This window comes from Chanodichthys erythropterus, chromosome 16 (assembly GCF_024489055.1).
Source record: "Chanodichthys erythropterus isolate Z2021 chromosome 16, ASM2448905v1, whole genome shotgun sequence".
In the NCBI taxonomy this organism is placed as follows: Eukaryota; Metazoa; Chordata; class Actinopteri; order Cypriniformes; family Xenocyprididae; genus Chanodichthys; species Chanodichthys erythropterus.
Window position 1 is genome coordinate 29,318,208 of NC_090236.1, and position 144,179 is coordinate 29,462,386.

At 38.3% G+C, this 144,179-nt stretch overlaps 6 protein-coding genes across 6 annotated transcripts; 3 read left to right on the top strand and 3 right to left on the bottom strand.

The window, feature by feature from the left end:
- Window positions 1-1,258: 1,258 nt before the first annotated feature.
- rnf31 (ring finger protein 31) lies at window positions 1,259-22,785 on the bottom strand. The gene is made up of 23 exons (XM_067363392.1): window positions 22,659-22,785; window positions 21,761-21,960; window positions 20,716-20,862; window positions 20,478-20,633; window positions 20,335-20,391; window positions 19,642-19,798; window positions 19,369-19,528; window positions 19,132-19,277; window positions 18,799-18,941; window positions 16,938-17,171; window positions 16,537-16,851; window positions 14,666-14,851; window positions 14,210-14,416; window positions 13,693-13,866; window positions 13,471-13,569; window positions 13,269-13,358; window positions 12,532-12,646; window positions 10,729-10,841; window positions 10,401-10,511; window positions 10,209-10,257; window positions 3,705-3,801; window positions 1,659-1,824; window positions 1,259-1,570 (listed from the first exon to the last, which is right to left on the bottom strand). The coding sequence occupies exons 2-23, from the start codon at window positions 21,956-21,958 to the stop codon at window positions 1,520-1,522; spliced, it is 3,171 nt and encodes a 1,056-aa protein (XP_067219493.1). The 5' UTR covers window positions 21,959-21,960; window positions 22,659-22,785; the 3' UTR covers window positions 1,259-1,519.
- Window positions 22,786-23,140: 355 nt separating this feature from the next.
- buc (bucky ball) lies at window positions 23,141-26,348 on the top strand. The gene is made up of 7 exons (XM_067363647.1): window positions 23,141-23,210; window positions 23,339-23,396; window positions 23,683-23,838; window positions 23,909-25,408; window positions 25,485-25,583; window positions 25,730-25,840; window positions 25,918-26,348. The coding sequence occupies exons 2-7, from the start codon at window positions 23,390-23,392 to the stop codon at window positions 25,947-25,949; spliced, it is 1,905 nt and encodes a 634-aa protein (XP_067219748.1). The 5' UTR covers window positions 23,141-23,210; window positions 23,339-23,389; the 3' UTR covers window positions 25,950-26,348.
- Window positions 26,349-27,606: 1,258 nt separating this feature from the next.
- Window positions 27,607-38,105, top strand: rnf152 (ring finger protein 152). Its single transcript, XM_067363376.1, has 3 exons — window positions 27,607-27,700; window positions 36,335-36,438; window positions 36,798-38,105. Exon 3 carries the CDS (start codon window positions 36,922-36,924, stop codon window positions 37,528-37,530), a length of 609 nt encoding a protein of 202 aa, XP_067219477.1. The 5' UTR covers window positions 27,607-27,700; window positions 36,335-36,438; window positions 36,798-36,921; the 3' UTR covers window positions 37,531-38,105.
- Window positions 38,106-42,565: 4,460 nt separating this feature from the next.
- gad3 (glutamate decarboxylase 3) lies at window positions 42,566-74,636 on the bottom strand. The gene is made up of 15 exons (XM_067364069.1): window positions 73,603-74,636; window positions 56,090-56,247; window positions 55,249-55,491; window positions 55,086-55,176; window positions 52,770-52,882; window positions 52,537-52,652; window positions 52,186-52,265; window positions 52,041-52,095; window positions 50,469-50,585; window positions 50,319-50,383; window positions 49,445-49,523; window positions 47,632-47,781; window positions 43,143-43,250; window positions 42,881-42,970; window positions 42,566-42,739 (listed from the first exon to the last, which is right to left on the bottom strand). Exons 1-15 carry the CDS (start codon window positions 74,634-74,636, stop codon window positions 42,566-42,568), a joined length of 2,673 nt encoding a protein of 890 aa, XP_067220170.1.
- Window positions 74,637-89,665: 15,029 nt separating this feature from the next.
- Window positions 89,666-90,646, top strand: mc4r (melanocortin 4 receptor). The gene has a single exon (XM_067362647.1). The coding sequence runs from the start codon at window positions 89,666-89,668 to the stop codon at window positions 90,644-90,646; it is 981 nt and encodes a 326-aa protein (XP_067218748.1).
- A 13,957-nt stretch (window positions 90,647-104,603) lies between these two features.
- On the bottom strand, window positions 104,604-121,498 carry c16h5orf22 (chromosome 16 C5orf22 homolog). Its single transcript, XM_067363809.1, has 9 exons — window positions 121,325-121,498; window positions 121,008-121,153; window positions 114,548-114,697; window positions 113,983-114,397; window positions 113,792-113,854; window positions 111,653-111,774; window positions 111,399-111,465; window positions 108,102-108,241; window positions 104,604-106,708 (listed from the first exon to the last, which is right to left on the bottom strand). The coding sequence occupies exons 1-9, from the start codon at window positions 121,391-121,393 to the stop codon at window positions 106,561-106,563; spliced, it is 1,320 nt and encodes a 439-aa protein (XP_067219910.1). The 5' UTR covers window positions 121,394-121,498; the 3' UTR covers window positions 104,604-106,560.
- Between the last annotated feature and the right edge of the window lie 22,681 nt (window positions 121,499-144,179).

The following is a 144,179-nucleotide window of genomic DNA, read 5'->3' on the forward strand; positions in this document are numbered from 1 at the left end:
CATGTGTCAGTCTGTCCTCTTCTCTTCATGGGGTTTCTTCTGTCACCATATCCCATCATGCATTTCTTATGTCAATGCTTTGTGCATAGCCAATCAATATGCTGAACAATAGGACAAAACAAGCCAAAAACACACTATGATTCATTTTAGATGATAGCTATCAAGGTTTTGGTGATACAAGAACACTCAAAAGAATTGCTGTCACACAATGGTGTTTTTCCATCAATTATATCTTACCTTGTCATGCAGCAAACTGCAAGTGGTTTGTGCTTCACCCTCATGAGGGTGAGATAAGTGGCTGGTAGGATATTGTATATTCTAATAGGAAATACAATATTTCACAGCTGAGAGGTTAAGTGTATGTCTGAAGAACCTGCCACTGGTGAACCTCAGCAAAATAAAGCATTATATGTTATATAGGTAAGCTGAATTTAAAAGTGATGATAAATTTAAGGCAACAAATACTGTTAAAAAAAAACAAAAAAAAAAACGCTGCATGTGTGACCAATCTGCATCATAAAACTTTACAGTGCATGTAATTCTCATTGCCAAGAATAATGACCTCTTAAAAATATCATTGACATTGACTCATTGCGTGCCTATAATTTCTGGTTAAAATGCTTAGCGCTCTTCCATGATCATGCGTGTCAAAAATGATATTCATAAATTCAGGAATATCTGGCTGCACAAATGTCCTCGGACTAAAAATAGCATCTGATCAGTGTTTCCCTGACTACAACCCCACTGTAAATGGCTTTAAGACTTATACAGAGATGAGCAAATATATGTTTTAAGGGCTCCGATCCCAGAGATTGTATGGTGATCGAGTGACATCAACATGATTGGTGGTTTTACCGCTTCGCTTATAAACACTTATTGATTGGTTTGTTCTCTTTGAAACACAAAGACTCACCAGATTCAACATTTTATAAATTATGTTTAATCATATATATGTACACATAGACCCACAATTAAAAGTACTTGCCATTATTACTTTGATTGCTCGTCTTTTAACACCCATCAATGTGCAGATTTTGTTTCTGGTTTAATTTGGTTGAATAAACTCTGACAATGAACAGCCTGAGGTACAATTAACTGAAAGTTCACTCATAAAATCATATAAAATGCTGTTGTTTTTTTAACAATTTTTGTCGGTTTAATTTTAAAATTTACCCAGTGAAATATAAAACTCATTTATAAGCATTCACAGAAACCATAAATGGTTTCATTATAGCTGTCAAAGTGTTTTATCTTAGTCTTTTTTTTTTTGTTTTTTTTTTTTAATTATCAAGCAACAGCTATAATGCTATTAGAGGGTGATTAAAATCAAAACATGATTAAAAGTAAGAATTTCCCATCACAAAACCTTAAAGAAAAAGAAAACCAGTGTGTGCATTGTGCAAATGTGTGCAACTACATCGCATTTAGAACAGGGAAGCACTGTGTTTAAAATTCTGTCTGCCTCTCAGCACGTGGTTAAAATAGTCAGCACAAGTTAAATGAACAAAGTAAAATGTCTTCACTTCTTGCGAAGGACCTTGTCACCCAGAGGCACGTCATCCATGAGTTTCTGCAGATGTGAGGTAAAGAAAGAGTTTGATAACTGTACCAAAAATAGGTCATGCTTATAGACTGAAGAAAGGACAGCATCAGCCCACCTTAAGCAGTCTGGCAAAGTATGCTCTCTCATCTTCTCCTTCCCCCTGTGACACATCCACATGGTATCTCCTGCAGGCCACAATCAGCTCATCATGAGCGTAAAGGAGGGCGGGGTCGATAGAATGTCCATTAATGAGGCTGACAAGGTATTCTCGATAATGCTTCCTGAAACACAACACTATTTTAATTACCTCTGAAAAGCAGGGAGAGGCATGTGTTATTTTTTCTTGTCAAGTAGTCTATCATTTTATCATTTACAGCATCAGATGTCTTTGGCCATTGCAACGCATCTTGCTGTTTTATTCAGTGTCTCATCAATCCCACTTATGACTACAGATACAGATTGTGGTCAAAATTCAAACATGATTACAATTTCAGTTCACATTTGATCTTCCTAACTGTTCACTCACAATGTGACAATTTAAATGTTTTATTGCACATTTGCATTTGCACTAGTTGCCAAGTATTTAAAAATGTGTTGGAGCTTTTATAATAAAGGGTTAGTTCACCCCAAAATGAAAATTTGGTCGTTAATTACTCACCCTCATGTCATTCCAAACCTGTAAGATTTTTGTTCATCTTCGGAACACAAATGAAGATCTTTTTGATGAAATCTGACAGCATTCTATTCCTCTTTAGACTGTCTTTGCAACTTCATCTTTGACGTTTCAAAAAGATCATAAAGAGATCGGAAAACTAATCCATATGAATCGAGCAATTTAGTCTAAATTTTCTGAAGAGACTCAATCACTTTATATGATGAACAGATTTAATTTAGGCTTTTACTCGCATATAAACATTGATCAGCGAACATAAGCAGAAGCTCAACTGAACCTGAATGACGCAAAAAACAAACCTCTTGCGGAAACTCAAACATGCCGCATAACCAGTGAGATTAATTCTCGTGTGTTACGCAGCATGTTCGAGCTTCCAGAAGAGGTTTGTTCTTGTACATCATTCAAGTTCGGTTAAGCATCTGTTTTTAGCCGCATTTCCACCGCAAGAACTTTCCCCAGTGACTAGGGATTTTGGGATGGTACTCGCAGGGACCAGGGTCTAAATGAAGTTCCGGTTAAAAATTTCGCCCTCAGAAAGTCCCTGCTCATGAAGTAGTACTTTTTCAAAGTTCAGGAACTTTTGGGGGTGGGACTTGGATGCTGAACATGCTGATTGGTTGAGTTCATGCAGCATTTTGATTGGTTGACTCCACGCAGCATTTTATTTCAACCACCAGTAAGAGATGTTTGCTATTCAAATCAACAATGGAGTTGAGAAATACGACCGATGGACCGACGATGAGGTAATGCGATGGAAACACAGACAGCAACAGGTCTGGGGGAAAAAAGTTCCTGGGACAAATTATTTCGGCTAATTTCGGTGGAAACATGGCTTAAGTTTGCTGATGTAGGTTTATATGTGAGTGAGAGCCTAAATTAAATGTGTTCATCATAAAAAGTGATCGAGTATCTTCAGAAAATTTGGACTAAACCGCTCAATTCATATGGATTAGCTTTATGATCTCTTTATGAACTTTTTGAAACATTAAAGATCAAGTTGCAAAGGCAATCTATAGAAGGACAGAATGCTGTCAGATTATCAAAAAGGTCTTCGTTTAGGTTCCAAAGATGAATGAAGGTCTTACGGGTGTGGAACAACATGAGGGTGAGTAATTACTGACATAACTTTCATTTTTGGGGTGAAGTATCCCTTTAAAGAGTGCTGTAGGAATGAATCCTAAAGCCAAAAAATGGGTCATTGGGTTTTTTGTTAAATGCCTGAAATAAAGTTTGTGAATTTCAAATTTATTCTACAATATAAAATACATCAGCAATATCCCACTTCAACATGTTTGTGTATTGTTACTGAATTTTGACCAGTGTGAAATGGAATAGAGTTAAATCACGCAATTGGGTTGTGATTTTTTGAGTACTCGGGTACTTTTTCTAATCCCTACAAGACAACGGCAATGCCAACAAAACTGAGATGAGTTTGACAGATTTGAGAGTACAGGGAGAAGTCAACATGGTAACAACCATGTTACTCACTCGCAGAGTCCTGCCTGTCCCGGCTGAGTCTGAGCCCCACATGGCGAATCAGTCGGACGAGGCCCTTCATCTTTCTGCTCAATCACTCCGCACACACCTGATGCAAATAACGCAAGGATGCATTTTGGGAAAAGGCAGTTTTCAAGGGAGATATTTTCAGTAAAGAGAAGTGGAACAGAGTGTGAAATAAAGCTGTAAGGAGTAGGTGTATGTGTGTGTTTTGTAGCGTCTGGACCAATCAGCCACACAATTATTCATGGTATTTAATGAATTACCCATAAACTCACTCTCACTATCAAAGTTCTCTGAACTCATCCCCCTAAAACTGCAACCAACATCCCAAGTGTAGCTAGCACACAGGCACAACTAGGTGTCCTGTTACAGTTATATGGTACTTTTATGATCCATAAGAATGCTGTAGAGACTAGTGACTCATCCTTCCTGAGAAGGACAAATAAACTCTCTTAATCCTACGTATTCTCTATATAACCACTTGGGAAATGTATAAACATGTATCCAAGTTTCCCATCTCATGACTTTCCTTTTATAGGCTTTATTCTATGTATTAATTCTCTCTTTTGAACTATTTTGGTATTAATGTTCCATAGTTGCAAATGTATAGTTAACTGAGATCACATTGGCAGCATGCTTGGTATCTACGGACTCCAACTTTCATTTCCTATTTGGTAATTTATGTTACATGTTACTAACTCTGTGACACATTAGTATTATAAGAATCTAGAGGGTTCTTCTCTCAAACATCCAATCCAGTGTCTTATGCTAATATCTTGCTACAGAACAAAGACTCGTAAAACTTCCCTCCGAGGGGGCAACTCCTTATTGGCTCAGACACCTTAAGAGGGTGTGATGTCTCCACCCCTTATATTCATGGATCACAAGATAAAACCTCTCTCTTCCTGCTCTTCCTCCTCTTCTTCTCTTTTACTGATGAATGCTGACGTCAAGATGATGCTTTAAGAAGCTAGAAGCTTCTAAGGAACCCCAAGCTTGTGCCAGGCCTCGGCCTAGACCTTCCATTCACCAAAGATCCTCTGAATCCAGCCGGTTCTCTTTCGTCAAGAAAATATCAGCAAAGATTCAACAGGAGCCTCCACAAATTGCATCAGGACAGTTTTAATTCAACTTGGAGAGACATGCAAGTATCAAACTTAGTCTCATTATCGGATACATTGAGTATCCTTACCCCTTTTAAAGAAGGGCCTGTTAAAACTAAACTGATGGTTTGCTCAAGGCTGTTGATCTGCTGAATGTCCAACAATGCTGTAACTTCTTGCTTCCTGTACTCTGCTTTCTCTCTCTCTCTTGGTAAACTGTATGCATGTATGTGTGTGAATGTTAGAGTAGTTTAAGTGTTTAGTCTAGTTAATAAAGTCTTGTTCATGTCACACGTAAGGTTGTCCGTGTTTTGCGCTCATGTACGGGAGTCCCTATTCATGTCGGTCCTGACTACAGGCTTTTAGTAGAATAAGATTGTTATTTCCTATAACCTGGAAATGAACATTTCTTAGTTAATAAACAATTAACACTGTGTGTTCATTGAACAACAGGTTAATTGATTGTAATATTAATTTTATTACATTAAGTTAATTTTATTGACTGATTAAAATATTAATAATTAATTATAACTAGTTATGATTAATTATTCATATTTATTTTGAGCTAATTTGCTACAAATGGTGGAGAATGCGGGCATGAATAAACAAAGATTATGAGCTTAAACCACTGTCAATTTAAAAGTGTGCATTTGATAATTCCAGTCAGAATATGTCAGACGATGCACATTTTGGTCACTAATTGCTGGCTTGTTAGATGCTGATAAAGTGATGGCTTGAATTGACATCTCTACTGTAACTGAAAGAGTCTACTCTTGACACATTTTAGCATATGTTCAAATGGTATCAGTGTAAAGTTAATCTGATTTTAGCGAAGAAATCCTAATCTCAGTATTAGAGCGTAAGCCTGTGTTGACGAAGGAATCTCAGCTCAGCGGCATGTAAACTGTACCAGAATTGATTATTCTGCTTTGGTTGGAGAAATACCAATTGCAGTATTGCTTAACCTGTTTCTGATGAATGAATCTCAGTACAGTGTTATATAAATGTAGATTTGGGTAATGCTCCCCTGTTATAGTTAAGATTGATGTCATTCATCTAAACTTTGCCTGCACCTACAAGCATAGCTATCTTTTGACCAAAACTGTGTTTCACTCGCTGAAAGGAATATCAGTATTCATGCACAAGACGGACTTAACTATATATGCTTAAACAAGCTTTGACTTACAGCAAACTGTGTAATTACCCTTTAAACAAGTACAAGACGTTGTTTAAAGTAGAGAGAAGAGTTTACATGAGTAAAATTTGCAAATGCCAAAACATATTTGCATTTTACTGAATGTAATATCAAGTTTTTGAAAATCTGAAAGTATAAGCGTCACATTTTAACTCTATACGTAACTTGTTTGAAATGAGCAGACAGTCTCAATAAACTGTTTGAATTGCCCAAATGTGCATTGGTTCCCATGACAACGACTTGTCACAGGAAGTGCTAACTCATCACCCTGTGATGCCATATTGTAAACAAACCAGGCTAGGTGGCTAAGCTAACCTCACCTAGCAGCCCTGCACCTCAGGCTAAGCTAACTAATAGCTTCTACAGTTAGTGGTTAGCATCATTTACGTGAAGCCTTTAACTATAGCTTGTGTGTATGCAGTGTGAACTGATCTAAACCAATTTCCCTTAACCACATTCCTGGTTTTCTGATTTCTTTCTTTCCTTACCTTTAATTCTTCTCAGCTAATTTCACCTGCACTTAGGTGCATTTCTCCCTGAACACTGTTCAGCTAAATCTGCAGTTACTAGGGTGATTAAATCTAAATTTAATTACATGTAAACTGTTTAACTAAAGAAGAATTCTAGGATTTATTGAGATATTTCAATAACACGTTGACTAAACTTCTGGGAGGGACACACACATGGTGTGGTCCTGAACACGCTGCAGCTGTGACCAACTATAGAGTGATTTCCAAAGCTAATCCAATTGTTAATCACTAGTGCTATTGACTATTCCCAATACCAGGTCATTCTGCTGTTTTAATCACTTCTTTAAATATTTTATTGATTTTAATTATAATAGCAGTCAGCTATTTGTTTTTACTAGTATTTCTTTCATCTATGTGATTTATTTACATTTTCCTGTTTAGTCTTGTGTGGTTTAATTTCCCAATATAACCACAAGCAACTAGACATACTCTCCTTCTTGATTTTGTTTATTTACAACAGTTGCTTCAATTTTATGAGCCAGTTACAAAGGAATCCGAATGATTGCTATGGCATAATTTTGAGCACCACTAATAAGCACAATCTAATAGGAAAGCTCTCCTCTTCCTCTCTCTTTCTCTTTTCCATTTGTTCGGAGGTCAAGCCTGTTGTGAGCCATCAGTAAGAAATACTAAGAAATAATCTGACCACAAGAACCATCTTAAGTCATTTATTAAAGCTAGCTGTATTTTATACACCTGGCTGCTCACTGTGCCTTTAGCCCTAAATTCTGTTTGATCTTGCAGTAGTCTCTTGCCCTTACTCTCACCACAAGCATGCCTAAATGTTGCAGATGCTCAGCCTAACTGCCCAGATGGCAGACCAAAAGGACTGGCTATGTGTCGTGAGGAACACCCTCCTAACCAGTGCTGCTGAGCAATTACGGCACCAGAGCCAAAAGCAACTGGACAAAGATGGAAGAGAAGTAAAGGCAGATGACTCAAACCAGAGGTGTGATCACAATGATCTGACTGAAGTCAACTTTTTCTTGGCCCACATCCTCGCTGTTTTGAAACAGGAGGTGGACAACCTCAAACTCCAGATCACAGAGACTCACAAGGAGCTGATGCATGCTAAAAGCCACATAGACCAGCTAGAGATGGAGGCTCGGGACAGACACAAGGACCTGACAGAATAGAGACACAGAAGAAAAGAGAACTGAGACTCTCTTACCTGCAGCAAACAGAACCACTGCAGGAGAAACGTCTCACTTCACCGCATGGAGTCAGCAGAAGAACCTCCCCCAGCCAAGCACAGAGGTACAGAGGGGGAGGCCAAAGCCTTCTGCTTGACACCTTATCAGCCATTTTCCTGAAATCCTCTGCAGCTGCAGAAGGAGAAGGATTAATTCAGACAGACCCAGGTACCAGACCTACCACAGGGAGAAGCCAGGGATGGGAGCATCCTCTCCCTGCAGACACAGCAGGATCTCCAACAGCAGGCAGCCCAAGGACGACTGGACACGCCTGCATCGGACCTGCAGGAGCTTCTAACGCTAGTAAGATAGCTCCTTGAACAGTTCTTACCTGAGGAGTACTCAGCAGTACAAGCTTCTGACCACTCACACAACACAAGCTCAGAGACCTGAACCTTGCCACCAGCAAACATCTTGCCCGCATTAACTGTACCAACACTAACTGACAGGTGACACACGGTCAAGGCACTGGCTGCCTTGATTCCTGCAGCACCAGCTCAGAGACCTGAGCTTGCCTACTGGCTACATCAACCGCCATGGAACGACCACCACTCCAGGAGACACATACAACCAGAGCCCATCACAGCCTTCCAGCCTTGTGTGCCAGTGGTGTGTCTGATCTCTCTACACCTTCAACGTCGTTCGCTGTTGTCCATAGAAAGAACAACAACGATCGAAAGGGGGGGATGTAGCGTCTGGACCAATCAGCCACACAATTATTCATGGTATTTAATGAATTACCCATAAACTCACTCTCACTATCAAAGTTCTCTGAACTCATCCCCCTAAAACTGCAACCAACATCCCAAGTGTAGCTAGCACACAGGCACAACTAGGTGTCCTGTTACAGTTATATGGTACTTTTATGATCCATAAGAATGCTGTAGAGACTAGTGACTCATCCTTCCTGAGAAGGACAAATAAACTCTCTTAATCCTACGTATTCTCTATATAACCACTTGGGAAATGTATAAACATGTATCCAAGTTTCCCATCTCATGACTTTCCTTTTATAGGCTTTATTCTATGTATTAATTCTCTCTTTTGAACTATTTTGGTATTAATGTTCCATAGTTGCAAATGTATAGTTAACTGAGATCACATTGGCAGCATGCTTGGTATCTACGGACTCCAACTTTCATTTCCTATTTGGTAATTTATGTTACATGTTACTAACTCTGTGACACATTAGTATTATAAGAATCTAGAGGGTTCTTCTCTCAAACATCCAATCCAGTGTCTTATGCTAATATCTTGCTACAGAACAAAGACTCGTAAAACTTCCCTCCGAGGGGGCAACTCCTTATTGGCTCAGACACCTTAAGAGGGTGTGATGTCTCCACCCCTTATATTCATGGATCACAAGATAAAACCTCTCTCTTCCTGCTCTTCCTCCTCTTCTTCTCTTTTACTGATGAATGCTGACGTCAAGATGATGCTTTAAGAAGCTAGAAGCTTCTAAGGAACCCCAAGCTTGTGCCAGGCCTCGGCCTAGACCTTCCATTCACCAAAGATCCTCTGAATCCAGCCGGTTCTCTTTCGTCAAGAAAATATCAGCAAAGATTCAACAGGAGCCTCCACAAATTGCATCAGGACAGTTTTAATTCAACTTGGAGAGACATGCAAGTATCAAACTTAGTCTCATTATCGGATACATTGAGTATCCTTACCCCTTTTAAAGAAGGGCCTGTTAAAACTAAACTGATGGTTTGCTCAAGGCTGTTGATCTGCTGAATGTCCAACAATGCTGTAACTTCTTGCTTCCTGTACTCTGCTTTCTCTCTCTCTCTTGGTAAACTGTATGCATGTATGTGTGTGAATGTTAGAGTAGTTTAAGTGTTTAGTCTAGTTAATAAAGTCTTGTTCATGTCACACGTAAGGTTGTCCGTGTTTTGCGCTCATGTACGGGAGTCCCTATTCATGTCGGTCCTGACTACAGGCTTTTAGTAGAATAAGATTGTTATTTCCTATAACCTGGAAATGAACATTTCTTAGTTAATAAACAATTAACACTGTGTGTTCATTGAACAACAGGTTAATTGATTGTAATATTAATTTTATTACATTAAGTTAATTTTATTGACTGATTAAAATATTAATAATTAATTATAACTAGTTATGATTAATTATTCATATTTATTTTGAGCTAATTTGCTACAGTTTGACAACGATTTCATGGTACAAATATAGCCTTGGTCTGAGAAGTGGTAATTGGATGGCTGTTTTTGTAGGAAAACAGTACATTGCTTTATGATGCTCAGCTTTTAGGCTTTCATTACTGTAAAAGCGATTTTGTTCCACTGGGCAGTTGAGATAAAGAGTGAAATTGGAAGCAAACTAGACTTTAAGACAGAGACAGACAAATTATATGAAGAGACAGACACAGACAAACAGATTACAGAAGCACTAAGGGGGAAATATGGCCACATAGTCAGAATTAACCAAACAAATAAAGCTTTAATAAGACATACCAGTCTGTGCTCCTGTTGCAGTGTCAGTATTGTAGTTCACCGCCTTTTTCTGATGAAACAAGTATTCAAAATAAAAACGATAGAGATGAGAAATGATTTTTCACAACCAACCTTGGCACACAAGTGGTGTGTGTGTGGATGTGTAGGAGGAAATGTGCGTGCCTGTATTAAAGCGAGAGTGTGTGTGTGTACCTGCAGCAAGGCCTGAAGCCTGGCAGGCTCCCAGTCTCGGAGGTAGAAGAGGCAGTCTCTGGGGTGATGGGCATGCAGACCTGTCACAGTACACTGGTTCACTGCACACTTCTGCCAGAGAAGGAGTGAGCAGGAGTGTGAGAAAAAAAAAGTGGATGAATAAAAAGAAAAGAAGAAATCGTGCTCCGGAGAAGGCTGCTACTTTTAGCCCAACCGTAGCTGGCTTCAAACTGAATATCACAGTCACATACACTGCCGTATAACATGCACATAAAGCTACAAATAGGCACAAACAATCCTAGGACAACAAGACGAGACAGGAACTCACTGAGTGGAAGGGGTTGTTACATCCACTGCAGAACTGATACCTGCACTGGGAACAACTGAAGTGCATACAGCCGCCCCTGGCCAGAGCATACTGGAACCTACAGTTAGGACAAGCTGCAAGACAGACATAAGATCAGTAGATAAAAGCACTGCATGACAGGATATTTACATTTGCATTCGGATAAAAACATGAAAACATAATTTACATAGTCAAGCAGTCTGTGTTTGTCTATTGTCAAGAATATAACTAAACTGACTACTGTAAAATATGAACAATTCATGCAGAAATCCTTGTAAATCCAAGGCATTCTTTTCCTGTTCTGTAACTTAACAAATACACAGACATACATGGCAACATAAAACAAAATGATCCATAAATTCTTTGCATATACTGCATTTAAATGTATATATTTATAAGACTGTCTCAAATTGTGACAGCCTTATAAATATATCAATTTAAATTCGAGTACCTGATTTAAAAAAAAAAATCCTCGATTGCAATTTACCCGTGTCAAGCAGCCGACAAAATACCGGAAGTGATGTATTCCATGGACGAGAGCGCGATTTAAAAATAAAAGTTCAAACCCTTGCTCTGAGTTTGCATGTTTTGATGTTCATATATTCTTGTTTAAGAAATTGCAGTGGCTGTAGCATTTCTACCTTAGAGAAGTGGCCAAATATTAGAGATTAAGTAAACATTTGAATTAAATGTCATTTGGCCAATATTAAACAAGGATTTGATCTGCTATAAAGTGTAACAACATCAGGCCGCTGGCGCCCTCTGCAGGCATTTGTTATAATACATAATATAATGTAACTTAAAGGGTTACTTCACCCAAAAATTAAATTTCTTTCATTAATTACTAGTTTCTTTCATTAATTACCCTAGTGACCTTTGTTCATCTTTGGAACACAAATTAACATATTTTGATGAAATCCAAGAGGTTTTCTATCCTCCATTGAAAGCAATGAAATTACCACATTCAATGTCCAGAATGGTAAAGACATCTTTAAAGGTGCCGTAGAACGTGTTTTCAAAAGATCTAATATAAGTCTAAGGTGTCCCCTGAATGTGTCTGTGAAGTTTCAGCTCAAAATACCCTATAGATTTTTTTTTATTCATTTTTTTAACTGCCTATTTTGGGGCATCATTAAATATGCGCCGATTCAGGCTGCGGCCCCTTTAAATTCTCGTGCTCCCCCGCGCCTGGAGCTCGCGCTTGCCTTAAACAGCATAAACAAAATTCACACAGCTAATATAACCCTCAAAATGGACCTTTACAAAGTGTTCGTCATGCAGCATGTCTAATCGCATAAGTACAGTGTTTATTTGGATGTTTACATTGATTCTGAATGAGTTTGAGGCTATGCACTGTGGCTAACGGCTAATGCTACACTGTTGGAGAGATTTATAAAGAATGAACAGTCGGTGTTTTGTTGAGATTCACCTGTTCTTCTGAGGTCTTTTAAACAAATGAGATTTATATAAGAAGGAGGAAACAATGGTGTTTGAGACTCACTATATGTCATTACGACCAAATGCCGATATGTCAATACTGAGCCGGTGTTTAAAGACATAGGTCTATTTTTATTACCACAAAAATATCCAATATCCAATTACCCATTATATATATATATATATATATATATATATATATATATATATATATATATATATATATATATATATATATATATATATATATTATTAACTCATTGATTTTTATTTATTTGTCTATTTAATGCACCACTCAATGACAGACAGATCTGACAGGTTTCTAGAGAAGCTCAAAAGGTGACTCACTGATCCCATTGTCACGCAGGTATCCAGCCAAACCCTGCCTCTGGTACTCAGGGTCATTCTCTCGCTTCCACAGCTGAAACTGCTCACATGAGAGCCCCACGTGCTGCGGCTCCCACTGCAGAGAGAGACAGAGAGCAAGACACTCACTACCATCATTCAGTGGAGGATTTGTTGATTTTTAATTAATTAATAATATCAGTTAAGGTGATAGCATTTAATTTGATAATTTGATACAAAATACACCTTAATGTATAGTAAAAAACACTGTAATAACAGCAGCATTACACTAAATATTCAAATAAAGAAGAACGAAAATGCTGCATAGGGACATAAGTCAGAGAATCTTGTTCTGTTCCACAAAACAATTCACCATAATGAATCTTTGACTTTCTTTTATTGCACATACATATGAGAGTGTTTGTTTCGGATGAATGATTTACTACAATGAATCTGACTTTACATCATTACACGTACATATGAGAGAATTCGTTTTGGATACACCGAATCAGTTTTTCTCTCATTACATATAAATAGTTTGTTTCAGATTTGATGGAAAACGTAATCGGTTATTGCAAACGCAACACTATTTTAAAGCTGCTGACTACTGTCATGCTGCTGAAGAACATAGGTGAGTTGATAGTGTCGCTACTTTGAATTACTCCCCAACACTGACGCTCATCTCCAATATTCATGCAAGGTCACCGCAAATCTGTTACTTGCTTTGTGAAAATGCTTACCGGTTTTTTGCATTGAGCGCAGAAGCTTTTCCTGCATTGCATACAGGTGACCTTGAGTTGATCACCATCATAGATGAAGCCATATGAGCACTGTGGGAATGAGATAAGAGTAAAAGAGATGCACAAGTTCGTCACATCATGCACCTCTTTTCAGTTCACTGTAAAATGCTCTAGAATGAAACTACAGTGCAGTGTCACTCACATGGCTGCACCACAGGAACTTCGGGTCCTTGATGAGAGCCTGCTCAGTAAGCTTCTTGTGGAAGAGATCATACACGTCTGCTTCAAGACAATCCCTGAGCTAGGAAGTCATGCACACACACACACACACACGATTGTTTCAGATATCAGAGTTAGTAGCTTGAAGCCCAGTTAAGTCCCAGTGCTGAACTGACCATCTTTATTTTTTGCTCTTTTGCAGTACCTGTATGTCCAGAGTGGAAAAGTAGCTGTTAAGGTGCTCAGGGTCATTGATGTCAGGCTCTGTGCAGACAGGACACACCATGTCTCTGATGTGCTTGTCCCTCACTGCTATAGTGAAATGCTGCTTGAAACATCCACAGCACACAGAGCACTGGCACGATGTCAGCGACTGCATCTAAAACAGAAAAATACACCAAAAAATAGACTCCTGACTCAATGTAAGGTACTTTCACGCATATATTTGCCAAAAATGAAATAGCGAGTCAGACTGTTAACTCAAAGGTTGCGGGTTCGATTCTAATTATCGACAGGAAATGACTGAGATGCCCTTGAGCAAACCACCTAACCCAAACTGCAACCAACCCCGGGCACCACAGCAAAATGGTTGCCCATTGCTCTGGGTGTGTGTGTCCACAGTAAGCAGTGTGCTCACTACTCACTAGTCCTAATGTGCGTGCACTTTCACTAAAAGTGCAAGATTCAGAACCTATCTTAAAGGAGGAGCTGATGCAAAGTACCTTGCTGTGGGGAAAAACCGACAGGCAGATGGGGCATTCCTTGTTCAGCACGCGGCGAATGAAGTCCCGGTCGGGTGATTCACGCACGGCCTGAACCACGTCCTCCAGTGTGTATGTAGCTGAAGGGTCCCGCAGCAAAGACAAAACCAGCTCACAGCGCCCCCAGCTGGGTAGCTCAAACACCGCTAGCAGTCTACGGCAAACATGCTTAACACAGACAGAGGATAAGTAACTTTAGTAATGTTTGATAACATAAAGTTCAGTTTACTACTGACCACCTTGAATATCTTCGGCAGCCAGCATTATGCAATAAATTAAGGATAAAAAAAAAAAAAAAAGGATCATATAAAACATGATACAGAATAAACTGCAAAGACTGTATGGCACATCAAGTGGTGAGAATTAAAGCAATGCTGTTGTCTCAGTGAAGCTGCATTATGGTAAAAGGCCAGTCACCTGTTTATCTGGATGGTTGATGTCAATGGGGGGCTCTGGTTCGTCGCTCCACATGCGCTGATGGAATGGCTCCAGTAAAGGGCGCTGCAGCAGAACGAGAGCCCCCCTCACATCCCCTCCGCTCTGCCTCAGGGCTTCTTCACAGCGGGTCACATCATTAAAGCCCAGAGAGCCAAGCTCTTTTACCTAACAAACAGAAACAGACAAAATGTCATATTTACTTAGAATACAATGATTTGCCATTCCGGCCTATATGGATAAGCTGATAAATATTTTCATGTTATGGCTAATAACCTGGAAATATTAAGTATTAATTACATAAAAAGGTATTTTATGTCATTAAAATGTAAAATTTTAATTATATTAATTTTCAATATAAATACAAATAAAACACTAAAAACTAGGAATCACAACATTATAATGTACAATATGGAAAATGGTTATTCATTTTGAGACCTAATAAAGATCATTTATTTAAATATAAAGTCTTACCAAAATAAAATTACTTGACACAGATTGACAAAGTTTTTTTCCACCCATCCCTTCAATTGTATTGTTAGCATTTTAAAGTTACACCGCTGACTATTCTGAAAGGTCTATAAACACAAATAAAATCCTCAAAATATGAAGTCATATATAGCAGTGGCGAGCGGTGACTTTTTAACCGGGTATGCTGTGTGGTGCGTCATGTAAATAAATGTGGCCAATGCAGCTAATATGCGAGACGCTCACATTCTCTCTAGACATTGTTAGTTTACTCATTTGCTTGCTCATGACAAATAGCAACACAGCGAAAAGTATTTCTAATATGTTGGAACTTTTATTGAGAGTAGCACATATTTACCTGTTGAGACGTACCTTCACAAGCACCTGTAAGAGCTTTTGTGACATTTGAGTCGACGGAGGCGCAACATGCGAAAGGTGTGTTTGCAAAATATGCTGTATTTTTGTAATCCGCTAGGTGCCACTAGTGTCACAGAAATGACATACTTCAACGTATCAGTTTAGGACACAGATCTAAATCAGACACGACAAATAAAAAACACCATGGCGTCAATTTAAATGTATGCCAGAAGTACCTTTTAAATTAATAATTTAAAAAAAGTATAACAATTAGTATTAGCAGCCTAATATAAATAAAAAAATAAAAAATAAAATGTTATTATAATAAATATAAGTAGGCTATAATAAATACAAATATCAGTAGGCTATTCTTTAAAAAAAAAAAAGTTGAAATTATGCAAACACAGAAATGATATCGATTAACATCCTTAAACTATTTATAAGTTTTCATAAAAAAATCTCAATGGAGAAAATTTAATACTATGAAAATAGTTTTAGTTATGATTTCCCCCCCCCCCCCCCCCCATTTGGCTAAGTCTAGTTAGTTTTGTATCAAATACAATGTGATTTTCGGTTATCGAGATCTGGCAGTAGCTATATTTTCCTCTTGGGCAAGCGGTCCGTTCATAGCTTATCCTGCCCATGTAATTTGCAATAGACCACGAAACCAATGAGAACGCGCTACGATGATGACGTTCCATAACAAAAGCGTGAAGGCGCAAAAGCTGCAGCAGATCAGCTTACCCAGAAGTCTCCGTAACTGGCAGATTTAGGGAACCGTCGTTTGGCAAATAAATTAATTACGGACAATTACATATGCATTACTAATCATGTAGGCTTTATGGTACACATCAAACAAGGGATTTTATAGTAATTTATAATGTTAATATTAGTTGCCGAGTCCACGAATGGCTTGGGTATGCAGAGCATTCGCAGCTTATTTGGACCGCATGCCACTGATATATAGTCAATCAGTACTTCTCTTTTACTATGACTGGATGCACAAGGATGGTTTGTCAAGAACTCACTTTAACTCTGCGGTCTCTGAGAGCCTGTCTGACAGCCTTCTCATTATCGCCCCCTGCTGCCAGCCAGGCCCGTTTGGCTTCTGCTCTGGACAAGGGCACAGCATTGCTCTTTTGCCCATCCTGGCCATCGTTCCCCCCTGAAGAATTTGTTTGTGCATTGGGTTCTTGCTGACAGGATGCAGCCATCACACAGATCTCGTCGAGCACATGCGGGAGCTCTGCCTTCAGCCAATCATACGGCATTACGTTACTGTTTCCCGACACACACATGCTGGTATACACCTCCTCTGGGCTCACTCCTTTCTTCTCTCCCTCCTGAGAAAAGACAGAGACAATAAGGATGCTTGTAAGATTCTGAGAATGATGCCCAGGCTACAACGACGATACAAACTCAGACTTACACGAATGAGCTGAATAAGTTTAAGCCCTTCCTCCCTCATAAGTCTTTGCCTTTTCAAATCAGGGTCCTCAGTGGGCATGACTTTAGGTGTGGCTGAAAGTGGCGGAACGTCCTTAACCGGTGAGAGTGGGAGGGGCTTAGAGGGTGATGGGGCAGGTTCTGATTTTGAAAGACAACACATTTCGCATACGATTGATGGTGTGTGGTTGACGTACGTACAAAACTGGCAAACCCACTAAATGAGAGAAGAAAAAAAAGAGGAGTCAAAACAGGAACCTGTATTCAGGATAAAACTCAGCATGATGCTCATTTCATTTGCAATGACATATCAGAATATGCTAGTCAGTTAATAAATGTTAAATATATGCATATGCATATTAAAAGTGATGTTTTTTAAGTTGTACACCACTAGCGGCATAAAACAGATCTAAGTTTATAAAGCTGAACTGCCTATTTAATGAACATTGGAGGAGTGTTTACATTACTTTTTGCAACATGGATCATTTAATTAACACAGAAATTATACACTTTAAAATACACTGTTCCAAATTATTATGCATGTGACATCAGTAGGAATTCAGTTTAATAAACATTCAGATTTTAGTTTATCTAAGAAAGTGTTTGTTTGTTTATTTATGTTTATCCATGTCTTTTTAGATAACTGGTATCAATCTCTGACAAAATAATTTGCCAGGTCTACTCGGGTAAATGGAAACCCTACTTAGAGGTTGTTCCACATTATTAAGCAAGTCACAGTTCTCATGCAATATGGGGAGGAAGAAAGATCTTTCTGAAGATGAAAAGCATGAAATTGTGCAATGTTGTGCAAAAGGCATGAAAACAACTAATATTGTGTGAAAACTGAATGCAGATTATTGCCGTATAATAAGATTTGTGAGTGATTTAGAGCACAGCAGAACTCAGTCAGATAAAGGCCTATTAATTAAAGTTTCTGTCAAACAAGTTAATTGTATTAAAAGGGCAGCTATAAAAAAGCCAGTGTTGAGCAGCAAACAGGTACTTGAAGCTGCTGGTGTCTCTGGAGTCTCAAGATGATCTCCATGCAGGCTGGCAGTTATGTGTAAAATTGCATTTTAGTCACCTCTAACCAAACCTCACAAAGAGAAACATTTACAGTGGGTGTAGAAATACATTTTCAAACATTTATATTGCTGTGGTGTTTTTTGCAGCATGGGATAGCGCATAGTGCATTGTATTTCAGAAGGCACTATCCTCCTTTTTATACCATAGCTGAAAATGGCTAGTTATGAACTTCACATATCTTGATGAAGTCATTTTGACACCCTCAGAGACCTTCCTTCCTTCTTTAAGCACAACTGCCAGCCTGCATGTATATATATATTTTATATATATATATATATATATATATATATATATATAAAAAACGGTGTTGAGCACTGCTGTGCTCTAAATCACTCACAAATCTTATGATAATTCGATAATCTCCATTCAGTTTTCACACAATATTAGTTGTTTCCATGCCTTTTGCACAACATTGCACCATTTCATGCTTTTCATCTTCAGAAAGATCTTTCTTCCTCCCCATATTGCATGAAAACTGTGACTTGCTTAATAATGTGGAACAACCTCTAAGTAGGGTTTCCATTTACCCGAGTAGACCTGGCAAATTATTTTGTCTGAGATTGATACCAGTTATCTAAAAAGACATGGATAAATAAACAAACACTTTCTTAGAAAAACTAAAATCTGAAAGTTTATTGTACTGAAATCCTACTGATATGTCACTTGCATAATAATTTGGAACACAGTGTAGTGTTAAGATAACATTGTACTGAAACAAAACCAGGAAATTGCATCTGGAATGTACTGGATAGCGGCACCTGGCTGTCCAGTAGTCCTGTGGCAGAGGCGGTCGGACGTGAGGGTGCGACAGGAGGTCGGGTGGCCAGACGGGGGCGATCACACACCTCGCATAGAATGCTGCTGCCTGCATTCACCACTGTACAGCTTTTACACTGCCACTCTTATTGACAAAAGTGATACACAAAACACCAGAATTAACACAATGATATTCAAATGTAGATTTTTATTTGTTAGTTTGAATGACCAACTTGATATTTCAAAAGGCCAAGTAGGATAGATAGTCCATTTAGTTTTGAAAAAGTGACAGTAAAAAAAAAAAAAAAAAAAGAAGCTGGAATGTACATACTAACCAGATATTGTAGAAGGCTGTGATGGCTCCTCTTGTAGAGATGGAGCAGAAGAGGACAGACGGGGTCGTTCACAGGTCTCACACAAAACCTGCTGCATCGTATTTACCGTAGTGCAGTATTTACACTGCCATGTTGACAGTGAGGAGCTAAGGAAAGAAATAAAGACATGCAGATTTGTTTAACAAAATCCTCTACACAAACATGTTCTCTTAAACTTTTAGATTGCTCAGTGCTAACCTGAGCCGTTTTATGGCTTTTGAGGAAGTCACAGGGGTCCTGATGTGTGTGGACCGTCCTGAATGGGAGTGATACAGTCGGTCACATTCTGTGCACAACCGCTGAGTGCAGGTGGGGCAGTGAGCAGATACTGGAAAGATGCCACATATGGTGCAGTTTTCTGCAAAGCAATTGGAAATCAGCGAAATGGAAGGGAAACAATAAAAGTGGACACTCACAATAAAAGATATTCATTAAAAGCAAAGCCAGGGCTGATAAACAAGATGTCTTTACCTGTTTGTTTAGAGGGCACTAGAGAAGAGAGAGCAAGAGCTTGACTGAATGGAGATTTAGGCTGAGGAGGAGTAGACTCAGATGAGGGAAGTTGTTTTTCCCATGGTTTCTCACTAGGAGAGAAGGCAACTGCATCTGTGCTGATTCCCTCATCATCCTGTACAGACAATTATATGAACAATCTATTAAAGTGACCTGCAAAAAAGCTAAGAAATCTGAAAGAAACACTTTCCTCTAAATGTGGTAAGATGTTTTTTAAAGAAGTCTCTTAAGCTGACCAAGGCTGCATTAATCTGATTAAAATACAGTAAAACATTAATATTGCGAAAGATTTTTACAAACTGATTGCAGTTTGTAAAAATCTGAATGCATTTAAAAAAATTAATTTATTCCTGTGATGCCAAAGCTCAATTTTCAGCAGCCATTACCCCAGTCTTCAGCATCACATGATCCTTCAGAAATCATTCTAATATGCTGATTAGTGCTCAAGAAAATGTTGAAAACAGTTGTGCTGCTTAATATTTCTGTTACATTTTTCTGGGATTCTTTCATGAGTAGAAAGTTCAAAAGAACAACATTTATTTGAAATATAATTTTTTCTTTTTTTTTTTAAACATTATACATTAAATGTCTTTACTGTCACTTTAGATCAAATTAAAAGTCATTCATTTCTTATAGAAAAAAAAACTGTACCTGCACAGTGAGGGAGGGAATAAGTCTTTCAAAAAACTCTGGATGAGGATGGGTACCCTACAGAAAAGGAGCAAACTCTATATGTGAGCTTAGCGTTCATTTGTCATGAACTCATTATATGCTCATACTTTACAGCCTCAGACCTTGATTAGCATGTCAAGCTCCATACGGAGGCACATGACCTCAAGAGTCACTGACGCCACCTTGCCAACATCTGGCTGGACAACATCATCAGGAAAGCTCAAGCCATCTTGCTGCTGATTGGTGTAGCCGTACAGGTTAAGTACTGCCCTGCCACCCTAAAAGAAGATAAATAGTAGTAATTGCAGATATTTAGTATGGTTTACAAAAAAAAGCCTCATAATTTTATCCACCACACACCTGAATAGAGTCTACGGTCGTCCTGAAGACAGGGTTGTTGTACTTGACTGTACGCCAGTACTTCGGCCTGTTGGGGTTGGTAAGATTGGAACCATACTTCTCTAAGATGTTAAGAGCAGTGGAAAGTTTCTGCAGGAGGCTGAGGGACTAATAGGATTAGGAGATATTAATGTACAACAGAATAGTATGAGCACAAATACATTACAACCTAAAAACAACAACAGTTGGTAAAAATGAACTAGGAAGAAATGTTATGTGCATACAAATGAGTGAAAACAGGACCAATTCTTATGAAACACATGAGGAAACGGTGACAGATTACCCAGCGCTATGCATTATTATGCGCTTTATGTTAGTCATTCACACTGCCAATATAACCCCATTCATTCCTACTATATGGCCCGGGCTGTTAACACCATAGACAAATACCCCGAATGATCAGATATGGACAAATTCTTGATACTTCTCACCTGCACACTATTATGCACTTCTCTGTTTGTTGTTAGGATGATAAAAAGTTTAAAATGATGTTTAGGCAGATATGTCTAAGGGGTCTAACAGCATTTGTCAATGTCAAAATGATTGAGATGGCTAACCAAATAAAAAAAGCTGAATTTTTCCATTAATGTAATATTGAGTCTGGGTAAATTCTTTATCCATAAATGTAAGTGTATGAAGACAAAACCTTACTACTCTGTGTTTAATAGCGATTTTTCTTTGTATTTTCTTTGATATTTTGCATTATAAAATTGTATGGCGAGTATACAGGCCTGCAAATTTGTTGGGATGATAAAAATTGGTTTACTGAAAGATGAATGGAAAGACCCCTCAGCTTTAACAGTGAAAGAGTACGAGGTAAGATGTAAAAGTAGCCCGTTTTATGATAGAAATATTACCATAGTAATACTACTCAACTTTTTGTCAATGTTTATGGTCACTACGTGCAAGTGTTTGGTTCATAAAAAGGTCAAACGTGTGCTTCCTGATGTATAATCATACACTCATTGGATTGCTGAGGAAAATGAATCATTACACCAGCTCTCACCTCATTCCTGTTATTTCCACAACCGTTCTCCGTCAGCATGCTTTCAGCAGCTATGTTGCGATATTTGCTGGAGGGTGGGAGAGGGATGTTGGCCATGGCTGCCACCCCTGTCCTCATCTCCTGGGCAGAACCTGGAGTAGATAAGCTGCCTTCCGCATTTACCCTCACCTCCTCCAGCTGATCACTGAGAGAGGCCATAGCTGAAAGTGAAAGTCAACAAAGCTTTAAAACACACAAGTCCTGAATTACTTGTAACCATTGTTTCTCATGCCAAAGCATCAGGAAACAAAGTAACTACACTGTAGTTAGGTTTATAGTTAAAGTTTAGTGGCATTTAACAAGGTTGCTTACTGATTTATCATGTCTGAAGCATAAACAAGTCAACAACACGTCTGTTGATTCACTTGTTAAACATACGGGGTCATTTTCTCGTTTATTTGCAGTTAATGCTAAAATTTCATAGATATACATGACTGTCACATCATTTAAATAACCTGTATGGATGTTTTTCACAACATTCATGTTAGCTAATACGCTAGCCGTTTGGTGAATGGAAAGTGAAACCATAACAACTCACACGAAGCTTATTAGCTACCCCATTCTTCCAAATTAAATATCAATTTCTGGATATACTGATGTTTTACGGTCTTAGTTGTTATTTGTATAACCTGTACAGACAGACGTGTTTATATATTGAAATAAAATATAAACCTTTGGTTTAACGCGTCTGCTACTATTGAATAGTCGTACGCTAGCAGGCTAATGCTTAGGAAATACCGTCAAAAACTCGTCAGCGACATTACAGAGAAACGTCTAGATGAGTCTTTGTTAATACTGTGAAGTCAAATCAACTATCTTAAGTATTTTATGAGCTGTCGATGAATATTAACATACTCACCGCGTATTGACAGTGCAGCAGCGTTTTCATTCACTCATTCGTACAATTGAAACACACACACACCCGCATAGAGGCGCTGTGAGGACGCCCGAACTGCATTTCATCAACAAAACAAATCTTGTAAATGGATACATAAGTACAAAACAAAAGAGGGATGGATGACTGACAGGAAGAGTTATCGAAATATAAAAAGAAGTGTCATAACAGAAAATACGTTTGAGTCGTGTGAAATTTAATTGTAATACCAAACAAATCACACTGTTGGATATATTAAGCAACATTGTAATAATAGTATGATAGTTATTTTATATGTGAGATGTAAGAGGCATAACTTTAAACTGCTTATAATAATAATAATGACAACCGACGTGAGCGCTTTGCTGAATATAGGACAAATTGGGTACACCTGCTGGCTGCCATTTGATTGCATTAATATGGATCTCTGGAAACAGGCACGAGATCTATAAATTTGTAGTGCAAAGCTTTAAAGACAGAGTTAGTCGCTCTCGCTCTATACACATTTAAGTCCACTTTGTCACTTTCACATCTAAGGTTAGTCGTTTTTGTATTGTAAAAAGTAGGCTACGTTTGACAGTACAATTACCTGTTTATTTTAAGATGATTTTGACCTTTTCTGGTGTTGTTTGGCCTAATCTATCAAAGTTCTGCATGTTTTACAGTATTGCGGTGTTTTGTATCCTGTACTGTCTTTCTTCGTCTCCTCACAAGAAATGGAAGGTAATATCCTCAAACTTCTGTCTTACCAAAAAAAAAAAGTTTTTGACTGCTTTTTGATGGTGTGTGTGTGGCCCTATGTTGTGGGGACTTTATTTTGTGTGTGTGTGTCCTTATACCTGATGATGATGATATTATTTATTGTACACTTAAATCAGTTAATGCAATCCCTGGAACTCAAACCCTTGACCTTGGCATTGCTAGCTCCTCTGAGCTACAGGAAGACTGAAATTATCTATATCTGGCAAATACTTCTTGGTGGAATATTTTTTTTGTTTGTTGTTTTTAGGCATAAACAACACTTCACAATCAATGGGAGTTGGGCAACCTCACCATCCAGTAAACCACACTAGACCTTTCTTCTATGTTCAGCCACCATCTCAGCCTTATTTCATGTATCAATGGCCGATGAATCCATATGGCCACTATGGCTTTCCAGGGCCAGGTAAGTTTTGTCTATGAAGCATTGCTTATTGTTGAAGATTTCCACTTAATTTTTTTTTTTTTTTTTCTAGCTTTGCACTTTGGCCGTCCTTACATGGCCCCTTATCAGTTTATGCAGTATCCTGGGTATGTGGTTCCACATGCACCCATGCAGCCAATCGATTACAGAAGAATCAACCCCCATTATCCTTCTGTTGCATCCTATGACTTGCGCGTCCGTCACCACGTTCAACACGCAGGGATGCACCGGGAGACTGCCTGTTCTGAGGTCCAAACCGATCCTAGTGATTCAGTCAACAAACTGATAGACAAAATTGAGAGTCTCAAGGCCTGTGAACAAGGTGGTGACAAGGGGCAAGTGGTCTCCTCTACCCCTGATGTAGTGCAGAGAGATAAGTTGGCCTGTTTAAATGAAGACTCCAAGTTGGAGCTTGCCTCTCAGGAAGGCAAGGAAGAGCAGGTCAATCAGGTCACAAGGCCCACAACCTACAGTGACTCTGCGTATGATGCAGAGTCTAGCCAGGGTAGACTGGATGAATGTGTGTTGTCAGATGTGCTGCCCCTTGACAGTTCTTCTGTCCATGAGGAAGAGGATGCTAATGAGGAAGATGACCAACAGAGTGTTGCTGATGAAATGTGCTGCCAAAATGGGAAGTCTGCAGCCAGTGCAACTGGCAATGTGTTTTGTAGTGGTGTCGAAAGCACTGCAGATCCAACAGAGAGCCACGACTTTGAGAAACCGGATGATGAGCAGGTGCAGAATATAGTGTTGACTGATGCTGCTGTAGTTATGGAACCTCTTATAAAGCTCTCTGAAGACTTCGACCTGCCTTATCAAATACTTCGCCTGCCCTGCAACAAGACGACAACTGGCCTCAGTCTTGAACGAGAGATTGACCCACTTGTTTACTTTGATTCTCCATCTACTCTGTTGCCGCCACAAAACTATCTCTCCTCAATTGGAGGCGCATATTCCTACAGCTACTACCCTCAGGTGACCCAAGAGCGCCAGAGTGTCTTGAGTCCATCCATAGATGAACTCTCCTCCAGAGATGAAATGTTCTCCACTGATGTGGAGGATCTTGATCTTGTTCCAGGACACGTGTATGTGGGTGGTGGCAGGCTGGCTGAAAGTGGCGTGCCCATTCGTTCCCGAAAAGAGCTCTTGAGTATGGAGAAAACCTGCTCGGTCTGCCAGAAAACATGTGTGTGCTGCGGGTCAAGCTTGCAGGATGAGGTAGGAATGTGTAAGATGGCTGAGCACAGCCATCTTGAGAGGAATGAGGTGTCTGATCAAGACTGTGAGTATGACCTTGAAGGGGAGGTGCGGAGTAACTGCGAGTCTCCGAGAGTTTCCAAGAGGAAGTGTTGTAGTAGGCATGCACTACCCTCTTGTGGGCACCACTGTGCCAAACACCGACATAGGAAGCTGCTGTGCGAAGGCCAAGAGAGCTGTGATCTACGTGAGCAGGCTCGAGTGCATCCCAAAGGAGAGTTTTGTGAGGAGTATGGTGCTCTGGCTAAAGCAGATAAGAGAATTCAAAAGGGTGCCTTGTGCAGGCCTTGTAATGGTAAGGGTTTTTTTTTTTTTTTCCCATTTAAATCCTAATGGTGTCAGGTGGTTGGCTCATGTTAAAATATTTTTAGAACGACGGCGAGAGGGTGTTGTGTCTGACCAAGAGAATTGGGCAAGTTGTGGTGCCAAACCAAGGTCTTGGAGACAAGTTGGTGGACCTCAAGATCAAGGTAGGATGTCTTTATTTATATATTACATAAAACACTTAAAATGTTGACATCCATGCATGCCTAGATGTCTAGAGTCTTCTGAACTTATTCACTTCAAGTGGCAAGTATGCTTTGTCATTTAAACGGTTCTTTTTTTACTTCTAAAGGGAGAACTCCATTGAGAAGGCCGACTTGTAAGACAATCCACCAGCAAAGGCCACGAAGTGAATACGATGACTATGATGAGACCGAATTTACCTACTGCCAGAGGGGCAGAGGTGAGTTTAGGGTTTTAAACAAGTAAAATTTTCTTCTGAATCTTGTTTTTATTTGTGCAACATCTTTGTCCCATCAGGTGCTATGAAGAAAAGAGGCACACGATACTAAACCACTATGCACTGCTGTAATACTTAATGTATTACCCTAAACTTGTGTAAAATGCGCACTTCACTATGAATGTACACATGGACACTGTTCTTGACTGTATGTAACTGAAAAGTATGACCGTGATGTACACCTTGCTGCATTTCCAGTGCTCAAGTTGACTTTTTCCATTTTGGGTGCAATGCATTCATCTTAATATTACGCTGAGACTGCTCTCATTGGACCAGGCCTTGACCTATGCCTACAAGGCCTCTTATGTTCCTTGATCTGGGAGGTGTAGATCTTGTCTGGTAAGGGCTCTGAATTTCTGCATGATCAAGGTCTGTCCCACTGAGATGGTTTCAAAACATTTTGACACTGGAGATGCAGCCGGTTTAAGGGGTGATGCAAAAGGGAAAAAAAGGGAGGATGAGAAATAAAGTGGACAATTTGGCAGTTTGGCCACTCTTAGTACAGATGTCTTTTGTTTTTATTACTGTGACATTTTTATACATCAGTGTAATGTTGACATGCAAAACTCCATTTAGCTGTACAGTGTTATTGTGTCATTAAAGTCTTGGCATTGCACTTGACCTGTGTCCAGTAAGTGGGGTTGTGGGTTTTTTTTTTTTTTTTTTTTTGTCCCCTCCTTCCCCTTTTTTAGAAACGCATGGACATCCATGTTTCTAATTTGAGGGTTAGATCCTTAGTCTGGACTTGTCATGATTCCAGCATCTGTTAGTGGTGAACTTTGGGGAAAAACTCTAGTCTAATGCTAGAGGGGTTTTTTTTGTTTTTTTTTCCCTTTTTGCCATGGTCTACCTTTCCGCAAATACATGAAATGGTGTTTGTGTGCACATGGGCTTCTGAGGTCCTCACTTTTCAAATTTCCTGACTAATAGTGATACCTGTTGAACTGATTAGTGAGGTGGACCTTACTAGTTAAAAAGGCTTATTAGATGTTTGGCTTATTAGTCAAATGTATAGCCTATATGATGGCTGCCCTGAGTCTAACTGCCCATATTTCTATTTACAGAAGGATCTGAAATTGTCAATTACTATATTTACCAAAAAAAAAAAATTGTTTGCCCAAATGTCAGACTGCATTCTCCATTTGATTTTATATTTCTGTGTTGCAAGCGATACGTTATGTCACTTTGAATGACAGCTTTGACATTAATAGTCCGTTTTGATGGCTTCCTCTAAATTTAATCTTACTTTGCCCAGAGGAGTGGTATAGAAATGGATAAACAACTTGTCATGCAACAGTTTTTACTTCACTAACAGCATTGTTCGTATCTCAAGTAGCCAAGTTTATTCCTTTTCAAGATTTATATTCGTGCTATAAATCCAACTTTAAAAATCCATAAAGTGCTCATAAAGACATTCTAAACTACGGAAACGGGTTTTATATCGTTAATATTTGTTTAGTGTTTACTTAAATTGAGGATTATATGTTTTAGAAGACTGTTTGTTTTACTTAGCGTGCAAGGCAAGTATGTATTTGTTTTATGACAAATATAATCCACCTTAAAACGACTAAAATGAACAGACCTGTTCAGACCCGACCAACGCTGGTGGCAATCACATTAGCTGGCTTCCCTATTGGCTGTTCTCTTCGCAGACGTCGCTCGCTATTGGCTGCGCTGTGGGAGTAGCAGGGACCATTTACAGTATAGCCTTTGAAGAAGGCAGAGTGAAGTATGACAGATGAGACTCCTCTGCATGCGATCTTCACCGTTTGCATAAGATGAAAGATCATCTCGATATAGAAGGTGAGTTTTTCTTCCCTCCTTTTAGAGAAACGGATACAACGACTTGGCTTTCCGATTTGTGCATTTCCATCAAAAATGTAATGCTAAGATTTTGTTAAACTCTTAAACAGAGTTTACAGGAAACAAAGCATGTTTCGATCAGTCTTTGTTCCATGGCATTGATGCATATTTTGCGTTATGGTACGTTTTTTAAATTTTTTTATCTGCGGTATTATAAACTTCGCTAAATGTGTAACTTCATTAGAATACACACAATATGTTTGTTTAAAGCAAGTTCATCCTTTGTACCAAGACACTAAGTTTTGTATTGTGTTGTATTATGCATCAGTTTAGTACTGTAGAAAACTTGCTCTTTTGCATTGCAGCAAGATTTTTTCGGGCAGCTTTCTGTCTCTGTTCCGGTTCAAGTCTTGTTTTGATTGTGTAGTGGCACGCCACAATGGCTGCGTGTCAAAACAAAGTCAGCTACCTACCAAGGCAGCATTTCTGGGTAGCATAGGCGTGTTGAACTTTAAAAGCACATCTGATAAATGTTATGTAGGCGTCTTACTAGGTTTTGAGAGACGGCCAACAATGACAACTAGTCTAAATATGTCTGTCTTTGAAAACAGACATGCCCTGATAATGCCTGTACATGTCACAAAGCCCAAAATATTTGGGTTATCCCTATAAAAACCCAACATTTGGCTCACAGAGTCTGTTTTGTCATTTAGCCTTAACAGAAATGTTGATATCAGATACTGTTTGACTTTACCATGTCCTTGGGACTGGATTAGTGAATTCCACTGATATTATCTTGCATTATCTCATCTCAGTGCATTGCTATCAGACACTGCTTGATCCACTCAGCATTCGAGAGGCCATTTCTTTATACGTTTGGTTTCTTATTAACACGTTTGTGTACATGGTCGGCATTGTACTTTAATCACTGTAAGGGTTCTGTTAATTTGACACCCGTTAAGACAGCATTTCAGTACAAAGTTAAATGCTTATCTGATTCTTGTCGCAAACACACCTTGCTCAGTTGTGTTGCAGTATGAAAATAAACACTGTGTGACTTTGCTGCATAAATTACGCATCGCCTGCCTTGGGATGTTTTACATTTCTGCATTTTTTGCCCAGGTTAATGTTGGAGGTGCACAACAATATCCCACAGATGTCCTATGTTTCAAGAAAAAAAAGGCATCAAAAGTAAAGGCCAAGAGCATGCATGAATGGCTCCCCTCCCCACCTGCTCAAGTCAGCGCATTGTCCTTGAGAATGCCACACGGTCTCAGTTTTTAAGTGACATTTTTCATTTTTTGCTTTGCCCCCTTTCTGACAAATCCCCTGATTCAGCTGCATCCATCAGGTTGATGCTTCGCTCTAGCGTGCAGCTGACAGTTTATCTGCTTGTTTCATTGTCTTAGTTTTTGAGACATCGGACCCTCAGCAAAGCTTCTACCATGGGGTTCTAATTTTTTAAAACTGAAATCAAAGGTTTCACATTTGATAGTATAACTTGAAGTGCATCTAGTGTATTGTATTTCATTATGCACTTGATCCTCCTATTGTTTTAAAGTAAAAGTAAAAAAAAAAAACACTAATATTTCCGTGGCAGGTAAAAGCAAGCTTGTTCAGCATAAAATCAGAGTTTAATGCAAGTACAAAAGTGATAACTCTGAGAAAATTTTCTCAAGGTTACACCTTCGCAAGTATTTTATATGATTTGGTAAATTTGCCCACAGGACGTTTAATAGATTGGCACATTTTCTCCCCTGTGTGTGCCATACCAGAATTGCTGAAGGAAATTATGCAATGTGAAATTGAGCTGGAGTGGTTTTCAAGGTAACTGAATTCTCCGTCACAGCAAGATGGATTTGTTTTATTTGCAATGGACATTTGTTTTCTGATTTGTAATGATACCAGTTGGATGAGCATGAAATAATCATGACTTCACACGTCAAACTGTTTTTGTTAAGCCCCCTAGATTTATTCGTAAATTAAAAGTATTTGTGTCTGCAAGTCCCTAAATCCATCTATGAGATTGCTGTAATGTGTTTTGACTGGAAATCCCAAAGAGAAAGGAAATATTTCTACTTCTCCATCACAAGATAATGTGCACTTAATAATGGATAAGCCCTCAGGGGCGTCCGTCCGTTTATACCACAATAGCAGGCTTAATTGCATTATTAATTATTTTTCTCCTCAAGGGATGGAGATGAATTATACTTATATGAGCAATTACTTGCGTGGTGTAAACCTTTGAACTTGAAAGAGAAGAGCACAATGAGATAACGGTTTTGTTTTGTATGTCATGGTCACATAAGCACATAATTGTTATTGCTGTAAGTGTAACAAAAGGAAGTCTGGAGTAAAGTGCTGGCAATGTGGACACAAGTCATTTAACTTGTTCACTTGATAAGTGTCCGTTCTTTTCTCAGGTGATTGACATTTGTAGCACTGGCACACTTCATTTTCCCTTGAATATTCCTCCCTTAGTGACAAGCTCTGAGCCAAGCAATTAAAATGCATATTAGCTGTACAGTACCTGAAGGAAACAAATGCCCTCAAATCAATTTTAGATGAGGTTAGGAATAATGTTTATGCTCTGAATTTGTTAAGGTCAGAAGGAGTCATGAGTGCCGGAGGGGTTTTGAACTCTCAGTCACTGGTCAGCTTCATGCATGCTAATAGTCATGTGTCATGCAGGTTTCAGAAATTTTGCCTGCAGGCTCAACTAAACTAGGTCACATTTTGCTGTTGCTTGTAAGGGGAATTTTTTCACCCAGTAAAAATTTGTGTGTGCACAAACACTTGTGGATTATGCTGCCCATTGAGTAGAACAACATTTTATGGCAAAGAAATTACCCTGATTACATGGTTAAATTATATTGATAACAGAGCACATAATAATAATAATAATAATTATTATTATTATTATAATGCATTTTATTTATATAGTGTCCTTCCAAACTTATGGACATTTTAAATTCCTTGATATTATCATAAATATAAAACATTAAATAAAAGAAGTAGAAGAGGGATATGAAGCATAGAAAAAAGCAGAACAAAAGAGCACACACACAGATTAGCAGACAGGGGAGGAAGAGTACTAGATGTGTCATGTGAGGTCTGAAACCCCCTTTACGTGACATGCATTTAGAAATGATTCATATTACACAGCTGTCTGTGATTGAGAAATGTACATGCAAAAAGTGACAGATAAAATGAAATTTATGTCAGACATATAAAAAAAATTATCATAAAAATATAACCATTTGGTATATCCATTTCTGGCCATATGTATTTCAAATAATAAATATGCTAAATACCTGTTGTAAATAGTGCAGATTAAAGAAACTATATTTTTCAAAGTGAATATATTCCAATGCCAAAATGTATTACAAAATGGTAAATGCGAATGCAAAATGTGTTTGGTTTTTTTATATATAATATGAAATATAAATTTATTTTGATAGAAAATATATGGCCAAAATACTAAACAGGAAACATAAGTAACTAAAACCAAACATATTTATGTAAATATATTTAATTTTTTTTTTTTTTTTTTTTTTTTTTTTTGTGAAGACATCTTCTGTGGCCATATGTTATAGATGCTTTGCTCAAATTTTTTTTTATATATATATATATATATATATATATTAATTGGCCAATTCGCACGGGAAAAGACATCTCAGTAAAACTAGCAGAAGTGGGAGGGATATACATATGGCCAGAAATGGATATACCAAATGGTTATATTTTTATGATAATTTTTTTTTATATGTCTGACATAAATTTCATTTTATCTGTCACTTTTTGCATGTACATTTCTCAATCACAGACAGCTGTGTAATATGAATCATTTCTAAATGCATGTCACGTAAAGGGGGTTTCAGACCTCACATGACACATCTAGTACTCTTCCTCCCCTGTCTGCTAATCTGTGTGTGTATATGTATATATATATATTTTTTTTTTACCTCTAATTTCTCCTTGTCTAGAGGACAACTTCAAAAAGTGGCACATATTACCTCACTCTCCCTACTTCAAGATTAGATGAACTGTAAAGCCCTATTCGGATGGGATTAGAGGTGGGGGTAAAGTAATTATTACCAGAGCTTCTCAGTGATTTTAGTCCCATCCGAATGTGCCATCTCAGTAATCATTACGGACAATGATTACGGCGACTTTTACCTTCTGTAAAAAGGTCTGGAAAAATTACCTGAGGTAATACTAATTCCATTCGAATAGACCTTCTGTACATTTGTATGGTAAAATTACGTAATTTCCTGTTTAAAAGTAGTTTTCTGCGCATTTTTCAAGCATGGAAGCACTTGAAGAAACATTAATTTGTGATGTTGGTGGTGGGACAAGTCTGTGGCAAACTTCAACTATTTTCTACATACCATTCAGAGCAAAAAGAAGATCGAAGCAATTGTCAGAGACACAAAACTAATTTTGTCTTTAGCCAAGTGCCTATTACCATAATAATACAATCAGAATTTAATTAATAAATCGGACCTAACTGTTATTTATAGTTTATATATTTAGATTATATGTGTTTTCGCACATTGTATCAGGAAGCAACGTAACCCACATGACGACAGGGAGGTGACGGCGGTGCGTAAATCGAGTTATCCCTCCCACTTCTGCTAGTTTTACTGAGATGTCTTTTCCCGTGCGAATTGGCCAATTAAAATTACAGACATCCTGAGGTAAAATTACTTTACTCCACCTCCCCACGTAAAACTAATCCCGTCCGAATAGGGCTTAAGACAGCTAAATAGATTGGTGTAGGCATAATGTATTTTTGTAGGCCAAAACCCGGAAACAAGTTAGCATTTTAGCATTTAAATTTCCACCGTCCAGAAGTCAAAGTGTTTTTTGAATAGGTTTTTGGTTGAATGCCTGAAATAAGGTCAGGCTCAAGATATTTACACATTTTAATCTATGATATAAAGTACATCAGTAGTACTTGTTTTTTTGTGTTTTACTTGTCTTATAAAATGCGGTTGCTAACAAGTGGCTAAATGGTATTACAGAGGTTGTCGGGGACATTAAACATCATCAGCTGAACAGATAAACTCATCTACTCACTAGTCACAGCCTCGTTGTGTTTATAATCATGCTCTTGCAAACTATTATAACTCGAAATTTCAGGGAAAATGTTCGTAAGAGTTGTCGGAAGCTTAGTGATGGTGACGTTGAAGTCATGCGACCGTGGTGTAGTTTGTTTGTAGCCAACGTTTAGCTTTTGACTTCTGCCAAATGCGTTTATGCTTCAAAATTCCTAAAAGTTGTTTATACGTTAAGATTATCATGAAGAACAAAATGTGTAAGAATCATAAGCTTTTGTTAGTTACAGATCTTATTTTCTGCAATAATCTAAAAGCCAGTTGAAAAATCCTATTGGAACCTGGGTGATTCTAGTCTCACATAGCCAGGCCTTCAGAATGAATGCAGAAGGTCTGGACTCTATCGCAGCTTTCATTGGCCAAGGACTGCCCAAGAGAATGTTTGACTGACATGTAACTCAACCAGTCACATGTCGTTTTGTTCCGCGTCATGTTTAGGGGCGTGAAAATGTAAAGTCGATGTCCCTACAATAGCAGACCGGCGTGAATTGTTGTGCAAGTTTACTGCAACAATTGAGCCGCAAACTTCACATAATTTTGAAAATCCAGTGTTTAGTTTACATGATGGCGCTCTTCTTCCATAAGGGGGTTTGGCTTCATGGCATTTGTTTACAGGCGGACCATTAAAGAACATGACACACGACATCCTGTAGAATTCAACCAAACAGATGACAACTTTGAAAATCCTGAAGTGTTTCCAGTGAAGTGTGCCATATGCATCAGACGTTCACGTTGGGTGTGATGTCTGCAGGATTCCTACGCGGTATGGAATTTGATTTGAGAAATTTCCAGGTCTGGAAAAGTATGGAAAAAAGAAATCAGAATATGGAAAAATATTTGTGTTTCCAGACTATTGTCTCTATTCAGGTTTCTAATTTATCATACCTGCAAACTAGTCACTTTACAGCGAAATTTGCCCTTTTGAATCAAAATACATAATTTATGTGAATCGTGTAGATCCGAAGAGGTTGTGTCTCAGCATTTTCACAAGAATCGAAAATGGGCTACTTTCCCATAGGCTGGAGTGAGTCGCGATCTTTCTTGCTGCTCTGTGGCGTGAAAGATCGCTGTATCGCTCGTGAACCGACCATCTCTTCTGCTTTACTAGTTAGAACATAAAATATACATAAATGAACATCCGAAGGTATGTAGAAAGGTACAGTACAACTTGCCGAAATCCATATCATATCACAATCGATCAATCAGTGTTTCAACCGCAGAAAGGCGTCAATAAAACGGCTTGTAAAAATGTCACATTTAGCCTACCTCAGAAAAGCCAAAAACTCATTATTCAGCTATAAAAATGAACTTCAATAATGAACTTCTCAATATATGCACTATAGGCTATTGCATGTTCATTGTATTTGTACTTAACACATGCTTTAATATTGAATGTAAAAATCTGTTTTATGACAGCCACCATTTAAATGTTAATGTTGTCTAAATAAAAAAAGAATAGAAAAATAATTGTCATTAAAAATTTATATAAATTTCCTTGTGTAATTTAGCCTATATGTAAGTAGCTTACAAATCAATTTTAACCTAATATTATAATGATTTACCAGCTGTGGTTCTATGTGTAGTTTACAGCATTGGTTGAGAGTGATTACTTTTCAAGTAAAAAAAAAAAAAAAAATCTAATCAAATCTAATTGCAAGCTTCTGAATCAAAATTACATTCAATTGTGAACTTTGTGTCAATGCTCAGTCATACTGCCAGTTATTTATTTATTTATTATTTTTACTTGAAGCAAATGTTTTTTTCCATTTATGTTCTTGTCAAAGAGCACCAGAATGCTTCGTTTACATGTTAAAATCACAAAAATCTTCTCCTGGGGGACGATGCCCCCAGACCCCCCTACAACAACTTAGTTCCATCCATCACCTTTTACACCTCTTTTGACTTTGCAGATGCTTATAAACTCATGAATTTCTAAAATATTACTGCGCTTATACTGCTAGGCTACTCATAGGCTACTCTATAGAAATGCTTTGATACCAACAACAAATACCGACAACAGAGCAAACACAGAGCAGAATGGATAAATCAGAGAACGATGTCTATGAAGTAAATGTGTCGAATTATTAGAATGTTAAATTAAATATTTACGCCTATGTAGCGAGTGATATGGTCGGAAAGGAAAACTAAGTCACTATGCCACCCTGTTAAACAGGGAATATTAGTACTTGTAGAGTAATCCCCAACAAAAGTCTCACAGGTATGTGGTTTTAAGAAGAGAAGGGCCGAGACGTGAATACTAAATACCAAACTTTATTTAAAAAATCAAACTAATTTAAAGGTGCCCTAGAATTAAAAATGGAATTTACCTCGGCGTAGTTAAACAACAAGAGTTCATTACATGGAAATGACATAGAGTGAGTCTCAAACACCGTTGTTTCCTCTTCCTTATATAAATCTCATTTGTTTAAAAGACCTCCGAAGAACAGGCGAATCTCAACATAACACAGACTGTTACGTAACAGTCGGGGTGTACGCCCCAATATTTGCATATGCCAGCTCATGTTCAAGCATTAGACAAGGGTAGGACGTCTTGATCTGTGCACAGCAGAATCATCAGACTAGGTAAGCAAGCAAGGACAACAGCGAAAAATGGCAGATGGAGCAATAATAACTGACATGATCCATGATAACATGATATTTTTAGTGATATTTTTTAAATTGTCTTTCTAAATGTTTCGTTAGCATGTTGCTAATGTACTGTTAAATGTGGTTAAAGTTACCATCGTTTCTTACTGTATTCACGGAGACGAGAGCCGTCGCTATTTTCATTTTTAAACACTTGCAGTCTGTATAATTCATAAACACATCTTCATTCTTTATAAATCTCTCGAACAGTGTGTAATGTTAGCTTTAGCCACGGAGCACTATCAAACTCATTCAGAATCAAATGTAAACATCCAAATAAATACTGTACTTGCGCGATTAGACATGCTGCATGATGAACACTTTGTAAAGATCCATTTTGAGGGTTATATTAGCTGTGTGAACTTTGTTTATGCTGTTAAAGGCAAGCACGAGCTCCATGGGCGGAGAGCGTGAGCATTTAAAGGGGCCGCGCAGTCTAAATCGGCTCATATTTAATGATGCCCCAAAATACGCAGTTAAAAAAATTAATTAAAAAAAAAAAAATCTATGGGGTATTTTGAGCTGAAACTTCACAGACACATTCAGGGGACACCTTAGACTTATATTACATCTTTTAAAAAGACGTTCTACGGCACCTTTAAAGATTACTAAAAGACTGTAAGACCATTACTACAACCATGAAGCAGAGAAAACAGAGAAAAGGAGACTGAGGCTTACCAATGGGAGAAAAACGTTTGGAAGGAGGTCTGGAAATTTGAGTCTGGAAAAGTATGGAATTTTGAAATGGAAAATATGTAGGAACCCTGTGTCTGAGGCTAGGGTGAAGCTAACTTTCGAGTTGGCCTACAAAAATACGTCAACACTGCACCATTCTATAACACTGTTATGTATTTTCCTTTTTTTACAGAGTCATTTCATCATTAGATGAGGAAGGATATTCCTTTGGACTGCCTTTCCAGCTGTGCTCATTGACTGATTTGAACCCCTGGTTGGATCTGCGCTAAACTCATGGTAAGAATCACTCCATGAAGCAGTCAAGTCATTTTTGCATAATCATATAATTAACCAATTAAGCTGTTATACATATTGTTATATATGTTTTTAGTTCACATACATAATTTAGCCTCGGCATTCTTCACGATCCGTGTCTAAGCTCAGGGTGACTGTGGACAGTCATAATCCCTGCTGATTTGTTTGCTTATCCAGGACATCTACATCTAAGTCAAACCTGACACGAGTTTAGATCCAGCTCACAGCTAGCGCATAATAAATGAACCACTCTGCCTGCTTGTGTATGTGCCAAAAGTGTTCACTTGGATTAAATTCTTGACAGTCTGTTTTGATGCAACGTCCTCGTCTCGCTTCCACAGGCAGAGCCAGACGTGGATTAAAGCACTGACGGCCTGATCAACACCGAGTGGTTGACAAAGAAGTGCAGTGGTGATACAAATCGGCAAGGATACTGTCATTGAAGCAATTAAGTAGATTTGTTGTATGTGCAACAGCCACGTTTTATTGTCAATGGAGACCTTGTCCCAGAGCTCCAGGCTTGAGTGCCAAATCTGTTTCAACTACTTCAGCCAACGGCGCCGTCCCAAACTCCTGCACTGCCAACATACCTGCTGCTCCGTATGTCTGAGCCAGATGAGGCTCAGCCAGAGAGAGATCCGCTGTCCTTGGTGTCGTTACGTGACACAGATCCCCAGCGGGCTTTCGGTCTCATATCTTCCCGATGACCCGGAAGTACTCTCTATTATCAGTCTATCTCACTCCTCTGAACACACCCCCATCTTTATACACTTACCTAACAATGGTTGCTACCTGCTTCCCGTCCCTATGGACGCAGACGGGGCGCTGCTGCCTGGACAACCGGCATGCCGGTTTGGCCCTAAAAGCGTTGGGGTGGTAAACGTTTCTGATGGGCAGAGCCTCGTGTTGGGAGATGACACGGGTGAGGAGGGGATGGAGGAGGTAAAGACCACAGCATGGACGGGGGTTTGCACTGTGCTACTTGTGGCGTTCATTTTGATTTTTCTTCTGGGTATCGTGTTGCATAACATGTCCTGTGTGTCCAAACGCTTCACTATTATTTCCTGTGGATGAGACAGAGAAAACAGAATTTAAGAATTGAAATGGACCAACCAATGTGAAATCTCTTACGTGATTTCAAAAACGATTGTGATCATATATGGTAGATGAGCGAAAAAAGGACATGAAAGAACTCAAGGGCAAAATCTATGCAATTTATGGTATTTCAATGTTTATGAAAGCCCTGATTCATTCTTTCTTGGGAAATTTGTTCAATTAATGTGCAGAAATGTCATGAAAGAATCTAGCAGTGTTGACTCCATGTATTTGCATGTCTTGTATGTACCTGAGGGAAATTAACTTGGTCTCTAATACTAGACTAGAGTTGTGCGTTATTGACAGTCTGTAGGGTGGTGCAATTTGTAGAGGATGTGCAACACTAAATTGTAGAAATGAAATAACATGCATAATATGTTATATGTTAATAATGTAGCTGCACTGCCTTTGAATAATGTTCATTGCTGTATATGTATCAAAGTTGGTCCTTGTTTTAAGGTGTTTCAATTTAAGCAGTTTCTTTAAAATACCACAATGGAAACAATCTATTACATTTTTTTACTTGTAGGTTTTGAATTTGCCTTTGATTAAATGAGTGAAAACATCAGTCTCTGATTTTTTTTTTTTTTTTTTTTATTAATCATAACAGATTGTGTGTCATTTATGTCATTTAAAAGCTATAATAACCATTTGACACTGTTATATGCTACTTAAAAAGCTGCACATCAATCATGTTTAAGTTTGGAGTCAGTAAGATTTTTTTTTTAATGTTTAAAATTGACAGTAAAGACATTTGCATTGCTACAAAAAAAAGTGTTTCAAACAATGCTGTGTTTTTTTTATATATATATATATATATATATATATATATATATATATATATATATATATATATAATAATTTATCAAATAATCCTGAAAAATGTCTGAAGGATCGGGTGACACTGAAGCCTGGATTAATGGCTGCTGAAAATTCAGCTTTGCCATCACAGGAGTAATTTACACATTAAAATAGAAAATAGTTATTATAAATTGTAATAATATTTCTCAACATTACTTTTAAATAAATGCAGCCTAGGTGAGCATGAGAGACTTCATTCAGTTTCAAAAACATTTAAAAATTCTTCTCGACCCCAAACTTTTCAATGGTAGAGTTTGTCAAAAAAAAAAAAAAAAGCTTTAAGACACTTAAAGGAATATTTCAGGCAAAATAATATTATTTACTCGCCCTCATGTACTGAAGTTCCAATCCAAACCTGTATGACTTTTTCTTCCAAAAATATAAAAGAAGATACTTTGAGAAATGTCTTGCATGCTGTAGGAGTTTGGTTACCAACATCCTTCAAAATAAAATCTTTTGAGTTCTGCAGAAGGTGGTCAAACAGTTTTAGAACAACATGGGGGTGAGTAAATGACGACAAATTTTCATTTTTGCCTGAACACTCCTTTAATGAAACATTATCACACCCCTGTTCCCCAGACATTATTAATGATGTTATCAGCAACTTGTTGGATGTTAGATCAAAATTAGATTTCTCTCATTAGCTTATGTTACAGCTGTAGACCTACTCCTGTGATTTAAGTTGTACTTAAGGCACTAAAATGCAAATTTAAAACATTGTTTTGATTTAATATGTATAATATATGTACATCTAATTAATAATTTTCATACACAATTTTTGAATACAACATTTGTACATTGATATCCAAATATGTGACGAGCTCTAGCCCAGTGCGGCTCACCCATCTGTGTCAGAAGCTGTCAACACTACCCATCACACTTGATTGATGACAGTGTCTTTACCGTTTTGGGGGAAAATATCACCTATCATTCTTGGAAATACTACTAAATAGCATACATTTCTGTTGCATGCATTTCAACATTCCACATTGTGATGTAATGTGTGGATTAATGCTTTTGAGAAATCACTCCTATACAAACTAAATGATTATAATATAAGATAAATTATTATGAGTGATCAGTTGTTAATCAAGGTCATTTTGCATACCTTTTTAGACCATCACTGGAATGTTTTTAAATTGTAATCTTATAGGCTAAGTGTGATTATAAATAGACATGGTATGTGAAAAATGCATGTATAAAAGACATCAACACATTTGAGTGATCTCAAAAATCATGAAAAGCATGACAGTACTCAACATTGTAATTAAAGGGTTAGTTCACCCAAAAATGAAAATAATGTCATTAATTACTCACCCTCATGCCGTTCCACACCTGTAAGACCTTCGTTCATCTTCGGAACACAAATTAAGATATTTTAGTTGAAATCCGATGGCTCATTGAGGCCTGAATAGGGAGCAATGACATTTCCTCTCTTAAGATCCATTAATGTACTAAAAACATATTTAAATCAGTTCATGTGAGCACAGTGGTTAAATATCAATATTATAAAGTGACGAGAATATTTTTGGAGCGCCAAAAAACAAAACAAAATAAGACTTATTTAGTGATGGCCGATTTCAAAACAATGCTTCAGGAAGCATTGGAGCATTATGAATCAGTGTGTCAAACTGCCAACGGCTGAAATCACGTGACTTTGGCGCTCCGAACAGCAGATTCGACACACTGATTCATTTGTGCTCTGATGCTTCTTGAAGCATTGTTTTGAAATCGGCCATCACTTTATAAGTCGTTATTTTGTTTTTTTGGTGCTCCAAAAATATTCTCGTCGCTTTATAACATTAATATTGAACCGCTGTACTCACATGAACTGATTTAAATATGTTTTTAGTACCTTTATGGATCTTGAGATGAAATGTCATTGCTTCCTATGGAGGCCTCACGGAGCCATCGGATTTCAACTAAAATATCTTAATTTGTGTTCCGAAGATTAACGAAGGTCTTATGGGTGTGAAACGACATGAGGGTGAGTAATAAATGACAGAATTTTCATTTTTGGGTGAACTAACCCTTTAACAGGCCTGGCTGATTCACCTGATATACCAAATACTTTGCCTGTACATCCAGTTGTTTGAGTCTGCTCAATGAATGTGTAAATGTAGAAGAGTGGGAGCTGTCATAGCAGTAAACGCAGGAACAACTCCTCATTAAAGGGTTAGTTCACCCAAAAAATGAAAATTCTGTCATTTATTACTTACCCTCATGCCGTTCCACACCCTTAAGACCTTCATTAATCTTCGGAACACAAATTAAGATATTTTAGTTCAAATCCGATCGCTCCGTGAGGCCTTCATAGGGAGTAATGTCACTTCCTCTCTCAAGATCCATAAAGGCACTAAAAACATATTTAAATCAGTTCATGTGAGTACAGTGGTTTAATATCAATATTATAAAGCGACGAGAATATTTTTGGTGCGCCAAAAAAACAAAACAAAATAACGACTTATTTAGTGATGGCCGATTTCAAAACACTGCTTCAGAAAGCGTCGGAGCACAGATGTGTGTCGAATCTGCAGTTCGGAGCGCCGAAGTCACGTGATTTCAGCCGTTTGGCGGGTTTGAACCGCGATCCGATTCATGATTCGATACACTGATTCATAATGCTCCGATGCTTCCTGAAGCAGTGTTTTGAAATCGCTTTTGAAAGTTTTTTTGCCGCACCAAAAATATTCTCGTCGGTTTATAATATAAATATTGAACAACTGTACTCACATGAACTGATTTAGATGTGTTTTTAGTACCTTTATGGATCTTGACAGAGGAAGTGACATTACTCGCTATGAAGGCCTCATTGAGCCATCGGATTTGAACTAAAATATCTTAATTTGTGTTCCGAAGATTAATGAAGGTCTTACGGGTGTGGAACGGCATGAGGGTAAGTAATAAATGACAGAATTTTCATTTTTGGGTGAACAAACCCTTTAATCCAAATTGCTTTGAAAATTAAGTGTTCAAAAAGAAAATATGGGTGTGGTGTTCCAACAGCTTCCACATACTTTTGGTGTAGATTTGGCAATCACTGCATATTTAGAGCACTGTCTCACAGTTCCAAAGAAGCACACCTCATTTACCTCGGCCTGCTGTCAACATGCTACAGAACTGCACGCATTTGCTGATATCATGCAACAGTACTAGGCTGCACTGTACATGATTGATGGTGTTGTCCACATGTCGGTTTCTCCTCTAACTTTAGTAAATCACCTATCCAAAGGGGCCTTTAACAGGCCATTAACACACAACACTGACACAATCCATCTTCGCAGTCACACGCACTCAAAAATCATCTTATGCTTTGCACAAGCATGTTGTCATATGCTTTTGAAATGTACATTTGGAAAATACAGGGATAAAAATATTGCCAGAACAAAGAGCTTGGGATAAAAAAAAAAAAATCAGCAGTTCTGTCCAATTTTCAGTCTTAACTGACATTTGTGGTCTAGAAGACAAACTAATCCCAGCTAACAGGTTGTGCTTCAGTAATAAAACTAGTTTGAAGGAACCTGCATGTTACATAAACTTATTACTTATGGAGCTAGAGCAGGAGGTGGTAGACAAATAAATAATGTGTAAAATCAATTTCAGATAAAATTCCTTTAATGTAGGACAGAGCGAAGCATAAAAACCAACCAAGCTGCAAATAAATTCTGATGTACAGAGACCAAAAATTTGCTTATTTGAGCATCCCTATAGAAAAAATATATATAACACAGTTTAGATGTTGTCTTAGTCTTGTATTAGAAGATCCCACCAGCAGGAGGCACTAGTAGACTGCAAAACAATTGAGCTATCTGACAGCAGCAAGACTGGAGTCCAATATCCCTTCAAAATTCACTCTATTTGTACAACTTGATTAAGAGCAGCTGCCATTTAGTCATGGTATACTGTATAAGGGATGCCTCTTAAAGGAGCATGCTGATTTAATGAAATCAGTTAGTGATCATCTATTCCGTTTGGAATGTGACAAATTATTAATAATGGCTAATAATGTTCAAAGATAAACGTAAAAAGAAAGCTGTAAATGCTACTCGCAGGACTGTATGTAATGGCATCAGTGGTATGAGGAAAGAAGGCTGTAAATAAATATGTATCTTGCACAAAGGAGGGATTTTTCAAAAGAGACGTCTTTTGCACTCTAGAGTTCACAACCCAGACGAGCAATTTCATCTAATAGGAAGTCCACATCCTCCCTCTGGGTGGCTGGATTGGAGAAAACACAACGGAAGAAATTCACTTTGTCTTGCAGAGGTTGATAGCCAATCATTGTGAATCCTTCCTCCATCATCTTTGTCTTGATTTTTGGAGCCACCTGTGGAAATTTATAATGTCAGCTTGTAAAGCCTCAAGCAGATAATGGGAACAGGTCTGTAAATAACTAAAAGGAGACTATTTGTCTTCCTTAACTTACTGGTTTATTAAAAAACGAAAAAGGCTTAATTTCTTGACTTACCATGTGAAGTTCTCTGTCTCGCTCTGGGCCTGGAGGAATGCTTTGCACTCGTTTTGGGAGATACCAAAAGCAGACATTACTGTGTTCAGGCTGAAATAATAATACAGGAAATATGAAATCATAAAGTGATGACAGCCATGTGTATGTAATGGCTAGGCAGACAGGCTGCTGAAATTCAACATGACTTACAACAATTGTTGAAATCACCCAGCAATTTCCATCTTTAAAATATGCTGAAAGTTTACAGAAACATGACACTTACTTTTTCTTTGAAGACAAGCTGAAAATCTGTTCTTCTCTTCAGCTTGTAGTAAAGATACTCTGCATTTTCTAGGCAGTGGTTGACCTGTGCTTCAAAACCCTCGGAGCCCTAGAAAGAAGATATTCAACATTTTTTTTTTCTGTATAAGAAAAGAAAAAAATGTGTATGGATTGTTGTGCTTCAAGGTTTAGCACTGTTTTTGCCATTTTGTCATATTTAAATCAGAAAAAAGGAAAAGAAAAAAAAGAATATAATTATATAAAATACTAAATAACATAAATATGTTTTGAATATGTTTGGTTGTAACTGGTGTACAATTTCTACTTTTCAATTCGGGATATTGAACTACATTGAACTATTTTGGCTGTGCAGGTTTTGTAATCGAAACTGGGTGTGTTCTTTGATACCAATCTTTCATTTGAAAGTCACATTTAGCATCTGTAAAACCACATTCTTCCAACTTAAAAATATATCTTAACTATGACATATGCTCTCAATGACAAATGCGAAAAGTTAGTTCATGTATTATGACCTCAAGGCTAGATTAATGTAGGGCTCTACTGGGTGGTTGCCCTACTCGCTTGATAAACAAACCCCAGCTGGTCCAAAACACAGCAGCTAGAGTTCTTACTAATACCAGGAAGTATGACCATATTAGCCCAGTTCTGTCAACACTGCATTGGCTTCCTATAGAGGGTATGCACGTGACGTCACCGTCGACCGTTATGACTGCGGTCACGCCCACTGAGTGGCAAAAGATTGAGCTGCAGAATTGGTTTTCAGCATGAATGCCGCGAAAAACACACAAAACACATCCAAAAAGAGCTTTGTGATTCACTGTACAAATATAGCTTTGACACAAAACCTGAGGTAACGTAATATATTTTAAAAACTGCCGGAAAGCTACAGAAAAAAGCAAATCGATCACTGCAATCCACAGAAACAGCTGGACTCCAGCAGAGAAACATGGATTTGCAGTTATCATTTTGTGTCGAAACAATGGATTTTGAGGTAAAATCATACCGTATATATTGTTTTATTATATATTATGTTGACAACTAAACAATTAAATATTTTCCATCTTATATTCTGCATAATTGGGTGTTTTTAAATAAACAACACTGACAAAAACTATACTATAAAACTATATATGTTTAAGCACTGGACAAAATGATGATATAACATTGATATAAGTGATAACTCGGATTTAAACCTACCGATATTGTAGTTATATAAAATATTCACAGGCAGATTTGCTTGATGTATTTCCCCGGTGTCAAATCAGGCACATATAAATATCAGGAAACACGACTCCTGGCAGCATGTCAATATCCAGGGATTAGGTTTATTTGACAAGTTGTAAGGAACTGTATATGTTTTAAAATTAAAATTAAAATGTTGCTTATTACTTACTAAGCATTAAATGGTTTAGCTCCCCAGTATCTGAGCAAGCTCTTAAAGCATTATAGTCTATTACGATCTCAAAATTCTGGCCAGTTAATAACACCTAGAATATCAAAATCAACCACAGGCTGTACCTTTCCTATTTAGCACCTAAAGTTTGGAACAGTCTCCCTAGCATTGTTTGGGAAGCAGACACTGTCAGTTTAAATCTAGACTAAAAACGCATCTCTTTAACCTAGCACACACATAACACATTAACAATTTCTATTTTCAAATCAGTTTTTTGATTGTTGGGCTGCATAAATTAGGTCAGCCGGAACTGGGAACACTTCCTGTAACACTAAATGTACTCGTTAGATCATAAGAAAAATTGCATCTACGCTAATAATCTCTCTGTTTATCCCAAGGTTTACTGTAGTCAGCCGGATCCATGCCGTATACAGATCAGATGGAGGACCTGCGCCTTAACACGACAACAACACATCCCTGAAGGGTCAGCAGAGATTGTCTCAACTAGACACAAGGCCTCATCGACACGGCAGCCAGCGGCACAGATCCTCAACAAACCCATCTCCATACCGGCATGATGAATCCGATCTTCAACCAGATGAAACTGAATTCAATATTTTGACTGTCCCAATTCCAATCTGACTTCTGACCTGCAATGCTAATCATAATCATGCACTGTTCATTTGTCATTGTATGCAAACTGAACTTAGCTAGATGATGACAGCACTGTTTTCTCCAGAGCTGCTGTATAGATAAATGAACTAAATTAATAACTAAATATAGTTAATATAATAACTATATTTTTACAACAGAATGATTCAATACTGAACTTACTTAAGCTGAACAATGATACAGTTGAAAAACCTGTAGTTACTGATTTAAACAGAAACATGGCACAAACAAAACAATGGACTTCTTTTTAACAAGATTACTCCAGGGGGCTATGGGCTGTTCGATCTCCCGTGACTCACTGGTAGAGGTGGGGGGATCATTATCGGCAAATTAACATCAGCACTCTGTGTGTACCACAGTTTACATCATTTGAATGCCTTGTGTTGAGTCTTTCTGCCCTAAAGCAACTATCATCACTAAAGTCTAAAGACTATCAAAGGCAAATGAAGCTTTTATGCCTGAGTTTGATGAACTGCTGTCAGTGTTGTGTCTTAAATTCTGGAGAATCCTTATTTTGGGGGATTTTAACATATTGACCAAAATGACTGTGTGATGACTAAAGACTTTTGTTTTTACTGGATTGTTTTATTAGTGGCCCAACTCACAACAAAGCTCATACTTTATACCTTTTGATCACAAATACGATTCATTTGTGTCTCAGCTGTTCTCTGTTGAAATTGGTTTCTCTGACCATCTGGGGATCTTTTTAAATCCGGAATTGCTTCTTCCTAGTACATCATCTTCAAGCATTGTTAATTTCGGTAAATCAATTAATCAGATTTTGCAGACTCTGTTTCCTCTCTCTATATGGTCTTTCATCAGCTCCTCTTGAAGATAAGATTTTACAGCTGAATAATGTTGTTGCCTCAATTTTGGGCTCCTTTGTTCCCTTGAAGCCATGCAACGTTTCTTTTGCCCATTCTGCTCCTTGGTATAATGACAACATATTCACTTCAAGAAGGCAGCTTGTCGTAAAATGGAGCGCAAGTTGACTCTGGCTTGAATGTATTTTTTCAAGCTTGGAAAGACCAATTGGGTGAATATAGAACTGTAATGGAGTCTGCTTATTTTTAATCAGATTATTGTTAATAATCAAAAAAATGCGCAGATATCTTTTTCATGCTATAAACAGACCGCTAAAAGTAAATGTTGACACCACCCTGCCTGTTTCAAATCAGCTGTGTAATAATTCATTTCTTCAGTTCTAAAATTGACACTGTCCATGAACTTATTCATGCTACACCTGTCTCCTCTTCACCACTCTGCTCAACTAGTTACTCTGGCAAATCCTTCTCTAATTTTTCTCAAATTGGCTCTGAGTTGCTGAGTAGGGAGTCATTTATAATGTTCTCAGCGTTTATAAATGACTCTTTGCACACTGGTGTTGTGCCAGCAGCACTGAAATCTGCTGCTGTAACCCCAGTTCCAAAAAAGCATAATGTTGATTTGAACAATTTAAACAATTATCACCCTATATCAAATCTTCCTTTTCTGGCAGAAAAAGTGAAAGTGTTGTGGCTTTGCAGCTGCACAATCATCTCATTGTTAATAATTTCTCTGAGCCCCTTTATTTTGGTTTTCAAAAACTCCATATACAGAAACAGCTTTGGTCAAGTAGTCTGTTAAAGGTGCTAAAGAGGATGTTTTTTTTATACATTTTTGCAATATTACTTGAAACTGTCTTTACTAACTGATAAAAGACTATTTATTAGGTGCACTGAAAGGAATAATATTAATATACATCATCTGTGCACGAGGTCGGGCCTTAAAAACATCAGCCAATCGTTTACGCGATGATTGGCCCTCTGGCTTGTCAATCACTGCCGTGACGTTCCTTTTGAGAGACGAGCACGGCTGCGCGCTCCAGTAACTTTCCACACTCTACAGGCGCCGCATTCAATGTTTTTGTCCGGAGACAGCAGTAATAACTGCAGATTATGAGTTACCTGTGGTGAGTCCGACATAATGAATCCACTAACACGACACAGCGAATGCCGGTGGTAAACACTCGTGTTCCAATACGAGTGTTTACGAGATTTGGGAGGCGTTCCTTCAAAGGAGGGGGGTTGTTCTTACGCATGCGCTCATTTAAAAAAACTCAATAACCGTCTTTGGATTCTCAGTCGATGAAAAAACACATTTTTTAAGGTTAGCTTCTACTTGATTGTTTACCTCTGTATTTTATTTGTCTGTTTAATTGTGTAAAGTGCCTTCAGAAGCTGCTTTAAAGGTGTTATATAATATAAAGATTATTATTTCAAACAATCATTCTTCTCCACTCAACTCAAATAATTTTTATTTTTGTCATTTTCCTATCACATTTCTAAATACACATTCTGTTTGAATAAGGAGATTTTGTTATTTATTCTAAGTGACATTTATTTTAAAGCTGTCATAACATTACCTTTGCCTTCCACATGAGCCACAGTTTAAAGATGTCCACATGCCGTCCACACTGAATGCTTTTGTCCCCGATGTCATAGGTCACGTCATAGTGCTTGTCAGGTTGGAAGAGATATTCAGCACAGAGCTGATTACATTCCTGCAGGAGGCCCTAAGAACAACACTTGACCTTTACATACCCTTGGTTTTCAATCCCTCCTCAAGCATCAAGGACTGTTTGCTGCCTTTGGTGATAGTGGATGACCCGGTTTGTCCTGAGCAGTGAAGCTACCCACTGTTCTTGACAAAGACTCGGAGAAAGATAAATTCTAAGTTTGTAAGAATGGTCTTAAGTGCAATTCTTGAAAAATTCTTAAAGGGATAGTTCACCCAAAAATGAAAATTTGATGTTTATCTGCTTACCCCCAGGGCATCCAAGATGTAGGTGACTTTGTTTCTTCAGTAGAAGGTGACATTCCACGTATTCCCAACTTCTGAGCCTGATCGCCTGAAGTTATGGTTGATTGCTCTTCGCTTGGATATCAACACACCCATTAGCGTACTAAAGTTGTTGAGGGTTTGCAGTGATCGTTTTTCCCCTGATGATTTTACATACCCAGGAGAGGATCACGTACGACTTAAACCATCAGCTGTGCCTATGGTTTTTCCAAGCACATCCAACTGAGGAATGTGAACAAGATCTTTGTATGTGTCCTTTTTATTTGTAAAGCTGCCCTTACGAAAAGTAACAAATTAAAATGAAGTTTTGATGCAATAAAACCATTGTTTTTTAGTGGTTTACTTCCATTTGTATAACAACTGTTGTACTACAGGCACCATGTTTAAACTACGCCAGAGCGCGTACACACCTCATGTACCGGATGCTGTGCGCGAGCTCAAGGCAGTTGGACATACTGTTCAGTTTCTAGCACAAACCGATCGTTTCGTTTCGTCAATGAACATTTCTGACATCAATGTGTCATCACGAGCCGCAGGGTTTAATTTGGATTTGTCTGTACATGTTTTTTTTTACTCTCATAGATATATTTTGTTACCATTGACATGCATTATACGACTGACAGACTGCAACGGTTGGAGTTAAAAATCATCATTTGTGTTCTACTGAAGAAACAAAGTCACCAACATCTTGGATGCCCTGGGGGTAAACAGATAAACATCAAATTTTCATTTATGGGTCAGCTATCCCTTTAAGTTAGAAAATAAGAAAATAGCATTTAAGAAGAATTTTCTTCTTTAAAATATTTTGAGAATCTGGCCCCTGGGATATAAATTTTGATTGTCTTGCATGCTCTGTGGTCTATATGTTTGTTTTCTGATATTGAGATCCAACTGTGTCAATTGAAAATACAACTATCACAAAAAGCTGAATGAGGCAAGACACTATATTAACAAGCAAGGATATGTCCTTTTGGACATGATCATTTGTGTAAATGTGTAACTAAAACTGAAACTAAACCATAACAAACATTTTCATCACTTGAAATTAAATAAACTTTACAAACTTTATTAAATAAACTTTCTAAACTATAAAGACATATTAAAAAAATGACAAATACACTACTAAATTATTTCAACTTTTACTAAAACTAAAATGAAATCAGAAAAAAATATAAAAACTGATTGTTAAAAACTAAAATAGTATCAATGATACGAAAACAAATTACCTTACACATGCTGTTTTATACATATATGTTATGCAGCTTCTTCAGAGCAGTAATAAATATAAAAAGATATGGATTTGATATCTCTTTATTTATCTTACAGACCTTTATTTAAGATTAACACCATAGATTAAACTGTCCATCTCAGCTCACCTTTCTCTTCACTAGAATGGCTGAGCATTGCAGAGGGACGCCCATCATCTTGTGCGGGTTCCAGGTCACAGAATGGGCTCTGGTTAAAAGCATATGAATAGCATGATTATGTTAGATATTAACAAAAAAAATCCACCAATTTAAAGTGCACATTTAAAATATAAAATGATTTTTGAAACAGGTAAAAGTGGAGGTGGAATCCATTAGACTGAAACTTTTATCAATTTGATGTACTCTAGAAGCAATGATGTAATTGCGGGTTCTGACCAACCAGTACAAAAGAAAAGAAAGAAAGAACGTTTTTAGGCACACAGGGGTTATATGTTTTAATACTGTCTCAGAGTAAATGTCAATGTGCTTTTACCACACTCCCTTTGCAGCTAAAATTGTAGAGAAATGACTTGAATTATCCTGCAGAACACCAAACGTAGCTGAAATGAAGGCGCCACTTTGTGTTGATTAAAAGAAAATGAAACAGGGATGTTGAAGAAGCACCCAGAGAATCGACTGCTGACATTTAAGATAGATGGAGCAGCCCATGCCGCATTAGGCAAAAAAGCAACTAGAGATTTCAACTAGCTGATAAACAGCATGTGTATACAAGAACGTGAACGGGTAAATACAAAAAAAAAAAAAAATGTTTTAATTCTGTGGCACAATTGGAGTTAGACATTGCTTATGCCAAATGATTTCATCTCAAACAATGATATCTGCACTCCTAACATGGACCAAAAGTTGTACCATTGCCCAGTTAACGTTTAGCACATTTAGCAGAGGCTTTTATCAGAAGCAATTTCTGCTGTACTCAAGGCGTTTCTAGTGCCACTAAGCAACAGGAACACATTACACAATTAAAATGACTGATTTAGGTTACCTTTCAATTCCTTGCATTTTCACACGATGTTTGTTTGACAGAAGCAAGCCTCCACCCCAAGCAGCCTAAATGAAGTTAGAGCGTTAAAGCACTGCATAATTTTTACTTTATTTAATATAATGCACATAATAATAATAATAAACACTTTACATCCACGTGCATCCATATGCCATGCCGCTCACAAATGTCCGCTATTTCATTCAGAGGGTCAAAGGCTCCATAGACTGTGGTTCCTGCAGTTGCATTGACATAGAATGGGACCAGACCCTACAGACAGCAAACCGGGATTTTAAAATACACAATCATTCAATAAGCCAACAAATTTGTTGGCTCAGTCAAAGTTTATGGTATGGCATAGTGCAGAAGCCAAATGTAGAAGACACAAGATATCACATGAGCAGAAGTGTTGTTGATTTGAATATCAGCACCTCCCCTGTAGGTCACAAGTCAGGTGAGCAAGGACCTTGCTATTAGTGTATAGCCTTGTCTATTTTTTCAATCTTAAAGGGGTGGTTGATTATGATTTCACTTTTTTAACTTTAGTTAGTGTGTAATGTTGCTGTTTGAGCATGAACAACATCTGCAAAAGTGACGACGCAAGTTCAGTGCAAAGGGAGATATTTTCTTTTTATTAAAGAATTAAAGAATTCTCTGTTTAAGGACTACAACAAACGGCTTGTAGGGACTACAACAAGCTTCTTCCCATGTTGGTGACATCACTAACACTAAAATTTACATGAACCCTGCTCCCGAGAATACGCAACAAAGGGAGGCAAGGCCATGTTGGGCTGCTTTAGGGAAGAGGAAGAGTTGTTGTAGTAGAGTGTTGTTACCATGCTGTCATTTTACGCCAGATTGGGTCAATTCAACGCTGGATTTGCACAAAAGATTAACATGACGGCACATGCTAGTCGTTGAGTTGAATCAACTCCACAGCAACTAAATAAATGTATCCACTAACCGTTCAGTAATGTCCAGATGCATTCTAAAAGTTGTAACTTCTTCCTGAGTCTCTCCATCAGTGCTCAAATGGTTTGAACAATGTAAGGCTGAACACCATTACTGACAATCGTCATTTTGTCTGTGAGAGATTCTCCAGCTTTGTTGTTGTTGAGCAACCGAAGCGTGAGCTGTTAAAGCTCCGCCCTCTTTTGGAAAGAAGCCCGGCCCTCATTTGCATTTAAAGGGACACACACAAAAACGGTGTTTTTGCTCACACCCAAATAGAGGCGAATTTGACATAATAAATGATCTGTGGGGTATTTTGAACTGAAACTTTACAGACACATTCTGGGGAGACCAGAGACTTATATTACATCTTGTAAAAGGGGCATTATGTGTGTCCCTTTAATTTCTTTCTTTTTTTTCTTTTTTTTTGTACAAGCACAAAACAAGTACAAAAAAAAACAAAACAAAAAAAAAACATTCATGACCATTTATTATATAGCAGTATATATTCATAATATTCATAATGTTTGGCTACAGCTGTACAAATAAACCCTTAAAATTTGTTTTGCTATTAGCCAAAAGTCCTATAAATAAGACATTTTGAGAAATATGGCCAGTTTTACTCACTATAGACAGATTATAGCAGAGTGATACAAAGAGCTACTATATAAAATGTTTCATGTTATATGGATGTGTAATCCGTAAATGGCAGGGACCGGAAACAAACGTGTATAATATTAAATATTTAGCTCAATAACAGCACATTTGACCAACCTTAGACTTTGCTGCATCAATGCTGGAGTTCAATTCTGATGAGATCATCTTCCCCCTCACAGAGAGACATCAGCGAGTTTTATTAATCTTGCTAAACTGGACACACAGCAAATGATAAATTTACGATTCCGTCCACCAATCTTACCTTTCATCACATCTGACGACTATAACATTTTCAGAGCCGATGCCAAGAACTGCTGCAGTCTTCTTGATTGAATAATGACTCTAATAAGGAAAGCAAATGTTAAACATGCACAGGCAAACAGCTAACATGATCTGCCCTTTTGGTTTACCATAAGAAGACATAAAATGTTTGAATTAACGGCAGTCCATCAGGACTTTTAAAAACGCTGCTGTGACACGTAACGTCTGACCTCCCAATCAGCGGGTCAGGAGGTAATAGCTGAAATGTGTTGTGCTATGCGTTTCATTGAGTAAGTGGAACTATCACAGCACGCCTGCTGAGAGTGGAGGTAACAATAATGAGATCATGTACGTGCGCAGAGGTGAACAGCGCCAGGCGAGGAATCGCAGACATCCCGTGGGTCTTCACTGCCGGAAAGCGATGAAACCTAGCCAACAACACACTGTACAGATTGGACATGGTGCCGCCTGCGGAGAAAGCCATTAGCTGTTTAATGAAATACTAATGATGGAAAAGTTCCAATTTTCATTTTTCAAAACACAAATATTAATGCTTCATATATTTTTGTGCTTTCAGCTTGTTACCAGGAGAAAAGATGCCATCTCCATCTTCCTCTTGCCATCCAATAATTGAATGCATTTTTCTCAGAACTACCTCCTCCATGAGTATAAAAACTGGGGATATTTCATAAGTGACCCTGTAAGTGGAGAAGAACTCAGGCTCATAAATGCCCTCATGAACTGCAGAAGAAATAGAGGCGAGAAGGAACTATATCATTTTTGCATTATAAAGTCCACATGGAAATGGATTTTTTTTTTTTTTTTTTTTACGAACATCTTAATGATCCTATTACGATCAATTCATTCTAGGGGTGTAAAGGTACATGTATTCATCTTGGATGTCGCGGTTGTACTATCAATAATGAAACAAAATCCCATAATGTACGATAATTTAAGAATTTTGTGACACTTCAAATGATGGTTGTTATAATCGGTTTACACTCATTGATCTAGCTGTGGATCCTCTATGTCATGATTGTAAGGAGAACATGAACTTTATTTGGCATGACTTCCATCTCATCTCATGTTACGGTGGAGAATGTCTCACACAAGCACGAGTTAACGTTCCTGCCGCAGCGCTTTTAGGTCAGTTGTTTCCAACTAAGGTACGCCTAGTTATTTATCTATTGTGGTAATTTGCAGGTCATGTCAAAAAGTTGTTGGTCTAGATCAGGGGTGTCCAGTCCTGCTCCTGGAGGGCCACTGTCCTGGAGAGTTTAGTTCCAACCCCAATTAAACACACCTGAACCAGCTAATCAAAGTTTTTAGGCATACAGGAGACTTCAGGCAGGTGTGTTGTGGTAAGCTGGAGCTAAACCCTGCAGGACAGTGGCCCTCCATGACAGAATTTGGGCACCCCTGGTCTAGATAAATAGCTGTATTCTGCACGTTTGACTTTTCAAGTCACCTTTATTTATATAGCACTTTTTACAATGCAAATTGTGTCAAAGTAGCTTTACAGGGTAGATCTCATCATTTTAAAAGTAGATCATCAGGCAAAAAAGTGTGGGCACCTCTGGTTTACAGCATTAGCAGAGATAGATTTTTTTTTTTTTTTTTTTTATCCTTAAGGAAAATTGAATTAGAATTGAATACATTTAAAGAAAGAGACACAGTTGGTTCAGTAAAACATTGTTTAATAAAAAAGAGTTTTCTCACTTTTCTGTACCGAACCCGTACACCGAACCGTGTCTTCAAAACCGAGGTACGTACTAATTCGTCATTTTTGTGTACCGTTACACCCCTATTCACTTATGTAGTTTATATCAAAATGTCATACATGCAATGACTTCTCCAAACATTGAAACTTTCTTACAATATACGACAAGATCACATTCAACAACTGATGGATACAAAGTCCCCTAATTTTTTTTTGATAATCCATTTCACTCAAATGTTGTAACAAATACATCACGATACAACTTCGGTTAAATGGCAACATATATATATATATATATATATATATATATATATATATATATATACATAATATACATGTTGCCATTTAACCGAAGTTGTGTCAGATCATTTGTATCGTGATGTATATATATATTATCGGGGAATAATTAATATATATATATATATATATATATATATATATATATATATATATTATTCCCCAAATTATCAGCTAAAATATTTAATTTTAAAATACATATCGTTACACTACCATTCAAATGTTTGGGTTCTGTAGGACTTTTAATTTTTAATTTTTAATTTTTTTTTTTTTTTAAAGAAGTCTCTTATCTAACCAAGTCTGCATTTATTTAAACAAAAAATACAATAAAAAAGTGGTGAAATATTAATATAATTTAAAATAACTTTTTCTATTTTAAAATATTTTAAATTTTTTCCTTCATGACACAGTTGAATTTGCAGCATCATTACTCCAGTCTTCAGTGTCACACGATCCTTCAGAAATCGTTGTAATATGTTGATTTGCTTCTAAAGAAACATTTCAATCAATGTTGAAAACAGTTGGGCTGTTTAATATTTTTGTGGAAACTGTGATGCATGTTTTCAGGATTCTTTGCAATGCATTTTACATGCATTTATTTGAAATAAAAATCTTTTGAATCATAATAAATATTTTTCACTTTTGATCAAATGAATGTGTTCTTGCTGAATAAGTATTAATTTCTTAAAAAAAAAAAAATCTTACTGACCCCAAATTTTTGAATACTAGTATATCTCTAAACTGTGTAAAAGAATGTCAAATACAAACTTTTCATCCCTATACCTTATTTCTAAATTTCAGTGTTACAACCTAGTCTCCCCTACATTTATTTTCTGTTTTTATAATTAAAATATGAATGTTGAAACTTAATGAATGAGCCTCACATGTTTGTATTTGCTGTGGATGTCAACCATTCTCCTGCTAGACCAATGATGTCTAGTCCGGTTGACAGCTGGTTCAAAAATCTTGGATTACCTAGCAACATTAAAGAACAATATCAACAAAAGCTTCCACTAAACACAACTGTGTCGTTTTGCTTGTTCTTACTTGTTTTAACTCCATATTTCAGTGTGTCTCTGCAGTCCACCAGTAGCTGCTCCAGATTATCCGGCTGGTCAGGAAGCTCCAGGCTGAATCCCTCCAGACCTTCCTTAAGCTGGTGTGGATAGTGAAAATCTATAACTTTGGAGCCGCGTTTCAAGGATTTACTGATGTAGTCCAGCAAGATGTTAACCAGCTCCTGCAGGAAGTGCTTGGTTGCTTCCTCTCCCTCTTCAGCAGGGAGCAGATCTGAGCAAACACAAAATCCACAACATTCTCACAAATTAAGTGCTTTACATTTTCTTACTTAGCAAGGACATCAACAGGTTGTTCTGTCAATCAATTTATGAGGGTTATAATTTACATTCCAGCAATTCTTTGTCATTCTTTTCTAAAATGGCTTGTATCTAGAGCAGTTGGAACACAGTTCTATGGTTGAATTTGCATTGTAAATTTGAAATTGCTCTGAAATAATTTGAATTCACCCTTCTGGATAAAAATATTTACTTTGTGGAAGTAATTGTAGCAGAATTAAAAATGAATCTCTTGTCAAATGCTTTTGTCCAAAATGGCTCAGAGTGAAAGTTATACATTATATAATTTCATTCCACTGTAACAATATTTGAATAGATAATTGAATGTCAAACCATGCAGAATGAACTGCTATTTGCTACTTGAAGTCTGAACATGTTTCAGTCAAAACACTCTTTACACTTAGTATCAAACTGAAAAAAAAAAAACCCACAATGCCACAATACTGGTCTGTAGTGCTTTTAAAAAAATGTTGTTGTACTGCAAGGGGAAGCTCAGACATTTCGCCACCCTTTCATTTAAGTGTTTGCTGTACCTTTGCTGTGGATGCAGCTGAAGTCATGGGCTATGCGCCCACTATCATATTTCAGGGCGTCATCAGTGTTTCCTAAAGAACCTGTGTCCTGTTTGCTCTTGTCCAAATGCTGTCTATCAGCTTGTGTGAACTCCATTATGTTTCCAATAGACCTGCACACAAATCAACATACCATCTCAAACACCCACATCAACATACCAGCTCAAACACCCACAGATACTTCATTATAATGTTTTCAGTTTTAGTCATTTTAGTTCATCAACTTATTTTATTTCGATTAACTGCCAAGGCAACATTTCTACATTCCATTTAATTCTTTTAAGTTTTGCAGTATTTAGTGCATACTTTATGTTTATTTCAGCTTTATTTCAATTAATGAAAATAATTTAATAGTTTTGGTTTTATTAAACAATAACAACACTGAGACACACACACACACAAAACTTTTACATGATACCACTTCATGAAAGAATTTAAAATCCAAACCAAAAATGGTTTAATATCAGCAGTGAACAACCACTTATGTGAATACCAATCACTGATTGTTAACACAAATTATTGCAGATTCAGACATTGTACAGTATGATTAAATTAAAAGCATGGAATGGTATTGTAACACGTTATAATAATCAACAATAAATCAATGTAGTTTACCTTCTCATTGAGGCATCCACTGTTGTAGACTGTTAATATCTAGAGTCTGTGCCAAATGGCTGAAATTCATAAAAGGCTTAGCCTCCACCCCAGGGTTGAAAATCAACCAACCTTCAGTCAAACTAGGTGTGGTCATAGCGCACGGCTTTCCATCCCAATGAAAGCAATGCTATTACATAAGGATGAAAAAGCCCACGGTCTCATCACCTTTTCAGACTCTCTCTCTTCTTTTGTTAATTGATTTGAATGTGTTCATTCTCTCCACTGCCTTGACACAGACAGATGCCTAGGCATGAAAAAAGTGGTTTATGTGAAGATGGAAAAATCTTGAAGCAGTCAAGTGACAGTAACTCTGCTCTTCAAGGCCAAATGTCTCCCCTATATGAATCCTGCAGGCTTGTTTTATATATATATATATATATATATATATATATATATATATATAGTTTTGGGTATTGATATTGATATTGCTATTTACCTGTTTCAATGTAGTTATTTGGTTGTTTTTAAGTTAAGGCCATATATGCTTGAATGATTATGAAATTAACTGCAATACTTCCTTTGTTTGTTATAAGATAAGATGACTAAGCTACAGTTGTGAAAGTTAGGTTTTTGAGTTTGATGTTTGTAACCAACCACAAAGGTTAACAATAAGGATGAAGAGAGCATGTTCCAATCTCAACAGGAGGTGAGCCAGACGAAGACTTAGGTGAAGAAGAGGAAGAATGCTAGAAGGAGACAACAGCATAAGCGAAGAGGAAGGACATCCGGCTAAGTAAGCAAGAGATAGAAACTGACACGCCTACAACTGGATCATACATGGCATTGATAAATTGATAAGTAATATGAAGTTGGAAAAGTAGTATAAAAGTCTGAGGAGTAAAAGGCCTCCTCAGATGCTGCCTGCATGAAGCATAGAAGCACACATGATACCCTAACTTGGGGCGCTTAACAGCATCTCCAATATTGCTGTATAAAGCTAGGTTATACAGCTTTTTAGCATAAGCTGATTTAAATTTTATTTTGGTTTACTTTGCATTAAAGGTGCCCTAGAATTAAAAATTGAATTTATCTTGGCATAGTTAAATAACAAGAGTTCAGTATGGAAAAGACATACAGTGAGTCTCAAAAAAAAAAAAACCCATTGTTTCCTCCTTCTTATATAAATCTCATTTGTTTAAAAGACTTCCGAAGAACAGGCGAATCTCAACATCATTAATATGTACGCCCCCAATATTTGCATATGCCAGCTCATGTTCAAGGCATTACACAAGGGCAGGACATCTGGATGTGCACAGCTGAATCATCAGACTAGGTAAGCAAGCAAGGAAAACAGCAAAAAATGGCAGATGGAGCAATAATAACTGACATGATCCATGATATCATGATATTTTTTGTGATATTTTTAAATTGTCTTTCTAAATGTTCCGTTAGCATGTTGCTAATGTACTGTTAAATGTGGTTAAAGTTACCATCGTTTCTTACTGTATTCACGGAGACAAGAGAGCCATCGCTATTTTCATTTTTAAACACTTGCAGTCTGTATAATTCATAAATACATCTTCATTCTTTATAAATCTCTCCAACAGTGTGTAATGTTAGCTTTAGCCACGGAGCACTATCAAACTCATTCAGAATCAAATGTAAACATCCAAATAAATACTATACTTACGCAATTAGACATGCTACATGATGAACACTTTGTAAAGATCCATTTTGAGGGTTATATTAGCTGTGTGAACTTTGTTTATGCTGTTTAAGGCAAGCGCGAGCTCCGGGGGTGGGGAGCGTGAGCATTTAAAGGGGCCGCAGCCTAAATCGGCTCACATTTAATGATGCCCCAAAATAGGCAGCTAAAAAAATTAATTTAAAAAAAAAAATCTATGGGGTATTTTGAGCTGAAACTTCACAGACACATTCAGGGGACACCTTATTAAATCTTTTAAAAAGACATTCTACGGCACCTTTAACTGCTGAGAATTGTAACCAATAAGAGATATTTTATTGTTACGATTGCCTTCCGTGAAACTTGACTTATAACTACAAACTGAGTCTCAATAAAGGAAAAACACAAGGTAGTCTTCTACATCATTCCTGAAGGACATCAACCTGTGGATGGGTGAGTACTTTATGGTTTAGGCTAGATTTGGCTACCTGATGAATCCTAGGGTTAAAAGGTGTAATATAAAAGTTCACATCAACTAACAATACATGTACATGTGCCCACTGTTGGCACGTGAGCATCAGAACTGGACCACGGAGCAATGGTGGCCTGGTCTGATGAATTACATTTTCTTTTAGATCACGTGGATGGCCGGGTGTGTCACTTACTTGGGAAACACATGGCACCAGGATGCACTGGGAACAAGGCAAGCCGGTGGAGACAGTGTGATGCTTTGGGCAATGTTCTGCTGGGAAACCTTGGGTCCTGTCATCCATGTGGATGTTACTTTGACACATACTGTACCACCTACCTAAGCATTGTTGCAGATCATGTACACCCTTTCATGAAAATGTTATTCCCTGCCTGGTGGCTGTGGCCTCTTTCAGCAGGATAATGCGCCCTGCCACAAAGCAAAAATGGTTCAGGAATGGTTTGAGGAGCACAGCAGTGAGTTTGAGGTGTTGACTTGGCCTCCAAATTCCTAGATCTCAATCCAGTATCTGTGGGATGTGCTGAACAAACAAGTCCGATCCATGGAGGCCCCACCTCGCAAATTACAGGACTTAAAGGATCTACTGCTAACATCTTGGTACCAGTAGTCTAGTGGAGTCCATGCCTCGATGGGTCAGGGCTGTTTTGGCAGCAAATATAGGAAGGTGGTCATACTGTTATGCCTGATTGATGTATATATATATATATATATATATATATATATATATATATATATATATATATATATATATATATATATATATATATATATTCAGTAATGAGGGAACAGATGTAAAACCTCTTCAGTTTGTTTCAGTCTTTGACTCATATCTCACATTTCATTTGGTCTATATGTCTACATTTTGAGATAAAAAGACAGCGATTCAGTTTTTCCGTGAGAGCAAGCAGAGATTGTGTTTAAGAAGAGCATAAATGAGCTTGGTGTTTCAAATAGTGTGCAAATAGCTTGGGCAAAGTGAATAGAGGCAATAGCGAGTGATATATGAAGGCTTGTTTTTATTATTTATTTTCATGGCTTTTAATCAGTCTGACCATGTTGCTTCCATCAGTCTCGTTGGTTAAATTATTTCTATGTTTAGTCCTTGAACATTACCTTGCCTGGAACAGATGCAGCCATGGTAACTTCATAGAAGGAAATAGTGCCTTTGTACATTCATCTGTATATGAAGATTTCATGTATTGGTAAAACGCTTGCTAATGGACAGCTGTTTTTTTTTTTTTTTTAGAGAGAACACAGTATTTTTTAGTGTAACTGCTTCATTTTGATCACTTATTCCCCAATATGACGTTATTGCAATTTTTTATGTGTGATCCTTGCTTCAAATAAAAAATAATTAAGAAACAATTAGAAATGGAAGGAACAGCATGAAGACCCGTTCACACCAAGAGCAATAACTACAAAGATAATTAACAATAGATTCTTGGAAGCTTTATATGATCGATCGATCGATCAGACAGACCAACTGACTGACAAACAGATAGGTAGAACTTTAACACGTACTGATTAAAAGATAAACAGCAATTTTCTTATTTCAGTGTTGTTATTTAAAGGGTCATGAAACCCCCCTTTTTTTGCCTGGTTGTTCACACCTCTGAGCTGCAAAAACTCTGTAAAAATGGGCGTGTAAAGCTCTGTAAAAGTGGGAGTGTAGAGGGGGGGAAGAGTGGAGAGAACAACCAATGAAGCACAGACATACAACACACTCATTATACACAATAATGAATATTAATATATATGAGCATGGAGAAAATGACAACAAACTCCCAACCACAAGGGAGAAATGCAAAAGAATATTTAATAGGGCTAATATTAGGCTACTTTGATTACGTTTATGAGCACTGCAGTCTCAAAATCAGTCTTTTGTCTATTAGAATAATCATGTCGTCGTGTTCAGATTGGCTACACCACTGTATCAGTGTCCAGTTTGCACATATAATTCATTTGAAGAAGACTTGATGAAATATGTGTGCATAATACAACGTGCTGGTTAATGTTTTGTGCAGGAGAATGTGTGAAATAAAAACTTTAAACATGGATACTTTATTCTGTATGAGCTATGTGCCACATGGCTAGTGTTGTTAAACTCATCGCGAATGTGCGCTCCGCGTGTATAGCATAACAGTTGTATTTTTCATGTGTTCGTATTCAAACTCCAGTTCTGAGCGCATCGTGAGCAAAATATAAACACCACATGTGCTGCTGTGCTGAAGGAAACAGCCTACGGTTCGCGTGTTTAACGCAGCTAGAGCAGGCAGAGGTGAATGAACAGCACTTTTGTGACATTTGAATTCTCCGCTGTAATGCGATCTCACACGATCATATTTTCCATTTCTGCTGGTAGATTACAGCAAAACAATCCACATGCACACAAACCTCTGCTCTGGTCGCGTCGCAGGAAAACACATTGTGTTGTAGCACTGAAGACCACAAGAGACCGAGATTGAATGAGCTTTATGTCATGAATATATGTCGAGAATCGCTCGAAACGGTCTACGTCAGCATGTTCGACCATGTCCGTGGGCCGAAAGTACACGATTATGTCAGATTTTGTGACGTTGCTCCGACTCAGCTTTTCAAACCGGAAGACAGAACCAGTAGGTGGCGCTGCGCCGCAACTCAGCATGTAGCCTCATGCAGGACATTACAGTATAGGACAGTGAGAGTCAATACTTTACAATCTTTTATAAAAAAGTATACAAATAAAGTATTTTAAAGGTTACTTGATCTTTAGAAAGACGCTAAATCCTTTTTTTTTTAAATTGTCATACGGGTTGCCATTGAGAGTTGCCATGGCAACTGAGAATACCTTCAAACAGCTGGAGAGGACAGCGTCTGACATTTCTGCTTCTCGTAGGTAAATGCATTTGTGAACTTCATATTCATGTCTTAATCTTTGGCAAAAGAGAGATATTAATCTGATTCTCTCATGAGAAGTGAAGCGCAGTTTATCTGTGTTTCAAGGCATGTGATTGGCTGTTCGCTACTGATTTCACATGCTCTTTCATGCACACATGATCCATGAACGCATCGAACACATTTAACCTGCACAAACCTTTTATTATGGCAACAAAATCAGTAAAAAAAAAAAAAAAAAAAGTTTAACTATGATGTTTCTATTTTCAGAATTTGGTTGGTTGTTGGTTGTCTACCTAGTTCAAGAATATTTTTTGTGGTTGATTAGGGCTTGCACATGGTTGGGAACCACTGATTTAGAGCATATATAGAATACAGTGGTTCTCTATTGCAAGGCTAATAATTTTCTTAATTAGCAAAGCCTTTATGCACTGTCCCAATCACCCAAAAGTAATGTTATGATATTATTTATGATATTAATACATTTTTACTGATTTTGTAGCAGTAGTGCATCTAATTTAATTAATCGACAGCCTGTTCGCTAATCTTCAGCATGTTTTACACTAAAAAATACTTTCGTTGGGAACTATATGTAGATTTTAGCTTGATAAAAATGTATTTTTTCATGAGAAGGAAGACTAGGGAATGTTGCAACTGGTGTCACTGCCATTACTGTCACAGATCCCTTGTCTCCAGGACTCAAATTCCCATAATCCTCTTGTTCTCCACACCTGCACTCACTTCACTCGTCTTCTCCCCATCATCACCGATCTTCATCACCTGGACTTCCTCATTAGCTTATATTGGACTCACTCTCTGTCCAAATGTAATGTTATATTGTGTGTGTATGCTTCTGCTCTGTAGTTCTCCATTAAAATACCCTTCGCTGTGGATATCCGTTTACGTTTCATCTCTATTGCAACACCGACACGTTGCAATTACACGATAGGCTGAGAGGCACCGCACGTGATTAAGTTAACCGTTACGCTTTCTCCAATGGAAAGAGATACTGACCCTCTTATATCTCCCTATTATATAGATGGGTTTCATGTGACGTCACTGTATTCTATCGCCGCCGTATTTGGGACCGGTCACAGCAGCCACAACTACCAGAGGAAGGCCAAAGAAACGCTCTCAGAAGGTTCACAACAAGTTTACAATATATCTGGGATATGTGGTGCTGTTAGCCGTTTCAACAGTCGTCAGAACTACAAATTTATTTGATCCCAAAGTATTTAGATCGGCAGAATTATTGGCTTCAGTCAGAAGGGACCACACCACTGGCAGCCAAACAGCAATGCACAACATTAATAACTGCTGGGACTGTAATTTACATAACATTATAACGAGAACACTATTGTAATAAAATGTTGTGAATTCTCTGTGTTGTTGTTTCAGCGTGTTGTTGTGGTAAGAGCGACTGAGTTAAACATTGATTACATAACTTGTTCAAACTTCACTTGTGCATTCGCATCATTTTGTGCAGATAAAACTTGTAATAATTTTATTAAGTATAGCCTATCTGATTATTCTCATAAAGGATGTGTTTCGTTGAGGTAAATAACCCACAGAGCTGATGATCATCTATAGCTTCAGCGCGAGCACTCAAAAAGTAAGACATTAATATGATTGGGACTGTCTTCTTCTTATACATGATATTATAATCGTATATACTTGTAAAATGACGTTGTGAATTATTTGGGCTTATTTGCTGTGTTTCGGTGTTTCAATGACGTTACTTCAAGTTCATCTGTGCGTGATTTTGTACAAATAGTTGTAATATTATTTTTGTTTTGTATTAATATCTGGATTATTTTATATAGGATGTGTTCCGTTGAGTTAATTAACTTTCAGTTTATGGGTTTTTTATTCTCTTCAGCTTCAGCGTGCGCAGCTCAAACAGCAATGATCAAGTCATTAAAATGTTTAACTACACAGTAATATTAAAACTTTAATATTTCTTTTAGAAAATTAATGCATTATTTTTAATACCTAGCTCTTATATTGTTCTAGTATTATTTTCATCAACACATAGTTTGATTAATAATAAGGATCATGATTTAATTTTTTCTCAAATCATCTCATTGTATTATTTGAGCTGCGTGCGCTGAATGAACACCGGACAACTGAAGCGCTTTGCTAGAAGGTTAATTTACTCAACGGGGCACATCCTATATAGGGTAATTCATATATATTTATACAAGATAGACATTAAATTACAACTTATATTTGCACAAAATCATGCACGCATGTACTTGAACTAAGCAATGTAGTCAGCTGGTGTCGTGAATTTGTTCATCCTGTAACAACACGCCGAAAACACAGCAACTAGAATTCACAATATTTTCAAATAAATTTGTAGTTCTGACGACTGTTGAAACGGCTAACAGCACCACATATCCCAGATATATTGTAAACTTGTTGTGAACTTTCTGAGAGCATTTTGTTGGCCTTCCTCTGGTAGCTGCTGCTGTCACCATAGACTTTAACAGGGCGCGCAGCTGCCTGTGACCGGTCCCAAACATGGCGGCGAGCATAGCGGAAGTGACGTCTTTGAAACCCATGTATACAATCTCTGACACATTCACAAGGGGAGCAGAAAAACATGATCACATGAGGGCAAGGAAGTCACATTACAAGAAACCAGGAAACAAGACTGTGAGAATTACAAAATAAAAGACATGAAAATATAAACATGAAACAAACCCAAAACAATGTGACAGTAATAGAGTTATAATGAAAACATTAAAAAGTATTAATAGAGCTGATATGATATAAATCATTATTATTTTATTTTACAGAACAACAGTAAAATTACAGTACTAACATTTATGGATTTCTTTATTTCTTGCTTTCAAACATTAAATCATTGAGCTTTTATTTGGGCAGAAAACCACAGGAAGATGTGGAAGGTGTTTCTCTTTGACAACATTTCAGGAAAAAAAAAATGAAACCGGTTTTTCAGCATTCATGAGAGTAAAAAATGTTGTTTTTTGTTTGTTTTTAATACAGCTTGAGGGGTTTCCAGAAAGCAGCTTTGTCTCTGGATCATGTTTCAGGGTTACTTTACTTCAGATAAACATCTCTAAGCATGAAAGCACAGATTTTGTGTGAATTATAAATCATAAGCCATATTTCCATTGCAGGAACTTTCCCCAGGAACTAGGGACTTTAGGGTGGTATTCGGTATTCAGGGGAGTTCCTGGGACAAATTGTTCTGCTAATTTTGGTGGAAATGGGGCTATATGAGCTATTCAGCTCTCATACTTCACAGATCTACATTCAAAAGAAAACAAACCGTGACACTTTACTTTTGCAATGGGTTTTTTCTATATTTGGGAGTCACTATATTTGGGAGTCACTTGGAGTCACGAGTAGCCGTGCGATATGGCTGTATATCAGCACGCTGTGATTCGTCCGTAGGTAATCACAGCGTGCTGATATACAGCCATATCGCATGGCTACGAGTGTGATATTGCGTTTATACAACAGTTCGACGGCACGAGTGTGTAAATAAATAAGAACAACAACGGAGTGTCTTTAAAACCCTCTTTTGTCCAGCACTACTTCCTTCCGCCACGGATTCAAATCTCAATTTGACAGTTGGACCAAGCCTCCGTTGCTAACTCTAAAACGTCACTTTAGAACTAGTAACGAAGGAGCATTGAGTCGCTTCATTGAAACACATTGAATTTTCTACAGTATTAGAGAGAGAGAGAGAGAGAGAGAAGGCTATTACCTGTGTCTGGTATATTGCATTACATTCATTCTTCAAGTCGATGTCCATAATATTATATCCTTTATACAAGTCCGTTTGAATGTCCGCTGAGGAAAGTGATCTTTTTTTACAGCTTTGGGAATTTTCCATAGCACCACAGCGCTAAAACAACTTCCTTTTGCAAAAGTTCCTTCCAATTTAAAAGTCTCTTGTGCTTCACTGACTCATTCTCCTGTAAAGTGTTGCCGCCATCTAATGGCGTATTAATGTAATGTTCACTCAATCCATATTACTTAAAGGTACAATTTGTAAAATTTTTGCAGTAAAATATCCAAAAACCACTAGGCTAGTGTTATATATTTTGTCCAGCTGATTACTAACAATATCTCTAATGTTTTCAACTACTTGTAAATTATGAGAAAATTCCCATTCTAAACAGTGACACGGGGCAGTGCAGTCGCCTGTCAATGACGCAGTTACCGCCTTTGTTACCGCCTTTACTGACGTAGAAACCACATGACAACAGTGCCGTGGACAAATGCGGAAGTAGAGTCTAGCGTCCAGCAAACCACTAGCTTGCTTCAAGCAGTTCCTTATTTACTTCTTGCACGTTTTATGGTGGATTGTGTTAATTATTTATGGAACATAATTACTGTTTACCATCTGCCGCTGGTTCTGTCGACAAGGACAGCTCCCGTAAACTCATGACCGGAAAAGCGGAAGCGGCGCCGGCGACTGTGTCATAATAAAAGTCCCGCTGCTCGTGAGGCGTGTGTTGATCAATCGCTCCAGCTCCTCGTTCAGCTCCCACAACACTCGGTCCTGCTCTGCTTCATACTACAGTAACGTTAATAATCGCATCCACGAACATGAGTTCTTCCAGACACCAATCCCTATTCTTTTGCACCGTCCGTTGAGATGGAGACCACATGTCCCAAGTTTCCACTCTAAAACTTTACGTCATCAAACTACGCCTTTGTTTTGAATAGGCTTCTAGCGACCTCTAGCGGAAAAAAATATCACAAATTGTACCTTTAATGGACATATTTATATAAAATAATATTTATTGAACAACAAATAAGCACAATTGTACAGTTCAGTCAAACATAAAGCACTAGTTATTAAAAAAAAATAAAAATAGGTCACCATTTACGCTGGTATGTGGGTTTTACAAATATTTAACGAATGAAAAGGATTTTAAAGAGCTTGTGACAAAACCTCCTAACTCCATTGGATCCTCAAACTGTCAATCAAGCCTCATTAATCCGCCTAACCTCGTGAATGAAGTGCGCACGCAGTTTGGACATCTCCTCTGTGCAATGCAAAGGTAAATAAAGATCTGATGTTTGAAAAAAAAAATGTAAAGCGTTTTCTTTACTCAAAAAACCATATGTTTATAAAGTTTAATGTTTTACGTATTTGAATCGGAGAAGAGTCTGATATGTCCCGTCTAGTTGTAGCCAATATGCTATATAAGGATGTAACGTTTATTATTATCAAATTTAATATAGCACAATTCGACTTGCTCTGGAACAAATAATAGATTAATAAGACCAAAGATTGCCCGTTCTATGTACTCAAATTGAATTATGTCTCATGTTTAACCACTATAAGAGCCAGCGGCAAATCCCATAGGCATGGCCGAGATGAAGCTGTTCTCTGCGGTTACAGAAGCACTGAACGGCCGCTGACGCACTCGAGCTCGCATCTCCGAAAACGTCAAAACAAATTGTAAAATGGGCGCTGTTATTAAATATGAGTCACATATTTCAGGTATAAACAACTACATTCTCGCCTAAAAAACAATTAAAACTACAGTTCGTGGTACAAGAAGTAGTATTTGTAAAAATTACGGTTGATTTGATCGGCCGCCATGACGGTCACTTCAAGCGGAGTGATACAAACGGTGAAAAGGCAGTAGGAGTGCTGTTATCACTGAAATATCGCATGGCTATCAGCCAATCAGATTCGAGAACCAGACAGAACTGTTGTATAAAGATATATATTTTATGTTGCGGCTTGAAACGAGCGGGTCATATCAATATTATAAAGAGCACTTCGTCTGGAAAGCATCTGCTATTTACAAACATCTGATAATCGCCTTTAAAAAGTCAGTTTTACATACATTCTAAACCATAAACATCTTAAAAACATATTTAACATCTGACAGGAAACATCTCAGATGCGTTGCAGGTGAGCAAACATTCTAAAAAAATGGCTTATTCCAGAAGAAAACACGCACATCATATAAACATCTCTGCGATGTGCATGTGCTATCTAGGACAATGTTACTGCTAAATACCTAATGTATTGTTGTAGCCACGTTTCTCACTGACACTTCCCCAACTCTTAAACTCAGGGCTTAAAGAGAATACCACTCACATACGACTTTGTGGTGGCACTGTGCGTTCAACTCGTAAAATCTTTCCGACATGAATTGAACTCACCATCTAATAAGAAGATGTGCTGCGTTCATCCAATCAATGACACTTACTCAGCTAATATGCAAATAAGAACGTTAACTCAGGGCTTAGAAATGTTCAGTGCGAAACAGGATTATGAATTCCTAGGATTAATTGTTAGCCCATCCCTGGGTAAATTATGAGCAATGTGAAACATGAAGCAAGATAACCAGTTTACCCATGTTTTAGAAATGACTCAGGGTCAACTATTCACACAGCAGTTATGAAAACAGGTTGTGAGTCAGGTTTACAGGTGTGAGTTGTGAGTTGTGAATATAACTAAATTATATACTGAAAACAGGACTTAGAACTGTATCTGATGCTACTGTCTGAACGTGGCCTATGTGCTGCTGGCATTAGATTCAGGAACCCTGAATATATGCAATGTAGCTCCAGAATGCTCGAAAATATAAGAGCTGGCCTGTGGTTAAGCCCGCTGTAATATTCACTGTAATGTATTCATAAATTGGCTACACCACACTCCCATTACTTTTCTTAGGTCTAAAGGTTGCACTTCAGTGCAGGGGGTCTGTTTATTGAAAATCATTCCTTCAGCGCACAGTTGAAGTTGAAGAGCAGTTTGTTTTCTCGAGCAGGCATCCAGTAATCACATCCCAGCAGGCCTTGCAATCTGGTACGCTTGCTTGAGCACAGCACAGTGAAAATTGTATATTCACGGCACACCTGTATGGTTTTAAAGTTACGATCTCAAATTCACCAAGCTTGGGCAAGTAGACATAAGGATTAATTAGCTATTTACATAAGTTAGGATATACTGACTTTATTGTTACATTTGTTTATGGCAGATATATGGATAATCAGATTTAAAATGAACTTTTTGAACAGTCCAAAATAGGGCTTTGCCATGTGACATGCACCATGAATTTAATGAAGTATTAAATCACTTAAGCAAACAATATTTGAAAACAGTGTTTTGCAATTTAAATGCTATTTACATGAATTTGTTTGGCTGGCTCATTCCATGTGAAATCACTTGAGGAAAGGAGTTTTTCAAACCACCCGTTACAGATCTTTAATCCTATGTGGTACAAAAGAAAAATTTTGATGTTATATTTTTATAGCATAACATTTTTAACTTATTTTTTACAAAGTATTTAATCAAATGCTGATAAAAATCTGACTAAGAACCTGAGAGCATTTTAATGAGCTCATATATTGTTTGCATTTTTTAGGAGTATACTGTTTCATACACAAGTGGCAGCACAATACTTATCAATTTCATGTCATTAATCCAATTAAAATTAGGATAACCATGAACAAAGCAAGTAAGAGCAACCTATAATGGCTAATTTGAAGTAATGATGCATTGATATGGAACATAAATTAAGGTTTTTATGGTATCCATAAGTGAACCAACTCATTAACAGACATTTGGTTATGAATCAGATTACACAACTCACAATGCAACTCAGTAAGTAAGTTGGATGCTGATTCAGTAGCTGCTCTGAAAGATTTGGTGAGGTTTTTCAGTGAAAGATATGTCAGACTGATTGATTGATAGAGTTATTTCTGAATTAAATGCAACTCTTGAGTTTGTGAGTTCTTACATGGAACAATTAGTGGTACAGTCTTTGTTAGCTGTGTCTTGAATGGATGGTTGGTTCATGCAGTTTTAAACAGTGGAGTATGAACAGAGACCATCATTTTTTATGAAACAAATAAATAAACACATGTACATGTAGCTTACATAGCCTATATGCATATGTGCATTATAACCTCAGTGATGACATTCACTGTCAATAATTCACCTTGACAACAATCCCTTATGGCATCAATGCGCTTTAGCTATGTTCGTTATTTGTTCTAATGTGTCAGGGGAATGTTTTTAAAACACTAATAAAAATAATATCATACCTTCTGTTCTCTCTTTTTTTTAAAAGAACATCAAAAGATGCGCTTGAACCATTGTCCTGATCCTTTTGAACACACGCGAAAAATGACGAAAGCTTGCTTGAATCAGAGCTCTGGCATGACTGTGCGCAGCACGCTACAATGAGTTCTGATTGGTCAATTACTGTTATTTATAGTTTGTTAAGAGAATTTTTTAATTTCTTCTACAGCTATGCCGCCTAATCTTGTGTGACTTTCAAGAAGAAGATCATTTTAGTTTTTTACTTTCAACAGGTTGCTCTACATAAGCTCTTATATACTGTTGAATGTCTGGATAGTTGTTTATAAGATGAGTAAATTTTCAGTTTCTATTCAAGAAATTTCTATTCAATTTCACTTACACCCCCAAAAAACATCCAAACAAACAGAGCTAAATTTCCAAAAAATGTTGTAAGACTGGTGATACCAATGTTTTGTACGATCTACTTAAGGCAGGAACACACCAAGCCGACGGTCGGCCGTTGGGGAGTTTTTCTTCGTCGGCCGACTAAGTTTTCCCAGTGTGTTCCACACCAACGGCTGAAGTTGGTCCTCGTCTGCTTTTTTTCGGCCGATTCAAAATGTTGAATCGACGTTGGAGCTCGTCGGTCCGTCGAGCAATCTGATCATTCTGATTGGTTGTTCAGATACTGCCGCCTGCTGGTTCGGAAAAGCTTTTCATCTCACGCAGGAGCAGAACTGACATGCTACTTGGCCGTCGGCTGTTTAGCGTCGGTTTGGTGTGTCAGAGCAACTTTGGAAACAGACGCTGCCGACGTGAGCCAACCCCACAGTCTGCTTTCATTGCCACTAGTTTGCTGGCGTCGGCTTGGTGTGTTCTGCACTGTAAAAAATGACTGTGATTTTTACAGTAAAAGACTGTAAAAATGCTGCGGTGAAAAACTGTCAATTTCTTTACAGAAAGTTTCCGTACTATATACGGTGAATAACTGTAATAGATCTAACGGTACATTTAATGTAATTTTACGGTAAAATACTGCTAAATTCAGTTTTTGGAAGTGAAAAATAACAATTCATTGTAAAATTTACAGTGAAAAACGTCTCAGGTTACGTATGTAACCATGGTTCCCTGAGAACAGGGAACGAGACTCTGCGTTGACTGAACGTAATGGGGAACCGTCACGTGACCCAGGTGTCGAAAGCACTATCCAACAACTCCAATTCCTATTGGCCGGCGACAACCTATGACATCATACGGCATATGAACATATGAAGGGAGCGCCTGGAGAGACAGTCTCTATCTTATCGTCTTTCGGGACTGTTCTGAAGGCAAGCAACCTGAAGCATGGCAAAGAAACGCAGAGTCTCGTTCCCTGTTCTCAGGGAACTCCACTCTGCGTTGACAGAACGCATTGGGGAACGATATACCCACGCCGCCATGCTGGAGGGGAGTGCCTGCCAAAAATATGGCTGAGGCAAAGGCCTCAAAGCAGTTCTCAAACTGCCCAGCAACTCCCCCTCGGGTCACACCAGGCTGTCAGTGACAGCATTCGTTTTGGCCAACAGCCCAAGCTGAACTTCCCAAAGGCTTCTATCTTTCTTTTTTAACAAATAGAGCCTAGAGAAAACGCTAAGGCGTCTAGAACCCAATTTTCTTGTAAGAAAAGTGGTTCCTTTAAGGGAATGTGGCCAAGGAACCAAAGGGAACCTCGGCCAGTCACTCACAAGGGGAGCAGGGTCACCCTCATTGCCACCAGGGAGGCCGACCTGGTCTTCTCAGGGAACAGACTCAGTTCAGGCCAACCCTGTCTGAATACAGAGCCTCTAAAATGCATTCTTGAGGAAGATAGTAGGTAAGAGTGACTGCAGAAAGGCAGAACCCAGCTCAGACCCACACGTAGAGACGGGCATCCTAGAGAGCAGAACTCAGCTGAGTGCTATGAACCCTCATATCGAGGGGAGATAATCCGCTCAACCTAGGATCTACCCTGTGCTTAATTAACGCACTGAGGAGGCTGTGTGCTATAAACCCTGAAAAGAGGAGCACAAACCAGCCTGGGGCTGACCCTTAAGACGGGGCCTGATCAAGGCCAAACCATCATGATCAGCTTAGGGAGCTAAGCACTATTACAAACCCCAAGGGGAAGCGCAGAGCTCACCTAACAGGTAGACTATGCCAAGAGCACATACTCATGGAGGCCCAAGAGGGGCTACAACATGACAACAGTTTTATTTACATAAAAACAGAAGTAAACTTCAGAAAGAGGCCTGTTTCTGGTAAAGCCATTCTGAACATCAGTCTAAGCCGGCGGCAGACAGACAACTTCCATGGCAGCAATAGAAAGCTGCACAGTGCTCTTATGATAATCCACCCAACACAATCCAACAAGCAGTGTACTCAGTAAAAGCAACTTTTACTCTTTAAGCAAGAGGAGTACAGCATACGCCAACACGTATTAAGGAAGGCCTGGAAGGCCTATAACCTCAACAGACACGTGGCATCAGCTCGTGGCAGTGTTTAGGACCCAAGCCTGGTAAACAACCCGCAAAAGAGGGGGTTGAATCTACCATTTGGGCCCCTGGCCAACAAAGTGTATAGAAATAGTTCTCAGAGAGAAATACACCTAAACAAATGCCAGTGTATCCAAAAAGGCTTCCCGTAGGCTTAGCATCCTTCAGGACACATGGCGAAAGTCTCGTGGCCGTTTCCAGGAGCACAAGATACAACCTAAAGGGAACCAACACAACCAACATTGTCTAAGGGAGGCTAATTAAGCCTACCACCTCAAACAAACATGTTGCAGGGCCTGAAGCAGTTTAAAAAAACAAAACAGTATGTGAGCAACTGATATCCATTAAACAGCCAATATGACACTATTGCTAACTAGAAAGAGGCTTAACAATCTAGCCTACAATCACCGTATATGCAATATAGCTGATAAACAGAAAACTGAAAGGGAGCTGACAGATACACACTTTATTCAGAAAGTGATCTATCCACCCTGAGTATGCAATCCAACAGGTGATGCACTCAGTGACAACAAAAACTCTCCTAGCTGGGGTTTAAAGGGGTCACCAAACACTTAGATAGAGGCCAAGCTTTTCTCAAAAAGGACCTACTATACATAGGTGTAACGAAGGCGGGACTCAGAGTGAGATCCATATGCAAAGCTTTATTAAATGTTGAGCGTGGTCGTACAGGCATGGTCAAACAGGGCAAACAGGAACATCAGAGACAGGCAGGAACGTAGTCAGATAACAGGCAGTAGTCAAAAGGCAGGCAGCGATCAATCACAGAACAATAGAACCAGACGGGGATCAGTAACGGGAACCGGAACAGACAGAGAGACAGGAGAAACGCTTGGAAGTGTAACACAAGTGAAAACAAGACCTAGCAGAGAGGTGGTGTGTGTATGAGTCCTTTATAGTCCGTGTAATGAGCTGCAGCTGGGTGTGGTGATAAGTGATTAGTGTGAAGTGTGTGCAGGTGAGTGGCAGAGAGGATGATGGGAGATGAAGTCCGGGAACTGACAGGAACAGACGGTGATCATGACATAACGCCCCCCTCCCGGAAGGCGCGTCCTCGCGGCGTAAAAGGAACAGCTAGGGAGGGAGGGTGGGTGCATTGGAGACCTGCATGCAGACATAAACGGGGTCCCCAATGCAGGTCCAGGAGCCTCGGGCAGCCATGGCAGGTCAGGTGGCTCGGGCGGCCACGGCGGGTCAGGTGCCACGGGCGGCCACGGCGGGTCAGGTGGCTCGGGCGGCCACGGCAGGTCAGGTGTGTCAGGAAGCCACGGCGGGTCAGGTGGCTTGAGCAGCCACAGCAGGTCAGGTGGTTCAGGCAGCCGCGGCAGGTCAGGAGCCTCGGGCAGCCACGGCAGGTCAGGTGTGTCAGGAAGCCACGGCGGGTCAGGTGGCTTGAGCAGCCACAGCAGGTCAGGTGGTTCAGGCAGCCGCGGCAGGTCAGGAGCCTCGGGCAGCCACGGCAGGTCAGGAGCCTCGGGCAGCCACGGCAGGTCAGGTGGCTCAGGCAGCCATGGCAGGTCAGGTGGCTTGGGCAGCCACGGCGAGACAGAGTCCGTGAATGACCACGGTGGGTCAGAATCCATTAATGGCCATAGTGGGCTACAGTCCATGGGTGGCCATAACAGTACAAAGGCCGATGACGGCAGTGACCAGGCAAGGTCCCCACCCACAAGCTCCCCACCCCTAGGTATACTGCCCCCCCCAAAAAAGTTCTTGGGGAAATCAACGGAGGCATTGTCGGGTTCATGGGCAAGGAGCTCGGGTGGCGCCTGCAGGATAGATGGCCTGAGCGATGGTGACAGGGCCGACCAAGGGTGCTCCGTGGCCGTGTCAGTGAGAGCGGGCAGCTCGGTGACGGCCTCCGTGGCCGTGTCAGTGAGAGCGGGCAGCTCGGTGACGGCCTCCGTGGCCGTGTCAGTGAGAGCGGGCAGCTCTGGGATGGGCACAGGCTGTTCTAGAACGGCAGCGAGCCGCTCTTTGACGGCAGCAGGCTCAGGCTGCTCTGGGACGACAGCGGGCTGCTCTGGGACGACAGCGGGCTGCTCGGGCTGGCAGACTGCTCCAAAGTCCATAGAGCTCGAGTTTATCCTCAACGCACGCAGGACAGCCAAAACATAAAAAGTGAGCACAGCCCTCTGGGCCAAGACAGGACTGACCAGGAGAGCAGGCTGCTCTGGAGTGGACTCACTGGCTGGAGCGGCCTCTGGAATGGACTCACTGGCTGGAACGCCCCCTACATCCTTACTCATTGCAGGGGCGGCCATCTTGCCCGAGGGCACTGGCAAGGCAGCCACTTTGTCCATCGCGTCCAGGGCGCTTGAGAGCGTTGCAACCGGCGAACTTGAGAGCGTTGCAACCGGCGAACTTGAGAGCGTTGCAACCGGCGAACTTGAGAGCGTTGCAACCGGCGAACTTGAGAGCGAAGCGTCCGGCTGGCTTGAGAGCGAAGCGACCGGCGGGCTTGAGTGCGAAGCGGCCGGCGGGTTTGAGAGCGAAGTGGCCGGCGGAGACTTGGGGATGCCAGCTGCTCGGACTGAAATCAACGGTGGATCGGTCACACTGGAACGCAACCCTCCCCGCTCCCGGACTGATCTAGAGACCTGACGTGACTCTGGGCGATCAGCGGCGACGTGACTTTGCTCTGGGCGATCAGCGAAGGCGTGACGTTGCTCTGGGCGATCAGCGAAGGCGTGATGTTGCTCTGGGCGATCAGCGAAGGCGTGACGTTGCTCTGGGCGATCAGCGAAGGCGTGACGTGGCTCTGGGCGATCAGCGGAGATGTGGCTCGGTGTTGTTATGGTGGTAGCCGCCATTTTGTGAATGTCCTTTGGCGCAGCGGCTATTACGTGGTTTATCTCGGTGTCGCATTCCTCCGCGACCCCCACGGTAAACGGAGAACCAACAGTCAATAACACATAGTCCAGGAAATGACTAAGAGAAGAACGGGGTCCCTCACAAATTAATTGTTCTTTGAGTGGTTGGTTGACACCATCGCAGAAAAAGTCAATAAGTGCACAGTCAGGCAGATCTGAATAATATGCAATGTTCAGGTATTCTGTGATGTAATCCTCCAGTGATCGTGTGCCCTGCGTACTCCACAACAATAATTGATTAATGTCCATACCGTGTAGAGATCCTCCGGGAAAGCTGCTGGATCGTGGTGGTGGCGAAGTCTTCTGTAACGAAGGCGGGACTCAGAGTGAGATCCATATGCAAAGCTTTATTAAATGTTGAGCGTGGTCGTACAGGCATGGTCAAACAGGGCAAACAGGAACATCAGAGACAGGCAGGAACGTAGTCAGATAACAGGCAGTAGTCAAAAGGCAGGCAGCGATCAATCACAGAACAATAGAACCAGACGGGGATCAGTAACGGGAACCGGAACAGACAGAGAGACAGGAGAAACGCTTGGAAGTGTAACACAAGTGAAAACAAGACCTAGCAGAGAGGTGGTGTGTGTATGAGTCCTTTATAGTCCGTGTAATGAGCTGCAGCTGGGTGTGGTGATAAGTGATTAGTGTGAAGTGTGTGCAGGTGAGTGGCAGAGAGGATGATGGGAGATGAAGTCCGGGAACTGACAGGAACAGACGGTGATCATGACAATAGGCAGGTGTCAACCTGTGGCAGCATATTAAGCTCACATACAAATGTAGGGCAAACGTCTAGAACTTCAAAGGAAACTTTGATATGCATGCTTTAAGAAAAGGAGAAATATATATCCCAACCACAGATTCTCAAATCTGCTCCAAGCCTAGAGGACGGAGTTAACTGCATCGTCAACTCAAACTTGAAAGAAATCAAGTAGCTTGGAAGAGAACATTTTTCTCACAGCATGAAAGTTCTAGAGAGTGGGGCCTAGCAAACATATATTGCCAACACTATCTGCTCAAAGATAAGGGCCTACCACCTGAGAAAACAGCATCAGGTTTTTAACAAAACAGTCTACAACCTAGCTGTTAAACTCATGATTGCACCTACATAAGCAAGGGGACAATTTGGGCAAACAGATACTGGCCACTCCCTCAGGAGGAGGCCAAAACTAAAATACATATGGGGATTTAACTTCACATACACCATACGCAACCTTAGTCCTTGCCTGGCCAGCAGGTACAGGCCTATCATAACAACAGGCGCTAAAACAAGCCCGATCTCTACCTACTATTTTCAAAGAGAAAAATAGCAAAGATCAAGCTCAAATGCTGGGCAGCCTGCTAAGGCCGCCGCAAATCAACTGAAGTGATGAGTGCTAGCTCAAACTATACTGAAGATAGCCGAACGGCTGAACATACAGAGAAAAACTGAACAGCAGCCATTTTGTGGCTCACTCAGTCAATCTCACACTCCAGTTCTGCCCAAAGAACCCCTAATGCATTTACTGTTACACATTCAGGAAATGATACAGAAATAAAAACAAGGTCAAAATTTTAATAATTTCAAATCAGACCCTGTCTTACCTTCCCGTGGCTCGCAGACCAAAGATTCCGTCTTCATTCCTTACCAAAGGGGAAGAACGATATCCCTGGTTCCGTAAACCTACCGAACCTTTTCACTATCAAGCCAGAAGGCGGACCTTCAGAAAAAATGTCATCATAGGCCGGCCACCGGCCTGACTGTTCAAAGGTGTTAATCCTGAACATGCACAGAAAAGCTCAGATGGCGAGATCAGGGCATCGAGGAGAGAGCCCTTTTCTTTCTCCCCGATGTCCGCCATGTTTAACCCTCAGGGGTCTGAGGATTTTCAGGGCCCTGGAGAAGTTTTGACATGCCCTGACATTTGTGCTTTTTCCAGTTGTTCATAAACATATTAATGGAAAAAGTGTCATTACACTGTATTCAGCACAAACTAGGCTACAGTAGTATGTGAGGAACATGTATGTACATGTTTGTGTTTTTGAAGGAATAACGTTTATGCGTGGTTATGAGTCACTGAAATAAAGCCAAAAAAATATATATTAAATCTTTGTTCACAAGACTTCTGGGTATTTGAGGTTGTAGACTAGAGTTTTTGCTTCAAAATGAGGTAAAAATTATGTTGCCTGCTTGTTCATATAAAACAATACAGAGATTTAAATTTTCTAAAACATCTTTGGTCAAGAAACACAGTATGCGTGGAGGCGTGAATCACATAATAATGACCTGAAATGACTTGCATATTAATGAGGCCTTTCAGTCAGGTAGGCTGTGAAAAAACCCTCTGTGATCATGATTCAAATCTCATCATGATGTAAATCAAACATACAGAAAAAACAGCAATACTGTGAAAAATTATTACAATTTACAATAATGGTATTCTATTATATTCTTTAAAATATCATGTATTTCTGTGATGCAAAGTGTCTGAACAATTATGTTACCTCTATGGCATTTCATATAGGCTTTTAGCTTAAAAGCATGCACATTTGGAGAAATATTGAAGGATTCTCATGTTTATGTCAATTTTCTATACAGAGGAGTATTTATTCATTATTTATTGTCATCACTGTGAACGCTGGATACTGTGTTTACAATTCATACTTGCAACCGGAGGGCGCTCTGTGCACTTTTAGTCCACAAATGCCTGCTAAAGAAGAATAGGCAATCCAGGAAATAACTGAACTAACAGAGGCCAGAGATCACTAACTATGGCTATTCAAAACACTTTTCAAGGCAATAAATACACGATTGAGACGATGAATGCATATATTGACTCAGAATTTGCGTCTAAATAGCGATCCCTCCGTGGGCGTGGCCGCATTAGCGGATAATGAGCTGAATCACGGATTTCTGACATGGCTCTCTTTTCATACAGATTACATAAACACAGAATGTTTGTTTTCGATTTGACTTACACGATTTAAAACCTGACATTTAAAAGTTTTTTTAGACATAAGTCTAATTTTTTTGTGATTAGTATTCACTAAGTTACAGTTCATTTTCTGAGAACTATCAGATTGGACTTCCTTCAGAGGGAGACGAGAGATCATGCATCATGTTAGTTTTCTTTATTTTACAAAAAGCACAACATTTTGTTTTTACTAGTGTACACAAATAAAAGAAGATATTCCACAGATTAAAATGGTGTATAACTCTTAATTGTATGTGCAACATTAACGGAGTATTTTGAGTCTCTTTCACACTGGTAAGAAAAAAAGACCTCAGACCTCAGAGTGTTAACCACAGATGCCTCTCCATAGCCACCATCTACCAATCGAGGCGGCCGTCTGCTTGGTGGCCCGGAGAGCAAGATCTGTGGTCTGGCGCAACTCAGCCACCGCTTCAGGGGACAAACCTTGCCCCTGATCCAGGTCCTTCAGCAGGACAGCCTGGTATGCTTGTAACACCGCCATAGTGTGTAAAGCAGCACCAGCCTGGCCTGCAGCAGCATATGCTCTGCCGTTCAGACGAGATGTCATTTTAAGGGGTCTGGATGGCAGAACCGGAGCTTTAAGTGTCGGTGCGCTGCCCGTGGCGAGATAGTTCGCGAACGTCTCGTCAATGGGAGGCATCGAAACATACCCGTACTGGCCCAATCCCTTCACATCAGCGAAATTCCCCTGCTGATGCAGATTAATTCTGGCCGAATACGGGTTCTTCCATGCCTTCTTAACCTCAGTATGCAGGTCCAGAAGGAATGGAAGGCTTACTGGAATTACGGGGTTGTGATCGGAAAGAAACCGTTCGTCCAGCCTGACGCGAGCGGGCTCTCTCCTTACGCGCTCCCACGGCAACTGCAGCCTGCCGGCGGCGTGCTCCACAACCTCCAGTAAATCGGCATATGCTGGACAGGGGGGCTTGGAAGAAAAAGAAGCAACCTCAGTCACTTCTTCCTCTTCCATAGCCACCTCCTGCTCTCGGGGGCTCTCAGCCAGAAGAGCATTCGCTCCTGGATCCGATGATGTCAAGGAAAGGACATCATCGTCATCCAGGAGCTCATCCCCGCCAGCCGCCGCCTGAGGTTGAGAGACCGTAACACCTCTCTCAAACTTGGCGGCGAGCTCCACCTGTGAGCCCCATGAATGCTGCCGCCACTCGGCCTCAGCGTGAGCGGGACCAGATCCACTGGGCACAGGTGTTGACGTCTCTCCGCCCCAGAAGAGAGCCAGGCAGGAACGAAGCGTTTTCATAGGAAAATAGCGTCCTCAAACGCTGCCTGTGCATGCTTTTCTCCTAGACAGATAACACATAGGGTGTGAGTAAAAAACCTCGGGCAAGGATCCGCACACTTCCTAAAACGTTTTACTTTGTCCTCAGACATAGCTCAACAGAGAATACTCACTTGGAGAAATAGACAGTGCAATGACACGAACAGTCCCGAAAGACGAAAAAGATAGAGACTGTCTCTCCAGGCGCTCCCTTTATACTTCCGGGTCATGCCGTATGACGTCATAGGCTGTCGCCGGCCAATAGGAATTGGAGTTGTTGGATAGTGCTTTCGACACCTGGGTCACGTGACGGTTCCCCAATGTGTTCTGTCAACACAGAGTCTCGTTCCCTTTCGAAAGGGAACCCTGCATGACACTTCACATTTGATATATTTTCGTTGAAATACATTTTATATTTTCTTAGTCTTTCTCATTTTTTTCTAATCAGTTATGTACATTAGGGTTTTATGTTACATATAATGTTGTTAAATTAATGTTTATTGCATTTTTTAAAATTTCATGCATGTTACCATGATGGTGTTTAGTGTGTGTGTGTGAATGACACTGTGTGCACCTTCTATATATTGGTATTGTCCTCCTCAGCTTGTGGAAAAGCTGCTAGTGATGAACTTTGATTCAACATGTGACTCTTATCACCACTGTGTTTGGTGACTGTCAGTGTATTATAAAGGTACAAAACAGATATTAGTACTTCATTAGGTTGGTAAAATAACATTATATCAGTTAATGAAATACGTTATTTTACCGTAATTTTTTTTTCCCGTTGCTACTGTATTTTTTACGGTAAAGTTCTGGCAACCACAGCTGCCGTTTTTTTACCGTAAATTTTACTGGGATTTTTTTTTTACAGTGTGGCCTTTAGGCTCACCACTTACAAGGCTTTGGGGAAACGCAGTCCAGAGTTTTGACCATGTCTACACTTTTATAAGTTGATATTCAGCACATAAATTTTTTTTTTTTACTTTTATTATGAGCTTTTTTCAGCCTTATTAGGAAGTAAATGTGCTCATGTGTCATGGTGGAGGTATTGAAGAACCATTAGATGTCTAAAAAATTTTGGATGCCTTCAAACTTATAACACTGGAAGTGAGTTCTGTGGCTTCTTGAAGTGCACAATGGGCTCTATTGTTGTTCTGTGCTAAGGGTCAGGTTGTTCTTATTACACCATTGTAGGATGTTCTGGACATACTCCCTGTGTGCTGCTGACCCTGTATGCTTTGATAATGGAGCTGGGAGAGAGGGTATGTAGTTTGTAGAAGATTGAAGAGAGAGTAATTGGGTGCTCCGTATGAACCCCTAGTTAGAATGGAGGAGGTCTGGTTGCCTAATAGCCTGGGGTGTGAGATATTGAAGTAGGGTGTTAAAGGCAGAGTTAATAAGAAATCTGATGTAACTGTCTATGTTCCAGGTGTAGAGCATGCCATCATCTTTTTACCTATTTACATGGTATGCAGAGCTGTAACTTGGGATTCCAGGCCCTCTGACTGTATATTGCTTTCTGTTACACATAAGCAAAATAAAGATTTGGCCTGGAGGAGAGTGCATGTTATATTGCATATACTGTATGGTAATCCCACCAAAAATATTTCTTGGTATTTGTCTAATCAAAGCTGTCTTATTTCTAATCCTTGATGTTTGGAATTCAACAGAGACAAGGAGCCGCTTGTGGTGTTCAGTCAATCACAACATTTTATTGGCTGCCCTGAGCATAGTTTGAACAGCTTTATGAAAAAGTCAGACAACTTAAGCAACTCACAATCCCTCTTATCCCCTGAAAGCCCACAACAACAACCTGCACTCAAATAGCTTGAAATGTTCAAACTGCTAGCATCATGTATAGTACTCTTTGTGGGCTAATTATTTTTGGGGTCCCTAGAATTCCCCACAACATTAGCTATGGCCCAAGTGGCAGGCAAATAAATTGTGGTTGAAATGGAATTATGATGCTTAAAGGGATAGTTCACCCAAAAATTAAAATTCTGTCATCATTTACTCACCCTCAAATTGCTCCAAATCTGTATAAATGTATTTGTTCTGCTGGACACAAAGGAAGATATTTGGAAGAATGTTTGTAACCAAGCAGTTCTCAAACAACCAATCCATTTAGTACCATAGTAAGGGAAAAAAATACTATGATAGTCTATGGGGGCAAGATCTGCTTGGCAAGATCAGCAGAACAAAGAAATGTATACAGGTTTGGAACAACTTGAAGGGGAGTTTTCATTTTTGGGTGAACTATCCCTTTAATTGTACAATTTTTGTACATATATTGTGCATTAGCTTCAGTAGTATAAGTAGAGAAAATAATCTACAGTTTATTTTTAGACTTTGGTCAGTAAATAGTCACATTTTGAAAGATGTTTTTTTCCACCATAATTTCATTAACTCTTTCCACAGTTGCCACAGTGACTTGATTGCTATGTTTCATTGGTTCGTTGAGGTGAAGCTTTCATTATCTACACTCAAGCGAACTGTAGCTCTGATGATAAAAAGTGCACACTGTAATCATATGCAAACATGTTAAATCTATAAATGTAATATATCATTAAATTGCCTTAACCACTGTGATAACACCAAACGGGGTTAGAATATTTTTTTTACATTTATTTTCCTTCACCGCAACCATTATTCCTCCAGAGGGAATCTTGCCCCATTTCAGCTATATGCTAATTCAAATTCAGTTAGGAAATAATCAGTAATGTCATACAGTAATATGATATATATATATATATATATATATATATATATATATATATATATATATATATATATATATATATAGATAGATAGATAGATAGATAGATAGATAGATAGATAGATAGATAGATGTAATCTTTTAAGAATTATAGACTGCTTATATAAATGTGTTAGTTCACAGGTTTCAGGTAGTGGTTCAAGTTTGCTATATATAACTAATGAGCAATTAAAGGCAGTTCCAGTTTGGAACTGATCAAAGTATATACAGTAAAACAGGTAAATACATGGACTGACTTTTCTGACCAATACAAGGTAGCCTATTTGGGGAAAACCAACCAACCAACCAAGGGCTGTGCATTCAAGTGCATCTGAAACTATACCAACCATAACTAATGGGAACCTAGCCTCACTCCTCGCAATAATGTTTCATGTACTTTGAGGTTTCATGTGTTTTTCACATATTCATGAGGTCTATTCTTCATTGTCTCCAGTGCAATTTTTTTTTTATTAGAAATTTTTAAAAGATAGATTTGTTTTTTTTGTTCTGGGTCCTAAACAAAGCTAAATTTATTCAAGGTTTCTACAGCTATTTCAAACATAATGTGTTGCAGGAGGGTTTTGGACTGATGGCTCAGTCCTACAGTAAGTAGGTTGCTGACCAACCAGATAATATAGGTAGAGGGAGAGAGACTTGTGTTGGTGCATTATTCAATGTTCCTTTTTACCTACTATATCCCATTGTGAAACGATGATGTTACTCTGCAAGCCCCACAATTTGCACAGACAATGCACTGAGGAATGATGTCCTTTTTGACGACCCCTTTCCATTCATCAGCATTATGAAGGACTGCAAATAAACAATAAAGCATCATATTAACTCGTTCCACTCCACTGATGGAACTTCCCCTGCATTGACGGAATTTTCATGCAATCTGTGTTTTTACGATTATGGGTGCTTTTATGTATCTTCTAAAAGTGTACTGAATCTCTGGAGCAAACATTGCAAAACATTGTCCACATTGCTTATGCACATGTAAAATAATGTGATCATCAAACATTAAACAGTATCAAAACCACCCACCATTACCAAATGAAATGTCGACCCAGGAAGAGGTCTGGAACATCTGTGCAAGCTTTGGGGGCCGTTGATGGACTCAATCAATTTTGAATCTGAATTTGAAATCATTTTGAAACTGACCTGGCCGTAGTCTTTGACAAAATTGTGACTTTTTCAGCTTTTTGTTCAAAATGTTTTTTTTTTTTATGAAACTTGCCCACATTCAAGTGTTGATAAATGAAGAATGCATGAAGCTAGAGTTAAAGAGTTAGATAATTATTTTTAGTCAATAGCCACAGACATTTCTGATTCAGTTACATCATTCACAATTGTTCTTGGATGAATAGTTAATTACCTCATTACAGTCATTAAGAACACAGTCACAGAATAATTTATGTCTCAATCAGTGAAAAGTCATGTGGATGACTAAATTTTTTAGACCAGTGTAGCCCAGCACTGCACATTTATCACTTCAGGTCATAGTAAAGGCACCATGACCTGAACTTTGGTAGACTTATCTAATATTTATTTTATATTTGGCAGATTATTTAATATATTTATTACACAGCTCTCTGGAATACTTTTTTTCTAGTCAATCTTGGCATCCAGTCATCAGAAATGTCTTAATATTTAATGAGATCCACAGCAACATTGTATATTACTTAACTGAAACTGGCACTATACTTTCATGTCACTTATATCTCACCACGGACTACCACCATCTTGCGTTTCTGTTATCAGTTGATCACCCTGCCAGAGTTTATTTTGCAGACATTATCACTTACTTACTTATAACGTTATGTAGGCTATATGCTATATTTAAAGGCGACATGGCACGGAAGTTGTGATAATCTTTCTTCCCTATTGTGATGTATATGCGTGTGAAACGTCTTCTCGAACAAGAAAAAATGTAAGGTGGTTGGAACATTGTCAGTTGCTTTTTCTGTGATCTCATGAGAACTAAAGTCATTTTTAATTCATAATTTTTAACCAAAATCCCTGTATACGGTGGGTACGGAAAGTATTCAGACCCCCTTAAATTTCATTCTTTGTTATAATGCAGCCATTTGCTAAAATCATTTTAGTTCATTTTTTTCCTCATTAATGTACACACAGCACCCCATATTGACAGAAAAACACAGAATTGTTGACATTTTTGCAGATTTATTAAAAAAGAAAAACTGAAATATCACATGGTCCTAAGTATTCAGACCCTTTGCTCAGTATTTAGTAGAAGCACCCTTTTGATCTAATACAGCCATGAGTCTTTTTGGGAAAGATGCAACAAGTTTTTCACAATGGTTTTGGGGATCCTCTGCCATTCCTCCTTGCAGATCCTCTCCAGTTCTGTCAGGTTGGATGGTAAACGTTGGTGGACAGCCATTTTTAGGTCTCTCCAGAGATGCTCAATTGGGTTTAAGTCAGGGCTCTGGCTGGGCCATTCAAGAACAGTCACAGAGTTGTTGTGAAGCCACTCCTTCGTTATTTTAGCTGTGTGCTTAGGGTCATTGTCTTGTTGGAAGGTAAACCTTCGGCCCAGTCTAAGGTCCTGAGCACTCTGGAGAAGGTTTTCGTCCAGGATATCCCTGTACTTGGCCGCATTCATCTTTCCCTCGATTCCAACCAATGCAGCTGAAAAACACCCCCACAGCATGATGCTGGCACCACCATGCTTCACTGTTGGGACTGTATTGGACAGGTGATGAGCAGTGCCTTGTTTTCTCCACACATATCGCTTAGAATTAAGGCCAAAAAGTTCTATCTTGGTCTCATCAGACCAGAGAATCTTATTTCTCACCATTTTGGCAAACTCCATGCGGGCTTTCATGTGTCTTGCACTGAGGAGAGGCTTCCGTCGGGCCACTCTGCCATAAAGCCCCGACTGGTGGAGGGCTGCAGTGATGGTTGACTTTCTACAACTTTCTCCCATCTCCCGAATGCATCTCTGGAGCTCAGCCACAGTGATCTTTGGGTTCTTCTTTACCTCTCTCACCAAGGCTCTTCTCCCCCGATAGCTCAGTTTGGCTGGATGGCCAGCTCTAAGAAGGGTTCTGGTCGTCCAAAACATCTTCCATTTAAGGAGGCCACTGTGCTTTTAGGAACCTTAAGTGCAGCAGAAAATCTTTTGTAACCTTGGCCAGATCTGTGCCTTGCCACAATTCTGTCTCTGAGCTCTTCATTCAGTTCCTTTGACCTCATGATTCTCATTTGCTCTGACATGCACTGTGAGCTGTATGGTCTTATATAGACAGGTGTGTGGCTTTCCTAATCAAGTCCAATCAGTATAATCAAACACAGCTGGACTCAAATGAAGGTGTAGAACCATCTCAAGGATGATCATAAGAAATGGACAACACCATGAGTTAAATATATGAGTGTCACAGCAAAGGGTCTAAATATTTAGGACCATGTGATATTTCAGTTTTTCTTTTTTAATAAATCTGCAAAAATGTCAACAATTCTGTGTTTTTTCTGTCAATATGGGGTGCTGTGTGTACATTAATGAGGAAAAAAAATGAACTTAAATGATTTTAGCAAATGGCTGCAATATAACAAAGAGTGAAAAATTTAAGGGGGTCTGAATACTTTCCATACCGACTGTACGGTCACATACACAATCTTTGATCATATTCAAAAATGGGAAATCATTACAATGCAGGCAAAGATATATTATGAGAAACACAAAATAATTAGTTAACCTCTTTCTGTCGTTCATTTGTCATGCAATGAACAAATCTTTATATCTCTTTACCTAACTACTTCCTGACTTCAGCATCAGTACTGTAATGATGTTTATAGCTTCTGCCCTCCTTCAACTACAAAATGAGTTTCTGCCTAATGATACTGAATTAATTGATTATTCTGGTTCATAACTGTTAATCTACTTCCAGATAATGGTCTACTAATAAAGACACTTTCATTGGGCTCATTGTTCATTCACTTACTCTAAAACACATATAGCTTCTATAAAATAGCTGGTAAGATAGGATAATTCATTTCCTACCAATAATGATTGATTTATTACAAAAATATGTAATATTTACAAAAATATTACAAAATATGCTGTTAAGTTTTGAGAGTAATTTGCAATAGTTTACACACAGGTTGCTGAGGATGTTAATTTTAATGTTAACAAAATCCACTCAGAGTCTTTTTTAATGACAACTCATTTGTCTGTCTTTTAAGCATTGATTGTGATTTTTAATTAATAATTGTAATAACAAATAATGAAGACATGAAGACATGGCTCTGTAATGCCAAAGGACATTTCAATATACCATTCATGCTTGTGAACACACTTTGATGGTTATGAGTCTGCAGGCAACATGCTGCCCAGTGTCTAACTGAAATGGAATAAAAATGTCTGCAGCAGTGTCAATGCCTCCACAGAAAGCTATTTTGTTGTAGCTGATTTTATAAAAGAATGTGAAATATTTCTTACATTCACAAGTAATTAATTGCAATAGATCATTCATCTACTGCAGCTTAGTTTCTGTACACTAGGGAAAATCATGGCTTTTTATTCCTTTTAAACAAAACATTCTATGTGCCGGTTAGTTCAAGGACAGGACATGCTGCACACATGGAGCTGTGGATATTAAAACTCTCAAGGCTTTCTGAAAATAATCTGCAAGAAGGTGTAGCCAAACTCATCACTTAAATGTGGTAGCCACTTTTTATAACAAAAAAAGAAGGGTATAATATAATATAATAATATATGATCTCCTGTGTGTTCTTTTATTTGATTAAAGACCACATATGTGACAGAAATATAATACTGTATATTTAATAGCAATATACTAATGCCTTTTTTGCATTTTCATTGATTATGCTGTAAGTCAGTGAGGAGTAGCAATACCCAGGGTTATGATTAGAGGACAACCTTTTTGTTTACTGTGTGCTACTTCAGATTTTAGTTACATGAAGGTATAAAATGATTTAGTTCATGAAACTATAAAGAGTGTAAGAGGGTTGCTCCGATAAGAACATATCCAGTGTTCAGCCTTCTAGCTTGCTCAAAGGCTTCATAACTTTTACGTTTGGGCTTGTATATTATATAACATTTGTGAAATTTAGTTTTCTTGAAAAGCCATCATTGGGATTTTAATAATTTTTTTTTTTTTTTTTTTTTTGCATTAGCAATTTATCTAAAAATTAACATGGCATTGTAAGGATTACACTGGACTATTTCTTTAGAAGTCATCTGCTTTAGAAATAAAATGTGCTATTTATTATGTATTTTGGTGTGCTGAATTTAAATATAACAATTAAAACAACTGATTGGCTACCGTTTCAAATAAGTTTTTACATTTAAGTTTATTGTGTAGTATGTATATTGTGCAGAAGTTGAGATCCCTTCCCTTTATTATTCACTTATCCTGTGCCATTCCCAAGACAAGGGATGTAGCCTTCATAGCGACCCTATAGCATCTTGAAAACTAGAGCCAATCAACAATTTTAAGCATTGTTTGACTACGACTATAGACCAGTGTCATGTGGAAATTGCTTTGAGGCACACTACTTGTCCCTGTGATATAGATGAGACACTCTTGACCCAGAGAAAAGAGGCAGATCCTGAATTAATTTGATTTTACATTTTGCAAGTAAAAATGTAGATGTGCCATTATCGTTTCACTACTCCGTTCTGTGATGAAATCAGAGCTTAATCATGCACTGATAATTAACTACATAAAGGACATTGAAAGAAAAAGTATTATTTAGCTTTATTTTGTTTTGACTTGACCGTAAATTAGGATTTTGTTTGTATATTCAAAGGTTCAATTTCAGAAGATTAAAAGTGTGGATATATTATTCAGTTTAGGATCCTTACTTAGGCAATAGGCTATACAGATTATTTTGTTATTGGTTCTGTTACTGTAATGTCATGAACTGTTATCTCAGAAATATTGCTTTGCTTACCAGCTTTACAAATCCTATACAGTTTATTCTATTCCAGTTTCTCCTTTTTGCTCAATGAAAATCTATTTGTATTACCTCTTCACTAAAGAAGGATTAGCTGTTGTTTGTGCAGTATTCATAGTGCCTATTCCCATGTGGCGATCACAGAAGGGATCAGTCCCTTTCATCAGGCTCTTCTGACTGTAATTGATTTTCAACATTTGGACATAATACTGTATGATCAATAGGCTAAAGAAAGAGGATTCAGCTCTGATTCATGAGGCTCATTAAGCATGTGTAAAATGCAAATGAGGTGATTTGTTAGATGCTGATCAAACCTGTAAATAAAACAACAGGAAATACTGTATATTATACAACAGTTAGTTCCAGTCCTTGAATTTGATTGGTCGAACAGCGTGTATTCAGTGCTGACAGCACTGCAAACCAGCCACTCGTTCAATTTGGTCAACAACATTAATTCATTCAGAATCAAAACAAATGACTTTATGAGTGAATCAATAAATCATTCATATAGCCTAACCGATTCATTCAAAACACTGAATCATTCAGAAATGAAACAAGTGACCTTCTTTATGAGGAAATCATTAAATCATTAATGTAACAAATTCATTCAAAACATTCATTTAGAAACTAAACAAATGATTGCCTTTATAAGTGACTCATTGAATTGTTAATACAACCAGTGATTCATTCAGTAAGGAAATACAACTGTGAGACTCTGAGATGAGCAACGGTTATTTCTGCTTGTTCGGAACTATTTTCATTGGTTGAGCAAAATGGACAAACTAACTGGCAATTAAAACCTTAACTTCTTGTTTATTGAACTGCTGTATTCCAGAAATATCAGATTGACAATCGTGCTGTTGGTCTGAATATGCTAAGAATTGGAACAGCTGCATGTTTGCCCATTGCTTAAACATAAACACTTGATTATTTAAATGACTTACCACCAAAATGCTCGATGAAAACAATCTCTTTAGCATATTTCATCTGCTAGACAGAGGCAACCCCATTCATACACTGCCCTCCTTCTGATATTAGCTTACATTACTCCTCAGAACAGCCTCTGATTGGTGAAGAAAGCTGGGGGAGGGGCCTACACTCAGCATGCCAGACTGTGGATGTGGGGGCAAGAGTATTTCACTCGCCTGCCTGCCAAGTACTAGAAGCACTCTGGAGACTGAATGCCTCATTCTGAATACTGCAGGTTGCTGTTTGCACTTCAGAAGAGTCAGTGTTTATAGATTCGGTCAGTTGTCGTCTTCTCCTCTCCTCTAATTCTCTGTCTGCATGTTTTTACCTTGTATTTTTCTTGTGTTCTTATGTAGGAGGCTCTTGCAGCCCATTGTTGGATGTTTTTGCTGCTTTGAAGGAAGAGTTATCACAGAGGTGAGGTGACGGATACAGTATCTGCTTTCTTTGATCTACATGCCAGAGGATGTTCAATGTGAAACTAATACAATCATTAGACTGAATTAGATACAGATCAAACCACTGACCACAGATAGTGAAGGAAATGAACACCTCACATCATCATGGACTGCATCATTCGTACCGGAATCACAGCCAGGGAGCTCTGCCAGTGGGAAAGCCTGATCAGGGTGAGAGAGGATCAGCCTCTGGATGCTATGAGCAGCTGCTCATCTCCACAGAGGTCTTCCTCACGCTCGGGCTCGTCAGTCTCCTGGAGAACATTCTGGTGATCGCTGCTATTGTCAAGAACAAGAACCTTCATTCTCCCATGTATTTCTTTATCTGCAGTTTAGCTGTAGCAGACTTGTTGGTCAGTGTCTCCAATGCTTCAGAAACGGTTGTGATGGCGCTCATCACGGGGGGCAACCTGACCAACCGCGAGAGCATCATCAAGAACATGGACAACGTTTTTGACTCGATGATCTGCAGCTCGCTTTTAGCTTCCATTTGGAGTTTGTTGGCCATCGCGGTGGACCGGTACATCACAATATTCTACGCCTTGCGCTACCACAACATCATGACCCAGCGGAGGGCGGGAACCATCATAACCTGCATCTGGACCTTCTGCACGGTCTCCGGTGTGCTCTTTATTGTGTACTCGGAAAGCACCACCGTTCTCATCTGCCTTATTAGCATGTTCTTCACCATGTTGGCTCTCATGGCCTCGCTCTATGTCCACATGTTTCTTCTAGCCCGGCTGCACATGAAGCGCATTGCTGCCCTCCCTGGCAATGGCCCTATCTGGCAGGCAGCAAATATGAAGGGGGCCATCACCATCACTATCCTGCTGGGGGTATTCGTAGTGTGCTGGGCTCCCTTTTTCTTGCACCTCATCCTCATGATTTCCTGCCCTCGGAACCCTTACTGCATCTGCTTTATGTCTCACTTCAACATGTATCTGATACTCATTATGTGTAACTCAGTCATAGACCCTCTCATCTATGCCTTCAGGAGCCAAGAGATGAGGAAGACCTTCAAGGAGATCTGCTGCTGCTGGTATGGACTGACCTCTCTATGTGTATAAGGTTTTCTGTTTGACGTTAAAATACTGATTGTGAGATGTTGGCTTGCAAGATAGCACAAGACAACAAATTGCTGATGCTTAGAATGCACAGTAGGAGATCTGATTACACTGCATAGCTGTGCACATTTATTTAATGCCCAGAGAAATGTGATACTATGGCCGTGCTGACCATAAAAACCTCATTGTGATGAGCTAATTTTAATGACTCAAGGATTTGGTTCCATTTTTTTTCTTCATTGACATACTGTTTTGGTGTTTTCTCATATATACCAGATTCATTTATTTTATCTGCTGAATAAGACATAAAAAGTGCCAATATTTAAAGCATTATATGACAAAAAATGTGTTGTAATTCAGTGACTCAAGCATATGCACAATATTTGGCAACTGAGATTATGTTCTGTTAGCAGGTTGGTACTGCCTGAGGACCATTGCAGCTTGACAATTGTGTTTCAGACTGCATGTATTTTTTTATATTTTGTAAGTTGAGATTTTTATTTTTTATTTTTTTTTTAGGCATTGTTAAAATTATGCCCTATGACATTTTGCTCTACTTTTACGTATTGTCTTGGTTTACTTCAGATTTTGTTCCATTTTCTTCCATCCCAGCTTCAGTGTCATGGAGCTCAAAAGATAGCTCATCTAGTAGACGATTGCCTACAGGCTCTTAAAAGCTATTTATTTTGTTAGTCAATTTTGAAGGTTACTCTATATTGTGCTGCACAGACTCTCATCTCTCGCAACTACATAAGAAGGGATTTCTGTCAGTTTACACATTTACTAAGCTCTCATTTATATCCATGATTTCCCTCTCATCCAATGATATTACTTGATCTTTAAATCAAACCAACTCAACTGAATGTACTAAAGAAAATATTATGATTATTTCTCTCAGCAGGCTGAGGTCTATAGTACCTGGAGAAAGCTATCAGTTGGCATTCCTGTTAGCAATAATAATGGCTCAGCTGGTGCTGTCCTCTGGAAATAAACAATTTAAATTCTGCCATCTTTGATAATGGGCACTCTTTCTAACTTAAAAGTGTTTTTGAGCCGATCACCTAAGCTGTACATGTCAAATTTCTCTGGAGCCACACTGAAAATGACATGACAACATCAATTTGCTGATGGCACCACAAGCTGATGACACCACCACTTCACTTGCGAATATCCTGAGCTGTGTCATAAAAAAAATCAATCAATCAATCAATCAATCAATCAATCAATCAATCAATCAATCAATCAATCAATCAATCAATCAATCAATCAATCAATCAATCAATCAATCAATCAATCAATCAATCAATCAATCAAGCGATCAATCAATCAATCAAGCTGTCAAGCGATTAAACATTTGAATGTAATTAATAACATGATGTGGCAATTAATAAATTCCAAATTAATTGCACATCAAAATTTGGCTGAAAAAGTACCCGCAAAAGATCATTAAAAACCATTATTGTGTTAAATGAGAAAAGCATCAAATAGACATTACGAAACATAGCTTTAGGAAAAAAAATATTTTATTTGATTCAACATATAATTTGTTACAAATAAACCTTTAGGCTTCAGTGGCCATGAGGGTGAGTAAATGATAAAAACATTTTTATTTTTGAGTGAACTATACCTTTAATTTTTTTTTCTATGACATTTTTTTTAATGAAATGATACTATAAATAAGAAACTAAAATGGCCAGTAGGTGGCAGTAAATGTTTAAATGAGTAAGTCATAGCTGCATCCCAATTCAGAGACTGCATCCTTCTAAAGGCAGGAACACACCAAGCCGACAGTAGGCCGTTGGGCTATTAAACAGGTTAAGCTCTCCAACCTTGAGCTCCAGAGAGGTGGAGCTGGAGGTCATTTGAGAGATGTTATGGGTAGGGTTAGGGTGTGATTGGGGGATGCAGTTCCACCCATTATGCCCACAGCAGGTCAAGAGAATGGGAGCTGGAGCTCCAGAGAGGGGGATTATGTAATATATAATATAACTCTAGCCCATACTCTATATAATCATATTTTAAGTCAACATTTGAACCTATAGAGTTTTTTTTTTATTTTTTCATTTGTATCATTAGATATTTGAACCTAATACTTACATTTAAAAGTGTAATTCGGCAGTCTCTCACAAAAAATCCTTTAGTCACCAGTGTGCTATGAATTCTGGGATGGCAAGGTAATGAAGGATCCATCTGTTGTACCCTTCATTGCACCAAGGACACATTTGAAGGGGACATTGGGACAGCCTTCGTCGCACCGCTGTGACGAAGGATGCAGCCTCTGATTTAGGACGCAGCTATCGAGTCATCTGTTTAATTCGTTCAAACAGCTGATTCATTCAGGAATGGGCCATTGAATCATTGGCTCACCCGATTCATTCGCTCAAAACACTGATTCATTCATAAATTAAACATGCTGTGTGTTTCTCAGAGACGTAAAACTCATACAGGCGGACTTTTGCCCCCTGATATCTTAAAGTTTAGAGGTATATAACTGCATTCTATAGGTTGCATCACGCAGAGGGCTATTGTCATGCTTCATGTTCAATCAACTGTATGAAATGTAAGATGACCTATAGGTCAGGGGCAGGTACTTATTTATACTTATTATATATTACTTATTCCATCAGGCCCTCCATTAATACATGAATTATACTCCTGCCCTTTTTACATGCTTGGACAGCTGCCTAATTAAAAGCCAATTCTCACTTGTAAACCCTGGGGATCTTCCTGGTCCAGTGATCCTTTTCAGCTCAGAAAATTTGGAAAAGAGCCTGTCAGTCTTATATTCATGTAGACTGGTGTTGAGTTTGTACTGGCCAAAAATTAACATGTGTAATCAATCAATAAAAATTGATTTATTTAAAAAAAAAAAAAAAAATTCAATACGATATTGCATTGTCTAGTGCTCATTATCTGTTTTTTTTTTTTTTTTTTTTTTTTAACGTTACGCAAATCATTAAAGTTATTTAGAGACTGAGCTCTTTGTAAATTCAGTTGCGTTTGCTTTTATCCAAAAAAAAAAAAAGAAGATTAAATGTCAGGACACCTCTGCATAATAACGATCAGTTTAAGTATGACACGAAGCCCTTCTTTGGGCTTTCTTCATCATGATAGTGATCACAATCCATTAGCATGTAAAAGTCTCACTGAAATATAAATTCCAAGATTGAGTATCTCAGATTGCTGCTTCATAAGTGCCTTAACAATCATCTCTTTGGTCACAGGTCACATTTTCATTGCTGAATAAAATGCCTTTTCTCTGAACATGTGACAAGGTAAATGCTTCCCTGCCACGTGCTCAGTAGATTTTCACAGCTTCAAATGCGATCTGGGTCTGCATGAAAAGAGCTTAAAAATGGAAATGCATAAGTGTAAAATGGAGGCAATTTCATCCTCTAAGGGAAGGAGATGTGCAAGGGGTTTCTCTCGAAATGGTCTAATTGAGCATGGGCATTGACGTATTAGCCATATGCACCCTATTGGCTGTGTGTCTGTAAATGAGCCTTCCTTAGAAAAACCTGAAATTATTTGTGAAAGGCTTCTTTTTTTGACTTGACTAAGGTTTGAGAAGTATCATTATAGTCATTTATTTGGTTAAGAAGGAAGGGGAAGATACAGCAATGAGCCTAAAAAGATCATGAAAAAAAAAAAATTGACTGTGTGTTAATTTTGCCTTATTTAGCTCTTTTTTTATTAAGATATTTTTCATTCTTTATGCTTTCAACAAATGTAAATTAATTACAGGCAATTAGAAGAACTTAATTGTTTGAGCAAAAGTCTTGTCAGTGAATTTGTGCATTGTTTTTCTATGATAATGAAGGCTTATAAGGGACTGTAAATAATTATTGGTAATTAAAATGATGTGTTTACTGTTCTGTTAAATTATTGTAAGGTTCTTTCATTTGAAGTCACCATCCTGGAGAATAATGTTCCGTCTAAGTAAGCTGGACCTTGTTCAAACACATGCTTTCATACAAAACTGAGGATTGTCAATACAGGAAAAGAAAGTTAAGGATCCAGTCTAAAGGTGTGCTTTGTTACATTGGATATGTGTTGTTAAGCTCAAATACATATGATGAACTTATGTAATTGAGCTAATATAATAAAAATGGATATTGAGCTATGTTGAATGTGATGAACTATTAATTTATCTGTAGAATTAATCTGTGTAGAATTGCATATACGTTGATTAAAAATTGATTTTAAGCAAAAATGATGATTGGTTCAGTTTCTGAATTAAAAGTGTATTTTTTTTAATGGGTCTTAAAATAAAAAATGACTATAGTTTGAATTCTTGATAATAAATATTGGCTAAAAGTAATTTGGCATAATCTTTTATTATTATTTATTTTCTTTTTTAAATTTTGTTTTAAAACATAAATATTTGAAAACCATTTGAACTCCAAATGAAAGTCAGTGTCAACCAACATGCAGGAAGCCATTTTGTTACTAAACACACCAAATGAAAATCAGAAAGAAGTGATGAGTCAAGGTACATTTTTAAAATAAGATAATCCTTTCAATGAAAATGACATTGTCCAGATTGAAGTAAACATAAGAAAAAATCTTGATATTTATGATAATTGTAATATATATATATGTATATATATATATATATGTTTATATATATATATATATATATATATATATATATATATATATATATATATATATATATATATATATATATATATATATATATATATATATATATTTCTATTATATATAACCTAAAAATATGTTCAAAAACCATTTCAAAAATGATTTTGTTGTGTACACTCATGTGTATTCTTTTTTTTATTATAAACTTACAACATATATAAACATACAGACAGACAGACAAACTACACAATAAAACAAAACATGCAAAAATATCAAATACAACAAGAGGATAAGGGGGAGTTATATCTCAGAATTACATTGACTTTAGGGGGTGTTTGATATTTTCCTTTACTCTTTTTTCCCTTCGTCTCTCCTCATATGCTTCTGTCAACACTGTAATATCATTAGTAGTTATGCTAATAATAGAAATATTATGGGGTTTGGCATTGATTGGGCTATTTATGTAAAGATCCCATCTCTGGGCTGCTATTCCACTCTTAGCCTGCAGGGGGAGCCCTCCTTAAGCTTCCATGCCATGCTCCCTCCAGGTCTCCAGATGGCACTTTAACCCATGCTCAGTGCTCTCCACTCCTGCAGATGGTGCTAGTGTATTTAATTGTACTCAAGAATCTCCTCATTAGCCCTTATTCCCTTCACCTGTGTCTTGCCCTTTATAAGTGTGCTTGTTCCCTGCCATTATGTTCAGTCTTGAGCCTATGTTCTCCAGTTTCCAGATCTCCAGTTAAGTTTTGTGACTTATTGTACCTTTTTGACCCTTGTGTCTATTTTTGTTTCTCTGTTTTATGGAAGCTCGGCTTTCCTAGTTTATTTGTACTTAGTGCTTTGGTTTTTTCAAGTAAAGTCTATTTTTATTTTTTGGAAGACTCAAGTCTCTAGACTGTAAATCTTTACAATTTATGATCGTTCCTGGGAGCGGGGAAGAAAGAATCCTACCCCCCATGATCCGTCGTCCACCAGTAACAACTTTCCCCCCCACTCCAGCACCCCAACCAGCCACATCAATCTCTAGAGGCCAGAAATCCTCATATTCCTCGCTCTAGGTCTTGCACTCATGTGTATTCAAAGTGCAAAGAGTTAACTTTTTTTTTTTAACTTGACATTTTTAGAGCCACCATTTATTTGTAGAAAATGGTATAATGAATTTTCAAATATGTATGAAACCACCATGCAAATACAAAGAATTTCAAGAATTACGCACTTGCATTTTGATGGATTTAACTTTTTCATTATCTTATTTGTCATGTTGCTAATGTAGCCTACTGTTAAATGTGGCTAAAGTTACCATCGTTTATTACTGTATTCGCAGAGACAAGAGCCGTCGCTATTTTCATTTTTAAACACTTGCAGTCTGTATAATTCATAAACACATCTTCATTCTTTATAAATCTCTCCAACAGTGTAGCATTAGCCCGTTAGCCACAGAGCATATAGCCTCAAACTCATTCAGAATCAAATGTAAACATCTAAATAAATACTATACTCACAGGAATCGATGCATGCATGCAGCATGAATGATGAACATCTTGTAAAGATCCATTTAAGAGTTATATTAGCTGTGTGAACTTTGTTTATGCACTGTCTAACTGCACGTATAGTCGAGAGTTCGGGAGGGCAGGGAGCGAGAGATTTAAAGGGGCCGCACAGCCTGAATCGGTGCATAGTTAATGATGCCCCAAAATAGGCAGTTAAAAAAATTTAAAAAATCTATGGGGTATTTTGAGCTGAAACTTCACAGACACATTCAGGGGACACCTTAGACTTATATTACATCTTTTGAAAAGACGTTCTACGGCACCTTTAAATAATTCTAGACCCAGATATATAGACATTTTGTTTGAACAAACCTTCAGTACAAAAAGTAATACACTCTATCTACTCAATAAATTTGTAGCAATAGATTACAAGCAATATTAATTCAATTCAACATATAAGAATTTAGTTAGAAGTAATCAAATTAATTCCTTAAAAGTCAACTATTTAAAATGTGTAAAATTAGCAAACAGCATTACAAAAACCACAAACTGACATAAAAAGTGAAGAGTCAAATTGCCCAACTAAATGAAACATTAATCACCATAATGGTGACCAAGCATTTTCAATAAAATCAACATCAACATCTAAACCTCTGTTAATTCTTGTGTTTGTCTTTCCTTCGGTGATTCTGTTTGTTATCATCAGGTGTCTTGTTGGCAATAAAAAAAATAATAATAATAATAAAAAAAGAGTTCTTAATTAATCTTTGATGTCTGTCTGTTATTCAGATATTTTTTGTTTAAATTTTACTTAAATTTTACTCATTTAAATAGCTGACATTTAAGGAATTAATTTGATGAATTCTAACTCAATTCTATTTGTTGAATTTAATTAATAATATTGCTTGTAATCTGTTGCCAAAATTGAATGGAGTATAGCATATTACTTTTTACAGAGTACATTTGCTGTAACTGAATTGAACTGGGGACATTTTGGCTCAGTTTGGAGATGATAATGACACTCCCCCACTCTCCATCATGAAGAACACTGTGGCAGCAGTGGAGTCATAGGCTCTACTAGCAGGACCTGAAGTGGGACACTCAGGGCTCCATTGTGAAAAAGGCCCAGCAGAGGTTGTACGTCTTTCACCAGCTGAGGAAGTTCAACTTGCCACAGGCGCTGCTGATGCAGTTCTACTCATCTGTCATTGAGTCTGCCCTCTTCACTTCAATAACTGTCTGGTTTGGCTCAGCTACAAACTCAGACATCAGAAGACTACAGAGGACTGTTCGGACTGCAAAGAGGATTATTGGTGCTCCCCTGCCCCCCTCCAAGAACTGTGTACATCCAGAGTGAGAAAAAGGGCTCATAAAATCCCTCTGGGTCCCTCAAATCCAAACCACCTTCTCTTTGGACTTTTGCTGTCTGGTCAGCTCAACAGGGCACCAGAACAGCCAGGCACAAGAAAAGATTCTTCCCCCAGGCAATCTACCTTATGAACAGTTAAATGTTCTCCCCATTGTTCCACACCTCTTATATTTCCATTCCCTGTTAATTCTATTATATTCTAAATAGCACACCTGTTCATACAAATGTGTCTATTTTGTTTATTTATATATACAATATTGCCAAAAGTATTGGGGCACTCCTCCAAATCACTGAATTCAGGTGTTCCAATCACTTCCATGGCCATAGGTGTATAAAATCAAGCACCTAGGCATGCACCCAGACAGCAACATAGTATTGGCACAGATCCAGCCCACATCTGGTACATGGGCCAGATTTGGGCTGACACTATGTTCCTGTCTGGGCAGACTGCTTCTACAAACATTTGTGAAAGAATGGGTTGCTCTCAGGAGCTCAGTGAATTCAAGCATGGCACCGTGATAGGTTGCCACCTGTGCAATAAGTCCATTCATGAAATTTCCTCACTTCTAAATATTCCATGGACAACTGTTAGTGGTATCATAACAAAGTGGAAGCAATTCAGCCACGAATTTATAGGCTACGTAAAATCACAGAGCGGGGTCAGCGCATGCTGAGGCGCACAGTGCACAGAAGTCGCCAACTTTCTGCAGAGTCAGTAGCTACAGACCTCCAAACTTTGTGTGGCCTTCAGATTAGCTCAAGAAAAGTGCGTAGAAAGCTTCATGGAATGGGTTTCCATGGCCAAGCGGATCCAAGCCTTACATCACCAAGTGCAATGCATCCTTTAGTTCCAGTGAAAGGAACTCTTAATGCTTCAGCATACCAAGACATTTTGGACAATTTCATGCTCCCAACTTTGTGGAAACAGTTTGGGGATGGCCCCTTCCTGTTCCAACATGACTGTGCATATGACCAGTGCACAAAGCAAAGTCCATAAAGACATGGATGAGTGAGTTTGGCGTGGAGGAACTTGACCTTGTCCTGACCTCAACCCGATAAAACACCTTTGGGATGAATTAGAGCAGAGACTGCGAGCCAGGCCTTCTCGCCAACATCACTGCCTCACAAATGCGCTTCTAGAAGAATGCAAAAAAATTCCCATAAAGACACTCTTAAACCTTGTGGAAGGCTTTCCCAGAAGAGGCTGTTATAGCTGCAAAGGTTGGGCTCCTTATTAAACCCTACGAATTAAGAATGGGAAGTCATTACAGTTCATGTGCACATAAAGGCAGGCATTCCAAAACTTTTGGCAATATAGTGTAGCCATAAATATGTGTCTTATTCACTTATATCTTTGTTTACTGGAAGCTTGTTCTGTCACCAAAACAAATTCCTTGTGTGTGCAAACATACTTTGCAATAAAGCTCTTTATGATTCTGATTGTGAGTTTGTGATTTGTGAGGCTTTTTATTTTTTATAGAAAATCCCATTTAAAGTGAATGACACTGCAAAACCAAAATAAATGCATGTGCTTTTATGCTCAAATAACCCAACCAGCTCAATAAATGGAGTCACAGAGAGCTATCTGAATACCTGACAAGGGACTCCATTAAATTCTGCAGAGTATTGAGCATACATCTCCTTAATGGACTGATTTTACATACATTTGATGAACAATATGGTCCTCTGTATTAACAGCATCATCCATCTGGGCTCAGTTGAGTTGTTCAGCATGATGACATATGCAACCACTGAGCCAACTGGCACTATCACTTCATGCTGATGAATGCACTGTGACAGAGTAACTAATGGTGTTGAAGGCAGATGTGTGTATCAATTCATTGTGTTTTATTTAGTTCAATCTATGAATAAAAAGAAGAAAAATTTTAAAATGTATTGTGTAATATATATTATGTTTAGTTTGATTCCATATCCTGTTTTGTAGTTCTATTGGTTCCCCTTGATTGTTTACACCTGTGTCTTGTTATTAGTTTGTAAGCTGTTTCTTGTATTCTTGTTGTTGTATTCCTGCCCTTCATGTTCCCTGGTTTCCTGTTTTGTTTATTGAAATACCTGCGCCTAGTTCCTCGTCTCCTGCCTTCCTTGCCTCTCGTGTTACAATAATAAATAAACCAAAGTAATGCAAACTATTCATTGCTCTTCATAACATTAGCTTAATGTGGAATATTATAATATTAGCTTTAGATGGAAACTCCAGTTAAAATTAAAATTTAAGAGACATTCAGGAGAGGAATGAAAGAAAAAGGGAAAAAAATCAATTTAATAATATGTCTGAACCAACTGAACCATGAAAGTGAGAACCAGGTTCAATTACACCTGCAAGATAACAAGGCTAATGCAGTAAGATGATATTCACAATCACGGTGAGCCACTGAGGCAAGTCTATTTTTGCCTTACATTATGACTTTGTAGAAAAAGAGAATGAGATGTGAATAAAATGTATTCATTAGGGAGTTTCAGCGCTGTGGGAATGGTGTGTTCTGTGTTTCTGTGAGCTGCCGGCCTGCATCTCATCAGAGTGATATAGTACAGATGAGAACACTCACAACCTGGCATAACGCCCCCTTAGACATGATGTCAAAAACTGTTTGACGCACCTCAAAGATGCAGTTTCATTATAGTGCTTCCATAAGTGTTTACAAATGACATTTAGTCTTATGTATATGCTTTATATCGCATAAATAATTTTAAATGACCCTTAATGGATCTTAAACAATGTTAAGAGATTTAATTCCCAGTTTCTCAGGGAATAGGTTGATTTTGGAAAAAAGTGTCTGCCAATACATATAAAACTATTAATTCGTTACATTGATCTGAATACATCTGCTTAGCAGTGGTGATCTATGAGGGAATTTTCCAGGCTAGCTGGAGTGTAAATTAATATTGATCAAACCTGCTCTCCATACATTTTATGAATAAAATATTGTCTCCATCATATCACTTAGCTTATAATTATGCTTCCATACACAGACGATCTCTCTCTGAAAGCTTGAAATAGCCTTGATTATTAATGACACGTTATAATCCTTCAGAGTACCAACCCGGCACTTGTAAACACAGGAAATTAATATAACAAATCATGAAGTGCCATTAATCACAGACCACAGTCGTCATTGTGAATGAGATTTTTCCCGGAGCCTAGATAGGGGGAGGGGCCAGTAAGGGCCTCTATGACATACAGTAGTTTGCCCAATTTTATGGAAGGCCCACCCATAAATAATCATCCCAGACTATTGCTGTGTAAAAAAATTGCATACTGTAGGTACTACATTTGGTTCGAAACTTATTCCGTGCCCATTAAAAAAGCATGTTCTATAATGAAATTTGGACATACTACATCAATCACTGTCATGTGACCTTTGGTGTCAATCGACAAATCCTCTCCTGTGGCCTCATGGGAAATGTTTATCGAATGCACACTTCAGAATCTCAGAGGAAGTAGTAGGTAATCCGGATACTTTTCACCTATTGCTTTTCAAATACTATGTATTCGTACTCTTTTGGTGTACTGTTTTTCGTCTACTATATAGTAGGGAAGTATCCGATTTTAGATGCAGCGTATGTATATTTTATTGTTGGCCCTGCCTCAGGTTGCTTGTAATTGACGTCATACTTATTGTTTTTTATTATTATTCAAATACATTATAAATGAAATGTAGTGATAATGAAAATGACTTGACTACCACTTCTATGATGAACATATTTTCAATTTCTGAATTAAAATTCTTTTAAGGGGCTTAATTAAAAAAAAAAAAAAGTCAGGTGCTGTATAAAAGATAAAAAAAAAGGCAAAAAGCTGGAACATTTTTTTTCTAGCAAAAAGTAATTCGTCATCATCATCAGAGAAGCAATATTGTTTTAAAATATAAATATCTGAAAACCATTTGACCTCCAAATGAATATCAGTATGGCTTAACTTGCGGGAAGCCACTTTACTGTATTATGTCACAGGAAAACCATTAAGCAGACAGGACTGATGAGTCAAGGTCACTGAGTTTTTTAAATGAATAAGCACATTTTATCCAGATTCAAGTAAACACAGGAACATGTTTTGATGTTTATGAAAAACTACCTTGAAAAATGTTCAAAAACAATTTAAAACACAGGCTTTGTTGTGTACATGTATACTCCTGTGTATTCAAAGTGTATTAGTGTATTAGTACTTTTACTTGGTTACACCACTAGACTTTTTTTTTTTTTTTGATCTATTGATTTAAAAATGTATGAATCTACCAGGAATACAAAGAATGTCAAGAATTTAGCACGTGTTTTGAACTATTTTTGAAGTATTTCTCCTTTTCATCATATCAGCATCCATATTTATCACTCAGCTCATTTTCAGATGCATTTTTGACAGAAACAAATGACTTTGTGTCATTTGCATATCTATTCTTTAGGCTGACATCTTACATTAGTATTCTGAATATACAAACCCCATTCCAAAAAAGTTGGGACACTGTACAAATTGTGAATAAAAACAGAATGCAATGATGTGGAAGTTTCAAATTTCAATATTTTATTCATAATACAACATAGATGACATATCAAATGTTTAAACTGAGAAAATTTATAATTTTAAGGGAAAAATAAGTTGATTTTAAATTTCGCGGCATCAACACATCTCAAAAAAGTTGGGACAAGGCCATGTTTACCACTGTGTGGCATCCCCTCTTCTTTTTATAACAGTCTGCAAATGTCTGGGGACTGAGGAGACAAGTTGCTCAAGTTTAGGAATAGAAATGTTGTCCCATTCTTGTCTAATACAGGCTTCTAGTTGCTCAACTGTCTTAGGTCTTCTTTGTCGCATCTTCCTCTTTATAATGCGCCAAATGTTTTCTATGGGTGAAATATCTGGACTGCAGGCTGGCCATTTCAGTACCCGGATCCTTCTTCTACGCAGCCATGATGTTGTAATTGATGCAGTATGTGGTCTGGCATTGTCATGTTGGAAAATTCAAGGTCTTCCCTGAAAAAAAAGATGTCTGGATGGGAGCATATGTTGTTCTAGAACTTGGATATACCTTTCAGCATTGATGGTGCCTTTCCAGATGTGTAAGCTGCCAATGCCAAACGCACTCATGCAACCCCATACCATCAGAGATGCAGGCTTCTGAACTGAGCGCTGATAACAACTTGGGTTGTCCTTGTCCTCTTTAGTCCGGATGACATGGCGTCCCAGTTTTCCAAAAAGAACTTCAAATTTTGATTCGTCTGACCACAGAACAGTTTTCCACTTTGCCACAGTCCATTTTAAATGAGCCTTGGCCCAGAGAAAACACCTGCACTTCTGGATCAAGTTTAGATATGGCTTCTTTTTTGACCTATAGAGTTTTAGCCGGCAACAGCAATGGGCACGGTGGTTTGTGTTCACCGACAATGTTTTCTGGAAGTATTCCTGAGCCCATGTTGTGATTTCCATTACAGCAGCATCCCTGTATGTGATGCAGTGCCGTCTAAGGGCCCGAAGATCACAGGCATCCAGTATGGTTTTCCAGCCTTGACCCTTACGCACAGAGATTGTTCCAGATTCTCTGAATCTTTGGATTATATTATGCACTGTAGATGATGATAACTTTAAACTCTTTGCAATTTTTCTCTGAGAAACCCCTTTCTGATATTGCTCCACTATTTTTCGCCGCAGCATTGGGGGAATTGGTGATCCTCTGCCCATCTTGACTTCTGAGAGACACTGCCACTCTGAGAGGCTCTTTTTATACCCAATCATGTTGCCAATTGACATAATAAGTTGCAATTAATAAGTTTGTCCTCCAGCTGTTCCTTATATGTACATTTAACTTTTCCAGCCTCTTATTGCTACCTGTCCCAACTTTTTTGGAATGTGTAGCTCTCATGAAATCCAAAATGAGCCAATATTTGGCACATTTCAAAATGTATCACTTTCAACATTTGATATGTTATCTATATTCTATTGTGAATAAAATATAAGTTTATGAGATTTGTAAATTATTGCATTCCTTTTTTATTCACAATTTGTACAGTGTCCCAACTTTTTTGGAATCGGGTTTGTAAATAAAATACTTATCTTTATACTAGGGCTGCACGATTATGACAAAATCATAATTGTGGATCATTCCCTTGAAATTGTAATTGCGATTATAAATTATCACAATTTACATTAAATGATTATTTGAATAGCTATATACCATTGTTTGAAGCAACTTCAAGCCATATTTTCATATGAAAATAAACAAGCTGAAAACACTGTACTTGAAAAAACTTGTATTGCTTTTCTATAGCATTAAGCCTTAAATGCCAACTATACATTGGTTTGATTTCTATAAATAAAAAAGGTAAAAATGTGCATGGTATTATAATGTTATACTAAAACTAAAATTAAGACTATGGAGAAAAAAACCCCCAAAAAACCCTTAAAGTCCCCCTGTAGTCAATAATTGTATCCCTTAAAAATCTTTGATCACCAAAATGACATATTTAAACGTTTTTTCCTGTGAATTTTTTTATTAATGTCTTAAAATAGCTTGAATGTAACACTACACCCTTGGCTCATTGAATATGATAATTAGCCCCACCTCCATTCACTCACACAAGCTCAGACAAGATCCACTAGGTTCATCATAACATTGTAATATACATCATACACTGGCCATATTGCTAAATCTACCCGATTTTTCATATCAACAGAAAAATATAACGGAGATAACCTTCTTTTGAGACTCCCTTGCATGGTCAGTTGATGATCTGCTATAGTCCACCGGCATGTTGATGTGATTGGTTACAAGGTAGTTTGTGACGTAAGAAACACCTGCGATTTCAAACCGCGTTTTTTTTTTTTTTTGTAATTGCACCTTTGAATGATTACTTAATTGTGGCATCCGTAATTGTAATCACGATTAGAAATTTGATTAATTGTGCAGCCCTACTTTATATAATATGTACACATTAAAAAGAGTTTTTAAAAACATTTAATTGTATTGCTGTAGGTCCTGTGACGGACCGCCACTGCTGCCTCCTAAAGAGTACACAAGTCAGAAAAGAAGAAAAAACTTGTTAAGGCTGGTTTGAGTTCAGAATAATTTAGACAGAGCCGTGCTCTGTGTTTTTCATTGCGAACCATTTACTCAGACCATCAGGACTCATAATTCAGTCTGAGATTGCTGTTAATGGTACATATTTAGATGGAGAGAGAAAGCCAGCATGCGTCATAGTTGCTCTCCTGAGAGCATCTAAAATGGCAGGTCATATTAATTTATCATGGAAGCTTGTATTCATCTAAAGTAAATTGAATAAAGCAATTTTTTTGCATGTACCTAAGTTGTAAAAGTGGAACAGAACATTAGTAATTGCTGTTTTCTGCAAGTCAAAGCAGATTTGAGGCGGTGTGATATTGACCTGCTAATTGATGTCAAGTGTTGCATTGTTCAGCATTTGTTACAAGTAGTTAAGGATGCTGTAGATTCAAAGGCAGTATGGCAGTACAACAATCTCTTGCACAGGATTCAGACCAATTGCTGTTATAGAGAAATTGTCAGAACTGATTAGTCGAGCGAACAATCAGCCGGTGCTTTTTAAGCGACTGGTGACTTATTTGTGACCAATGTCTCCTTATGACCTCTGTGAAAACCTGAGTTTATGTAACACCACAGTGTCAAACTCCTATATTTGAAAAAAATGTTTGTCCATACAATGAAAGTCAATGGGGTCCAAAACAACCCTGAACTGACTTTTTACAAATACCTTATATGTTCCATAGATGAGAGAAAGCCATGCAAATCTGGAATGACGCAAGTGTGAGAAAATTATGACAATTTTCATTTACTATTCCTTTGCTAGCACATCATGTAGTAAAATTTAAAGTCAGGTCAGGCAGTTTAGAAGTCTATGGGTGTGGAGCATTAAAGCAGGGTGCCACATACACAGCTCAGATGAATTGGTAACCGCCTCAGGCTTCAGACAAAGACAGCTGAATCACAAGGGACCACACAGGAAGAGGGGAAATGTGCTGTCTTGTATCAATGCATCTGCTATTCCCAAACTGAAGTATGTGCACAATGGATGAATGACTGCAGCAAAGAATTCATATGAAAATTTTTACTTTACTGCGCAAATAAAAAATGATTTTGGTGACAATGCAAAAAATTATTATCCAGTATTTCACTGCAAATTGAACCCTACCAGTGTACAGCAGCAACCTCCCATACCATGAATCAATGCACTTCAAATATATACAACAAACATTTTAAATTAATACCCATTTCCCTGCTGGAAACTAATTTACATTCCTGTTCGCATCCATATATCTCAACCTTGTTAGAGACACACTCAATGCAGACAATAACAAAGAGTACAAGGCAGATCTCAGCATGGTTTTAAAAGCTTTGCAACATCCACCCTTTGAAAGCAGCTGTTGGTAAAGAACATGCCACAGCTGCTGTTGAATTTAACCTCCCTCCTCATGGAGCTTGTGATGTGCTCTCTGATGGTATTGATTCATACTCCCTGTGAACATCTAAGCAGCCGAAGAGGGACTCTAGAATGTTCAGTACACTGTTTTGGATGGAATCCACTTGTTCCGCTGGGCAATACTCATCCAAACTGGACCTGACAAGAAGAAATGGAAATTGAAGAAACATTTAAACCTTATTGTACATTACAACATGGAAATTAAATTATATTATATTATATTATATTATATTATATTATATTATATTATATTATATTATATTATATTATATTATATTATATACACATATATGCATTATATATGTAAGCAATAAGGTACTCGAGGCTGTGCTGACTTATTCACGATACAGCACTAGAATAGAGTACCTTATTGCTTTTATAAAATGGTTACCACACAATACAAATATTAAAGCCAAAAATATGTATCGATGCAACTTTCATGAAGTAAACTTTCTCTAAAAGCCTTCCTTCCGCCGGAAAATATAGTCCCTGACTGTGAACAGCAACAGAAGTTACATTTTCATGACAATAGATGGCAGCGAAGACTGTCTTTATGAGTGTGGCAGTCAGTAGCAAAGACTTTTACAGTGAAAAGACTGAACTGTTGTGAACACAGACCAAGATGCAACTGACAAATGTTTTGACTAGCGCCGTCAGTCACGGAAAAACCCCTTAACTGTTAAAAGGACAAGATAATACATCTGACATAAACAGATGTTTTATTATGAACATAGGACTGACCTGAAGGAAAATACTAAATCTGAATGCAGGTAATAAACTCGCTCACTTGATCCCTTTCTCTCCTACATAATACAGTAAGCTTCAATGAACAATTGAGAACAAACAGTTTACGTTGCTAAGGGTGTTGTGTAGTGATACACAGAACTGTTGGGTGAAGCAGTCAGCCGTGTTTTCTCGTGAATAAAACACAGCTATTGACCAATCAGAATCAATATGTTTTATACATATACACACAGGTCCTCTTGCATTGTGGTTAGGACCACCACTAGTGGCCACTCAAAAAATAACGAAATAAATAAAAAAATAAAAAATGGTGCATGTCGGCCATGGTGATGCACCATCAGTCAGAGAACTGGATATTAAGAGACTAAATAATGAAAAATATTCTCATGGACCATGAAGGGCTGAGCTCCCCCTGACGCACAGAGATAGGAGTGTGATTGATGAGTGTGATGTTGAGTCTATGCTCATTAAAAAACATGCTAACAGATCACTGAGACACAAGTCTCACATAACACCATCTGTCTCAACTGCACAGATACAAGCATCTGCTTTTGGGGCATCAACCAGCCAACACTCATTATATCATAAATTTCAATGCTAATTAATGCAGACTGAATAGAAAACAAGAAATATTATTTTCTGATGCTTCTCTGTGGGGGAAAAAACACACCAAATGTTGTTAACCATAGAGGATGTAACAAATCATAAGTGAAAGATTAAAGGACCCAATGTACTTTTCAAAAGGAGACACAGAACAGACATCCATGTACTCTAATGACTGATTTACCGTGATATAGTGACAATGGTGGGCTTGGGCAGAGCTTCCAGGAAGAGCTGCACGGCCGTGATCATTTGCTGGATCTCCTCCTCACTGCTGATGTGGTGAGGGAGTTCAGAGTAATCACAGGTCAGGCCTGCTTGATGTACCTAGACTCAACACCACAGGCACAAATATATCAGTGTGTGGCGCAGCACTACAAAGTAACCAATTGAAACAAATTTGTTATCCCCCATGTTCTGTTTGAAGACTCTCAATACATACTTTTCCAGACTCAAATTTCCAAACCTCTCTGAAGATTTTTCAGATCATATTTAACATAAATGGTCCATACAGCATTATTTTCAGCATTATATTTGGTATATAGTACAGCAATCTAAGAACATTTTATTTTTTCTGTTTTGGTTTTCTCTAAGTGATAAAAAAATTTTCACCTCTGACACATCATTTTGATACTGCAAGTGGTTTGATGATGCACAATCACCAAACAGCAAAGTTCAGTCCGATTTAGATGATCATTTTTTCCTTTATTTGTTGCTGGTTTGAATGGCACATGCACATTTGCTCAAAAGAGATATGCTTATGGCAAAGACAAACAGTTTTGCATAATAAAATTTTGTGCCTTGAATTCACTGAGTTCAACTAGTGTTTTACTAGTGTTCAACAATCACTAAACTTTTGCCATGAAAACACGCTGCTTGTATGATACATTTATAGAACTTATTTTTATATTTTAGAAAACTGAATAGGGGCAATATTCTGGAAACAAGAATATTTTTACTTGCTTTGTTTTTTTTTGTCCACACTTATCCAGACCTCGAATTTCTTCAAATCAAATTCCATAACTTTCCGTAGGAACCCTGCCAATAGCTTAAAAACATATTTAAAGGTGCCCTAGATTCAAAAATTGAATTTACCTCGGCATAGTTGAATAACAAGAGTTCAGTACATGGAAAAGACATACAGTGAGTTTCAAACTCCATTGTTTCCTCCTTATAATAAATTATATAAATCTAATTTGTTTAAAAGACCTCCGAAGAACAGGCGAATCTCAACATAACACCGACTGTTACGTAACAGTCGGGGTGTACGCCCCCAATATGTGCATATGCCAGCTCATGTTCAAAGCATTAGACAAGGGCAGGACGTCTGGATGTGCACAGCTGAATCATCAGACTAGGTAAGCAAGCAAGGAAAACAGCGAAAAATGGCAGATGGAGCAATAATAACTGACATGATTCATGATATCATGATATTTTTAGTGATATTTGTAAATTGTCTTTCTAAATGTTTCATTAGCATGTTGCTAATGTACTGTTAAATGTGGTTAAAGTTACCATCGTTTCTTACTGTATTCACGGAGAAAAGAGCCGTTGCTATTTTCATTTTTAAACACTTGCAGTCTGTATAATGCATAAACACAACTTCATTCTTTATAAATCTCTCCAACAGTGTAGCATTAGCCGTTAGCCACGGAGCAGAGCCTAAACATCAAAATAAACACTGTACTTACGCGATTAGACATGCTGCATGACAAACACTTTGTAAAGATCCATTTTGAGGGTTATATTAGCTGCTTGAACTTTTTTTATGTTGTTTAAGGCAAGTGCGAGCTCTTGGGGCGTGGAGCATGAGAATTAAAGGGCCACACACCCTGAATTGGCTCATTTCTAATTATGCCCCAAAATAGGCAGTTAAAAATTAATTAAAAAAAAATCTATGGGGTATTTTTAGCTGAAACTTCACAGACACATTCAGGGGACACCTTAGACTTATATTACATCTTTTAAAAAAAAGTTCTAGGGCACCTTTAACATTTACGTATCAGGTTGATAATTCATTATTTTTCCTCATCACTGCAAAACATTTTTTAATAAGTATTGGGTCTCATTTTTCATAAAAAAACAATATCTAAACATCTTTGAAACAAGATATACCTAAGATATATTTACTTGTTTTTACAAAGTATATCCTGAATTACATTTATTTTTCTTAATGTTTTAGAATAAACCGCACAAATGTTTTTTTCTTAGTATATTACTTAGCATTATGAAGTAGAACCCAGAAGTACTGCACAGTGTTTACAACGTCAACAGCGTAGGAGACTGACAGAGAAGAGAAGAAATTGTTGAATAAAGTGGTTATTTTTGTTTTGTTTTTGCGCACAAAAAGTATTCTCGTTGCTTCATAACATTAAGATTGAACCACTGCAGTCACGTGGACTATTTTAACAATGTCTTTACTACCTTTCTGGGCCTTGAAAGTGATAACTTTGCAGTCTATTAGGGCTGTTCAACGATAACCATGGTTATCGTGTACAAAATAAGAGTCTGTGTTTATGTAATATATGTGTGTTTGTTTTGTGTATAATTCTTATGTATATATAAATATACACACATACATGTATATATTTAAGAAAAATATCTTATATTTTTATACAAATATTTACATTTATATATAATTTAAATATATAAAATTATAAATATATTTATACATACATGCTTATATTTCTTAAATATATACATGTATGTGTGTGTATTTATATATACATAATAATTTTACAAAAAGCAAACAAACACACATATATTACGTAAACACAGACTCTTATTTTGTATACGATAACCACAGTTATCGTTGAACAGCCCTACAGTCTATCTAGGTCAGAAAGCTTTTGGATTTCATCCAAAATGTCTTAATTTGCGTTCCAAAGATGAACGAAGGTCTTACAGGTTTGGAACAATATGAGGGTGAGTAATAAATGACAGAAATTTCATTTTTTGGGTGAACTAATACTTTAAGCCATTTTTCTTGTGATATAAATTGACAAGGATGTTTTATAGATGTTTAGATGTATCTTCCACCAAAAATGTTACATTGTTCATGTTTGGGGTCTCATATGACTCAGACATGTTAAACATGAATAAATGAAATGAATTTTCGTGTTAAGATTTGCTGGCAAGTATTCACACAGCAGCAATACACTCTTGACATATGCTTATTTTTATTTATTTTTTGCATTGTTCAATTTCAAATTGACCCTAAGCAGAAACAACGTGACTAGAATGAATATGAGCCACATTTCTGAAAACTGCACACATACTCCACAGTAAAATAAGAGGGATTTCAGTTATGCCAGAGGAACTTATTAAAAGAATATAAAAGGTAAAATAAGAGGATACAAATTCTATTTTTCTACATACATCAGTGTAGTCTCTGAAAGCATAAAAATATTTGGGATATCTGGAATGACAGACATTTCAAACATGATTAAAACACACACACACACACACACACACACAACTTCACCATTTCATAGTCCGGTGACTGTGTTCGATTCTTAAGGCTGTGTACAAGTCTGACAAGAGATTTCATTCTGCAAAGAAAGAAAGCGGGGGAAAAAAAAAAATCAATGCATGAGGCTGTGTCATCTCCTGCTTGATCAAATGCATACCAACCATATACAGCAATCAATCAAGCCCAATGGTGCGCTGATATGGAGCTATAATCAAAAAACACAGAGCTTGTGGCTCTACAGTCTCAATGTCATCAATAACACATACCCTGGGTTTGCTGCTAAACGTTCAACAGTTTCCTGGCCATCATCCTCAACCAGGTCAGCAAATGCAGCCTCCAGGTCTTCGAGCTGGTGTGTGCGTCTCTCTACACAATCTAAAAGCTCCTCCTGAAAACCAACACATGGAACTGTAAAGACTGTTATTTGCCACCTTGGAAAATGTGCGTTCTTGAATGTACTGTATTCAGCATAATACACTGAGGTCCAAAAGCCTGAGACCACATATAGGATATCATTTATACCTGGAAATAAATAAAAAAGTTTTTATTTAATTTAAAACATGCATGAAAAAGAAATGTTTAAGATTGTACACTAATTCCATGCGACTAATAGAAAGTAAGTGTAACTGCATTACCGTTCAAAGGTTTTGGATCAGTACGATTTTTTTTTTTTTTTTTAAAGAAATGTAATACTTTTCTTTTCAGGAAGGACACACTAAATTGATCAAAAGTGACAGTAATGACATTTATAATGTTACAAAATATTTAATTCAAATAATAAAAAAAAAATACTCATCAAAGAATCCTGAAACAAACATATGAAGCAGCACAACTATTTTAAACACTGAAATATTTCTTGAGCAACAAATCAACATTTTAGAATGATTTCTGAAGGATCATTGTGACACTAAAGACTGCTAAAAATTCAGCTTTTCCATCAGAGGAATAAATTACATCTTAAAAGGTGCCATCGAACGTTTTTTTTTTTTTTACAAGATGTAATATAAGTCTAAGGTGTCCCCTGAATGTGTCTGTTAAGTTTCAACTCAAAATACCCCATAGAGTTTTTTAAATTCATTGTTTTAACTGCCTATTTTGAGGCATCATTAAATATGAGCCGATTTATGCTGTGCGGCCCCTTTAAATCTCGTGCTCCACGCCCACGGAGCTCGTGCTTGCCTTAAACAGTGCCTAAACAAAGTTTACACAGCTAATATAACCCTCAAATGGATCTTTACAAAGTGTTCATCATGCATGCGTCAGATTATGTGAGTATTGTATACTGTTATATTGTTTACATTTATTCTGAATGAGTTTGAGGCTATGCTCCGTGGCTAACGGCTAATGCTACACTGTTGGAGAGATTTATAAAAGAATGAAGTTGTGTTTATAAATTATACAGACTGCAAGTGTTTAATAATGAAAATAACGACGGCTCGTCTCCGTGAATACAGTAAGAAACTATGGTAACTTTAACCGCATTTAACAGTACATTAGCAACATGCTAACGAAACATTTAGAAAGACAGTTTACAAATATCACTAAAAATATCATGTAATCATGGATCATGTCAGTTCTTATTGCTCCATCTGCCATTTTTCGCTGTTGTTCTTGCTTACCTAATCTGATGATTCAGCTGTGCAGATCCAGACGTTAATACTGGCTGCCCTTGTCTAATGCCTTTCATAATGTTGGGATCATGGGCTGGCATATGCAAATATTGGGGCGTACACCCCGACTGTTACGTAACAGTCTGTGTTATGTTGAGATTCGCCTGTTCTTCGGAGGTCTTTTAAACAAATGAGATTTATATAAGAAGGGTGAAACAATGGAGTTTGAGACTCACTGTATGTCATTTCCATGTACTGAACTCTTGTTATTTAACTATGCCGAGATAAATTCAACTTTTCATTCAAGGGCACCTTTAAAATATTTGTGTTTTTACTGTATTTTTGATCAAATAAATGCAGCTTTGGTGAGCATACGAGACTTCTTTTATAAACATTTAAAAAATATGTTTGAATGGTAGTGTATTGTACATTTATGATTGTGACAACACTAAGTAATTTAAGTTTACCTCTGAAATCAACTTCTAACTCACATTGTCATGCTGGTAATAGAATTTGCAATTAAAATAGTTTTAAACTCGACAATTGCAAAACAGATGCAATTTTACAAGTATCTGCCAGCATTCAAACGTTCTACTAAGATGTCAACAATTCAAGCACAAATGATAAAACAGTTCTGAATGATTTTGATAAAAAGCTGTTTTAACAGCCAATATATACACAATTTTACTAGTGAGATTTAGCTTCACTCCCTGAATGTGTTTGTCTAGGAATGTCTATGAGTGAACAAACACCTCATGATTAGTTATGGTACATTTAACAAGGAATCTTCATTACCTCATTTGGATCCTGCTGTGGCCTGCTAAAGCTGTACAACTCTTGAAGAAGATCATACTCTTCCTGTAAGATGACAACAGTGGTAAAAACACATTGTATATAGATATAAATGATACTGACTCCAAATAAGTCATGAAGAAACCATTTCCATTTAAAAGACTATAACGATGTGTTTGCTTGATTCACTCCACCTGTGTATACATCTCCTTGAAAGGGTTCTTACAGGAGAAAAAATCCAAGTCAATGTCAAGTATGAAAGGGTCAGTTTGCTCTAGAACTGCTAAAAGCTTGTCTGTAATGTAGCTTGTTGACCCCTCATCAGCCTTCATGAGTGTGTCACTGGCGTTTCCTGATGCAGTGCTGCCCTCAAGCGGTTGGGAAGAGGAAGTGCACGGGGTGTCCCTTTTTAATTGCACATCACTGTCCTCCTTTATAGCTGCTTTGGGTATTTTAGCATCGCTTTGTCCATTTTTATGCTTCCTTTTCTGCAAAGTGTTGACAGGATCCACTCGAATGACATTTAAATGTAACTCTTTTGGGTTTTCCAGCTGATCCAGTGGAACGTAAAGAGCGTCACTCAAAAAGTAATCATCTGTGCTTGTCACCCTGCAAAGAGAAAGAGATTTCTTATGATTGTTTTTAAACATGATTCTAACAGCATGATTTTTCCTGACAGGGTGGAGGTCTCATTCTTATTAATAGTGAATGAACGTCTGCTGCCATCTCATGGCTACATGCTGATATGCTGCACCTGACCTGATGGTGGTCGTGGATGAATCTTTCCCCACACACATGGAGTGCTCTCCTTCTTTGATCTGCTGAGCCCAGTACGGATGCAACCAGACTACGTGGGATACGTGTCCAGCATAGACCATTGGCATAATCCAATTCTCAATGCTCAGCTCACTGCAAGAGCAAACAAAAACATGTCAACTCTTATATTCACCGTTGAAACTACTGTGAACAAATATCAGTGGTCTTTGGTCTCAACTGCATGAACTGCATTTTTAAAGTTTCTCTATTTCTGTTAAGCAGAGTAGTATTCATGTATTTTATTCATTTGTACAGGCATTTATGGTTGTTTCTTTAACAATATGCAAATGTAGCCCTGTAGACTACATTTAATAGAAGTTGTGGTTGTCTTTTCTTCCCTATTGTGATGTATGTGTGAAACAACTTCTCAAATAAGAGACAATGTAGGGCGGGACTTGATTTTGTCCATTGGGAATTGATTGGATTGTGGTTTGCTATTATTGTGATCTCATGTGATTGACAGGTTATGCCTCCCTCACACCAGTACACATCATCAAAGAAGAGAAGTCGATACAAGAGGGAGGGGTAGCTATTTTAATTAAAGGATCTTATTTTAATTAAAGGATCGGCACATGAATTTAAAATAAATAATTATAATGATGTGCGCACGGATAAATCACTTATAATAAATACTGTAATATTCCATAAAAGAATGAGAATTGTCAATTATGATTTCATGGTGACTTTAACAAACAAAGCCCAATAGAGGACCATACCGTTTCTGTACAGATTTGTCAACTTTGTAACAGGGTTATTATAGTTCACTCAAATTAAAATCATAAAACATTTTCATTACTTGAAATAAAATAAACGTTAAGTGAAATATAAAAAATGTAAGGCAACATTTCCCATAATAAAAACTATATAGACATAAAAAAACAGTTGAAGGTCAAAATTACAGTTTCATTGCAGCTTCAAAGCATTCTACATGATCCCAGACGAGAAATAAGAGTCTTATCTAGGGAAACCATTGCTCATTTTCTAAAAAAAAATAAATAAAAATTATATAAGTTTTAACAATAAATGCTCATCTTCTAGCTCTCTTCTTCTCTATTTGAATTCCGGCAGTGTAGACACTGCTAAGTGTATTACTGCCCTCCACTGGTCAAAGTTTGAACTAATTGTTATATACTTGCACTAGCATATTGTATATGACAATTTAGTCCAAACTTTGACCTGTGGAGGGCAGTAATACAGTTAGCAGTGTCTACACTGCCAGAATTTTAATAGAGAAGAAGAAGAAGAGAGCTACCCTGCGTTCCAATGTCCATACTATACATCCTAAATAGTATGTGAGATTAAAATAAGTGTGTCCCAAAGCATAGTATGTTGAAAAGAGTATGCCAAAAGTCCCAGGATGGTCTACTATTTCCGGTAGATTTTCGAAGTGTGGATCCGTGCACACTATAGAGGCTAATATTGCCCACAACCCATTGTGCGTTGGACGAGGATTCAGTTCAGAACTACAAACACGAGTAAAAAGTGTTAAAAAACTACAAAACATGGCGGATATACGCGATCGACGCTGATGCTGCGTTCCAATTCGCCTACCTATACTACGCCCTAAAAGTAGGTACTCTTTCTGTGAACAAAAAGTACTTACTTTTGAGTGTGTAGCAAAAGAGTAGACAAGATTTGGGACATACTAACACGTCATACAATCGCGTCTTTGCTCTCTGTCGCATCCAGTCACCGTAAACTGATCTGTCAATCATCTTACATCCTCCACATTTCATTTAGCTAATTTCCTACCGTATCAGAGAGAATTGCAGCACGTTGATCTGCAGTCGCGGGTCTTTCATGTGGAGAACTCTCCTCATATTAATGCATAATCATGCATTTAAAACTTAATGGCCAATCAGATCTATCTTTATAAAAGTCCACATTGGTATTTACAGATGAAAAATAACACGGGTAACATTAAATATATATTTTCTATCAGGTTAAACTGATTACTTCACTCAAATCTCTCAGCGTCGATCGCGCATATCCGCCATGTTTTGTAGTTTTTTAACACTTTTTACTCGTGTTTGTAGTTCTGAACTGAATCCTCGTCCAACGCGCGGTTGTGGGCAATATCAGCCTTTATAGTGTGCACGGATCCACACTTCGAAAATCTACCGGAAATAGTGGACCATCCGGGGACTTTTGGCATACTCTTTTCAACATACTATCCTTTAGGACACACTTATTTTAATCTCACATACTATTTAGGATGGATAGTATGGACATTGGAACGCAGGGTGAGAGATTTGAGTGACTAATAATCAGTTTAACCTGATAGAAAATATATATTTAATGTTACCCGTGTTATTTTTCATCTGCAAATACCAATGTGGACTTTTATAAACATCCGAATGGCCATTAACTTTTAAATGCATCATTATGCATTAATATGAGGAGAGTTCTCCACATGAAAGACCCGCGACTGTAGATCAACGTGCTGCATTTCTCTCCGATACGGTAGGAAATTAACTAAATGAAATGTGGAGGATGTAAGATGATTGACAGGCCAGTTTACGGTGACAGGATGCGACAGAGAGAAAAGACGCGATTGTATGACGTGTTAGTATGTCCCAAAGCTTGTCTACTCTTTTACTACACTCTCAAAAGTAAGTACTTTTTGTTCACAGAAAGAGTACATCCTTTTAGGGCGTAGTATAAGTAGGCGAATTGGAACGCAGCACTAGTTTTTTTTTTTTTTATAAGAAAATGAGCTATGGTTTCTCTAGATAAGACCCTTATTTCTCATTTGGGATCGTGTAGAATGCTTTGAAGCTACAATGAAACTTTAATTTAGACCTTCAACCGTTTGGGCCCCATTTAAGTGCACTATATGGAGAAAAATCCTGGAATGTTTTAATCAAAAACCTTAATTTCTTTTCGACTGAAGAAGGAAAGACATGAACATCTTGGATGACATGGGGGTGAGTAAATTATCAGGAAATTTTAATTTGAAATTGAACTAATCCTTTAACATTACAAAAACACAAAACAAAATTACCAAAAATAACTAAAATTAAAAGTATAAAAATAAAAACTAATTCAAAACATTAATGTTAACTACAATAGTGTGTAATACTAAAATAACACTGCTTTGCAATTTCTCTTAAAGTCTTCCTGAAATCAAAATGTAAAATTTTTAGCTTTTAGTATGAATATGTTAGCCTTAAGGTTATGAATAAGCTGGTGTGTCCCAAAACAGTTACAAAATTCACATTTAGGAGATATAAGCATTGAAAACTTACAGTCTCTCACTTCCGCTAAAATAGATCACGGATTTTCATGACATCACCGTGGACTTCAGCTTCTCATCAGATCTTCTGTCCAATCATATGCTCTCTAGAATCTAAAGCGTCCCGCCCCCTACATTATAAATAGACACTGAAGCAGAGGCTGAAATCAGTCACTTCTACACACGTTTAGAATTTCCTACAAAGTGAATGGCACATTATAGGGGATAGGGAACGATTAAATGCCTGTACACACCGGGACGAATATCGCGCGCGATTATCGCCGACGTTCAAAGGAACACTCCACTTTTTTTGAAAATAGGCTCATTTTCCAACTCCCCTAGAGTTAAACAGTTGAGTTTTACCGTTTTCTAATCCATTCAGCCGATCTCCGGTTCTGGCGGTACCACTTTTAGCATAGCTTAGCATAGTTCATTGACTCTGATTAGACCGTTAGCATCGCACTTAAAAATGACCAAAGACTTTTGATATTTTTCCTATTTAAAACTTGACTCTTCTGTAGTTAAATCGTGTACTAAGACCGACAGAAAATGAAAAGTTGCGATTTTCTAGGCTGATATGGCTAGGAACTATACTCTCATTCAGGCGTAATAATCAAGGAACTTTGCTGCCGTATCATGGCTGCAGCAGTGCAATGATATTACGCAGCGTCTCTCACATACGTCTCCATGGTTGCAAGGCACGTTCCCTGTGCAAGCAGGGGCTCACGGGCGCTGCGTAATATCATTGCACTTCTGCAGCCATGGAACCGCAGCAAAGTTCCTTGATTATTACGCCTGAATGAGAGTATAGTTCCTAGCCATATCAGCCTAGAAAATCACAACTTTTTATTTTCCGTCGGTCTTCGTACACGATTTAACTACAGAAGAGTCAAGTTTTAAATAGGAAAAATATCAAAACTCGTTGGTCATTTTTAAGCGCGATGCTAACGGTCTAATCAGATTCAATGAACTATGCTAAGCTATGCTAAAAGTGGTACCGCCAGAACCGGAGATCGGCTGAATGGATTAGAAAACAGTAAAACTCAACTGTTTAACTCTAGGGGAGTTGGAAAATGAGCCTATTTTCCAAAAAAGTGGAGTGTTCCTTTAACGCCTCGTGACTAAACAAAGGCTGCCAATGTGAGTGTGCACACCAGCGCGAAAAACAGCAGGCATAAAAGCGCTATTTTTTAAAAAAAAAATGCCTCGGGTTGTTTTTTTTTTTTGGTTTGACACGCCGTGATACAAACTGGCAGACCAATGAGATTGGCACTTTTGTTCACGTGCATGGAGCTGCTGAAATTACAGTAAAACATGACTTGGTGGCGCTCAAGCACAAAACGGTCTTGCCTAGCACACGTTGATACCAAGATGATGAAGAGGAAGTAAGTAGACGAGGAAGACCCCTACAAACTATCCCTGCGTCTCAAACAGCTCCCCAGCTTCCTAGGTCGTGTATCAGTATACCGTGTAAATGAATGTGGCCGACTCCCTGATCAGTGCCCTGACTAGTGAACTAGGGAGCTGATTGAGATGCTAGCTATGGGTGCTCTGCCAGTTCTTGGCCACACCAATAGATATATATTATTTCTGTGTTTTTATTGTTTTTTATTTTCCTTTTACATTCAAGAAATATAGTTGAGAATGTCTATTTCATAAATATGTTTATTTGCACTACTGTTCACTTGCACTTACTGTCATTGTGACTTATTTGCACTACCGTTTCTGACTACCATCTCTCATATGTCATATATATGCCATTTTATATCTGCATTTTTATCTTCTTTAACTTTATTAATATCATAAATATGTTTATTTGCACTACCGTTAAGCACAAGCGCCACATACTGTCAGGGAGTGAATTTGCACATTCACTCTGCGCATCGACAGTGAAAATGGCTTGGGTATGAATACAAAAAAAACGTCTTGAAAAACACTGTCGATAAGCACGTGCGATATTCGTCCCGGTGTGTACAGGCCTTAAGACAGTGTTGCACGTTAGTGTCACGCGAATCGCAGCGCACACAGTCTGCTCCGGTCCAGAGACATGACCACAAAATGGATTTGACCCATTTGAATTCTGCACAGAATGCTACAGTATATTTTAAAGCGAGATGGAGGAGATTAGGAGGAGAAACGGTTAGAGATTCAAAGGAAACTGAGGCTTTACTGAGCTCAATGGCTCTGGCCGAGTTGTGATATAAACAAAACACTATTTAAAAAAAGGGAGGAGCTGTTCGATATGTCCCGCCCTGTCTTCATGTTTCAGTTCAAATTACGTCAACACATTGAATAATGCTGCGCGTTCCAAGGCACTTCATTGGGCCTTTAAGGTCATGACCATTTCCACCACATCTCAAATGATGTATTGTGTTTAATAGCATTCTCTGGTGAAAATTACATTTTAAATGTTTTTGGAATAAAATGGATGACTTCTTACTCCTCTTAAAGCTAACTGCTTAGCTTGCATGTTATGTATCATAGTAAAAATAATTATATATCTTCACTTTTTTGGATAATTTGACAAAAGTAACATGATTGGAGATGAAAAAAAAAAAAAAATATTAAAAAGTAATAATATATATTGGTATAATATATTATAAAAATAATTTAATATAAATTAACTTATATATATATATATATATATGTGTGTGTGTGTGTACTTGACTTTTGCATTGTCAATATAAGATCTTGATATATGTTGTGATGTTATTTTTTTTTTTGTAAAGTCTACTCCAGCACATCCCAAAGACTTTCAATGAATTTAAGGTCTGGAGGTGCATGTGATTCTTCATGCATTTGGCTGATGAATCTTGGCTTTGTCATCCTCGAATATGGCCATAATTATATATATATATATATATATATATATATATATATATATATATATATATATATATATATATATATATATATAAACCATTTTTTATCATAGTTTTAAAATGGATTTTTCAAGTTTCTGAATCTGGGACAAGGGTAAAACAATAAAATCTGTACATAAAAGGTATTTGACAGAAAAAAAGTAGCAATGATAAATCATGATCTCAGTACAATATTTCCAAGATTAATGTAAAAAAAAAATATATATATATATCGGTTTTAATTAAAAACAAAACCCCTCGGATCTATAAAAGAGTCCAAAGTTGATGAAAGCCCTTATAAACTGACCTGAGCAGAGTCTCTTTGTCATACACCGTATCAGCAGGCATATTCACAGGAATGAGGAGATCAGGATGGGAGTCCAAATGGACCATTTTTATGTCCTTCATAGGAATATGTTTAGAGCCGATGGCACGATAAACGTGTTGCACAACCTAGAGCAGATGGAAATGACATTCGAATAACTATTTATAATTGCTTTACATGTTTAGGAGGTGATCTATCATTCAAAACATGTATCATTTTCTTTTATTGTTTTTATCTGCCATTATTCAGTTGGAGTTAGACTTAAAGCCCTAAATTGACTGAAATTATGTCCTGTCTACCTCATGATGATCCTCTACAATCCACACGGGCAGTTTAGGATACACGCGTTTCTGAGGAGTTGTCTTCATTTTTTACAAAAGTGGTTATTAATTCCTGTCTTGCTTCAAAACTACAACAGCATTTGAAAGATTTATTTAGACTTATGATATGCCGCTATGAGTGTTGCACTGTGCGTCTTTGTTTTTCGACCGGGTGGAAACAAGCGAGACTTAAACAAGTTTTGAATTCCTAATGTAAATATATTTTTAAATGAATGTTTCTGATTTTAATGGGCGGCGATAAAATGGCAAACATGTGTACCAAAGAAGATAGAAAGTTACACGGGTAAGGAACAGCGTGGGCTTTAATCCCCATACTGTAGTAAATGCGCAATATTGTCTAGTGGCAGCTACTTCAGTTTGTTTCAGTTTTTTTATTATTGAAATATTTTTAAATAATAGCTTATTTTCCCCCGTAATGATGAAATCCACACAGTTTTATGAGCTGAAGCCTATTAGGCTCCATATATACACCTTATAATGGCAAAAAACAGAATCATTTCTTTCAAAGTAAATCACTTTTCATTTACTTCACAGTAATGGATGCCGAGGATAAAAGGAATGGTTTATTCAAGGCATTAACCCAAGCATATAGGGAAAAAACTGTATTTTTCAGTTTACAACAGCTTGTGAAAAAGTGATTTTATTGAAGGCATTAACCCAAGCATACAGCAATTTCACTGTTAGGAAAAAATAGTATTTTTTAGATGTGCAACAGCTTGTCACTGAGGCAGTACCCTGAAATGCTACTAATATGTATGCATACTAATATTATGCACCCATTTGGAAGCCCTAGTGACAAGCTATTTTACCCCTTAAGGTTTTTTTTTGTTTTGCTCTGACAATACTGTATATTCAGTAGTCCGTGTTAAAGCATCCTTTGAGATGAATGCCTTACTCAATGTAAATCATTTTTTTAAATATTATGTAGTTAGGCTTAGCCATGTATTTTACAAATGGAGGAGATTTAGCACTATTCATAAGTGTGGTTGTCGAATAAAACTATGCCAACAGGTCTTCAGGAGTTCATGAAAACTCAAGTGTAGCAGCTTTAAGGATCTGCAGACAACTCTTATATAGTCTCTGTCAGTTATATCAATATTGCATAGCAAACTGGCTGTCCATGAGCTGAAGTTTAACAGTTATGAAATGTATAGTGCCTTCAGGAAGTATTCACTTCACTCCCTTAAATTTTTATATATTGTTCTCAAAATTTTGAACCCCTCATGTGTTTTTTGCTCTTGAATAACACAATAATTCAACATTTAGGCTATAAACCCAAAACACTTACAATTCATATTTAACCTTGAGCATCTCAGTCAAGGAAGTCAAAGCAAGTCTTCGCAAATCCCATTGTACTGTACAATTTCTCTTTTAGTGCCTTTGAAGTCACAGCAGTCACAGTTGATTAATGTAAGAAATAATGAAGTACAATAAATAATTAACATGAATGTGCAGAATGCATGGAATAAAGTTAACAAAGGGCCGTGGAAAATATAAATATGCAAATAGTTTTGATTAGAGTATGCCAAATTGAGGCTGTTCAATGCAAGTCCGTTGAATGCAGACTGCAAATCACCTTGACTCAGGTTCTATTTCATCAGATTCCAGTTTTATTACAAGAGTTTCAGGTTTTGTTTTAGCCTGCTGCGCAACAAAACCCCATCTATAACGCAACAAAACCTGACCTTTCCTTCTGAATAGAAAGCACACTTCTATCTAGTATATACATGTAGATTAACTTTCAAGAGAACAAAATGTAATAATTCTATTATATATTTGCTTTTAATAACATTTTACCTTAATTTTGACTATGAGAATTCATAATAATATTTAGTTAAGGAAAGCAGTTAACGTCTTTGGAGCCAGTATGGACCCAATTAGGCAATTTCCAAACCAGAAAAGGTGTTGAGAGGTACATACAAGAGAGAAAGATAACCAATAGGACAACAACAGTCACAATTACATCATTTCAATGGACCCATCATTCTCATGGCTTCTAGCAGACTGCAGGCATGACTTATGCTTTTCTCAGTGGCCGGTGTTGTAGCTCATCTGCTGGTTGCTTGTGTTAATGGCTTTCTTGTCCAGTTGCTTATTTTCCACAGGCAGTTTCTTGACTGACAGCTGGACTGATCTCTTGTTTTAGCTGTGTATTTTAAAAGATAGTGATATTTACTTAATTTGCAATTAAGCAATTAAACATCAGCACATTCAGAATAAACGCAGATGTATCTTATTGCGTAAACACCTATCAATATAATCCAACAGTAATTTTCAGATTTTCTTCAAAGTTTATGAGTACTATACAAAATTATTTTTACAGGAGCAAAAGAAATCCAATTTCCAAATGCTTTAGTGACAACAAAACAAGAAGCAATCAATGTGTGAATTACATTAAAAGGCTAAAGTAAATCTTCAACTTAATGGTGATGTCAAGCAGTTTTGCCTCCTCCCATATGATATGCCTGATTTTTGGAAAGTGGATATTGCAATACACTATGGTGTGAATGAATTTTTTTAATTGGAAATTGACCAATATCTCGTATTAACAAATGCTTGCAAAGAAAGCATTTGTTTGCTTAAAATCAATATCAAAATCAATGGACCAGGAGATACTGTTCCCTTGTGAAAAAGAAGTGCACTTAATTTTATTGAACATGCACTTGTAGTGTACTTCAAATCTTTAAAAAACTATAAAACTGTACTTGCAGTAAATATTAATAAAATAAAAGGCCACACATGTGTACTTAAAGACAATAGATTTCTTTCACACTGAAGTACATATTCAAAAATTATCAAAACTGTCAAAAGTTTACTTTAAATTGAATTAAAAATCATGTTTTAGTAATCTCTTTATTCATAAATTTAAAGTTAAAGGGTTAGTTCACAGAAAAATGAAATTTCTCTCATTTATTACTCACCCTCATGTTGTTCCACACTCATAAGACCTTTGTTCATCTTTGGAACACAAATTAAGATATTTATGATAAAATCCGATGGCTCAGTGAGGCCTGCATTGACAGCAAGATAATTAACACGTTCAATGCCCAGAAAGGTACTAAAGTCATATTTAAAACAGTTCATGTGACTACAATGGTTCAACCTTAATGTTATGAAGCGATGAGAATACCCCCCCCAAAAACTACTTTATTCAACAATATCTAGTGATATCTTCGAAGCTTTATGAATCTTCATTTCAAATCAGTGGTTCGGAGCACGTATCAAACTGCCAAAGTCACGCCCCCCAGTGGTGAACCATTGAAATTTCTAAACACTTATGACGTAACAAAGCCGTGTTTACTAAAATCACGTGACTTTGGCGCTCCGAACCTCTGATTCGAAACAAAAGATTCGTAAAGCTTTGAAGCTTCATGAGGCATTGTTTTGGAATCAGCCATCACTAGATATTGTTGAAAAGTCGTTATTTTGTTTTTTCAGCACACAAAAAGTATTCTTGTCGCTTCATAACATTAAGGTTGAACCACTGTAGTCACATGAACTGTTTTAAATATGTCTTTAATAGCTTTCTGGGCATTTGAACATGTTAATTATCTTGCTGTCAATGCAGGCCACACTGAGCCATCGGATTTTATCAAAAATATCTTAATTTTTGTTTCGAAGATGAACGAAGGTCTTACGGGTGTGGAACGACATGAGCGTAAGTAATAAATGACAGTTTTCATTTTTGGGTGAATTAACCCTTTAATAGATGTACTACATTGCAACTGCATCATTACAATGTGTTAAGACAAATATATTTTAAAACATGACATACAAGTTTCAATAGAAATCCCATTGTAACGAGGTTAGTAGATATGGGAAGAAGGAGGCGGGAACCGGCGAACATTCAACAAAACTTTAATATAAAATAAACAAAACGAAAGTAATGCCGGCAGACCCTCGCGGACGTCTGCCGGCCACACAAACATAACAAAACATAAAATAAAGTCCAGGCCTGGTCCTCTCTCGTCTTTCATTGTAGTCGCTCCTCCTTTTATGCCTCCGGAGCTCCTCCGTGAGAGACTCGAGGCCTGCACGCCTCGCAGGTGACGCTCATTATCACTCGCGTCACCGGCCTCGCGCCGTTCCCTCACGGCTCTCGCCCGCCCTGCTCGTCACATACCCCCAACGCCCCTCGCAGGCCGGGGGGTACCTCCGAGACTGCGCTCTACTCCCCCCCGGGGCCTGTCTCGGCGGCCGCAGCACCTGGGGGTAAGGACAGACGAGACGAGAGAAAGGAGACGGAAGCAAGGGGAGCGACAGGACGAGAGAGGGGAGAGAGGAAAAAGAAAAAAAAAATTCTTGGTCCGGTTCCCCGACACACTGCCGCTTGGTCCTCAGCCTGCCGAGAGGCTCTTCTTCGCGGTGCCATGCGGTGGCACTGGACGCTCGGTGGACGGCCCGACCCTCGACCGCCTCCTGGCGGCCGGCGATGGCTCCTCCGACTGAGGGCAGCCGGCAGCGAGTCCCCCGTTCCCTGCTCCTCCCCTTTATGGCGGACGGCAGCAGGCTCCGGCCCACGGCGAACGGCGGCGACTCCTCCGCTCCCTCTTGGACGGCAGCCACCCCACCTCGTCCCAGGGGCACGGCCTCGAGCTCTCCGTCCCACCTTTCACTAGGCTCCAGTACCACCGCTTCGGGCAGCCTCTCGCGGTCTTCACTCCCGCGCTGCCCGAACTCCGCAGCACCGCAATCCCCCTCAGCAGCGAGGGCTCTCCGACAGCATGTCCCTCCTTCCTCCCGGGTTTCGGCACCAATGTAACGAGGTTAGTAGATATGGGAAGAAGGAGGCGGGAACCGGCGAACATTCAACAAAACTTTAATATAAAATAAACAAACAAAACGAAAGTAATGCCGGCAGACCCTCGCGGACGTCTGCCGGCCACACAAACATAACAAAACATAAAATAAAGTCCAGGCCTGGTCCTCTCTCGTCTTTCATTGCAGTCGCTCCTCCTTTTATGCCTCCGGAGCTCCTCCGTGAGAGACTCGAGGCCGGCACTCCTCGCAGGTGACGCTCATTATCACTCGCGTCACCGTCCTCGCGCCGTTCCCTCACGGCTCTCGCCCGCCCTGCTCGTCACACCCATTAAAGCATATTTTAGTTTACCATAAATGCTTGTATGTACAACTTTAAAGTGTAATATAAATTTAAATTATAGTAAATTTTCATTTCATTGCAATTAACATGCCCGGAAACATTATATTTGTTATGGTTATGTTATGTTTGGTGTTAGTTTCATTCCTGTGTGTTTGTTTCCTGTGCTTCAGTTATTTGTAGTCTTAATTGCATTCTAGTTAGTCTCCTTGGTTACCGATTATGTTCCGGTGTCTATCATTATACTCCCTGTATCTTTCAGTTGATTGTCGGTTCTCGTCTATGTATGGTGTGTTTGTTGCTACCCGTTTGCTGTGCTATGTTAATAAACTCTCGTATTGGAATAATCTTCTTCGTCTGCTTTCCTGCAACACACATGTAACAGAAGAACCGACCAAACAGAATGAATTATGAGGACAACACTTTACAGAACGGCCGGTCTCTGGAGGAATATGTGGAGGGGTATTTGCAGCTCTATCATGAGGCGTGCTGGGATGATGAGTCGTTGAAACCGCTTTTCTGGAGCGGGATGGATGATATTCTGGCCCAGATGCTGCTTTTGAAGGAGGATCACCTTCCTTTCATCGAGTTCGTTGACTATGCTTTGTGTGTTTGTGGTTCCTCTCTCACCGTGGGAGTCGTTGAGAACAATGACACCACTATCTTCGACTCCCCAGGACCGTCAACACCTCCAGCATTCATCTCTCTGCCCGCTCCAGAGAAAACACTTCATCCCAGCCCCGAGTGTCAAGGTATGACAGACCTCCTGCAGCGATTCCAGTGATGACACCCATGCCCGCCACGGAGTTTGAACCCAAGCCAGCGCCCGCCATGGACCACAAGCTTGAGCCCTTTCCATGCCTGGAGTTAATGCCAGCCACAGATTCCATCCCGGAGCCAGAGCAGGTCAACACACCCGTCCCAAAGGCTGGAAACATTCATCAAATCCAGCGAGGAGTCAGTTTCAGTGAAGCAGTTCTCAGATGAGCCAGATGAGGATGGATGGCTCATAAATTTCTCCACAAAGCTCTTTCCTCTGCACGCTAAAACACTCTCTATATTGGATGAAGCGATCCCACCCAATTTTCTGCCCACCCCATTGTCTCCATCTCCGTTGACTCCAACATATTCTCTGGATTTCTCTGCCCCACTGGTGTCTCCTAGCGCTTTGACTCCGCCCTCGCCGCTGATCCCAACCAGCTCTTTGGCTTCTTCACAGGCTCTTTCTACACCAGCGTGGCTCTGGGACGCTGATCACCTGGCCACACCTCAGGCCTCCGGGCCCAGTTCTCCACCTCAATCTGTCGGCCCTGCGGATCTGTCTTGGCTTTACGCTCCCTCAGCTCCGCCGTTGTCTGCCATCACTAAGGCTCCACCGGGCTCCCTCGTTCCTCAAGTTTCACCTTGGTCTCTCGTCACCCTGGTTTCGCTGTGGACATCCGGACCTCCGGCTGCGCCTCGATCCTCCTCCCTTCCAGCTTCACCGGGATCCTCCTTCTCTTCGGTTTCACCGAGGTCCTCGCTCCCTCCGGTGTCGCCCCGTTCAGTCAGACCACCGCCTCCACCTCGGTCTCTCAAGCCGACGACGTCACCTCGGTCCTCCAGGCCTGCAGTGTCGTCCTGTGCGGTCGTCCTTGCGGCTTCATCTGGGTCTCCGCATCATTCCGCTCCACTGCCGTCAGTCGCTGCCCAGGCTCCACCCAGGAGTGTTTAGGACTCCGCCTTGGCTCCTCCCTCTGTCAGTTCCGCCTTGGTGTTCCTCTCTGCCATATCCTCCAGTCTCCTACCCATTTTCAGCCTCTCCTTGCCCACCTCCAAAACCCCCTCCCTCCCTCCACAGCTGGACTTTTCCTTTCGGCGTGAGGTCACGCCTATTGGGAGGGGGGGGGGGGGGGTACTGTTATGGTTATGTTATGTTTGGTGTTAGTTTCATTCCTGTTTGTTTTGTTTCCTGTGCTTCAGTTATGTGTAGTCTTAATTGCATTCTAGTTAGTCTCCTTGGTTACCGATTATGTTCAGGTGTCTGTCATTATGTTCCCTGTGTATTTATACTCCCTGTATATTTCAGTTGATTGTCGGTTCTCCTCTACGTATGGTGTGTTTGTTGCTACCCGTGTGCTGTGCTATGTTAATAAACCCTCGTATTGGAATAATCTTCTTTGTCTGCTTTCCTGCAACACACATGTAACCATATTCAGTTCACATTATTATTTTAAAGTATATTCGTATATTATTTTTGTATATAATAAAGTGTGCTAAATTGTACTTTTTCAGAAAGATTAAACCACATTTTTCTAACAAAGAAAATGTGTTGAATTGCTGTTTTCAAACACTACGTGAAAGTGTATGCTCCTAATATGTTGATACAACTTGCTTATGGATAAGGTCAGGTTTTAGACTGAATGAATGCAGCACTGCACATAATTCTGTAGCACTAAAAAGCTTCCTCTCATCACTGAAAGCATGTTATTAGCACCAGCACAATATGAGAGGTTGTTCTTGCTATCGTGATAAAACAAAATTCAGTCTTTCATGACATGAGTACACTACACCACATTGTCAGAAAGTGTTTAGAGACCCGTTGCTTCAGTTGTCTTTTCACTGGCCTGTTTCAACTGTTTTGGAGGAAGTATTTGAAAAACCTTAACTAGTGGCATGGTGTAAGGCTTCAGCAATGATCCCTACTGCATGCTTCTTTGCCCAAAAGCCAAGATCATTACTGAAATGTACGTGATGTGTTTGCCTAAATAAATTGGAGTTTGCTCATGAAATGGGCAGGTACAGCCCAGTAAAAGACAGTGATAAATATGGCTAATGGATTTTCTTGGTATCTTGTTAAAGAGGATAAATGTGTCTTTGGGGAAATATTCTTAGGTGTTTTCCTGCTTTTCTCTCTCTTGGCAATGGAAATGTTGTTTATTGTACCATTTGAGAGCTTAGGAACTTATAATGCCCGGGAATATGAACGTATGTGGCCTTGTTGACGAGTGATCTTTTATTTCCAGGGAGGGGAATGATAAGGGATGTGTGCTGAAGTAAATTACCAATGTTGCATTGCTCGAGTCTCTAGGCCCTATTGCATCATCACCCCAGAGATAAGTCCAGGGAGGCTTCATCTGAAATTTCACTCTTAGCAATTTCACTGATGCATTATATGAAGCTCGGTTATTCGTAAGTGAATACAGGAGGGGAAAGCGTGTCCTTGTGGCCTGCTGTAGTTACCTGCTCATGTAAAGCCTTTGCAGCTGCATAGGTTGGTTGTTTAGGCTGTGATTTATGCAGTTGGAGAGGTTAAGACAGGTTCAAATGCTTCTTGAAGTTTTTGAATAAACTTACTTGTTCTTTTCCTGCTCTTCTCTTCTTAAAATACTGGAGATTGTTACTCATACCATTTCTTCCTTACACTTTCTTTTGATTTTGCACAGCAGTTTAATGAAATCATTCTCTTGGCCTTCATATTATCTTCAAATATGCTCACAAAACCTGCCTTGAGTGTATCATAAAATGAGTCAGTGAGAGACTCACTGTGTATATTGATTTATGCTCATTTCTTTTAATGTGGTATATCCTTGCCGCAAAATATATTTCACAGTTGAAAACTCAAACTACTTCTATACATATTATAACTTAGATTTAGACATGCACAGACATAAACAAATATTCTGTTACATTGGGATTGGATATTAAAATAAAATTAGACATAAATTTGTGAAATAAGAGGATAAGTAAAAATGAGAGTTAGGTTATGAGTAGATATTGAATATGTCTTGGATTTAGAGCCGCATATAACATGGGAACCAGATTTGATGCAAAAAAATTAAAAATCAAATGTGTTCTTGCTGTTTAGACATTATGATCTGTGCCAAAATATCTGTCAAAATATCCAAATTGGTTGACAAACACTTAAAGGTGCTCTAAGCGATGTCACGCGTTTTTAGGCCAAAACATTTTTTGTTACGTACAGCAAACATCTCCTCACTATCCGCTAGCTGCCTGTCCCCTGAACACACCGTAAAAAAACGCGGTCTCTGTAGTCGCCACAAGCTCCGAAAACGGCAATAAAAACAAACTGGTGCAGCCTGGACCACTAAACATAATAAACATGCTCCAGCCAATAACCGACAAGAATGACTTTAAATGCGCGTTCATGACTGTTTCAGGAAGTACGGAGGGGAGGGGGAGGAGGAGGAGGAGGGAGGGTCTATCTAGCCTCTGTTGTGTTTGACAACACTTTGAACGTCAACAGGAAGTTACTCCGCCCAGGATCGCTTAGAGCACCTTTAAAGTCACTATGTATGTAACGAAAGTAGCGACAGATCTTTTCTGGAATATTGTGATGCACGTCCAAAGGAAATGGATTATCAAAAAAGAAAAAAATGTGAGGTGGTTATTGATCGTTTTTTGATCGAGTGGCAGATATTGTAAGAAAGGGGCAGGGTTTAAGTGGACTAAATAATTAAACAAGTCCGGCTGTCAGGGTTATTTCTATGGCTATGTTCACACTGTCAGTCCAAATCCGATTTGTGTATCTGATTGGAATCTGATTTAAAATTATTGACTGTCCACACTGTGTAGAGCAACTGTTCAGATCAGATTTGTGTGTCAAGTGGCGCTCTTTTGTTTTCCGATATATCTGCATTGGTTTCTGTGGCAATGACGTCATTATCAGCATAGTTCAACGAGTTGGTGTTTTCCGAAACCATAGTTCCAATGTACATTCGCAAACAGCATTGCAAATTTGTGTGGCTGGAATGACAACTCTCAAGCTGTGGTTAGAGCATAGTTTCTTGTTTGCATGACATGTGGACTTAATAAATCCTTATCTTGAGCAAAATAAGCAAGCTGACATTCAGTACAAGCTATATGTTTCATTTTGAAAATATACAAATGTCATTTACATCTTTTGGTCTGTCAAGAGAATTAAAGTGTAATTTTTTTGCATGTGCGTACATGATATTTCAGATTGAAACAGATTTCCAGAAGTGCTATTTAGGATTTCATATGAATTTAGCTCAGAACGGATTAGTAAAAATTGCATTTCATGTGATTTTTGGCTGTTCACACTTGCTAAATCTAATCAGATATGAACGAAAATTGGATTTGGACTGACATTCTGAACATAGCCTGAAAGTCTGTTTAGTTTAATTGTCTTTTGGTTCTGTTTTCCTTGTTCCTATTTGCCTGTGTTCCATGTTATTGTAGTTTGACCTAGTTTCCTAGTGTGTGCCACACCTAGATTATCGCCACCTGTTTCTAATTGAGTTCTCTTGTTACCTCCCGTGTATTTATAATCCTGGTTCTGGGCGGTATTCCAGAAAGCAAGGTTATTTTACCATCAAACTTCACGGTTAACACACCAGTGAAACAGATGCTAAGAATCAATGATGTATAAGATGACAATTTTACAACAGTGCTTTATGTATCAGTATAACTATATATAATATTGTGCGCAATCTGTCACTCCCATTGGAGCCTCATCAATAGGTCACGCAGGCGCTGAACACCTCTGAAATAAACTAACCCTGAAACAGAACCTGCTCCGGAGCAGGTTATGTTCAGAGAGCAAGTTGGACAAGGTCAAGCTCCACCCATTATGTTCAGGAAGGAGGAGCTGCAGTGAGCACCACTTGTACTCTCCTGAGTAGGTTGTAAAGTCTGTTAAATCTATTAAAGGTCGAAGCCTGAAAAAAAAGCAATAATAAATGCACTAAAAACATAGCATAGCAACACCCTGGCAACCACCCAAATCTGTATTATAGATTATTTTAGATAGACAGGAACGTTTTGTTTACTTGCTTAGTTTCGGCTACTTCCTGTAGCCTTCGTCAGAAGCGCCATGTGATGTTGCTGTGACGTGTCTTGTAGGCTGCTTATGTTGTTTTGCCAGACAGTAGGGAGAGCTTGCGCCCCCTACTGTCTGACGCTTTCTCCAGGACCACATCCCAGGTGTTGGATAAGGTGTAGGCTCCCTTGTCCCGGTTCATGGTCCTTGGTGCACGTTTCCTAATTTCAATGAAACGTGAAATTAGCCTACAAGACATGTCACAGCAACTTCACGTGACGCTTCTGACAAAGGCTACAGGAAGTAGCCGAAACTAGTCAAGCAGGTATACAAAACGTTCCTGTCTATCTAAATGAATATAATATAATACAGTACTTAACGTGATGAAGACAGTATGAATCTTCTTAAAAGAACCACCCAAAACACCAAAGCATTGTGGCTGCGAGTTTTACACCGGCAATACCACTGAAATTTTGTTCTGAATGTAATTTGATTGCTGTTTTTGTTTTTTAATTGCAAATGCTGTAACCTTATTACTCTCAGTTACTACTTTTGGTCACCTCTACCATATTAGGGAAGTCAGATTCTCTCTCACTGAAAGTATTGATGAGCGCTGATGCATAGCCTTGACACTTTAATTAGACCGACCTGTTAGCACTTGTACAACATATATCACATAGTACGGCACCAAACCGAGTCTAATTGGGAGCTGTGAGAGATGCTGCAGGGTACACATCATTGGAATACATCGATGCACACGTGTTCCTAGATGCAGCGCTCCATCTCTTCCATGATTAATGCAGAAGCCTTTGGCTTTGACCCAATCTAATGATGAAGGCTGTACGTCTTGCACGCTGGACCAACTGCCACTCATCCCTCCCCCCGTCCGGGGGCAGCCCGTCGGGCTGGTGGCCCTGGGTTCACGTCAGCTGCCGAGGGTTTGTTAGTGGAAAGCTCACACTGGAGCGGAAGGAGCTGTGGAGAGCTCTTTTGTTGAATTATTCCTCGGGTTATATGGCTTCCAGCCCCATTCACTCAAACTTTTGTCAGGAAGTTCACAGCAGGTGAGGCAGGTGTAGAGAAAAAGGTGGAAACTTTGTGCAGTCAGTCAGTCAGTCAGTTCATCTGCAACTCAGCACCATGATCTGTGCCACTCTGATTCGCTGAGTGAAGCGGTGCAGTGCTGCTCGCTGCTCTTTAGGACACACAGTGTTCAATTCACTTCAGCTGGATTATTAGCTCTGACTCTCTGTCAGGGCTCTGCTGAATAAATAATGATGGGCTGATGGATTTCCATGTTCTCTTCCTGTTCGTTCCTGCTGTCTCTCTTGGCCTATCCCTTATTCTCTCTTATCTCTCTCTCTCTTTCTCTCCTCAGTCTCTTTCTCTATACAGTGCATGTGAGCTGCTCCTTGAGGCGTTTTCCATCATCTTCCTGTTTTGTGTTGCCACGCCAAAGGCTTCAATTTGCGATATATTGTCGTCTTCTGCAGAAAAATGTAGAATAAAATGACTTTCCAGCGGTCAACTGGTTTAAAGGTGTACTCAGTAATGCTTCGGTTTATTTTGCTCTGATACAGCAGTCATCTTGGGCTTAAACTGACACCTAGTGGCATAGATGTAGCATTGTGCAAAAACAAACGTTCAGTTACCGATGCCTTTGTTGAAACATGCTATTCGAAGTCTGACATTATAGCAAAATTGTTGCTGAGATTATTGTATTCAGCATTTACTTCTTTGTAAAACTAGGGATGCACTCTACTACAGTGATTATCACTAATATTATAGATTTTATCATTTATCAGTGTTGGATATAATTGTGCATTCTCATTTCTCCTATTTTTACATTACATTTGTGCTATTAACTTATGCTCACTTAAAATTAATTTTTAAAACACTAATAATTTTTTAACAGTTTAACTTAAACAAAGTTCAAAATGAATATCCATTTTCATATTGTACTAGTACAGAAATAATGATATTTCGATATCGAGTTTCGGTGCGGTATTGTGCATAATCTTTCCCGCAGATTTCACGCTCACATCCGAAGCGCGCGCACATAGTTAAACTGCCTCTGACATACAAGTGCCAAAATGAGCTATTTTTCGTGGCTTATTGCTGTTCAAACCCACTCAAAATTGTAAGTCACAATACCCATCTTGGTGAACGAAAAACACAGTCGTAAATAGTTCAGGAAGAATGTGTAACAGTAACAGTATTGTGGATCCGTGTGTGCATCAGGTCTTAAAGGATTAGTTCACTTTCAAATAAATTTTTCCTGATAATTTACTCACCCCCATGTCATCCAAGATCATGTCTTTCTTTCTTCAGTAAAAACATTCCAGGATTATTCTCCTTATAGTGGACTTCAATGGTCAAAATTACAGTTTCAGTGCAGCTTCAAAGGGTGTTAAACAATACCAGGCGAGGAATAAGGGTCTTATCTAGCGAAACGATCGGCCAGACGTGCTTCTGCTTTCCGCATTCTTCAAAAAGCTTATGCTGTATGTCCTACGCCTACATTCTACTTACGGAAAAAACTAAACTGGCACCGCGTTCGTTCCGTAAGTTGAATTGGGAAGGCGTAGGAGTGTGCTGCTCTAATAAACGCGCTGCTCTCTATGTCGTTAATGTTAATCAAACAACAAAAGACAAAGAGAAAATCACTTACTGCTCTTGATGATTAACTTGTGTAACTTTAATTGATTAATATGGATAATCTTCATTATAAAAATGAAATACAGTGTTATATGAAATTTGGTTTCTTTATTCGTTTTCTTACCTCAATAGGCTAGGCTACTACTTTTAAGTCTGGAACTCACCAAACTGACAGTTGGCCATCGGGCAGTTTTTGTTCATTGGCCGACTACGTTTTCTCAGTATGTTCCGGCTGAAGTTGGTGTCGTTCGGCGTCGGAGCTCGTCGGTCAGTCGGGCCATCTGATCATTCTGATTGGCTGTTCAGCTACTGCCACCTGCTGGTACGGAAAGGCATTTCTTCTTACGCAGGGGCAGAACGGACGTGCTACTTGGCCGTCAGGTGTGGAGCGTTGGTTTGGTGTGTCAGGGCAACTTTGGACCCAAACGCTGCCAACGTGAGCAAACCCTGCAGTCTGCTTTCAGTCTGCCACTAGTTCGTTGGCGTCGGCTTGGTGTGTTCAGGGTCTGGACCTAGCTGAAAAAAAATTAAGCAGTCTATTTCATTTGTATCTTTATTCTATTGTATTTATTTGTGCTGTTAGTAATGTATGTCTTATTATTTTATTACTTGTATTATTTAAATTCAATTTACCATTTGAAATCAAGCTTCCTTGTGCTGTGTAAGCTATTGCAACAATATTACCCCATTGTAAAAACAAATACATTAAGTTAGCAACAGGGGCGTTTCCTCCGATAAGGCATGGGAGGTAGTGCCTCCTGAAAAAAAAAAAAAAATTGGGATGAGAAAATAATCAATATCACAAAAATAAAACCACACAAATGTTACAAAATTTACAAAAAAATGTAAAAGTCACTCATTTTTCTAAAGAAACACTTTCAAACAGCGACACCCGCAGGTGACGTCCACGTCTCTTGTGCCTCCCTTCAGCTCAAAGAAACAAGCAGCAGAGCCCCAAAGTGTGCAGTCTCTGGTTTAGTGGGGGGTAACTGAGAATGAATGGGGGCAAGTCACGTGAGAGGAGGCAGTGCTAGCATCACGCTATGATTGGACATGATTGGTTTGCGCGATAAATCCCGCCTCTTGTTTTCATTTTCGACCAATTGTATTTGGTCTCTTAACTTAACCAGGAAAATTGTGTAACAGGGACATAAATGAGGACGTTGCCTCCTCATTTTAAAAACATCACCGCACACCACTGGTTAGCAAATATTTGTGAGATTGTAATGGTAATTTATCAGCATTTATGAAAAAAGCTTAACTTTATCATATAAAGTGATCTCTTCAGAAGAAATTTTTGATTGCCTAGACTTAGACGGACAACAAAAATAAATATTAAAAATATATATGACAGTATTTTTCCCCACATTATTGAAAATGGTATCAAAATATTGATACTTTTCAAGGTATTGTATCGAAGTTAGAAATTCCAGTATCATGACAACAATGCTATACTGTACATTATAATGTTGTGATGTCCATATTCACATTTTTTTATATTTTCACATTTGAGTTTACAAATTACAGAAGAGGATTAGGGCCAAGCAATAATAAAAAAAATAAAACCCTCTCGAGATTAAAGTTGTTACATTTCGAGAAAAAAGTCGAAATAAAATGTTGAGAATAAACTCATTAAATTACGAGAAAAAAGTCGTTAAATTACGAGAACAAATTAGTTAAATTATGAGTAAAATGTCGTTAAATTTCGAGAAAAGTCAATATAAAATTAACGAATTTATTCTTGTAATTTAACGAATTTGTTCTCGTAATTTAACAACTTTTTTCTCATAATTTAATGATTTTATTCTCAACATTTTTTCAACTTTTTTCTCGAAATTTAACGAGTTTGTTCTCATAATTTAATTACTTTATTTTCAACATTTTATCTCGACCTTTTTCTCGAAATTTAACAAGTTTTTTCTCGAAATGTAACGACTTTTTTCTCGTAATTTAATGACTTTATTCTCAACATTTTATCTCGACTTTTTTCTTGTAATTTAATGAGTTTATTCTCAACATTTGATTTCGACTTTTTTCTCGAAATTTAACGAGTTTTTTCTCGAAATATAACGACTTTTTTTCTCGTAATTTAATGACTTTATTCTCAACATTTTATCTCAACTTTTTTCTTGAAATTTAATGAGTTTTTTCTCATAATTTAATGAGTTTATTCTCAACATTTTATCACAACTTTATTCTCGAAATTTAATGAGTTTTTTCTCGTAATTTAATGAGTTTATTATCAACATTTTATTTCAACCTTTTTCTCTAAATTTAACGAGTTTTTTCTCGTAATTTAACGAGTTTATTCTCAACATTTTATTTTGACTTTTCTTGAAATTTAACGAGTTTTTTCTCGAAATGTAATGACTTTTTTCTCATAATTTAATGACTTTATTCTCAACATTTTATCTCGACCTTTTTCTCGAAATTTAACGAGTTTATTCTCAACATTTTATTTCTACTTTTTTCTCGAAATGTAACAACTTTAATCTCAAATTGAAGAAGAAAAATCTCAAAGAAGAAAAAAAAAAAAAGAAAGAAAATGCTACACTGTTAATTTTTCGAATCACATTCTGTTAAGGTTTGTCTGGATCAACCCAAATGGCTCTTTAGGTCCTGTGCTAAACATCAACTATCTTACTTCTGATAAGATGTGTAAATCAATTATGAAGTGAGAAACGAAACCAGTAACTATTGATTTGCCGACATGCAGTCGGAGCAGTGTACTGTTGCTATGGTAACCTCCTAATATGAGCATATGAATGTTTTAAGTCTATTCGAAAATATGTGCTAACTTATAATTTAACCTTTATATTAAATGAAATGTTTGAAAACACCAATGAAATGTCTGCGCTGGGTTCAAACCTAATTGCAAGCTATATTTTACAACCTGCTCATTATAAGCATTCTGTATGTCTCATCGATCTTACTGTTAATCGTAGCAGATTTGATCTGTTTTATGAAAGAAAGAGATTTCGTACATTTTAATGGGCTGTTACCATAGGCTTTGTGAGGAGCAGACTGCTTCATGGCCCACTGCATGGGCAAATTGTGCCCTTTTGAAGAGCAGGGAAAATTTATCAATGTCAAGAAGGTCCCAGAATCTTTGCAGGTTTGTTCTATTTTTAGAAACACAGTGAGGTGTTGAAGGAAGAATGTTCCCATTCTTTCTCTCTGTCTATCTCCCATCCCTCCCCCTTTCTCCTTCCTCCTTTTTTCAGTGCTCTCTCCCTCTTTCACAGCCATGCTCTCTCCCTTCTTTAACTGTTTTTTTTTTTTTTGCTGTTTCTTTTTATGCTATCTCTCCCTCTTTTTATATTCTGTCTCTCTCTTTCCCTCTCCCTCTGTCTATTTTCTGCTTTACAGCTCTTCCCATATCGCATGAATGCCCCTGTCACATCCGCCACCACTGAGGACACATGCCTCCTGGGGCATTCTGATTGGCTGAAGTTTCAAAGAGTCCAGTGTAGGTGAGTGGGTGGTGGTTTGACTGGAGGGAGTGCGACAGACAGCATCGAGACTGTGCTCAAATGCTGGGGCTCCACAACTGAGTCCAAGAGAATTTTTGAAGTGGGCTTCAACACTTTTTTTCTTCCCAAGCCAAAGTAATCACAGTGATTTAGTGAATGTTTCACTATGGTAACCTCAGCCCTGTCAAATCTGTCTTCCCGCAGACCATCACATATGCACATAATATATGGAGGCTAATGCTAGCTAGCTTATTGGATGTACTTCAATGCATAATATACCTCTGTTATAGGAGAAAGAACATTAGCTGATGCTGTCAGAGACGTGTTGTAGCTGTGGGTCTCATGTGAACGCTGCTAGTTTGAATCCAGCTTGTGACATTTTCTGTTTATGTTCCTCTTCTCTCCATTATTTCAGCCCTGTTGTCCTTTATCTCTATAAATAAGTGACATAAAAGCAAAACAAAAAAACAAAATCATACATAAAAAGATAAATTAGTCTCAACATAGGTATATTTTTCATCCACTTGGTGTTTCAGATGCTATAAAGAAGCAGAACTGGCAGTATTATTGTGTGCCGAGTTGTAAAAAAGGAAATCTTATGCCAAGATTAGTGCTTTTCCCCATCTTTTTTTGTATTAGCTTGTACTTACTCAAGTTTCTGCTTAGATAGGAGCAGAGACATCCCAGAGAGCCTGAATAATTCAGATGTACAACTTTATCAAGTGAAGATCGCATACCACTACAAAAGAGGATCTTTTCATATTTTTGTTGCAGAGAGATTTGGAAATCCCATAGTCAGCTGCTAGAAGACATGACGGTTTGAAATCCATCCATGCTGAAAAAATCTGTTTAGCTGGAAAAATTGAAATGATTTTTGTTAAAAATAGCTCTAGTGTTTTGGCTTGATAATGCCACCTATCTGAAATGTGGTGGTGGTGAATGCAGAAAATATGTAATTGGCTGATATGTCATTGTGATGTATGCTTGATTGTATAGATATCATAAAATTGTTTTGCGGTATTAGATGACTCTCTGTCAAGCAGATGGATGACATATGGAAAATAAATGAGAAATGAGGCTGCCTGCCCGATATTTCGTTCCCATTTATTCCTCAAAAACACCCTGGACCACCTTGCAGATCAACGTATTGCCTAATGTTTAAACACAGTATTCACAATTCTATTGATGGTAATGTCTCTTAAATTTCAGCTTTGGGGAAAATTGACTGATACCTTTACAGCTTCAGTATGCATAAAAACACATGTACGGCTATATTAGTAGTCATTTTTATGCTAAAAATTAGCTTAAAAAGAGTAAGTAGAGGAAAGTGAGAGATGATGAGAAATGTAAGAGTGTGGGTATAGGATTCACAGAGTCATTTGAGGGCAGCTATTGTTTTCTTTACCGAATCATCCGATTTAGCCACAGGGTAAGAACCTGGAACAGTCGTTTCATTTCAAGAACATCTACAGTAAATCTCTATTCCTTCTTTGCCCTCCTGTTCAGGATTTAATAAAGCTGTTATCTTAGAATGCGTTTGTATCCATTGAGCTTTGATGGTGGTGGATATATCAGACTCTTCACATGTCAGTTACAGACTCATAACTTGACAGTTGTAAAGTTTGCCTCAGAGCTATGGGTATCTGAGGGCTGAATTTTACTCCAAGCTTGTAGTCTTTTCTAAAACTCACCATGTTTGCCAAGGCATGATTATAACACTAGTTTGCCAAGTGGTTTTGGGGACGATGTACATTATGGTTATAGCTGATATACAGTACAACAGATCTTATTTTTGTTTTTTTAGCACACATATAGATCAGAGTGTAGTATGTTTGCTATAAAAGCAGGCTTTCACTGTCTCGCCAGCAGAGGACAGTGTCCATCATATTTTTAATGAGCTCACCAACAGAGCTTCAAACAGAGGGGGGTTCAACCACACAAGAAGAGATGCTGTGGTCCAACTCACTCCAAATCTCCTCTTATGGTTTTAGAATTTGCTTTTATATCACTGCAGTTTTTGTACAGTTCAGTCTTCAGTATAGACAGACAGACCGATAGATGGTAGATTACCCCAAAATGAACATTCTTACAAGCCTATTTACTCACTGTCATATCGTTTCAAACCTATATGACTTTCTTTCTTCTGTGAAACACAAAAGAAGAACTTTTTTTTCTTGTCCATATAGTGAAAAGCAATTGGACCACACTATTCTTCAAAATAACATCTTTTGTGTTTCACAGAAGAAGAAAGTCATACAGGTTTGTAATGACATGAGGGTGAGTAAATAATGACAGAATGTTCATTTTGGGGTGAACTAACCCTTTAAAATTGGGTAAAGCTGCTAGATGAACAGTATTGGTACATCTCACACCATATCACCATGTGCAGGTTGGATGTCTTCTCCAATACATATACAGACAGGTCATTTTTTTCTGCTAATTTATATTCTGCTATTATTAACACAGTTTTAATTAGCTTTTAATCGGATGATATTAGATATTTAATCATAGATAATGGATAATGTTTTTCCATTTTTAAATGTTTTATAAAAACTTTTGCTCTCAATTTAAAGGATAGCGATAATTTATGACAAATATGTAACCCTTTAAACTATTTCTTGAAGAGACTAAAATAACCTTTATGCGTTTTTCTTAAAGGGTTAGTTCACCCAAAAATGAAAATTCTGTCATTAATTACTCACCCTCATATCGTTCCACACCCGTAAGACCTTCATTCATCTTCAGAACACAAATTAATATATTTGTGATAAAATCCGATGGCTCAGTATGGCCTCCATTGACAGCAAGATAATTAACTCTTTCAAGAGCCCAGAAGGGTACTAAAGATGTAAGATTTAAAACACGTGACTCACGTGACTACAGTGGTTCAACCTTAATGTTATGAAGTGACGAGAATACTTTTTGTGTGCTGAAAAACAAAATAACGACTTCATTCAACAATATCTAGTGATGGGCGATTTAAAAACACTGCTTCATGAAGCTTCGAAGCTTTACGAATCTTTTGTTTCGAATCAGTGGTTCGGAGCGTGTATAAAACTGCCAAAGTCACGTGATTTCAGTAAACGAGGCTTCGTTACATCATAAGTTGTTTTGAAATTTCAATGGTTCACCACTGGGGGGCGTGACTTTGGCAGTTTGATACACGCTCCGAACCACTGATTCAAAACAAAAGTTTCGTAAAGCTTCGAAGCTTCATGAAGCAGTGTTTTAAAATCGGCCGTCACTAGATATTGTGGCGACGACACTGTTTATTCTCTGTTATAAATGTGTTTACTTGATTCAGTCTCCTGTCTGTTTCTCCTGGAAAAGTGCAAAACCTCACAATATTGTTGAAGTCGTTTTTTTTTTTTTTTTGGTATTTGGCACACAAAAAGTATTCTCGTCGCTTCATAACATTAAGGTTGAACCACTGTACTAATTATGTTGCAGGCAATGGAGGCCTCACTGACCCATCAGATTTTATCAAAAATATTTTAATTTGTGTTCCAAAGATGAACGAAGGTCTTACGGGTGTGGAACGACATGAGGGTGAGTAATTTATGACAGAATTTTCATTTTTGGGTGTACTAACCCTTTAAGCTCAAAATGAAAAGCTACCTATTATACTGTATATAATAATGCCATATAATAATAATAATGCAAAATTGGTTTGACATGGACAAAAACTATTGATTTTATTGTTTTATTTTTCTAAACAAAATAGTATCGATTTCAGTATCAAAGTCAGCCGTTAATCAGTTATCACATTTATTACTTATTATTATAGTTATCAACTTATTACTGCATTGCTCTCTAAAGCCGCGCACACTCTTAACGATTGTAAGGCCGATTATGAATGTAAATTGATATTTATGACTGATCGCGCTCAAACGCATCCAGTCAGAGCCAGTTGCGTTCAGTCTGCGATTACAGTCGGTGTTTAAATTCCATGTGTAAGTATTTAAATCTGCTTCAGTCTCAGGAAACAATCGCTGTGTGTTGAGCACAGTAATAGAATGTTTTAGCTAGTCGTTAAATGTGTGCCCGGCTTAAGTATAATTAATCAAAACTAAAATATATAAAAACAAAATAAAAAAATAACTGAAAATGCTTTTAAAAACAAACACAAAATTGAAAATGCAAAACTGTAATAACCTTGTAAAAGGGAAAGGGAAGCAGTGGTGTTCCCTGAGGTGTCCCAGCATTACTCATCACTCGCTCTGACACATTCCTGCAGCCTCTGAGTCTTTAGGCTACGCTTGGCCTTCAGTAGTCTAGAAGTTTATGTGGGCCAGAGAGAAAATGTTTCTGTGTGCATTGGCTAACTGTGTTTATAGCTAGACAGAGGGTGAAACATCTGCTTGGTGAGGCCCAAGCTGAGCTGCGAGAGCACTTTCATCTGTCGGCTGTATGGACCAGATGGAACGTAATGCACATGGGAAAAGACGCAACCACTGCTTTAACATTCTTTCCACAGAACCCATTATTTATTTATTTATTTATTTATGCTTCACATCAGTTTACAAAAGCATCACACCTCTTACGCGACACTCCAATCTGTTCAAGAAGCAGACGATAAGATCAATCATTCGCGTGCACGCCGGCGGGTGTTAGCACCGCTCGCTTCAAAAAAACCCTTTCCTTCAGGTTTTGTTGGCCATGGCCCGCCATATTTTGTATCATAACAAGTTGGCATTTGGCAGCAATGGCCGTACCCAGCGTGAGATTGCGTGTCCACCTTTATTCTCATGCTCTTTCATATTCATCTCCACAGTTGGCCTTTTCTCATAGCGGCTACCCATGCTAACAGGACACAGTGGCAGCAATGCACACTTTATCTTTCCACCTTCAGCCTCTATGAATAATAAGCAGAAAAGTCATCCTATGGAGAACCGACTTGGAATACCTTTCCCGATAACATTGGCTTACTGTGGCCTGCGCATCCGTGACCGAGGGAGAGATGTGGCGTTCTGATACCTCCCTCCTTCCGCATTCCTCTTCCCTGACACTTTTGTCATCCTCCCTGACTGCGAGGAACAGTTTTGGTAGCAAACAGTGTCAACCTGTCTCTCCATCTCTGACCCCCAACCGGGCTTGATAAGCTAATATGATGTTCTGTTGACACCAAAGGGTTTGAGCACAGCCTGCAGGCACAGGTTGATATTGAAATGCTATTCAGGGCCGGCCACAAAGGGTGCCTTTGCCGTCTCCCGCCACGCTTGTTACTCGTATACAGATACTGCGGATATGCTGCGTACACTCCAAAGATCCTGGTCTTACTGGCGCCGACGTAATGCGACCTTTAAACTAAGAGCCCCCGGAGAAAGCAGGTTTTATCTGGGAAGATAAGGCTTTCTTCTTGCCCTGTGAGAACGCATCTATCAGGCCAGCGCAGGGTATGCTGACAACAGGAGCAGCCATCGCTCAGCAGCTAAGCATTGGCCACATTTCCACTCCGCAGCTACACCACGCTCTATCAACGTCGCACTTGGATCACTTAAACCGGCTCTCTGTCTCGCAGTGCTTTTGCAAATGCTATTGGGATTTGAAAGAAACCGTCTGGACGATGATGGGATTCAACAGAGCTCGCTCTTCAAAACAACACCTGGTTTTTGAGCATTTTGCATGAGGTACAAAAGCACTGAAAGTGATTATGTTGATTTCCCCCTCAGCTCTGTTTCCCATGGTGATCATTATGACATTACAACACTCATACAATCCAAATTATTGTGCAGAAATTGGAAAATCACTGCCATTATAGGACTCGGGAGAACTGGTAATTCCACCGCTGATTTTAAGCAC

What these genes read in the sequence shown, in the direction of transcription:
- rnf31 (XM_067363392.1), bottom strand. Translation starts at nt 21,958, where the DNA reads ATGGCCTCTCTCAGTGATCAGCTGGAGGAGGTGAGGGTAAATGCGGAA. An exon ending in TTCCCTCCCTCACTGTGCAG is followed by an intron (nt 19,799 to 20,334) that starts GTACAGTTTTTT and finishes TTGTCTGTACAG; the next exon opens with GATGATGAGGGAATCAGCAC. An exon ending in GGACAGGCAGGACTCTGCGA is followed by an intron (nt 1,825 to 3,704) that starts GTGAGTAACATG and finishes GTTGTGTTTCAG; the next exon opens with GAAGCATTATCGAGAATACC.
- buc (XM_067363647.1), top strand. An exon ending in CTTGTGCAGGCCTTGTAATG is followed by an intron (nt 25,409 to 25,484) that starts GTAAGGGTTTTT and finishes AAATATTTTTAG; the next exon opens with AACGACGGCGAGAGGGTGTT. An exon ending in TGGTGGACCTCAAGATCAAG is followed by an intron (nt 25,584 to 25,729) that starts GTAGGATGTCTT and finishes TTACTTCTAAAG; the next exon opens with GGAGAACTCCATTGAGAAGG.
- rnf152 (XM_067363376.1), top strand. Translation starts at nt 36,922, where the DNA reads ATGTGCAACAGCCACGTTTTATTGTCAATGGAGACCTTGTCCCAGAGC.
- gad3 (XM_067364069.1), bottom strand. Translation starts at nt 74,636, where the DNA reads ATGGACAAAGTGGCTGCCTTGCCAGTGCCCTCGGGCAAGATGGCCGCC. An exon ending in TCCACAGCAAATACAAACAT is followed by an intron (nt 52,883 to 55,085) that starts GTGAGGCTCATT and finishes CTCCACTTACAG; the next exon opens with GGTCACTTATGAAATATCCC. An exon ending in TTGATGCAGCAAAGTCTAAG is followed by an intron (nt 50,586 to 52,040) that starts GTTGGTCAAATG and finishes TGCTGTCTGTAG; the next exon opens with GGTCTGGTCCCATTCTATGT.
- mc4r (XM_067362647.1), top strand. Translation starts at nt 89,666, where the DNA reads ATGAACACCTCACATCATCATGGACTGCATCATTCGTACCGGAATCAC.
- c16h5orf22 (XM_067363809.1), bottom strand. Translation starts at nt 121,393, where the DNA reads ATGAAGACAACTCCTCAGAAACGCGTGTATCCTAAACTGCCCGTGTGG. An exon ending in TCAAGGAGATGTATACACAG is followed by an intron (nt 113,855 to 113,982) that starts GTGGAGTGAATC and finishes GTCATCTTACAG; the next exon opens with GAAGAGTATGATCTTCTTCA. An exon ending in ACCATTGTCACTATATCACG is followed by an intron (nt 106,709 to 108,101) that starts GTAAATCAGTCA and finishes TCTTCTTGTCAG; the next exon opens with GTCCAGTTTGGATGAGTATT.